At 44.0% G+C, this 139,972-nt stretch overlaps 1 protein-coding gene across 1 annotated transcript; it reads right to left on the reverse strand.

Moving 5' to 3' along the window:
• Window positions 1-34,193: 34,193 nt before the first annotated feature.
• On the reverse strand, window positions 34,194-107,935 carry LOC126101028 (uncharacterized). Its single transcript, XM_049911693.1, has 4 exons — window positions 107,878-107,935; window positions 79,747-79,805; window positions 54,039-54,206; window positions 34,194-35,016 (listed from the first exon to the last, which is right to left on the reverse strand). The coding sequence occupies exons 2-4, from the start codon at window positions 79,801-79,803 to the stop codon at window positions 34,840-34,842; spliced, it is 402 nt and encodes a 133-aa protein (XP_049767650.1). The 5' UTR covers window positions 79,804-79,805; window positions 107,878-107,935; the 3' UTR covers window positions 34,194-34,839.
• Window positions 107,936-139,972: the final 32,037 nt, after the last annotated feature.

A 139,972-nucleotide genomic window follows, 5' to 3' on the forward strand; every position in this document is an offset into this window, starting at 1 on the left:
CTACGATATTACAATTTGATGCAAGGCATGACGTTAAACAACAGTTTTACCAATATCGAGTACAGTTAGACCAACAGGTTGACGAAAAGTGGAAAATGATGATTTCGAAAGTAGATTCAGATCTTAGCGTGGTGCACAAAAATTGAAATGCATCAGCTAAGGAATCTAAAGGACAGATCATGAAAAGTCTGGAAGCTACCAAACTGTCAATCACAAGTAGACCAAGAGTGTTGAGAACATTAGTAGGAAGTGGCCCAAAAATTAAGTAATATCGAAGATAATTGATCAAAGCACTAATTTTAAGGTGCATGCAACCGAGATGGGTAACTTTCTGGGCTCGACTGGGCAGCACGTGACTCGTTTCAAACAGAGCAGCTGGCACATTACAGAGTATTTGACGAGAAACTGGTTAAACCTGACGAAAAGACCTAAAAGTTGTCAAGAACTGTTTTACAGCATTCACCCGCTACGTCAGCGGAAGCTGCATTATTCGTTGTCGAAAATTTAGTTATTTCGATCTGCATGGGAATGCGCGACTGAAACTATTCATACAGGAATTTGTGGACTTGTTAACGATATCCTCGTCAGCACAGGAACAAATTTTGTCAGAGGCTTGACTATGGAGCTATTTGCTGCTGGTGTAGACCGTTCTTTATTTGCGGAGAAAAGACTGCAGTGCAGCGTAATAATTACGATAATAATGTGCGGTTCCTAGAAAGAATCGACTTCTTGCACAGCCATTATGGCAGACAGCATTACGTACGGCAGCAGCTGTAGGATGGTGTGAGGCCCATGTGTCTTATGCCCAGTTGTGATGACACCACAAACGCACGTAGCAGGCGACAGAGTGGCAGCCATCGTGATGATCACTCAGAATATGACAGTGGTCGTATTCCACATGACCTGTTAAACTAGACAGGGTCTTGTTCTGGGACTGGCCACGAGGTCCAAAATGTAAGTAGAAAACTGGCAGACAATTTTCAAATAATGACCATAAACCAACTCCGGACAGCGGACGCCACTGACGACCTTGGTGACACACGGGCGCAGCCGATGGGGGAAGTAGGACTACAGACCAGCTTGGCTGAGTAGTGGCTGGCGTCTTGTAGTGACTTTGGTGAGAGTGGAACACCGATAGACTGCAGGAGTGGGGGAGAAACGCACCTGCTGAACCGAGGGTGAGTACAGTGTGTCTTGACTTTCATCGCGGTAGTTCAGACCATCATGACGATCTTGACGAATTTCACGCCCATGGTTACCACGTTAATCGCACCAGCACCTCGCCATCCGTTAGGCCGTCGGCACACGGACCGTGCATCCGAACGTTGAGCGTTGAGCGTGCCGAGTTTCTTACGTCATAGCGTGGAATAGCACGCTCGGGAGTCTTTCCGAACGTGCAGAGCAATATCTAGCATGTCAGATATTCTGAGCGTGCGTCTGAGCGTTGACCAATGGGATGACACAACGCCACCTACGTCACAAGCACTGTCTCCCTTCAGTACAGAGTTGTGAGGCGCCATATTGGCATTCATTTCAAGCCTATATGTATATATGCCGTTTCTGAGTACCAGCAAATTGAGAATCACAGGAAACCCCGTTGTTAACTGTGTAATTCGTTACAATAAAATAATGAGAAACATCATATTCGTGGCAAAAGAATTAACTTGCGTATTGTGAGAGTAGGCTATTTGAAGGCAGCGACACACTGAAGATCGACCCAAAACGTATTTTTCTTGGTACAATTTGTTATGATTAAATTTCAGTTAGTAACATATCTACGATTAAGGATTTCAGCAAGGGATAACATAACCTGATTAGTTAACAAAGGTGTGATGTTGGTGTAGCGTAATGAGTAGAGTCACTGACCACTGAAGAGTTTTATAACGAGGCCGTGGTTCGCGTTTTCACTCTCCCGAAATTTTTTTCCTAACATTCGTGTTTTTATTAGGTTCTGATACTTTATTATTAGTTTAATATAAGCATATATTATAATATTTGATGTTATGTAAATATAAGTTCACTTTTTTTTTAGGGGTGACTTTGTTGGATTGGCATAATCTACAGGACAGCTTGCGCTACTTGTATGAAGATATTTTGTTCCTTTTTCTTTTACGCCTCGTAGTTCACATGTTGCAAAGTTTCTGCTACTGCGTAGGAACAGTGATCAAGTAAGACTGACCTTGGGGTTTTTACTAAAATGTGGGAATGATGAAATCTTATGCGGAGAAGTATTCCAAATTTGTAATGCACTGTTTGTAATGGAACTTCCATAAGCCTGTGTCCTTATTAATTGGACATGGTACTTTCCTTTTCGTGGATGATGGAGGAAATGTGCGTTTTAATAGAGCTAGCGTGGGAATTTTATGCGCTCTCGTTGAGTAAACAGTGTGATTACGAACTAGAAGCATCCCTCAACTGCCGCTGGAGTGCGTTGCGATCGCGTATATCACGTTGCGGCCCACGTACCGTATGCACAAGTCGCATCGTTTCTGAGCGTTGAGCAGCACGTTGAACTTGCCACGCTCCACGTTAACGTTCAACAGCACTGTCCGTGTGCCGACGGCTTTAGGGTTCACCAGGATGCGAGGAACCAGCCCGTCACGTGTTATTCAAGCAGCCCGAGACGCCACATTGTGGCTAAACAGTTTCCGTTACACTGAAGTGTCACAGAAACTGCTGTAGGCATGCGTATTCAAATGCAAAGATATGTAAATAGCCAGAATACGGCGCTGCAGTCAACAACTTCTAAATAAGACAACAAGCGTCTGGCACAGTTATTAGATCGGTTACTGCTGCTGCAACGGCACGTTATGAAGATTTAAGTGAGTTTGAACGTGGTGTTATAGTCGGCGCACGGGTGATGGGACACAGCATCTCCGAGGTAGCGATGACGTGGGGATTTTCCTGTACGACCGTTTCACAAGTGTACCGTGAGTATAAGGAATATGACAAAACATCAAATCTCCGACATCGCTGCGACCGGAAAAAGATCCTGCAAGAACGAGACCAAGGACGACTCAAGAGAATCGTTCAACGTGACAGAAGTGCTACCCTTTCACACATTGCTGCAGATTTCAATACTGGGCCGCAACAAGACTAAGCAATCTCATGGATATGATGGAATTCAAAAATGTTCAAATGTATGTGAAATCTTATGGGACTCAACTGCTAAGGTCATCAGTCCCTAAGCTTACACACTACTTAACCTAAATTATCCTAAGGACAAACACACACACCCATGCCCGAGGGAAGACTCGAACCTCCGCCGGGACCAGCCACACAGTCCATGACTGCAGCGCCCTAGACCGCTCGGCTAATCCCGCGCGGCTATGATTGAGTGCCTAGCAGAATATTTAAGTACTGTGCTGCACATGTTAGCCCTCTATTTAGCCGTATTTGTAATTTTTCCTTCTGGAATGGTCACTTTCCTCAATGATTAAGGTACCCTGTAGTAAAGCCGCTTTATAAAAAGGGAGAAAAGGATAATGTAGACCTATTTCTCTACATTTTACACCTATTTCTATGCCATCAATGTTTGCTAAAGTTATTGAAAAGGCTTTGTATGTAAAGATAATTGATCATTTCATATCACACGATTTAGTATCAAATGTACAGTTCGGCTTTAGAAGTCTTTTAACAACTGAAATGCTATATTCTCATTTGTCTGTGAGGTACTGGACTGGTTAAACTAAAGGTCATCAGTCGCCTAGAACTTAGAACTAATTAAACCTAACTAACCTAAGGACATCACACACATTCATTCCCGAGGCAGGATTCGAACCTGCGACCGTAGCGGTCGCTCGGTTCCAGACTGTAGCGCCTTTAACTAAGGTGTTTGATTGTGTTGATCACAAAATATTGCTCCAGAAGTTGGACCATTACAGAATACGGGGAGTAGCTCACAACTGGTTCACCTCTTACTTTATCAACAGACAACACAAGGTCATTGTTCACAATGTTCAAAATGGCTCTGATGTGGGGTCTGAGTGGGGTACAGTCAAGTGAGGGGTGCCCCAGGGATCAGTTTTGGGTCCACTCCTGTTCCTTATTTACGTAAGTGATATGCCCTCTAGTATTATGGGTAACTGTAAAATATTTCTGTTTGCTGACGACACTAACTTTGTAGTAAAGGACGTTGTGTGCAACATTGACTCGGTTTCAAATAGTGCAGTCCAAGACCTAAGTTCATGGCTTGTAGATCATAAACTAAAGCTAAATTACAGAAAGACTGAGTTTTAACAGTTTCTAACACACAATACAGCAAAACCTGACGATTCAATTTCACAGAATCGGCATGTGATTAGTGAAACGGAACTATTCAAATTTCTAGGTGTTCAGATAGATAGTAACCTATCGTGGAAAGCCCACGCTCAGGATCTTGTTCAAAGACTTAATGCTACCATTTTTACTATTCGAACGGTATCCGAAGTGAGGGATTGTTCAAAACGAAAATTAGTCTAATTTGATTATTTTCATTCGATTATGTCGTATAGTATTATATTTTGGAGTAACTCTTAACATTCTAAAAGGATATTTTTGGCTCAGAAAGGGGCATTTCGGGCAATAAGTGGTGTAAATTCACGAGCCTCTTGTCGACCCCTGTTCACGAGTCTGGGTATTTTGACGCTGGACTCTGAATATATATATATATTCGTTACTTTCATTTCTTGTTAACAATATCAGCTTATTCCCATGAATGAGCACCATTCACTCAGTTAATACTTCACCGAAATCAAACCCTCTTTTGGCGCGGACTCTCTTAACCCTTGTGCAGAAAATTGTGCAGTATACTGCTGCATCCATTTTTAATAAGCTACAACTCGAATTCAAAAATCATAGCAGTAATCCACGCCCTTTCAAATCGAAACTGAGGGTTTTCTCATGGGTAGCTCCTTATGTTCTGTCTGGAGTTCTTTGAAAAATTAAGCTGATTCTTATTGTGTTGTTGATTGCGTTTACTTTAGCTTATGGATTGACTTTTCAGGAGTTCATAAACATTTTATTTTTAACTGTTATTACTTTTATGTTGTCATTTCATGTACTGACAAGTTCCATGACCCTGGACATTTGCTCCTCGATTTGGTCCTGCGGAGCTTGACGTGATAAAGAAAAATAAATAAAAAAACAAGTGTCACCACGAATTATTCAACGAAACATCATCGATACGGGCTTTCGGAGCCGAAGGCTCACTCGTGTACCCGTGATGACTGCACGACACAAAGCTTTACGCTCGCTTAGGCCCGTCAACACCGACATTGGACTGTTGATGACTGGAAACATGTTGCATCGTCGGACGAGTCTCGCTTCGTACTGTATCGAGGGGATGGACGTGTACGGGTATGGAGACAACCTAATTAACCCATGGATTCTGCATGTCCGCGGGGGACTGTTCAAGCAGGTGGAGGCACTGTAATGGTGTGGGGTGTGTGGAACTGGAATGATGTGGGACCCCTGATACGTCTAGATACGACTCTGACAGGCGACACGTACGTAAGCATCGTGTATGCTTACCTCTATCCATTCATGTACGTTGCGCATTCCGACGGACTTGGGCAATTCCAGCAGGACAATGCGACACCCCACAGTCCAGAAGAGCTACAGAGGGGTTCTGGGATCGCTCTTCTGATTTTGAACACTTCCTCTCGCCACCGAACTCCCCAGACATGAACATTACTGAGAATATCTGGGATGCCTTGCAACGTGTTTTTCAGAAGAGATCTCCACCCCCTCATACTCTTACGGATTTATGTAGAGCCCTGCAGGATTCATGGTGTCAACTCGCTCCAGCACTACTTCAGACATTAGTCGAGTCCATGCCACGTCGTGCTGCCACACTTCTACGTTCTCGCAGGGGCACTACACGATATTACGCAAGTGTACCAATTTCTTAGACTCTTCGGTACATAAAGGGCACTACAGTTTAAGATCCCTCTTTCGAAGAAATTCTCAAGATAGCTCAAGAGTTTGAAGTTTCTCGTGCCGCTGGCAATCAGATTTTTGGACTGAATTACCGAGAGCCAACTCAGACAGCAGCTGGTACCCACGTTCCAGTACACTTTCGGAAACGGAAAATTTTCCACAAGTCCCTGTCCCGCTTGTTATGTGCACATAGTCCCAGGCTTGTCCATAACGATGAGTGTCGTATATCACAGAAATGGAAAATGCTATTGATGTGAGATATTCACAGAGAAGATTGGTTGTCAGTGGCTCATATTGTTTGCCAATAAACAGATTGTCATAATACTTATAAAGTGTATTTTTTTCTGCAAACATACACTTCTTTAAATGCAACGATTCCTACTGACATTAACAGACTAAAAGTAGGGTAAATTAAACTGTCAGTTGTATTTGTCGCAAGACTGTAGTGCTAGTCGTTTACGAGATATCCTATTTTGAAAAGCTACAATTCAACCTGCGTAGTTGCTAGGTACCACGCTGCTACCTTTTTCTTACAGTGTGCTTGTGTGTTCCTTGAGTGCAGTACGACTTCCTACTGAGTTAACGTGTGTCGGTCCAAGCAGTGTTCCATTCCTATCACGGCTCTCTCCATTAAGAGATACAAGAAAACGATTATGAGAATCGTGTTAACTTCCGTACATGGGCATTTCAGACAGGATACAGCAGATTTATCATGTATCTTGTTTCGTGATGAAACCACATTTACCAATCACGGCCAGGTAAATCGCCGAAACATGCGCTACTGGTCTGCTGACAAACCCCCATTGGCTTCGTCATGTGGAACGTCACCGTTCATGGAGTGTAATCTTTTGGTGCAGGATAGTGAACCACCATTTCACAGGCCCGTTTTTCATAGGCGGAATACTGAATGGAATTCGCTCACATATTTAAAATTAGTTATTGTTCTGAACGCAATAAAAATTACTTTCACAGTTTTCACTGTCTCTCTGAACGTTGTTCACATTTTCACTACACAATGGTGGCTTCAAATATGTGCACTGTCTTATCGGCCTTAGAAATATTTATTTTGCACTCAAAAGTTTTCATAATTTAGCTATAGTAGTGCCAGACGCCGTAACCCATAGGTTTACGAAGCGCCATTGCGCTATTACTGTAACAGTCTGTCCTGAAAATCTCGACATATTTGCTGCGCTTCAGTTTTTAATGTGTAGCACTCGACGGGAAATTTTACAGTCACTTTTGAATTTGTCCACACGTCACTGATGTTACCACTGTTAATTCTTTGTATATCGAACCTACAGTTTTTTTTACATACAGTTAGTAATTACATAACATACGTATATTAGTTATCCATATACTACTGTCGCATATTAAAATCATATGGACGCATATATAACTTTCTCTGTATTTGTAATGTGCCTACATAAGCATATATATGTACCTCTAAACTCAATGTTGTACCATCAATCGACCGTTTGGATTCTGTCTTTCAAGGCTGTGGTGTGACTTTTACAAGATAATGGACAGTTTATCAGTGTTTATCTTGAGGAATACAACTACATGTGTAGAGGAACCGGTACATGTCCCTGATTACTCAGGAAAGCAAGCTACCGGTGCCTAATTGCGAATAATGTTGTCGCCAGGACAACATCAAATACGCGAAAATTAATCGGCAAAACTGTATTTTAAATTCTTATAATCCATGCTGCATCTTGTAATGTTTTTTAAGGCACACAAGGACATTTAAGTAAATAATGTATCATTGTTTAATTGTGTGTGCAAAATGAAACTTATCCTAACATTCTTATATTCTAGGCTTCGCAGTATGCCTTGGGGCCGTGTTGTCACATTGTCCTGCAGATGGTTAGGAACAGCCTATTGCTTTTGCTCAAAGGAGCTTGATGGTACACAGAACAATAACTTTCAAGTAGAGAAAGGCCCTATTACTATTAATAATGTTATCTAAGGTGTTAATTTTCATTTGGTGACTGATTATAAGCCGTTAGTTTTTCTCTTGCTATACAAGACAGCTCATAGACTCCAAAGGTGGGCAACGTTCCTTTCTAGATATAAGTATGTGGTTCATTTCCACCCTGCGGCTCAGCATTCAGATGCAGGTGCTCTTTCGCCTTTACCTCTGGGACCTGACGCTGGTTTCGATCAGGATGAAGTATTTGTTTTTACATTGACAAGGAAGCTCAGAGGACAGAGGATGGATTCCCCAATGCCAGGTATCACATTGTTTAAGCCTCCTTGCTCATCTTCAGTTAAATGGGGATATGGAATCCCTTATCAGCACTTTTGAGACACAAATGATGATGCATATTGGTGATGACCCCTTGCGTCAGGATCTCAAATGCTTTCTTAGTTCCTCCAGGTCCACACTAACCGATGAGACGGGCACGGTAGAACTATTGCTCAGCCACCAGCCCCGCACTGTTCTGAATGTACTGCTACACCAGGACTTTGCAGGGCCCATCCAATAATGCACTACAGGCCTGTGACTCTGGTCTAGAGTCGTGTAATTCATCACCATGAGTACTGAGTCCTGGCAGTCATCTGCAGTCAGCTCTGTCAGCACATCTTCACTCTGCAGTTGGACGACTGGCTAGTGTCCCGCCATCACATCCAAACCCACCGTGAGTGGTGGGATGGCCGCCTTCTCACACGCCTATGACATCGTCCGCTCTTTCTGCATCTTGCCTTTGTTGCTTACGTCACCCCTCGATGGCCCTTGTGCTGATTCTGCCCCCATATGATACTAGGCCCTGCCCACCTTCCTCCGTTCTTGTTTCTAGTCGTCAAGTTTATCATGGGCTGGGGGCAGATGGCTATACACAGAAGCCAGAGGCGCCACGTGGACAACTACCGCCGCTTCTGCCAGAGCTGGAACCCACTCCTATCCCATTGACGCTCCCATGGATCCAGCGTCAGCACCACATCAGCTGACATCCCTCCAGTGGGCATCCACCTACAGCGATGCCATCACGGTTCAGGTCACTTTCGTTCCTATTCTCCAGTGCAGTTGGACAAGGAGCTATTTACAGCACAGAAGGCATCTACCAGCGGCGCCACAGAAGACATAATAGAATCGCCGCTAAGTGCCACCACACATTACAGGGGATGGAAGTTGGAGTAGCACCAGTTTACAGGTGCCCAGAAAAAAGGAGAAGACTATAGTCACCTGCAATTACCGCCACAATCGCATCAGCACATCATTGTCCATCAAAGTCCAGCTGGCCCATCACTTCTTATTCAATCAGTTCACACTGATGCATAGTGGCTAAGTTTGGCAGCCTGGAGGTGGCACTTTCAGACAGCACTGACAGCCATTCCTCAAGAGCTACACATGCAGACACTACTCAGCCCAACCAATGTCACATGTCATTCTATTTCACTCCAGAGTGAAATTCCTTGTACCTCATTTTGTAATGGTTTATGCCGTTGTTAACTTCACTCCATTTGCAGATCATTGTATGTCAGACTGGTACCGACTTGGCTATGTACATGGATAATATGACATTGAAGTACTTGTATTTTTATTGAGATTCAGAACTGCGTGTGTTATTGCAAGACAAAAACACGATTTTTGACTATTTGATGAACAGGAACTGACTGGAACAGGTACAAAAAGGAATAGCAATTCATTGAGATGGCAAATGTTGGTACTTTGGGTTCCAGAAGAGCATACTAAGAAACGTACTGGTGCCATTACTTTCTAACTCCAAGCAATAGAACTTGAACAAGTAAGTACAATAGAAAGTGCAAAAGTGTCTGGAGGGAAGTGAAGTTATCTGTAAATTTATATGTCTAGGAGATTCTGAATATGAACTGCCTTTAAGATTGGATAATGACTGTGCAATGCTTTTAGACTCCCACTGCCTTTGTGAACTGTCACTTCATTACAGTTGCTTCAAGAATTAAAATGTTTGCCTGTAAGAAGACTAAAGATGGAAAATTCGACAGTTACATCCAGGTTCCATAGAGAAGGCATAATTAAAGAAGAAGGGCCAGTACATGTTCCAGCTTATGTAGATCCTGTTGTAAAAGAACTTGTAGTTTGTAGAGTAAGCTATGAGTTGACTGTGATTCAGAGATTTCAGCGATTTTGCATGAATATTTTATAATATTGCCAACCAAAAAGATGTGGTAACACTGCCAATGCCCAGTGTTAAAATGTTCAGTGTTACTGGCAAGCTATCCAAAGCAATCCAGCATGAAGGAATTCTATTGTGCAATTTAATGGTGTTATAATAGAGCACACATTTTTTAATGATTCCTGAACTTTGTGTTGACGTGATTATAGGTGCATATTTTCTAAGTTTATGTTATTGCGAGGTAATTTTGAAGTTTTGAATCGTGTTGTATAAAAATTTTTGTCGAAGGAAAGGTGATAGTCGAACCAATTTTGCAGAAAATGGAGTCGGTTATGGAAACCTCAGAAATTTAGAGTAGGTCCGAAATTGACAAGGAAAAAAAAAGTACGAAATATAAGTTTATAAGGGTTTAGAGTTCAAAGGGAAGCAATAAAAGGACGAGGAAGCTATAATCTATAAAGGGAACCTGGGATGATGAGTGGGAGGCTGATGAATGAATGTCAGTGGCGGCACTATTATCCTAATGGAAAATTAGTGACATAGAAACCAGATATAGTTCTGTGCAAACCAGGATACTGAAAGCAACACCCTGAGATATTATGGATTAATAGTGTTTTTGGTTTAAATTAAAGAAATTAAAAGTTTGCTAAGTGTAAAGGAAATGTTGCTTGAAACATAGGTAACAGGACGTAAGGTAGAATATGTATGAGGACGAATATCTTGTGTCAAGGAGATAAGTGTTTTGTGTCATAGGCAAGTAATTAATCTGTAAATATTATGTACTAGGTTAAGTAAACAGAGACTCAGCAGCATACAGTTCCAGAATAATAGGAAGTGGGAAAAATTTGCATACACCATGCTTTTGGAAAATTGTGAACCGAGACACATCAAGTGCCAGAATAGTGTAAAGTTTTTGAAGATCGTTGTTCTAAGGCTGCCGCACTGAAATATAGACTGAGCAGCTGTGAGTACCAGGAAAGATAGAGTAAGTGATGACTGGACATGAATTTCTAGAGAGTTAAGGAAACAGCATGCAACTAAGAAAGTATGATATTCAGCCCGCCAAAAAAAAGTATAGAAAATGACAGAGAAAATTTTCTAAGGGACATCATATTTGCCATTGACTGTATAAATTATTTATTTCAAAATTGCAGTTTCGGCCGTTGAAGCATTATCAAGTGTTACTGCGAAAGATTGTCCGTTCAACACATGTCATTCTTAAAATCCTCCAACATGTGTATATTTAATCGTCAGAAGTGACCGATTTAACTGTAGGAGTACAGTAACATCGAACGAGCACGAAGCTCTGTATGTTGTGAAATGATTTAAGTTACATGAACCGTTACCAATGTTAACATCCTTAACACAAATCGCTATAAATCAGTGTTCTTAAGCCCTGTTTACATGTGACCTGAGGTTATTTAGTCGAAAAAAATTCTGCATAGCTATGAATCTTGAACATGGGAAATTGTCAGGGAAAAGGCGATGGCCTCATGTGTGGTAGTCATTGGTCACAGTAAACCATGAACAGTACTAATGGTAAGCTTACAATGTTTTTCAAATGGTGAGTAGAGGTATTGTGAAACCATGTGGTAAACGTAATTTAACAAAAAACCTGGGTCTAGGTTTAAAACAAAATTTGTTGTGGATTAAGACAATTGGTGGACATCAGGAAACATTTTGAGGCCAAAATTCTGAGATTTGTGAATGTAGCCCACAGATGAGAAAGAGAGCTATGGAATAGGAACTGGAGTGGCTGGCGGCATTCTCGACGAAGGTGGAGACGTAGTGACAGCTGCAGCATGCAGCAGTTTCCTCCTTTATTCTACCCTTATTAGCATGCCAACACTAACATATGAAACTGGGCGTGAAATCAGATCCGAAGTTACAGGTAACGGTGAAAACAGTACATATATCAGGTAATTAAATGATCTTATTGCAATCTGATATATTAGTTTTAAGTTTACGTTGGTCGTATTTTATATGGATAGGAATTAATGGTACTGTCAACTTATGTTCTCTTAAAATCAGTAGCGAAAAGTATTTATTTACTTATTTATGCATTTATTTTACCTGGCAAGATTAGGGCCTTCAGGCCCTCTCTTACACCTAACCAGGCATACTCAGATTCAACAAATTTCAGTTTCTACAGAACATTAAGGACATATAACATGTTATACAGTATTAATGTTAAAGAAAAAAATAGAGATATAAAAGTAGTACAATGATAATTATAACAATCAAAAATAATTATAACAATCAAGAATAATAATTATAATAATAGTAATGACTATGTATATGAAAGTAAACATATTTTTCTTTTATGAATGTCAGTCCTATTGCTTGTTGGGAATTTTCTTGTTATATTCTTGCAGCGTGTGAGTTATTCTCATCAAGCAGAGACATAAGACGATAGAATGGGGTGAAAGAGATATAGAAGAGGTAGACAGGTTAGAGGAAGAGAAATAGAATGGTAAAACTCGAAGCTATGATGGAGAGGAGAAACAAAAAGATGAGAGGGGCACAACAATGGTGGCTATACCGTCCCTAATATGTAAGTCTTTAGTTCCATCTTGAATGTTGAGTGGTTCTGGATAAGACGCAGATCACAGGGGAGCACGTTCCATAGTCGTATGGCTGAGATGGAGAATGACACAGAGAAAGATCTTGTGTTATGTAAAGGTACAGCCAAGATGCTAGACGTATCCGATCTGGTATTGCGGTTGTGGAATGATGATAGGTGTTTAATGTGAGAAGATAAGTACTGGGGGCACCAGTGGCTAAGAAATCGATGAAGTAAGCACATCGTGTGGAGATCGCGTGCCTTATGTGGGCGTATCCAACCTAGCTGGGAGTATGGGCTGATATGATCATACAACCGTATATTGCACACGTATCTAACGCAAGCATTCATAACTAGCTCGAGGCATCTCGAATTTTCACTATTTGTGACGTGTTGAACTACAGCACAGTAGTAAAGATTAGGCAAGACTAGTGTTTGGACTAATTTTTGTTTAACATGGGTTCGAAATATTTTTCTAAATTTTTTAATTGCATGTAGGGAGGAGAGCGTGACTGTTTGTTCTTCCCAGTTTAGGTGTTCATCCAAGATTATTCCAAGGTCTTTTACTGTATTTTGGTATGGTAGTTGGGTACCATTGAGGAGTATTTGAGGGACTGTTTCGCGAAAGTACCGACTGATTAACTTTGGATGAGATATAAGTATGACCTGGGATTTCTTGGGGTTTAGTTTCAGACCTAGGTTCTGTGCCCATCGAGAAACAGAACAAAGATCTGCGTCCATACTCGCTACTGCGTCAGAAATGTTTTGGGGCTTGCACTTACGTACAGTTGGATGTCGTCAGCATATAGATGGTAGTTGCAGGAGTGAATCACTGAAGAAATATCATTAATGTACAGTGAGAAGAGTAATGGACCAAGGACGGAGCCTTGGGGAACTCCAGAGCGCAGGTTTTTCCATGATGACTTTTCCGACCCACAAATGACTTGTTGACTTCTGTTTTTGAGGTAGCTGTCGAACCAGTGTATAGCGCTGTTTGAGAAATTCAGCTGTTTCATTTTAATTAGTAATATATCAAAGTCAACTGTATCAAAAGCCTTGCTAAAGTCAAGCAGTGTTAGGATGGTAGCTTCACGTCTGTCCATAGCATGTTTAATGTCATCAGTTACTTTGATTAATGCAGTTGCTGTACTATGGTGCTTTCGAAAGCCTGACTGATATTTGTTGTGGATGTTATGAGTTTTGAGGTAATCCGTCAGCTGTTCATGGACGATGTATTCTAGGGCTTTAGATATTGCAGGTAGTATGCTGATCGGCCTGTAGTCACCTGGCGACTTAGGGTTGTCAGTCTTGGGTATAGGTTGAATTAAACTTTGCTTCCACTCAGTAGGATATGTACTACTGACAAGAGACAGGTTGAAGATGTCTGTGATAACTGGAGTAATAGTGTCTACGACGTTCTTAATCATGCCAATGCTCACTCCATCATTTCCTACTGCCTCGGAAGAGATTCTCATAATTGCCTTGTGTACTGTGCCAGTAGTTACATGTTTTAGGTAAAACTTGTCTCTCGAGAGATTGATATCTTGGGGCTGGTAATTTGTCGCTGCGTGGCAGTTTACAGCTGTTGAGAAGAAATCGTTTAATTCTTCTGCAGACGCTTGATAAACAGTGTCAGATCTTCGCTTCCCTATACCGAAACTGCGCAGCTTTTTCCACAGTGCAGTAGGTTTTGATATGCCGCATACGACAGAGCGGGCATGTCTGATTTTGGCATTCCTCACGCTTTGCTTGGTTCTATTTCGGAGTTTCCTGTAAGCTTCGTACGCCTCGGGAGTTGGGTTACGCTTGAAGGCACTATGTGCAGCATCACGTTTATTCATTAACTGGCGTAATGCAGTGGTGAGCCACGGAGCGGGAGCTCTCTTTACCTTGACAGTGCGTTGAGGAACATGTTTATCATACAGTATTGGGGTAAATCCTGCGAAACTGGCAATACTTGCAAAGGAAATGAAAATTCCACAATAAAAGGCTGTAAAGTATAGCAAACTATTAGAGTTGAAAGAATGTGGACGAAATTGAATTTTATCTACATGGTGGGTAATAATAAAAAGCGGAGTTTATGGGGGCAGGAAGAGACACGGCACTGGTATGTCACTCCACTGTGCATGCTCATCACACTCCTCATTAACAGATCAATATGAGTACATTAAAATAACGAAGAAGAAAAATAACGGGCTGGATTGGTATCTAGATGTTAATATTTTCAACATTAACTCCTCATTAACAGATCAATATGAGTACATTAAAATAGCGAAGAAGCAAAATAATCAGGTGGAATGGTATCTGGATGTTAATATTTTCAACATTAACTCCTCATTAACAGATCAATATGAGTACATTAAAATAGCGAAGAAGCAAAATAATCAGGTGGAATGGTATCTGGATGTTAATATTTTCAACATTTCACGGCCCTGTCAGCAAATGTATAAATATTAATTTTAAATTAACAACAGCCTCAGCTGCAATGGTTACCTAGATTTACCTAGGTTTTTCAGTTGGGATAACACAACCTTCTTCAGATTAAAGGAACTACGATTTGTCCATAATGGACAACGTCAAAAACTAAAAACTATAATATGTTGATCCAGTACTACAACTTCAATCGCGAAGTGGGGCCGAGGCTGTTTCCCAGATACGTTATTGCAATATGACGATGTATTACTATATTATAGTTTTTAGTTTTTGACGTTGTCCATTATGGACAAATCGCAGTTCCTTTTATTATGATAAAATGGTTCAAATGGCTCTGAGCACCGTGGGTCTTAACATCTGAGGTCATCAGTCTCCTAGTACTTAGAACTACTTAAACCTAACTAACCTAAGGACATCACACACATCCATGCACGAGGCAAGATTCGAACCTGCGACCGTAGCTGTCGCGCGGTTCCAGACTGAAGCGCCTAGAACCGCTTGGCCACACCGGCCTGCTTTTATTCTGAAGAAGGTTGGGTTATGCCAACTGAAACCTAGGTAAATCTAGGTAAACATTGCAACTGAGGCTGTTGTTAATTTAAAATTAGTATCTAGATGTATGTACACTACTGTCCATTAAAACTGCTACACCACGAAGATGACGTCCTACAGACGCGAAATTTAACAGACAGAAAGAAGGTGGTGTGATATGCAAATGATTAGCTTTTCAGAGCATTCACACAAGGTTGGCGCCGGTGGCGACACCTGCAATGTGCTGACATGAGGAAAGTTTACAATCGATTTCTCATACACAAACAGCAGTTCACCAGCGTTGCCTGGTGAAACGTTGTTGTGGTGCCTGGTGTAAGGAGGAGAAATGCGTACCATCACGTTCCCGGCTCAGATAAAGGACGGATTGTAGCCTATCGCGATTGCGGTTCATCGTATCGCAACACTACTGCTTGCGTTGGTCGAGATCCAATGAGTGTTAGCAGAATATGGAATCGGTGGGTTCAGGAGGGTAATATGGAACGCCGTTCTGGATCCCAACGTCCTCGTATCACTAGCGGTCGAGATGACAGGCATCTTATACGCATCGCTGTAACGGATCGTGCAGCCACGTCTCGATCCCTGAGTCAACAGATGGGGACGTTTGCAAGACAACAACCAACTACACGAACAGTTCGACGACGTTTGCAGCGGCATGAACTATTAGCTCAGAGACCATGGCTACGGTTACCCTTGACGCTGCATCACACACAGGAGCGCCTGCGATGGTGTACTCAACGACGAACCTGGCTGCAGGAATGGCAAAACGTAATTTTTTCGGATGAACCCAGGTTCTGTTTAAAGCATCGTGATGGTCGCGTCCGTGTTTGGCGACATCGCGGTGAACGCACGTTGGGAGCGTTTATTCGTCATCGCCATACTGACGTATTACCCGGCGTGATGGTATGGGGTGCCATTGGTTACACGTCTCGGTCACTTCTTGTTCGCATTGACAGCACTTTGAACAGAGGACGTTACATTTCAGATGTGTTACGACTCGTGGTTGTACCCTTCATTTGATTCCTTTGGAACCCTACATTTCAGCAGGATAATGCACGACCGCACGTTGCAGGGCCTGTACGGGCCTCCCTGGATGCAGAAAATGTTCGACTACTGCCCTGGCCAGCACATTCTCCAGATCTCTCACGAATTGAAAAGTCTGGTCAATGGTGGCCGAGCAACTGGCTCGTCACAATACGCCAGTCACTACTATTGATGAACTGTGGTATCGTGTTGAACCTGCATGCGCATCTGTACCTGTACACGCCATACAATTTATGTTTGACTCAATGCCCAGGCGTATCAAGGACGTTATTACGGCCAGAGGTGGTTGTTCTGGGTACTGATTTCTCAGGATCTATGCACCGAAATTGCGTGAAAATGTAATCACATGTCAGTTCTAGTATAATACATCTATCAAATGAATACCCGTTTATCAACCGCATTTCTTCTTGGTGGCATTTTTAATGGCCAGTAGTGTAAAATTTTATTAGAATACGTTTGGTGAATACAGCATCGTGATACAATTGTAGAATGACGGGACATTTGATTTTTAATTCACATTACTTACCCAAAGTATGGCGGCAAGTGCAGACTGCCATAGATGCGAAGCAGGGCGGTGGTGGCCACAAAGTGCAAGTCAGGGTGATGCGGACTCAGACTATAGGATCGAGAAGTTTAGGAGGCTGGCGGAGTTATTCTGTGTCCTAAGTAGAAATACTGCATAGTTTGCAGAGGCAGACACTCTTTCAGTACGACGTGGTAGAAGAGTCCAAGGCAGCATAAAAGATCAGAGAAATAATAGCGCATGGGAATGGTATGCATTGTCGTAGTTAGGAGGTAGGAGAAATTTTATTAGATATAGTTCTGTGGATGTATTATAACGTTAAAGGGATTAATCATTCTTAGAGTGGATGGTGTGACGTCACTGACACCCAAAATGGGCAGCAGTGTGGGTTAAACCCAATACTAGGGAGAAAATGGCTGGTTTCAGAAGAGCACAGGTTGGTGGCGAACTTCAAATCTTCAGTTATGGTATAATAAGCTTTGTTTTTCCTCATATTAAGCAGACATCTTCTAATCAAGTAAAGTCGCATAGTAAGTGAATTTGTTTTGTGTTGACAGAGTACATTTTGTGTGGTTCCAAGATTTTGTTGGACAGGGACCAACAACTTAGATTTGGTAATTCTTTACTTACATTCCTGTCAGAGCTGCGCGTAATTTACACTTGTGACTAGTTTTGACAGTAGCAATTCAATTTAATGTCACACCTGCACCAAAAGCGCTTATCAAAGCAAAATCCCCAAGTATGTCAGTGGAGTTTTACTGTGATAAGCACTTTTGATGCTGGCCTGGTTCGAAATTGAACAGCTACATTAGAAAGTAGTACCAACTACACGAAACTGTGACAGAAATTTAAATAAAGAATTAAATCATATTTTGATTTGTGGCAACTTCTGTAGACTTAGATGAAGTCAGATAATGTGCAAAGCCTACACCGGACGAGACGTCACCACTCCAACGAATGTTGATAATCCAGATGCTTCGATTATTCCAGTTCAGTGTCTCAGTTTTTGAATTTTGCCGTCGTTACAAGGATACGAGAGTGACGTTATTTTATATTTTTGTGTCTTGGAGAATATCAGGCTATTAATGGGCAGAAACTTCTAAACTAGCCGGGAGTTGTGATTTAAAGTCCCGTGTGGCAGGTAACAACAACCATATGCTACAAAGTATAGCAAGGTTGTGACTGCTCAGCAAAGTAAATGCGTGAGCGAGTAACTTTTGCTTGAGTATAGGTGTGTGTATGTGTGTCTGTATTGAACTGGGGACCCAGAAACGATGGAGAGGCTTCGTCCCCCGCCACACCACTTAGTGGTTCACAACCCCACAACAGGCCACAGCAGTCCACCCATCTCACCGCCGCCCCACACCGAACCCAGGGCTATTGTGCGGTTCGGCCCCCAGTGGACCCCTCCCGGGAACGTCTCATACCAGACTAGTGTACCCCGAAATGTTTGCGTGGTAGAGTAATTGTGGTGTACGCGTACTTGGAGATGGTGTTCGTACAGCAATCGCCGGCATAGTGTTAACTGGGGCAGAATAAGGGGAACCAGCCCGCATTCGCCGAGGCAGATGGAAAACCACCTTAAAAACCATCCACAGGCTGGCCGGCACACCCGACCTCGACACTAATCCGCCAGACGGATTCGTGCCGGGGACCGGCATGCCTTCCCGCTCGGGAAGTAGCGCGTTGGACCGCGCGGCTAGCTGGGCGGGCTGAGTATCGGTAGCTTCGGGCTGCAGGGAGAAGATATAGTTTCATCAGCGCCATGAATTCTGATGAAAGAATTGTTAACTATGTGTAATGGATGTAACTCATTTACACCAACAAATTTGGATGACACTGAACCTCAGCAGTATATTAAGATTGTAACAGATTTGTCTGACATTCATTAAAAGTTTTACCAACCTCCTCCATTGTTGTTATCATAGCACAATTCGTTATCAGAGGGCAACGTACTGGCGGTAGCACCACAGGTAAGGTCAAGTAATTTTTGATAACAATTCTCTTGGACAACAATGGTTTTTAGTAGTACTTCAAAATAAACATAAACAGTCACGACCGCAGTTGATGTTTGTGGAGTTCGTAACGCCTGCTCCATTCTCTGCCACTACCTACATCGTTGTATGAGGTTTGAAGATGGTCAGCAACTGACCAAAACTATTCACCACAAAATAAAGGCTTCTTGCGGTGGACATTTTTTATGTTCATCTTAAAGATCAAGTGAGTTCAAAAGGTCCAGCGTGTGCGGTTTGACTTTGAAGACGCAGAAGCAACTGCTAGGTCTGATTTCAATAGAGCCATTCACCCCTATGGGACTTCCACTTTTTGATACAGGAAGTTTATTTAGGATAGGTTGTTTGTTAGCGTTTGGACAGAAATTATTTTCTCTCGTTGATAATGACGAGTTTTCTTCCGATAGGTATTCAAAAGTCCCAAAAGAAATTAACATGAAATGCGAGGGGAAGTAGCAGAGGATGTTGAACCGTTTTGTCCGCCGCTCGTGGTCTCGCGGTAGCGTTCTCGCTTCCCGAGCACGGGGTCCCGGGTTCGATTCCCGGCGGGGTCAGGGATTTTCACCTGTCTCGAGATGACTGGGAGTTTGTGTTGTCCTCATCATTTCATCATCATCCAGGAAAGTGGCGAAATTGGACTGAGCAAAGATTGGATAATTGTACGGGCGCTGATAACCACGCAGTTGGGCGCCCCACAAACCAAACATCATCATCATCATTGAACCGTTTGATCGAATCGTGCAGAGGATGTCCAACCGTGTGATCGAATCATGCACCATTAAGACTTGTGATGCATTTGGATTGAGATAGCCTGATATTGGACTCCATGGGGACATGAGGGTAGGCACAGTCGTCATCAAGACCCTTTATCACAGCACAATTCGTTATCAGAGGGCAACTTACTGGCCGGGAGGATCGTCGTACTGTGCACAACGTGCGTTGTAAGGTTCCCACATCAGCGTCTGCCATCCGAGAAGAAGTAATGGACTCACTGAAACACTCTGTGTCGTCCCACATGACTGGTTGAAGGCTTGCAGCAGCTGGACTAGCGATTTACCACCCCATGCAAAGGCTGCTGTTGACAGCATTTCATAGACTAAGACATCTGGGGAGGTGCCATGATCAGGAAGCATGGAGCGCTGATGAGCGTCATCACATTATGTTCAACAATGAATTGTGGTCCTGAACTACCATGGATGACCATCAGTTGCCCGTATGGTGACAGTGTTGGCAGATATCCCATCCTTTCAATGTCTTGATTACTGCTGATGTCATGGCGCACGGAGCCATTGGGAATGACTTCACAGCCGGTAGTGATTCAGGGAACTGTAACATCACAACGGTATGCTGCGAACATCCTGTGTTCTTACCTGTTACCTCTCATGCCTTTTTTAAACAGGACAATGCTCGTTCACACATAGCACTTCTCTCTATGAACTGTGTAAGTGATGTTGAGATACTTCTATCCCAGGAAGATCCAAATATCTGTTCCCCACAGAACATGGGTATGACCAACTCTGATATCAGCTCTGTCCCTGTGCCAGTATCCAGGATATCATGGGCTAGTTACAACAGTTGTGGACCAACTTGCCTCAAGGGGAAATACAACAGTTTTATGACACTCTTCCCAATTGGATCAGTGCATGCATGTAGGCCAGTGGTTCCCAACCTTTCTTAGACCATTACCACTGATTACCGTCAGACATTAGCTAGTACCCGCGCCCCCCCCTCCCAACTGTCTATTGCCTCTCCTCCCCCCATCCCCCAGGTTATCACCAACTTTAGCATCCAACTAAACTGTAGAATAAATGTCTTTTCTTGGAACACTTTTAAAATTATGAGAGATGAATGATATTTAGTTTGTGTGGAGGGTGGTAGGGGGGGGGGCTGTGTGGTGGTTGGCAGGGCTGGGGTTGGCGAGTGGCAGAGGGGGGGGGGGGGAAGTGGGGTGTTACAATGAATTACGAAGGAATTCTTGGTGCAGGTGCTACCTACAAATCCTTCTCAGATAAGAAGACTAACCATCCACAGTGAGAGTAGACACTTGTTACAAAATATAGTTCCCCTGCATTACTCCTCTCCCTTGCAGCACTTTCTTGATCTGCACATTGTAGCCTCATTTAAAATCAAACAAGTTCAGATGTGTGCTCTATACTTACTGTTCGTAAATCACTTGCTTGCCGCACTCCTTACTTCTGAACCGCCAAAAAATTGGAAGACTTCAGGTTGTTAATTCTTTGTGTCTAACCACTCTAATAATAATAATAATAATATGTAATAACACTTTGTACAGCACTATAGTAGCCATTATGTATTTGCTGATGTGTCGTGCTGACAATTAATTCATTTGTGCGTTTCGAAGCGAGTATTGAAGCAATTTATGGACTAGTGCAAGCACTATCTTCAACTTGGAGAAGACTTTTCTTTAGATATGTATCATTTGTTTCGTATATGCCTCACTTTTATCATCAGCAATGTACGGGACAAAGCACAACAGGTGTGTGTTGTGGGTGACTAAGTGAGGGCTCTGTAACCTCCACAGCATTAATGCTACTAATTGAGTAAAAGTAATTACTGATATCTTATATAATCAGTATTAGAGTCATACAAAATTTTGATAATAGTAATGTAATTTAGAAATTAATGACTGAAACAGAATCGAATCGTTTAGTTTTTACGCCTCAGAGAATTTCCTTTTACCCTTCAGGCGGTAATTACCCACAGCTTGGGAACCACTTATCTAGACCATACTTTTATCTAGACCATACTTAGTGCTTCATCATATTGCTAAGTAGTCTCATACTGCAAAGTTCTTTGTAAATTTGACTCAAATTTGTAATCATTAATAAAATAACACATATCCTCTGAACCCGTGAAGTTTGATTTCGTTTCCTCCACCCTCCCCTGCCCCCACTCTCCCTTCTTCTGGATGATTGCTTTATTTGTCAGGCCACGTATTTGGATTCTGGGTGGCCTCCTATTAAACACTACCATAAATGTCCAGACAGACGTCGAGTAGAACAAATAATAACATGCGATGTGTAAGGGCACCGCTGAACAATCATCTCCTTTCTGCAGATGCAGTGCAAAAAGTTCATGGATCTTGAAATGACATCCTTTCCTTAAGGAACAGGAAGTGGTTTCGTTTGGAGAAGAAACAGAGTGTAGTGTCATACATGACCTCATGTCACCTATAGCACACTGCTACGTTCGTAATGCATAGCATGTTTCGTTGCAATATTTAAGGTAGTATTTAGACGTCCCACAATGATTTCTTCATATCCATCATTCTACCATTAGTTAAACAGGAGGTGACAAGCAACTGACATATAATATTACACCGTGCTCGCTATTAAAAGTGCAACATCAGGAAGGACAGTACGTAACGAAACTTCAGTTATCGTATGTATACAATACAGTAGAAATTTGTACGTTATTTGGTGATAATGCAGTTGACTGCACACAGATGTCATCTCTGACAGCAATGGTGGCTCTAATTCGGCTTGGTGTCGAACTCAGCTGACTTCGTTGAAGATGCAGGTACTTGATTCCATGCTGTTTAAAACCTATGTTCGAGTTAGGCCACATTAAACTTTTCTAAATACCGTGGCGTGTCATACTGTAAAAAACTATACTGGAGAAACCAACGTCTCGGCCACGGTTACATTGGCCTACTGCGTTTAGTGGCGTGCTTTAGCTGCGTGGAGTCGCTTATACACACATAGAAAAAGTTCTGTATACCTCGGTTCCGAGAGCTCCGTAACCTGCGCAGTAAATTTGAATAGAATCAACATAAACATCGTTTCCGCCCTTTTTATTGCTCACGAAAACCGCACATTGCATGTTGTACCACCATGCACGGAGACCTTCAGAGGTGGTGGTCCAGATTGCTGTACACATCGGTACCTCTGATACCCAGTAGCATGTCCTCATGCATTGATGCATGCCTGTATTCGTCGTGGCATACTATCCACAAGTTCATCAAAGCACTGTTGGTCCAGATTGTCCCACTCCTCAACGGCGATTCGGCGTAGATCCCTCAGAGTGGTTTGTGGGTCACGTAGTCCATAAGCAGCCCTCTTCAATCTATCCCAGGTATGTTCGATAGGGTTCATGTCGGAGAACATGCTGGCCACTCTAGTCGAGCGATTCCGTTATCCTGAAGGAAGTCATTCACAAGATGCGCACGACAAGGGCGCGAATTGTCGTCCAAGAAGACAAATGCCTGGCCAGTATACTGCCGATATGGTTGCACTATCGGTCGGCTGATGGTATTCACGTACCGTACAGCCGTTATGGCTCCTTCCATGACCACCAGCCGTGTACGTCGGCCCCACAGCAGGGAACCTCCACCTTGCTGCACTCGCTGGACATTGTGTCTAAGGCGTTCATCCTGACGGGGTTACCTCCAAATACGTCTCCGACGATTGTCTGTTTAAAGGCATACAGGTATGCGACACTCATAGGTGAAGAGAACGTGATGCCAATCGTGAGAGCTCCATTCGGCATGTTGTTGGGCGCATCTGTACCGCGCTGCATGGCGTCTTGGTTGCAAGGATGGACCTCGTCATGGACGTCGGGAGTGAAGTTACGCGTCATGCAACCTACTGCGCACAATTTGAGTCCTAACACGACGTCCTGTGGTTGGACGAAAAGTATTATTCAACAAGGTGGCGTTGCTGTCCGGGTTCCTCCGACACTTAATCCTTAGGGAGCGGTCATCCACTGTAGTAGTGGCCCTTGTGCGGCTTGAGCGAGGCATGTCATCAACAGTTCCTGTCTCTCTGTATCTCCTGCATGTCCGAACAACATCGCTTTGATTCACTCCGGGACGCCTGGACACTTCCCTTGTTGAGAACCCTTCCTGGCAGGAAGTAACAACGCGGACGTGATCGAACGGTTGTATTGACCGTCTAGGCATGGCTGAACTACAGACAACACGAGCCATGTACCTCCTTCCTGGTGGAATGACTGGAACTGATCTGCTGTCGGACCCCTCCGTTTAATAGCCGCCGTGTATGTGTATGAATTTATAAACATCACAGCATAATGCTAAATGCCAGTATGTACTACTTTTTGTGTACTTCTGCTCACTGTATTAGCACCATCTAATGTAATTATTTAAGCAAGTAACAAAAGTTACTGCTTTGTAAGGAAAACAAAAGGTTGAAAATAGACACTTGTGATAAACTGCTGCTTATAAAAGAATCCTGCAGTATTTGTGTCTTAGAAGTAGCTGCACTGTGTTGCAGACACCTCTTCATAAGTTTCCCACATGTGTAGCCTTCAGCATAAAGCTGTCTCATAATAGTGTAGTGGTGGGGGAGGCGCAGCGGTCAGCAGACCTGACTACACCCATTCAATGCGCGCTCTAGGAGCACAAATGTAGGCCAGACCTTGCATGGAGTATGGTCCTCCCGAACTCATCCATTCGAAATTTTTATTAAGTAGGATTTTCTCCTTCTCACATGAGGCTTTGGATGGCCTTCTCACAAGCAAACAACGTTGAAATGCGATTTCTATATTAGAAACGTGAGTTTCCTTGTGATATATAAAATGTAGATGTTTCTTGAATAAATCGCTTTCAGCTGTATGTGAAATTATTTTTACAGGAACACGGCCGGTTTAGTGATATCAAATCACACCTTCGGGTGTATACCTACAAGACAGGAAACATACAATCGACATTGTGATAAAAAACGGGATGCATATCCTTATGAATTTCAGCTCCTTGACAACCAATATGGAACACTCACATGTCAGTAAAACGTGGAAGGTATGGCATGGGGAGGAGGGTGTTCAACCTTCCCAAAATAGAGTACTATTACCTGCAACAAGCAGGGCGTTTCGATCAAAATGAGAGGTTGAAAAACTGAAGTCTTGTAAGAATGTTGAACTAAAATGAAAAGACCAACATTAGAAATTAAGGTAAAAATTCCAGCTGGTAACGTTGAAAGATCTATGGTTAAGAAAACTTACTAGAAACTAGGAAGTAGGAGACAGTAAACCTCCAACTACGTCACCACACAGCGCCACACTGCTAGTCGACGTGCTCGTGAGTGCCATGGAGGGCGCGCCAACACACAGAGCGGGGAAAGTTACAAACATTTTCTCGCGTATTCAAATATCATGGGAAAGACTGACGCCCCAGTTACACAACAGAGCCATAAACTATATGATACTTCAACACAAAAAATAGATAAAACCAAACATACCAGAAGCAAGGGCAAATAACAAGCCCAGGATCAGTAACCATGCAGTTCAAAAATTATGACGTTATATCCATGAAAGGCAAAGTTAGGTAGCGTGTTGTAATGTCTAAACCCCACCCGATTATGAAGGGTATGTTGAGGGTACTGCTTTAGACTCTGCATTAATTTCAATCTCTTCCAGAATGTTTGTCTGCCCCTTTACTCCTCTGTGTAAGGCTTTTAAATTATTAGGAGCAGCTGTTTTCAAGTGGCCAGAATCACGTAAGTGGTTACTTAAAGCAGACATCGAATTCCTCAGACTTTGGTGTTCTTGGAACCTAATGCCAAATCCTCTGCCCCACGTACTTGGAAGGGCAGCTGTCGCAACTGACGCTATATACAGCAGTAGCGTCGTGCTTTCTATAAGCTCGCTCATCTTTATTTACCAGTCCTTCGCCAAGATTCTGTGGAATGGGGAACACTGGCTTTATCTTTGTTGTCCTTAGCTTTTTGCCTGCTTCCTGTGAAATATTGCCTTAGTATGGTGTCCTATGGTAACTAATGAACTCACCGTGCCCCTTGTCCAGCTTCCGTAATGTGATTTCATTACCATTTGCCTATTGTTAGAAATTTCATTTTTACGTATTATACCTTTACTAACATTCATTATATCAGTAGAATCGTGTCCAGTGACATAGGAAATGTACAGAATACTTCTCTATTATGCGCCTCCTTGGAGGAGGGTAAACTGTGAAGGCGATACAACATTGATCTAAAAACTACCATCTTGTGCACAAGGCGACGATTAGAACTGCGAAGATTAACTGTACACGTAACTGGGGTTTTTCTGAAACTGTCACCGAGCGAGGTGGCGCAGTGGTTAGACACTGGACTCGCATTCGGGAGGACGACGGTTCAATCCCGCGTCCGGTCATCCTGATTTAGGTTTTCCGTGATTTCCCTAAATCGCTCCAGGCGAATGATGGGATGGTTCCTTTCAAAGGGCACAGCCGACTTCCTTCCTCCTCCTTCTTTAATCCTGTGAGACCGATCTACCTCACTGTCTGGTCTCCTTCCCTAAACAACCCAATCCCTCTAAAACTGTCATATTCAGTCCTTGTATCCTGTAAGGAAATTTTTAAATCTTGATAGGGTAGCCATCGTCCCACACTATGTTCTATGGCAAATTGTAACTTTTCACATATAGCATTAATTTTATCAACAAAATCACAGCATTCCACATTACAACCGTTATACAACAGAAACATGTCGTCAACGTATCTGCACCATAAGACAATATCACTGGCACAGGCGGGAAGCAGAGTACCAATTTCACTTTCAGCTTTAGTCATAAGTATATAGTCCATAGCTAGTCCATGCTTCAAACTGCAGGTACGATTAGAAAACCTGAAATAATAGTAGCACAGCGCTGTACTTAACTATCGAGCTTTTAAAATCACTAGCTGAGAAATTTACCATATTACCCTATTTTTTCTCTTTTCATTGTAGATTAGTGTACTTCTAACATGCCAATTTGATCTAGACATCCTGCTTGTGGGTAACAGTACTTTTTTTTTTTTTTTGAGACGGTTGAATCCCCTTCTTTCTGTATCGTGGGCCTCGTTTTACTGACATGTGAGTATTTCACATTGTTGTGTGTGTGTGTGTGTGTGTGTGTGTGTGTGTGTGTGTGTGTGTGTTTGTGAATTCCTAAGGGACCAAACTGCTGAGGTCATCGGTCCCTAGACTTACACATTAGTTAAACTAACTTAAACTAACTTATGCTAAGAACAACACACACACACACACACACACACACACACCCATGCCCGAGGGAGGACTCGAACCTCCGGCGGGAGGGACCGCGCAATCCGTGACACATCGCCTCAAACGGCGCGGCCACTCCGCGTGGCTTTTTAACATAATCTCGATGGTATGTTTCCTATCTCGTAGATGTACACCTGAAGATGTGATCTGATGTCACGAAACCAGTCGTGCTCTTCTAAACAAAAGTTCAAATCTAGCTGAAAGCGGTTTATTTATGAAACGAGAGTTACTACAGCTTCGGTTGCCCTCAACAAAAACATTTTGTAAAATGTAGATGGCGAACGAAGTCTTCTGGCAAAAGAAGGATGCAGATGGCAATGGAAACCACTGCATTAAAGACAAAAACTGTGACTCCACAGTTCATGTGTTCTGTAACTGAAACAATGTCCACCATTCCAATCTCCAGGAGTGGACTGACAGTGGGGAAATAACCACGAGCGAAAGACTGAATGAGCAACTAAACGGTAACTTTCTACGAGTAAAGGCGTGGAATGTCAAAAGTTTGAACATAGTAAAGAAGCTAAATAATGTGAAAAGGGAAATGCTAAGGCTCACTCTAGATATAGTTGGTGTCATTTTAATGGAAAAAAGACAAGGATTTCTGGGCAGGTGAGGTTAGGGTAATATCAACAGCGGCAGAAAGTGGTATAACTGGAGTAGGATTCGTTACGAATAGGAAGGTAGGTAGGGAAGTGAGTGAGTTTATGTTAACATTTCGGTGATAGGGTTATTCGCATCAAAATCGACAGCACACCAACGCTGGCAGCAATAGTTCATGTATTCAGTGCCAACGCCGCAAGCAGAATATGATGAGGGAGACAAAGCACGTGCGGACGCTGAACGGGTAATTTATTACGTGAAGGGAGATGAAAATCTAATACTCATGAGTGATGGGACTGAGGTTGTGGAGATGGGAATGAAAGAAAGGGTTACGAGAGAATGTGGGCTTGGTAGTTGGAACGAGATAAGACAAAAACTAGTTGAGTACTGCAATAAATTTCAGTTAGTAATGGTGAATTCTCTGTTCAAGAACCAAGAGTGGAGGATGTATACTTGGAAAAGAACGGGAGATACGGGAAGATTCAGTTAGATTACATCAAGGTCAGGAAGAGATTTCGAAATCATATATTGGACTGTAATGCGTACCCAGGAGTAGATATAAGCCACGATCACAATTTGGTAATGATGAAAGATAGACTGAAACTTAAGAGATTAGTTAGAAAGAATCAGTGTGCAAAGAGTGCTATACGGAATGAAGAAATACGTTTGAAGTTCTCTGAGGATATACACACAGATATTGTGTTAGTGAACAGCTCAGCAGGTAGTTCAGTTGAAGAGGATTAAAAAATGGTTCAAATTGCTCTAAGCACTAAGGGACTTAACATCTGAGGTCATCAGTCCCCTAGACTAAGAACTGCTTAAACCTAACTAACCTAAGGACATCGCACACATCCATGCCCGGGGCAGGATTCGAACCTGCGACCGAAGCAGCAGCGCGGTTCCAGGCTGAAGCGCCTAGAACCGCTCGGCCACAGCGGCCGATAGTTGAAGAGGAAATTGGCGTCTCTAAAACGGGCAGTCACAGAAGTTGGAAAGAAAAAATTAGCTACAAGGAAGATAACTGGGGAGAAACCATGGATAACAGAAGAAATAGTTCAGTTGATCGAAGAAAGAAGAAAGTACAAAAATGTGCAGCGAAACTGGGGAATATAAAACCACAAGTCACTTGTGAATGAAATAAATAGGAAGTGCATGGAAGCTAAGGAGAAATGGCTGCATGAAAAATGCGAAGATCTCGAAATAGAAATGATTGTCGGAAGGATTGACACATGATACTAAAACCAAGGGTGGTACCATTAAGAGTGCAACGTTAATTCCAATGTTAAATACAGAGGAGAACAGACAGGTGGAAAGAGTGCATTAAAGGAATTTATGTGGAGGAGAACTCGTCTGCTGATGTGATAGAAGAAGAAATAGTAGTCAATAGGGATCCCTTATTGGAATCAGAAATTAAAATTGCTTTGGACTACTTAAGATCAATTAAGGCAGAAGGTATCATTAACGTTCAATCGGAATTTGTAAAATCACTTCGTAAAGTGGCAACAAAACGGATATTCATGTTGGTATGTAGAATATATGAGACTGGCGATGTAACATCAGACTTTCGGAAAGACATCAACTATACAGTTCTGAGGAAGGCAAGAGCTGACAAGTGCAAACATTACCGCACAGTCATCTTAACAGCTCATGCATCCAAGTTGCTGACAAGAATAATATACAGAAGAATGGAAAAGAAAACTGAGGATCTCATAGCTGATGTTGAGATTGGCTTTAGCAGAGGTAAAAACACCAGAGAGTCAGTTCTGACGTTGCGGTTGTTAATGGAAGTAAGGCTTAAGAAAAATAGACATTTTCGTATGATTTGTCGACCTAGGAAGAGCGTTCGACAATATTTCAAATGTAGAAAGATGTTGGAAATTCGGAGAAAAATTGGGGTGTACTGTAGGGAGAGATTGGTAATAAACAATATGGTCAAGAACCGAGCGGGAACGAAATGTTCTGATTAAATGAGAGGAGACGGATATAGTCATTCGCCCCTATTGTTCAATCTATACATCGAAGAAGCAATGACGCAAGTAAAAGAAAGTTTCAAGAGAGGGATTAAAATTGACGCTGGAAGGATATCAATGAGAACATTCGCTAACGATATTTGTGTCCCGAGGGAAACTGAAGAAGTACTACAGTATCTGTTGAATGCAATGAGCAGCTTAATGAGTACAGAGTACAGATTGAGAGCAAATCGAAGAAAGACGAAAGTAATGAGAAGTAGTCCAAATGATAACAGCGCGAAACCTAACGTCAGAGATGGGAATCACAAAGGAGATGAAGTTTTGGATTTGCGCTACCTATGCACTAAAATAAACCATGATGGAAGGAGCGAGGAGGACATCAGAAGCGGACAAGCACTAGCAAAAAGGGCTTTCCTGGCTAAGACAAGTCTACTAGTGTTAAAAAAAGGTCTTAATTTGAGGAATAAATGTCTGAGAATGTACATTTGGAGCACGGCATTGTACGGTATTATAGTTTGGACTGTGGGAAAACCAGAACATATGAGAATGGGAGACTTTGAGATGTGCTGCTACAGAAGAATATTGAAAATTAGGTGGACTGGTACAGTAAGGAATGAGGAGGTTTCGTGCAGAATCGGAGAATAAAGGAATATGTGGAGAACAGGGACAAGAAGAAGGAACAGGATGATAAGACATCTCTTAAGGCGTCAGGGAATGACTTCCGTAGTATTAGAGAGAGCTGTAGAGCGTAAAAACTTGAGAGTAAGAGAGAGATAGTAGCAGATCAAGCAAATAATTGAGTACTTAGTTTGCAACTGCTACTCTGAGATGGAAGGTGTAACACAGAAGTGGAATTCGGCGCTGGTCGAATCAAACCATTCACAAGAATGATGACAGAAATAAAATAAAATAAAGATGTTTGCATATCCAAGCATTTCATGACAATTTGACGTATGTTGATTGCCACGTCTTTCGCCTACAATTCTGTTGGGCAGTTGTGTATTTCGAAATGTATCCCAGGAACTAAACATGCAGTTCTATTATATTCGTAGTTGTACGTTCTGTGAGGGGAAGAACGATGGATTCGTGCAGTGCAGGAACTCTGAATGAGCTAACAGCCTCCATAACACCTAGAATCTGCGAATTGCAACCACGTATAAACAAAAATTCGGTCAGGATTTGGATCTAGGTGTCACACATACGTAAGATTATACATCATTTTTTTTTTTACTGGCGATTGTTACCTCAAATTGCGAAACCCTCTTAACTGATGTTGGTAGAACGAAGGCACATACGTCATCCATTACTGGCGATTGTTATGGCAAAAAATCCCCAATGGTGGTGGCAGCAATGGCAGTATACCAAGCTGTACAGTGAATACAAATACAAAACTTCATGAACCCATTAAGGAGTGCAGGTGGACGTTATTTCTTCTATTTCAACTTTGAAGCAGAGGTTCGACTCTACCATACATTTCTCTTGGAGACAAAGAGTTTCTGTTGCTAAATGATGTCATTAAAACCTATTTATAACCAATACTCTGTCACAGTCTATCTATTTACAAGTAATGACATAATGTCACTCAGAAGGAGGGTTTCCCAGATATGTTTTCGAATCCTGACAACACATTTTGTACTCTTCCAAATTCCTATTTTTTTTGTCTCCACAGAAAGCTATTGTTTTTATCTTAAGGTACGGAAACCTATTAAAAATATAAAGTTATTCTTACCAAACAGATGTGTAATACACTATTGGCCATTAAAATTGCTACACCAAGCAGGAATGCAGATAATAAACGGGTATTCATTGGACAAATATATTATACGAGAACTGATATGTGATTACATTTTCACGCAATTTGGGTGCATACACCCTGAGAAATCAGTACCCAGAGCAACCACCTCTGGCCGTAGTAACGGCCTTGAACGCCTGGACATTGAGTCAAACAGAGCTTGGATGGCGCGTACAGGTACAGCTGCCCATGCAGCTCCAACACGATACCACAAAACATCAAGAGTAGTGACTGGCGTATTGTGACGAGCCAGATGCTCGGCCACCATTGATCAGACGTTTTCAATTGTTGAGAGATCTGGAGAATGTGCTCACCAGTGCAGCAGTCGAACATTTTCTGTATCCAGAAAGGCCCGTACAGGACCTGCAACATGTGGTCGTACATTATCCCGCTGAAATGTAGGGTTTCGCAGGGATCAAATGAAGGGTACAGCCACGGGTTGTAACACATCTGAAATGTAGCGTCCACTGTTCAAACTGCCGCCAATGCGAACAAGAGGTGACCGAGATGTGTAAGCAATGGCACACCATACCACCACGCCGGGTGATTCGCCAGTATGGCGATGGCGAATACATGCTTCCAATGTGTGTTCACCGCGATGTCGCCAAATACGGATGCGACCATCATGATTCTGTAAACAGAACCTGGATTCATCCGAAAAACGACGTTTTGCCATTCGTGCACCCAGGTTCGTCGTTGAGTACACCATCGCAGGCGCTCCTGTCTGTGATGCAGCGTCAAGGGTAACCGCAGCCATGGTCTCTGAGCTGATAGTCCATGTTGCTGCAAACGTCGTCGAACCGTTCGTGCAGATGGTTGTTGTCCTGTAAACGTCCCCATGTGTTGACTCAGGGATCGAGACGTGGCTGCACGATCCGTTACAGCCATGCGGATAAGATGCCTATCATCTCGACTGCTAGTGATACGAGGCCGTTGGGAACCAGCATGGCGTTCCCTATTACCGTCCTGAACCCACTGATTCCATATTCTGCTAACAGTCATTGGATCTCGACCAACGCGAGCAGCAGTGTCACGATACTATAAACCGCAATCGCGATAGGCTACAATCCGACCTTTATCAAAGTCGGAAACGTGATGGTACGCATTTCTCCTCCTTTCTCTAGGCATCACAACAACGTTTCACCAGGCAACGCCGGTCAACTGCTTTTTGTGTATGAGAAATCGGATGGAAAATTTCCTCATGCCAGCACGTTGTAGGTGTCGCCACCGGCGCCAACCTTGTCTGAATGCTCTGAAAAGCTAATCATTTGCATATCACAGCATCTTCTTCCTGTCGTTTAAATTTCGCGTCTGTAGCACGTCATCTTCGCGGTGTAGCAATTTTAATGGCCAGTAGTGTAATTAGAGTGAACCACATAGTGACTGCATAATACCTCTCAGAGCTAATGCCACTTCTGCTAAATAGTTGCATGCCATTTACTGTATATAATTAAACACTGAAGAGGAGCGCCTGCGATGGTGTACTCAACGACCAACCTGGGTGCACGAATAGCAAAACGTCATTTTTTCGGATGAATCCAGGTTCTGTTTACAGCATCATGATGGTCGTATCCGTGTTTGGCGAGATCGCGGTGAACGCACATTGGAAGCGTGTATTCGTCATCGCCATACTCGCGTTATCACCCGGCGTGATGGTATGCGGTGCCATTGGTTACACGTCTCGGTCACCTCTTGTTCGCATTGACGGCACTGTGAACAGTGGACGTTACATTTCAGATGTGTGACGACCTGTGGCTCTACCCCTCATTCGATCCCTGCGAAACCCTACATTTCAGCAGAATAATGCACGACCGCATGTTGCAGGTCCTGTACAGGCCTTTCTGCATACAGAAACTGTTCGACTGCTGCCCTGACCAGCACATTCTCCAGGTCTCTAACCAATTGAAAGCGACTGGTCAATAGTGGCCGAGCAACTGGCTCGTCACAATACGCCAGTCACTACTCTTGATGTTTTGTGGTAGCGTGTTGAAGCTGGATGGGCAGCTGTGTCTGTACACGCCATCCAAGCTGTGTTTGACTCAATGCCCAGGCTTATCAATGCCGTTATTACGGCCAGAGTTTGTTGTTCTGGGTAGTGATTTCTCAGGGTGTATGCACCCAAATTGCATGAAAATGTAATCGCATGTCAGTTCTAGTATAATATATTTGTCCAATGAATAGCCGTTTATCATCTGCATTTCTTCTTAGTGTAGCAATTTTGATGGCCAGTAGTGTAATTCACAATCAAACCCACTGTACTCACCTGTGGCGCTGCTGTAACACGAGCTGCCACCTACTCGTAAGGCTGTTGGCACATCCCTTATGGGTTTTTTAAAAATTATGTAACCTACACAATATAATGGGGGAATGAAGGCTTTAATGAGTAAGTCATCATGAAAAATGTAAATACATTGCTATAATTTAAGTGTACCTACCATTATCTTTCAGTCCGTTGGGTTAGGCACATGAATGTTTCTAGCTGAAACGTTCTCATTTTTTGTCATAGACGATGTAAATATACAACGCTTCTCATGAAGCAAGTATCAGGAAACATAGGAGAAGGTGATTGCGTATTCTAAACTTTGTTCTTGTTAGACCTCTACATAAAGTGTAACGTGTTTAAAGTAAAACATATAGCAGGTCTACTTTATTTATTGAAGAAAATGAGTTGAAAGACAAATCAGCTAAGAGAAATTATATACAGATTTTCACAATTTTGGGAGGATCGGAACGTGTTACATTATGACCTCTTTGAATATAACATCACACTCTTATTAGTTAATTTTCTGTAGACTCTGATTGTCATTCTTTCATTAGACATAAAAATTACAAATGACGGTCTATGGATAGACAATATCCAACGCTCACAAACTGGCTGCCACTGCTCATGTTATCTCACTGAAAATGTTAGTACGACACCTTATGTCTATCTCTGTAAGAAAATGTTTCTATATGTAAAGCTACTTCGAGATCAGTTCTTCTCAATCAAGAATGCTTCACTAATAATTTAATTAATATGAGAGCAAGAGAAGAAACTTGAATGAAATCTTTTGGATGTCAACACTTAACGCCACATCTTAATACTACTGTTTAATAACTTATTCAACACATTATATACACAAATGTAACTGTTTGAAAACAAATATCTGCCTTAGGTGAAGAGACGGTTAGGAAATTAAGCTGAGGGTGCTTTTGGTCAAGTTCATTTGATGATGTTTCAAACAGCTCTAACTGAGTGCCTCTCACCAGAACAGCAGATAGGTGTAATATATACACTGTTAAGACGTATTGCCACATATTAACACGGGGTGGGTAGTATCTAGCTGTACTTCCATGTCAGAAATACGTCACAAGCGTAAACGAGTCCATTAATAAGGGCTAGTATTCCTGCACCGCATACTTCACCATATTTATAAGGATCTCGGACGTATGAATCCAATATAAGTCCTCCAGATACGAAGAACAATATAGTTCCCGCTGCTGAAGAAAGTAGTATCTGAAAAATAAGAATTTTGTCTATTATTCTGCTACAATATTTTAAGACGAAACTAGTAATTATTAATAATATTCACCGATGAGCCACAACATTACGACCATCAGTTTAGTAGCGTGTTGATCCACCTTTGAAATGCAATCAGTGGTTAATTTCACGAGGCATGGACGTCTGGTAGGTTTCCGGAACCGTGTGGCACCAGTTGTCTACGCAGAAGTCACACAGCACCGATAATAACGGGCCAGTGGTTTTCTGGCGCAGAGCTGGTCCCAACAGCGTCTCGAATGTGTTCCATCGTGCTCGGAACAGATGAATTTGGCTCCCAAGACTACAACAGGAGTTACTATCACGTTCCTCATACTACTGTAGCAGGACTTTGGCATCGTGACAGTGTTAGTTATCACGCTGGAAGATATCCTCGGCATCGGTGAAGATGTCGAGCTGTGGAATGTTGGGTGTGGTCGGAGCACATCCCTGGGATGCACAAAACCAAATTGTGGTGCGTAACAGGTTGAGAAACCACCTCAAATGGTCATTTGTTGACCTTAAACGTGAGAATTACCCACTGTCATCTTAAAAAGATCCATTAATAATCGGACAATGGAATACAACTTGAAGTGTAACGTTGGAAATCTGGGTATAGAGGAGATTGGTTGGTTGGTTGTTTTGGGGAGAAAGACCAGACAGCGAGGTCATCGGTCTCATCGGATTAGGGAAGGAAGTCGGCCGTGCCCTTTCAAAGGAACCATCCCGGCATTTGCCTGGAGCGATTTAGGGAAATCACGGAAAACCTAAATCAGGATGGCCGGACGCGGGATTGAACCGTCGTCCTCCCGAATGCGAGGTCAGTATGCTAACCACTGCGCCACCTCGCTCGGTGGTATAGAGTAGAAGACACAGTTCTGTTGATAACACCCGGACACGGCCAGTGACTGAATAAGACGTCAATTAAGAGTAGAAAGTACACGGAAAGATAGCAGTGAACTCCATTAGGAATGCGCATTCAGAACAACAAGCTGGATGCGTGACTTTAAGATCGCGGCCCAGCCTCCTGAGGGGAGCGAGTTATATTCGTTTCTGAACTGCTTCGGAGGGCGCAACAACATACCATGTTACCAACTGGTCAGTGCGAAAATAAACAGGCTGTATGCGATTGCAGTCTTTCTCGGCGTATTCCACTGATGAATTCTTCTCGGGTTATCAGCCGAGTAGTGCCGTTGTCTTGTCGCAACGTTTTAATGAGTTTCGTATCCATCATCTTATGGCGAAGTGTCGGGATGCTGCACTCACTCACTCTCATCTAATACTTTTCCCTCTGTGGGGGCGTGTGTGGGGGAGTTTGTAGCCTTGCGGCTTTTACTCCACTTTGTGTGTGTGTGTGTGTGTTTATTCCTGTGATTTTTGGGTGTCTGCGTGATGTGATGATTGTTCTGTGTGTGTCTTGTACTTGCCTGGGGTTGGCGAGATGATTGATATTATGGGGGAGGGAGGAGGATCAGGACTTGGAAATAGGGGCGTTCTCTTCGACTTAGTCGTCCAGGATAGTCATTGGAAGTTTGTGCTTGTCACGGGACATGTCATACCGACCTAGGGAGTGGATTAGGAAGTTTCCTGACGTGGAAGACCCTTCACAGAAGGCCCTTGCCAGATCTTGGAAACGCTCTTTTAGGAGTGAGATTTCAGCTGCAGCGCGCCCATCGTCAATAGGGAATCCGAGCGGTAGACGCAGTGTCCTCCTGAGGGCGCGGTTCTGTAGCCCACAGAGCACGGAAGGGAGCTGGTTGAGTTGAGGATTGGGTATAGGATGGACATTCTGGCACAGACCTTCCTGTGGACCTCGTCTATGCAGGGTTTCCACATAAGACGAGAGTCCAAGGTTACGCCAAGGTAGTTGGCGGATCTGTACCAGGGGAGTTGGGTTCCATTTAGGTGAAGGTGGTGGGGGGGGGGGGGGGCGTTGTGGAGGTCCGCGCCTTCCGAGCCTCCGGGTGATCAGCATAGCCCGTGTCTTTTCAGAGTTGATGGTAATGCGCCAGCGATGGGCCCAAGTTTCTGTGTCACCTGAAACCCTTTGTAGCCTAAGGATGACCAGGTCCTTGTTCACATTTCGTGTGTAGAAGGCTGTGTCGTCTGCTTACTGCTCTGTGTGCACCAGGGGGGCTGTTGGTGTGTCCGCAGTGTACAGACTGTACAAAACGGCCCCAGAGGAAAACCCTGTGGCACCCCAACACGAATACGCCTTTTGGTGGAGGTGGCGGTTTCTACTTTGACAGAGAAAGTCGTATTCGTGAGATAGCTTTCGATCTGCTTAACTATGCTCCTGGGGAACTCTTGTGTGTATAACTTTTAGATTAGCCCTCTATGCCATACTGAGTCGAAGGCTTTGGCTTCATCTAGTAGCGCTATCGCACAGTAGCCTCTGTCCTTGAAGCCCTCTGTGGCTCCGTCAACCACTCTCATGATCTGTTGTGGCGCAGAGTGGTTCTGCTGGAATCCAAATTGGAAATCCGGCAGAAGCTTCTGTCTGGTAATGTGTTCCTGTATGGGTCTTAGCAGGAGGCGCTCATAGATCTTGCTGAGAGTTGGCAAGAGGCTAATCGGCCTGTAGTGCTGCGGGAATAGAGGGTCTTTCCCGGGTTTGTGTATGGCGACCACTTCCGCGTGTTTCCAGCAAACTGGGAACTCGTGGGAACGAGTAATAACGTTGAAGACGTTCGTGAGGTGTGTGATCGCCGAAAGTGGGAGGTTTTTAACAAAATGATTAGTGACACTGCCGTGTCCTGGCGTCTGTTTTGTGGGGAGGGACCTAATTACTTTTGCACGTTCTCAGGGGCGAAAAGTGTGGGTTTGTGATCTGGGTCCTCGTCAGCATTGAGGAAGACGGGCAGTTGACGACGGACTACCTCTTCATTCTCTTTGTCCTGGGGTTCTGCCGCTTGAAACTGCTTCTCAAAGGAGTCGGCGAGGGCGTTGGCCTTTTCAGCATGGCTGTAGGCCAGACCCCACTGGCCGTGCATTGGTGGCATCGTAGCACGTCTTTTTGTGAATTGCTTGGTTGCTTGCCATAGTGTGTGATCGTCTACTTTGAGAGCTGTGAAGCGGTTTTGCCATTGCTGGTTTCTGTGCTCACTGAGATCGACCTTCAGCTCTCTCTGTAGACGATTGGGCTGCCTCCTGGTGGCCTGATTTCTGGTGATCATTCACTCTGTTCTTATGTCGAATTTAAGCTAGGAAATGTTCCAGGAGCTGTATTTCCGGGGACGGCCCGACCCTTTGAGGGGGGAGGGGGGGGGGGGAGGGTGGCTCTTCCGCTGCTTGCAAGATGGAACTTGTTAGATCTTGTAGCGCTTGTTCTACTGTTTCGGCAGTAGGTGGCGGAGCGCGAGCGGTATCAGAGGCGACAGTTTCTCGGTATCGGTTCCAGTCTGTACGTTTGTAAGACGTCTGGTACCGTGGGAGTGCTACCCATTCTCCTACATCGATCTCTAGAATCAATGGGTTGTGGTCAGAGGACATTCTGTTGACTGTCCTTGCCGCCACAAACCCCGCGATCCTCCTAGCGAGTGCTACGTCTAACACGTTGGGCCTGCCTCCATTTTTTGGAAAGTGTGTGGGCTCGACCGGACCCCATGTTTCGAAGTGGTGGTCGAGTGCTAGTCATTGCAGTTTGGCGTCTGCTCTGGAGGTTACGCTAGAGTTCCAGTCTGGGTGTTTGGCATTGAAGTCACCTCCTATTATGAGTTTGCCTTCAATTTGCCCTAGAGCACCTATATCTCCCTCGTATATTTCGTCTTGTGGGGGTCGGTAGATTGCAACAATTGCCACTGGTCCGATTTTATTGGTAGCTGGTAAGAATACCTGGTGGTGGGGGATTCCTCGTTTTAATTAAATGGCCACTCCTCCGCCTTATGTTGGCCTGCTCTTACGGTAGCTAACGTAGTTGGGGAATTTCGCATTTATTACCGGTTTTAGAGGGGTTTCTCCCATCATGCATATGTCAATGGAGAATTCCTGTATGAGTTTTCTGAAATCAGCCTCTTGATTAACAATGCCGTGTGCGTTAAAAACGCACATTATCAGGCCTTGCATATTTGGTCGCCTATCCATGATGGGGTTTTGAAACTACTGAAGAAGTCGCAGAGGAGACCGACTGCTCGACTGCTGCCTGAGGGGCAACGAGGATCTGGGTGTTCTGCCTCTGGGCCTTCCTGAATTCCTTCATTTCCATGACGAGGTTCATGGTCTGGACCATAATACCTAACAACAGATCTGAGGGGTGGACTGAGTGTGGGGTTCCCTAGGGCTTCCACTGTCATAGTGGACCTGGTTGTTGTTGTTGTGCGTTTCTTGGTGTTGTTCTTGTAACTGTGTTTGGTGTTGTGGTGATAGGGCTACGTTTTCATGGCTCCTTGAAGGTCAAACCACTTCCCCATATGTTACCCTCGGTGTGTCTGGTCTTGGTTTTACCCAAGCCTTGTCCGTGTGTGTTGGTGTGTTTTGTTTCTTTGTGTGACTGGTTTGGGTGGTGGTGTTTTGTTTTGCGTGTGTGGGGGGCGGCCTTTGCTCCCTCCGCCTGCAGTGAGTGTCTTTTGTGGACCTCACAACCTTGGTAACCTGCTGTGTGGTTTTTGTCACACAGCACGCACTTTATTTACGGGTCCGTGGGTTTTAGTGCGCAGGACCTCATGTCATGGGCTTCAGCGCCATGGTGCAGTGTGCTGCGATATGGTTTAGGCCTTGGCACCTGAAGCACTGCACCGTCTTGTTTTTGTGGCGCAGTGGCTCGGTGGTAGCAGGCACAGCCAAGACCATTTTTATCTCCCTTTTGTTTTGGGGGATATCTGGTAGCGTGACCTGGAATAGGGGCCACTTACTTTCAACTTTGTCCATCTGCTGAACAGCCTTGACGACGTACCCCTGGGCAGACAAGTCTGTTTTGATTGCCTGGGGGGACAGTCGTCTTGGCAGGTCTCTGATTACAATATTTTTGTTCCGTGTTTTTGTTGTAGTAAACGTGTAGTGGAGTATGTTTTTGTTTGTGAGAAGTGTTTTGATTGTGTTGTAGTGTTCCAATGTGTGGAGTGTTATTTTTATTTTGTCACCACCAGCAGGTTTTGCCTTAAAACTGTACCCTCCGATTTCCGTTTTTAACAGCTCGAAGAGTTCCTCGTAATTCCGAGGAAACTCTGCAACAGTCGGAGGGAGTTGGTGGGTAACTTGTTTCTGTGTTTGTGTCGTGTTGTTTTGTGTTGTCTCTCGCTCATCAGCCACTGCCTGAAACCTGTTCGCGGTGTGTTCCACTCCCTGGGCCGCCGGAAGCCTCGGCTGACGAAAGGTTTTCTTCGCCAACACGAAGCCATCCGAATTCTGCCCGGTTACGTGGTTTCCTTCCAGGGCGATGGTTTTCTGGTTCCCTCCCAGGGCGACTACAGGTGCTGTCGGGGGCGCAGGCTCCTTAGAGGGTGAGGAAGTGGTTGTGGTAGTGGTGGTGGAACGTTTCTTGTTCTTAGGGTGCTTGTCCTTACGGTCCTCCTTTGAACTCCGTTGTTTGGATGAAGTGGACTTGTGTGGTGGGGATTTAAGGTATTTGGATCGGGTAGAGGGCTGGGTCGAGGAGGTGAGTTTGGGGAGGATGTCGATCAGCAGGCGGGTCGTCTGCTTGCCTTTACTCAGGGATGCGATGTAGTCTGGTACGTTGCTGGTACCCTTGCAAGCAGGAGCGGACTTAGGACAAGAGGAGAACGGGCGGGATCACAAATACTGACGACGCATGTCGATGTCGACGTTTTGTGTGTTACAGCGTTAGTTGTTTTTCTCGCCATGTCTGGAGCGGAAAAGGGGGTTCCTGCCAAGGGGGTGCCAGTTACAGCCATCGCTGTCACTGTTACGTTGCCTGGCTGGATTGCTCGCACTACTGCGCTGGTGGACCAGGAGGTCTGGACGGCGGCGACGGAACCCTTCTCGCTGGTTCCGCGGCCGACTTCCATGTTTGGCTCACAATTTCCCTAACCTTTGGGGGAGCAGAGCCTGGCTCTGCGGCAGCTCCGGCGCTCGAAACGGCCGGCGACGCGGCCCGCGGCAGCAAGACGAGTGTTCTGTCAACAGCGGTAGACCGCTTCGACCCCAAGGCACCACTGGAGCTCGATATCTCGCAAAACGAAAAAGGAACACGACAACTCTGCTGTCGGGCGTCGCTAAACAAAATATCCTGCCCGCCGTAATCGCTTACTGCATACTTGTATTGAGATCCCTCCGATGCTTTAATAAAAGCAAGGCCGAAGATTCTCCTGATTGGGCACCCGTGCAAGCGGGGGCCTATGGCTGACAGAGCCCGAGTTGGTGGAACAGATGTTCAACACTTGACTGCCACTCAGCGAATGTCGGAATGCTGGCTGCCTGGCGGCTCCTTTTTGACTTTCCTCACTGTGAGGAAGTTCGAGTGGAAGTTTGTCGCCTGTTGGCCTTTACTCCCCTAGGAATCTTGTTGAATCTTGTTTCTGGCGTCCGGGTTCCCGGGTTCGATTCCCGGCGAGGTCAGGGATTTTCTCTGCCTCGTGATGACTGGGTGTTGTGTGATGTCCTTAGGTTAGTTAGGTTTAAGTAGTTCTAAGATCTAGGGGACTGATGACCATAGATGTTAAGTCCCATAGTGCTCAGAGCCATTTTTTTTGTTTTTTGTTTCTGGACTGTTAGTTGTATCTGGAACTGGCAAGGAGTGCCGAAAATCTATCTCTTGTTCTTGTGGATGTTACGCTTTTTCTTTTTCTTCTTGCTGGTGACTGAGGACTGTTCCTCGGTGTTGGCTCCATACTTAGCGTATTCTGCCTTCAATTGTTCTCCATAGATCAGAGAACCGATTAGACCTCGCATCTGCAAGGCAGTGAAGACGGGGTAGGAATTAATGAGTTCATAATCCTCCCTGGAAAGTCCAGTAAGACCGTCTGGATAGGTAAGACCATGATCTGGATGTGGCGGTTTTGGATGATTTGGTGGGACAAAAGGATAAGGATTATCGTGGTGGGGATATGTACCGTCGCAAAGCGAACTAGCGATCTTCGCCAGTACAGCACTTGCGCTGCATATGTTTGGAAGCGGGAGGAATGGTGCTTCTTCCCATTCTTCTTCCTCTCGTGCAGCTGCTTCGGTGTCCTTTTGCTGTATCGCCTCCCATTTGGCAGGCTCGTCGGTTTGCGTGGCCACCGTTGCGAACTCTTTCTCTCGAGCAGGAGTCGTCTGGGTGGCGGTGTCTTCTCTTGAGGCGGAGTCTTCTTTGGCTGAGCGAAGTTCCTGCATCAGCACAGCAATCTGACGTCGAGCCTCGACCAGTTCCGCCAACATGGCCGCCCTCTCTTCCGCCTTGGCGGATTTGAAGGTGGACATGGCTTCTTGTACAGTGTCATTTAGACGCCTGGAGACGACGTCTTCTGTACAAGAGACCACCTCTTCATGTGTGGTGGCCACTTGCTTCTGCGTCTTTTTCTTGTCTGGTCCGCGCCAATTCCTCCTATAGGCGCAGGAACGGGCGTTCGCCGCATGTGCGCCACCCCAGTTGAGGCAGGTACAGGGGATGACCTTCTGCTTCTTGCAGTCGCGTGTGTCATGTGCTTGCGCACACTTCAAGCACGCAACTGCGCCGCTGCAGTGCTTGGCGACACGGCCAAGCTTTTGGCAGCGAAAGCACTGAGCTGCAGTCTTCCTCTTCTTCTTGCCGGATGTTCCTGCTAGCGTGAGCAGCAACTCCGCCAAGGCAGCAGCTTTGCGTCCCCTTCCGCGTCCCGACATCTCGAGTAGCAACAGCGACAGCAGTGATGCGTAACTCACCGCAGCCTGAGCGGGAATGTCGGGATGCTGCTGCTGCTCTCATCTATTACTTTCCCCTCTTTGGGGAAGTGTGAGGAGGAGTTTGTAGCCTTTCGGCTTTTACTCCCCTGTGTACTTGTGTGTGTGATTATTTCTGTACTTTTTGGTGTCTGTGAAATGTGATGATTGTTCTGTGTGTGTCTGGTACTTGCCTGAGGTTTGGCGAGGTAATTGTAGTAATTTGGGTTGGAGAAGGATTTGGGAGTGGATCTTGGGATTTTCTCTTCGACTTAGTCGTCAAAGATCGTCATGGGGCGATTTTGTTTATCGCGGGACATGTCATACCGACCTAGGGAGTGGATGAGGGCGTTTCCCGACCTGGAAGAACCTTAATAGAAGGCCCTTGCCAGGTCTTGAAAACGCTCTCTCAGGAGTGGGATTTCAGCAGCGGCATGCAAATCGTCAATGGGGAATCCGAGAGGTAAACGCAGTGCCCTCCTGAGGGCGCGGTTCTGCAGCCTCTGGAGTTTGTCCGGGTGCTGCTTCGCCGCGTATCCCCAGACAGGACACGCGTATTCCATGACTGGCCAGATCAGGGCCTGGTATACGTTCACTCCTACTGAGCAGGGAAGGGAGCTGGATGAGTTGAGGATTGGGTACAGGACGGACATTCTGGCGCAGACCTTCCTATGGACCTCGTCTATGTGGGGTTTCCACGTAAGGCGAGAGTCCAAGGATACGCCAAAATACTTGGCGGTTCTGCGCCACGGGAGTTGGGTTCCGTTTAGGTGAAGGTGGGGGGGGGGGGGGCGTTGAGGAGGTTCGCGCCTTCCGAGCCTACGGGTAATCAGCATGGCCTGCGTCTTTTCGGAGTTGATGGTGATTCGCCAGCGACGGGCCCAAGTTTCTGTGTCATCTAAAACCCTTTGAAGCCTACGGATGACCAGGTCCTTATTCGCGTTTCTTGTGTAGAAGGCTGTATCGTCAGCGTACTGAACGGTGTGCACCAGGGGGCCCGTTGGTGTGTCCGCAGTGTACAGACTGTACAAAACGGGCCCCAGGACCGATCCCTGCGGTACCCTGGCACGAATACGCCTCTTGGTGGAGGTGGCTGTTTCTACTTTGACAGAGAAAGTTCTGTTTGAGAGATAGCTTTTGATCTGGTTAACTATGCTCCCGGGGAACCCTTGTGTGTACAACTTGTAGCGTAGCCCTCTACACCATACTGAGTCAAAGGCTTTGGCTACGTCTAGTAGCACTACCCCGCAGTAGCCTCTGTGGTTGAAGCCCTCTGTGGCTGCTTCAACGACTCTCATGATCTGTTGTGGGGCAGAGTGGTTCTGGACAAACTCCAGAGGCTGCAGAACCGCGCCCTCAGGAGGGCATTGCGTTTACCGCTCGTATTCCATATTTACAATGTGCACGGTGCAGCTGAAATCCCACTCCTAAAAGAGCGTCTCCGAAATCTGCAAGGGCCTTCTATGAAAGCTCTTCCAGGTCAGGAAACGTCCTCATCCACTCCCTACGTCGGTATGAGATGTCCCGCGACAAGCACAAACCTCCAATGACGATCTTCGACGACTAAGTGGAAGAGAACGTCCCTATATCCAATGCCTGATCCTCCTCCCTCCGCCATAATATCAATCATCTCTCCAATCCCAGGCAAGTACAAGACACACACAGAAAAATCATCACATCACGCAGACACCCAGAAATCACAGGAATAAACACACACACACAAGAACAAAGTGGAGTAAAAGCCGCAAGGCTACAAACTCCCCCCCACACTTCTCCACAGAGGGGAAAGTATTAGATGTGAGTGAGTGAGTGCAGCATCCCGAAACTTCGCCAGATGATGGGTACGAAACTCACTGAAACGTTGAGACAAGACGACGCCACCACTCGGCTGATAACCCGAGAATATTTCGCCATAAACAGGATGGCCGCAGTAGCGGCTAGAAGATATGATTTCAGACCTCCTTTAGTACTTACGGTTAGAGCTGAAGCACAGACATCTTTCCGGCGGTAGCAAGGTCCTGCTCATCAGTCACTCATCCTGCCTCAAGTGGAATCATCACTGAACGAAGGTCTAAAGCTAAGTGTTTTCTCTACAACAACCTTGCAAGCAGTGAGTTCTACAAGAGGTGGCTGAAAATTGCTCGTCTTTCTGCCGGAACTGGAAAATGATTGCCCAATGAGCGTGGAGATTTCGGGTTCAGATAAATGAAAACTTGGTAACAGCATTTAAACAATCGTCTACTCGTCTTCAGCACGTTAGACCTCAGTCAGCCACTCAGAGGCAGGCACCAAGAACCAGAGGATTTCTCCCGCACCGTTAAGTGATTCTGAAATGGAAAAATGAGAAGTTCTGAATGTGGGCACAGCGCACGACGGCACTGTCGAAAATTGCAGGGTGAGTCAATCACGAGGCCGTATCCTGAATGTTTGAACTGGACGTTGCTCCGAGGCCTCGCAACAAACACTCACATGCCTTGAGAGAGGCACACCTCCCTAGAAATTTCTTATCTGGCTAAAACTGCTTCGGCGAAGAATTCGATATTTCACTTGATGAACGAATGCATTCTCCTCATCCCTTCTAGGGAGCTAGCAGGGGGATGAGAATGCCAGGCTCGTTACCTGCCGAGCAGCCACTGCCCAAAATGCTACAGTTTTATAGCGGCAAATTCCTCTTAACATAGACTCTAATCTCGCTCATCCATCTTCTAAGCTTTTCAGTCATCACAACCATCACCAACTACATAAAAGAGGTGGAACAGAAACGGACACCAGACTCTGGGAAAGCTAATGGAGATGTGTAATTACAGAGCAGTGTACTTAAGGAGTACTCGATCAAGGGAATTTGCATACCAACCTCTGAACCGAGCGAGGTGACGCAGTGGCTAGCACATTGGACTCGCATTCGGGAGGACGACGGTTCAATCCCGCGTCTGGCCATCCAGATTTACGTTTTCCGTGATTTCCCTAAATAGCTCCAGGCAAATGCCGGGATGGTTTCTTTGAAACGGCACGGCCGACTTCCTTCCTCTTTCTTCTCTAATCCGATGAGACCGATGACCTCGCTGTCTGGTGTTCTCCCCCAAAAACAACCCAACAACCAACCTCTGAAATATGTCAGTGGACAGTTTCAGCAGAAAATGGCCACGTTAGGAAGCAGATGAGGATGTAAGTGGTCTGCAATAATGTTAACGTAGTCCACAGGATTCGTGGTGGCGTCGATTACTACCACAGATCGCTTACAGTCCAAGTGAATATCCCCCACAGCATAATACTGCTCCCACTGCCCGGTGTCTGTGTTGGGCTGCACGTTTCGAGCAGACGTTGCCCTGGAAGGCAGCGTGTCCGAGCACGATCATCGACATAGTGCAACAAGAATGTAATTCATCCAACCAGGGCACACGTTTCCAGTGATCCACACACCGAACTCTACGACCTCGCCTCCATTTCAGTCGTAATTGACGCTACTGTAGGGTCACCTTGTGAACACAGAGAGTCGTCTGCTGTGGTGCCATATATTTAACAATTCATACTGAACGGTGTGCCCGCACTATTATTGTAGTTTGTTTTTAGGTATGATGCAGATCGCCGCAAATTCTCCTTTGCAGTACGGGCAAGTTCCGACTTCCTCGTTCCGTGACCAGACATTGACGTCCACTACCTTTTCACCCTCCCTCAACCATTTTTCCTAGATATTGACAACAGTACAACGCGAACAGCTAACGATTTGCGGCGTTTCCGAAATGCTCTTACCCAAGTGCCGGGCCATAACAGTGGGCCATTTGTCATAGTCGCTAATGTTTGTGGACTTCCTCATCTGAAGCCCGTGTCCATAGTGATGCCCCACTGACCTCTGCCCCGAGTATACACTAACCTTGCCGCTTCAAGTGCCCACAACGTCATCAGCAGGCATTCATTCTCACACTGGCAGTGGCCATAATGTTTTGGCTCGTCAGTCTACGATTCTGTTGCTGACAAGAAATACTGTTGTGTAATTAACTTTTCCACATCTCACATTATTTTCGTCTCTATTTGTTATCTCTTTATACTGCTACTATTCACTATACACACATATATGATTATCTCTTACGCGAAACAACTGATATGGTTTAGTTACGTTTCCGTAATTTAATTTGTTGTTTGTTATATCCATTACATATATCACATAATTCAGCTTGAGGAACACACCAATGACTTTCAAATTCAGTACATCATTTTACATAACTTAAAAGTCCCACACTTCCTTCTTTTACCTGCATGCGAAGACTAATCTGAGAAGTTAGTGTAGAGATGTTGAAACGGTTTTCAGTAAAAGATGCTAGAGGAAACTTTATATATATACTTGCAATTTATTACTGCTACACGTGACATAGATACTTGGTGCAACCCCTGCTAAGTCGGGTGTATCATATACATCCATCAGGTGCTTAAAGGACACATCCTGATGATTAGTATAGTAATTTTGTCACAGTTTATCATATATTTGTGACCAGTTAACTTAATTTCAGATTTAATATTGTGGAGAAAATAATTTAGAGGGTGTGCAGTATGAACAGTACCATTCCTTTTTTTTTGTGAACGATTCAACGTGACGAAATGAGTTTTTAGGTAGGCAGAGGGATAATCTGTTTCACGGTGAATACTCTTAATTCCTGAGTCCTCCGAGATACTGAGAGAAATATGGTTTTATTAAACTGAACGATTTATTTCGTTTCATTGAATCCGAAAATGTTTGAAAAGAAGAGTACAAGCATTTAAATACAGTTAATGTTCGTGTTGAAAGTTTTCGTAGAAATATCCGAGAGATGTGTCCAAATTGAAAGCATTAGCTGCTGCGTCATAAAAAAGGCCAAGTGGGGGCAGAAGCTTCCGGCAAGTGTACTCGCACTGACAGCTTTGACGGCCGGAATCGGCTTTTGCGATGTAAACAAAGCAAAGTGGGGGAACGATATAAGAAAAATGTACTCGAATTGAAACGTACCGGCTGCTGTGACGTAAAAAGGCCAGGTGGGGTTAGAATTTTGGGAGAAATGTGCTCAAATAGAAAGATATGACGGCCAGGGGTAGAATTTTGGGAGAAATGTGCTCAAATAGAAAGATATGACGGCCAGAATCGGCTGTTGCGATGTAAAGAGGCCAAGTGCCTGTAGAAGTATGCGAGAAATATGCTCAATTTGGAAGGTATGTATGATGGTTGGAACCGCAGTTGTGATGTAAACAAAGCCAAGTGGGGGCAAACGTATCTGAGAAATGTGCTCATAATGAAATTGTGATGGCCATTACTGGATGATGTGATTTAAACAAGGCCCAGTGGGAGCAGAAGTATGAGAGAAATGAGCTCAGATAGAAAGGTACGACGGTCAGTTGTAATGTAAACATGACCACGTGGGGACACAAGTATCCGAGAGATGTGCTCAGATTGAAAGTTATGTAAGATGGCCGGAATCTGCTGTTGCAGTGTAAAGGAGGCGTAGTTTTGTCAGAAGTATCTGAGAAGTGTGCTCGAACTGAAACGCATGACACCCATCATCGGGTGCTGTGTTCGAAACAAGGCCAAGTGATGGCAAGACATGTGCTCAATTTTGAATTTAAAATGGCGCTATTTTAAGTTAAACCACTTCATGTTAGATTAGATTAGATTTACTTTCATTCCCTGTAGAACATGTCAGAAAAACAACAATACATGACAAATATTTACAACTCAGACAAATAAGCTGATGTACCATTCCACAGGTCCTAAGTGGAATAATCGTAATTTTTTAGAGAACACTATATGAAAGAATCATTTTACAAATACTAATGCACTGAATTTAAAATAAAAAAAATGTTTATTTATTTATAAGGTAATAAACGTGTAATACAACTACTATAATACTTATTTACAATGTACACATTACTGCCCTGAAATGGTGCAGAAGTTAGATTGTACACACACACACACACACACACACACACACACACACACACACATACACACTTATTTACAATGAACACATTACTGCACTGAAATTGTGCAGAAGTTATATTGTACTTATATATAGGGTGGTCAGAAAATGTGTGAAATGCTTGTAGGGATGTTACAGGGCAGGTTATACTGAGACATAAATGTTAAGAAAGAAATTCGATACGTTGCTACGTTTCCGAGTTATTCAGCATTGAAGTTAGCCAATCGGGGCGTCGCGGGCGTAAATTCAAGTTCCAGCTATGAGACAAAGCACTCTTTGGGCAACACCGCCCCTGGCTGGCCGCTTGAATGTGAGCGCGTGACGTCCCGATTGGCTAACTTCAATGCTGAATAACTCGGAAATGTAGCAACGTATCGAATTTCTTTCTTAACATTTATGTCTCAGTATAACCTGCCCTGTAACATCCCTACAAGCATTTCACACATTTTCTGACCACCCTGTATATACACACACAAATCAATTGGTTCTACTGAGAAATTCATCAATGGAGTAGAAGGAGTTGGCCACCAATAAATCCTTTAGGCTTCTCCTAAACTGAATTTCATTGGTTGTTAAGCTTTTTATGGCTACTGACAAGTTATTAATCCTTGTGAAGATTATTCTTATTTCTAGTATTGATTCCATGAATTGAGCTGTTGGCTTGAAAAAGTGATATATTTTTAATGACAAATTTCATTAAAGAATAAATGTATTGGGAAGCAGTAGTTAGTATCCCTAGTTCCCTAAACAGACTTCTGCAGGATGTTCTTGAGTTCACACCACATATAACTGTTTCTGAACATTTTTGTGCCCAGAAAACTTTAGCTTGGCTTGATGAATTACCCCAAAAAATAATCCCATATGACATTATGGAATGAAAGTAAGCATAGTATGCCAGCTATTTCATTTTTATATCCCCTATGTCTGACACAATTTGCATTGCAAATAGAGATTTATTAAGACGCTTCAGCAGTTCTGTGGTGTGCTTTTCCCAGTTGAATTTATTATCAAGCAGTAATCCCAAGAGTTTAACATTGTCCACTTCTTCTATCTACTTGTCATCATATTTTAGGCATATACTCGTGGGTCACCCCTTACAAGTTCTAAATTGCATGTAATGTGTTTTTTCAAAGTTTAGTGACAAGGAATTGGCTAGGAACCAGTGATTAATGTCCACAAATATTTTATTAGCTGATATTTCTAAGACTACGCTTGATTTGCTATTTATTGCAATTTTTGTATCATCGGCAAACAAAACGAACTTGGCATCTGGTAATGTTAGCGAGGAAAGGTTATTGATGTACACAAGAAAAAGTAAGGGCCCTAAAATGTAACCTTGTGGAACTCCACATGTAATTAGTTCCCAGTTGGATGATGCCTGATAACTTGATACTTGTGTCTTTCCTAATAACACCCTTTGTTTCCTGCCAGAGATATGAGATTTGAACCATTTTGCAGCATTTCCTGTTACACTATAATATTCTAATTTACTTAAAAGAATATTGTGATTTACACAGTCAAATGCCTTTGACAGATCACAAAATATACCAGTTGCCTTCAATTTTGTATCTAATGAATTAAGCACATTTTCACCGTAAGTGTAGATAGCCTTCTCATATGCAATGTTCGTAGATAAAGGCGACGAAAGGAATCTTCACACGTGTTGTTAACAGTTTTTTTAACTTGCGAATGATGTCGGTGTCCAGCGGTGATAACCAAATGGTCTTAATGCAACACATTAGGTACTCGGTTGTAACGACAAGGCAGAAGCTTAATAACTTGTTTCCTGACTACGGTGTTTTATTTCCATTTAACATTAATCAATCACAGATACTGTCCAAAATCACAACTAAAATGTAAATTCGGAATACACATAAAAGTTACGAAGAGATACAATGTCTTTTTAACCACAAGTCAAAGACCTTCCTGCGTGTTCACGCCCTCCGAGGCGGAACGAATCTGACATAATTGACGCGAAGCAAGAATAGTATATATCTCGCGGTTAGTTCTGGAAGGTTCCATAAAATTCCATAGAACAATTACTATGTAAGTAATATTCTCAATTTAAAGTTTATGTTTCCCAAATGTAAATCCTTTTAGAGAGTTATGAAAGTGACAAGTGTTAACAGCATTCTAAAATTAGACTAAATATTCCTAAAGCTATTGGCTTTATATTGAGTTGATAACTTAATCAGATATTGACTGTAAGTCAATAACAATATAAATACATACAGTTGTCTTGAATGGCTTAAAATAACTTTGCAAAATAAGAATAAATGATGATATTCTGTTTTATGTGGTTTTTCTGAAATTTATTGGAAAACTAATTTTCGTGGTATAATATGGCACCATAAATAATGATCGATATATAAACTGAAAAATATGTATGTGGCAAAGTTTCATCTGCGAACCAGAAAACTGAGTTCAAATACGACCATAAATTAGGTTGTATCTTATATTCCTGTTGGAGGTAAAAATTCCGTACAGGCTTGATTTATTACACGATGGCTATTTCTCCATGACCTAACTGCGAAAATTATTGAAATGTCACACACGACCCTTCTTAAAGGTCTTCCTGTAGTTTCATTTATAGAGAAGGTATGGTAGTCTCTGTTTTCGCAACATCCTCTGAAGAGCACAAATAAACTAAGGTAGGTCTCTGAGGTCTTTTAATACTTTAATTGGTACGTTTTTATATGGACCGCGTTTCTATAACGTCTTTCAGTTTTACATACAATTGTTCTGATTTTGTAGATGTAAATTAAATGTTCTCAGTTCGTCCTTCAAGTAAGCTGATAGTAGACTGCTTGTAAGACAAAAAGAAAAATACTCTCCACGTTTTATTGATTATTTACTTTTCCTTTCGTGACCTCGTTTATATAAGGTCATAATGGTAGCCTGTTTTGTCTGTTTTTGTTGCCGGGAAATCTAAAATACTTTTTTACTTGTAAGTTGTCAGACTAGTTGTCTGACGTTGTTGCCATACAATGTATTCAGTGTTACTTCGAAAGACGGGCATTACGGCCGATAATGTATTTCCTCCACACCCCACAATACTGACATCGCTTACCAAAGCAATGTTAAGTGTGACTCGTCAGGATACCGAATAACTGCTGCATAGTTGATCCAGGCTGTCAATCCAACATTAAACGTGGCTTTAGTCATCTGTCATACCTAGCTTCACATTTCTGGGCTCATTTCTTGACAACACTACAACTACATGATTTCTTTTAGGAATGTATGAGCAGAGTGTCATTGAAATCAAGGAAGACAAATTAACAAAAACTTTGACGAAGTACATCCCTTCTAGTTCTGTATGCAGCAGACAAAGTGAAAACACATTCATGACATGACTTCATTCGTCTACGTAATATAACAGTAACATAAAATTCATATTTTCAAAAATATACATTTTGTTTGAGATGGATGTGGTTCCCTGACACTGTCTCTTATTACTTTTATCTTCCCCTTCGTGTATAAAAGTACGATATTCAGCAGGGGATCAAAACAAATACCAGACGTCCAAGATAGCTGTAGGTTCAGATTTTCTAGAAATACTTTTCAGTCCTGGAATGTGAAGAGTAATATTTTCAACTCCACTTCGAATACGTGGTTTACAATATAACTCCTTTTTCTTTCGAAACTAAAACTTAGTTTAGGATCTGGATTTTTGATTTTGTGGCCTTCACAATGTCCGTATGAACACACATCGGATTCAGATTCATGTACTTGATTTGTATTTTGAGCTTTATGTCCTGCAATATGTTTTAATGCGATAAACTCAGTCACTTGAAAATGGCATAAAAAGCCGAAACCTGGGTCGTAGTTAAATAAACATCGATACAGTCAAATCTCAGTGTGTTCATTTAAAAATTATTGTGTGACTGTCGCTCAGAAACATAAAAAACTGTTTCATGTACTTGAGATGATATCAGTTAACTAAAGGTCAATTTCATCTTCTATAACGCAGAAGTGAAAACCATTGAGTAAGAATTTCAGGGTCAGTAAGACACTGTTAGACCGTTTTCGTGAAGCCGTAGTGATATAAAATATTGTTTATATCCATCAGGTCGTGTAATAAGATTAAAAGCTAGTGGAAACTCTTATGAAAGAAAAGATACTGAGAGATTTAAGAAACTGAGTGGGACTTGACCTTAATGGTGATAGCGACATACAATTTTGGGGTGGTGGAACCCAATCGAAAAAATCTTTTGTTCGTTCACCTTGAAACAGCAGTATTACAGGTCGTTACCTTTAGTACTAAAATAGTGATGGAGACTTAGAGACAACGGTTTTCAAAGCCATCTCCCTTTTATCGCACAAAATCAACGAGGTGTGGTGTCCCTCGCACCCAGTTAGTTCGGTTATGGTTTAAAGAGTAGTCAACATCAAATATGAAGATGGATACCACGTATTATTCCTGTTTCTATTTTTTAATAATGAGTATTATACTTTCAATCTCAATGAAGAATTACGTAGATATATTACACTCTAAGAAACTAATGAATTAATAACCTCTTTCATCTTCTATTTTAATTAAGGGAGGAGGACGTCAGCTGATATACTATTGTTGCGTAGAATAACCATTTATTCACATTATTTTGAAATAAATTCCAAATAGATGTATCTGGTGACGTTCACTTATAACTGGTAACGTTGCCAGCGTGTTAAGTTGAAGCTACGCCAGTGTCCATGTGTACGTTATATATTACTATACATGACATCAGCGTTCTGCTTTAGACTTGGTGATTCTCCCTCCACTCTGAAGAGTGTAAAATTTGTTGAGAAAAGTCAAAACAGTCTACATCAAAACAGATATCAGAGGAGAAAGTGAACATCTGGATGACTGTAAGATTCCTCCCCACACAAAATTTGAAAATCGATCTTTCTGCACAGGAAATTACGTTTCTTTTTTTCATTACCATTATGTGTTGTAATTATCATCAGCATATTACAATAAATGTGTAAATATGTCTTTAAGCCTACTTATTTACCGTATGTACTTATGTTTAGGTAATATCAAATAAAACACGGCACAAACGTTCAAAACAATGTCATTAACTGTCAGTTTTCTAAACTGACGTATTTCTAAGTGTTTGTACGTCAGAGTGTTGAGTGAGTGACTATAACGTTTCGCCAGGGGGCTTATACGTAGAGTCTACATTTCTTCAGATATACATAAATGTCACACGTTTAGTAAGAAAAAGAAAAACTGCATCTAATTTAGAATCTAGCCGAAGAGAAAATGTTTTTAGGTAAACTCACCAGGTAGAGGTGTAGAGGAGACCCGATTAAATAGCCAATGAGGATTAGGACACCTAGAATGATAAAAGCTACTATCGTGCCGTCGACAACTGCCGTGCGCACAAGAGTAGAAGGACCTAAGCCAACTTGCTGGTTAGTTGTGAGACAGGCTATAATAATGGATAAAACCTGAAAAGAAATCATACAAATATTAGTGGGCTACGTATAGACAACATACAAAAATCCTTTCCAGGCTGATTTTTTCAAGACATTTATTTCTGTTGGACGCAAATGTATTGGTAGGCAGTAGATTCAAGCACATTTTTACAGCATGAGTGCTACACAGTTTGTTACGGTACAAGGACCAATAGGTAATTCATTTAGAAATGCTAACAGACGTACACTGAGGTGACAAAGGTCATAGTCATGGTCATGGTCATGGTCATGGTCATCTAATATCTTGTCGACCTCCTCTTGTCTGACGTAGTGCAGCAACTCGGCGTGGCATGGACTCTAGAAGCCGCTGGAAGCTCCTTGCAGAAATATTGAGCCACGCTGCCCCTATAACCACCCATAATTTCTGTAACAGTTCAAGTGTTGCAGGTGCCGGATGTTGTGCACGAACTGAACTCTGGATTATCTTCCATAAATGTTCGATGGGATTAATGTCGGGCTATCTGTATGGCAAAACCTTTCGCTCGAATTGTCCAGAATGTTCTTGAAACAAATCGTGAAAATTTGTGGACCAGTGACATGGTGCATTGTCATCCACAAGAATTCCATTGTTTTTTGGGTACATGAAGTCCATGAACGGCTGTAAATGGTCTCCAAGTAACCGAACATCCAGAGGACCCATTCCATCGTTGTTTGGGAACATGAAGTCTGTGGACTGCTGCAGATGGTGTCAAGCAGGCGAACATAACCGTTTCTAGTCAATGACCGTTCCAGTTGGACCACAGGACCCAGTCCATTCCAACTAAACACGGCCCACACCATTATGGAGCCACTACCAGCTTTCACAGTGCCTTGTTGAGAACTTGGGTCCATGGCTACGAGGGGTCTGCGCCACTCTCGAAACCTACAATCAGCTCATACCAACTGAAATCGTGACTCGTATGACCAGGCAGCGGGCTTTTTTTTCCGTTGTCTAGGGTCCAGTCGATATGATTACGAGCACAGGAGATTCCATATGGGCGATTTTGTGCTGGTATATTAACGCCAAATTTTGGTACACTGTACTAACGGATGCGTTCGTTGTATGTCCCACAACGATTTCTGCCGTTATTTCACGTAGTGTTGCTTGTCTATTAGCACTGACAATTTTGTGAACACGCCGCTGCTCTCTGTCGTTAAGACCGTCGGCCACTGCGTTTCCATGGTGAGAGGTTATTCCTTAAATGTGGTATTCTCGGCGTACTCTTGACACTGTGGATCGCGGAGTACTGAATTCCCTAGCGATTTCCGTAACGGAATGTCCCACGCGTCTATCTCCCATTACCATTCTACGTTCAAAGTCTGTTAAATGCCGTCGTGCAGTCGTCATCACGTCGGGAAGCTTTTCACTTGAATCACCTGACTTCAAATGATAGCTCCGTCAATGCACTGTCGTCTTATATCTCGTGTACTTTATCTGTATATGTGGATATTGCTATCCCATGACTTTTATTACCTCAGCGTATTTTTATAGTATGCAGTACTTTGAAGTCCTGTGTGTGTTGTGCACTATATAAATAAGTAAATAAAAAATCCAATAGGTTTACATTGACGTTTTAAATTGTAAAACAAAGTATACCATTCACTGATAGAAATAAATTATGATGAATGCTCCATTAGATGTCTCATACTTTTCATCGACCGTTTTATGAAAGAAATATGGCAGATATGAATAATAAATTGAGTAATGCATTAAGTGCGAGAAGTACCTGTCAGAAGATACTTCTTCAGGTCACATAAACGGTGACAAAAATGCTATGCTCATCCTTAGAAAAATTAAAGACTATAAACATACGTAATGAAATTAGCAGGAAAGCTTATATTCTGCTGGATGTTTATTTCTGCTTGCTTAATAATAACATGTAAATACTGATAATTGTGGTTGATTTTTACTTTTAATTGATTGTATAACTATATTTATTGCTGGATTGGGAGATAATTTTGAATTTGATTTAAGGAAGATTATTGCTCTTTCTACTTTAAGACAACTTGGTTTAATAATAAGAATTTTTGCTACAGGTTATCGAAAACTTGCATTCTTTCATTTATTGGCTCACGCTTTGTTTAAGGCGTTATTATTTATGTGTGCAGGTAGAATAATTCTTGCTGGTGTTTTATTGAAGTTAGGTAGTTATGGAATTTTCCATGTTATAAAGGTTATTTCTTATTTGGGATTAAGGTTTAATTATTTTTGATTATCTTTAGGTTTATCTCCCAAAAATGCAGATATCTAAATACTGTAAGAACAATAGAATATTTACAATACGTATGGAGAATCACGTAGCTGTAGGGATTCCAGTTCTGGCATCTACTACTTCAGTTAATTTGTGGACCCCTTGGAAAATTTAGTAACTAATTCTCACAATATTCTCACTGTTCATTTCTCATGGATTTTTTTCAGTTACATTACCAACTGTTGGATAACAGTGAGTGACAGTTCATAAAATATGTTAGCGACTTCGTGTGCAATTAAACCCAATGAAAAATTATTTGTGAGTGCACAAAGGCTTATTATCAAACTGGACAAATAGGGTACTGCCTGCAACATTTGTTATCATTAAGTTATATTTGTAACCGGGTGCCAGCACAATCTTTTTATTCGCTTGTAACTGAAGAATATAAATGATTTTTGTATATAAAGATCTTAAAAGTTTCCAGTGAACGCAATCCCTGTTTAGTTGGCATCTAAATCATGTCAGGTATGGTTTGATCTTGAGCTCTTAATTAATGTTTCTGCCATCAGCAAAATTTACAGTTTTTGACAGTCGTTTAAAATCATAAGAGCGTCGTTAGTTTAATTTTAATTTGAACCCAGCATCGTATTTCATTTTCTGTCTTTTTCGGTTTATGTCACTCTCGCAAGGTAGCTTCGCCGTGAGTTTCTCTGTTACATCTACGTAACACTCCGAAAGCCACCAAACGGTAAATGGCAAAGGGTACTTCTGATGTCAATAACTGATATGCTGTCACTCCACCTGAGGTCGCTCTGGATAGTTACTCCTGGATATTTTAACGTGGATACTGCTTTACAGCAGTTTGTCATCAATAGTGCAGTTGAACGGTAGTGCCTGCCGGAGTGGCCGAGCGGTTCTAGGCGTTACAGTCAGGAACCGCGCGACCGCTACGGTCCCAGGTTCGAATCCTGCCTCGGGTATCGATGTGTGTGATGTCCTTAGGTTAGCTATGTTTAAGTAGTTCTAAGTTCTATGGCACTGACGACATCAGATGTTAAATCCCATAGTGCTAAGAGCCATTTGCACAGTAGTGGATTTATTTTCCTACGTGTGCGCAATATGTTTCATTTATTCACGTTCAGGGTCAACTACCAGAGCCTGCACCAGTAATCAATCCTTTGAAGATCATTCTCGAAATCTGTAAGTCTTCTGACTACTTTCCTATAGACATCCAACGTTCGAAAACATTCTGAAAAAGCTTCCGACGCTTTTTAATAGATCATTTATATACAATGTAAACAGTAGCAGTGTTTCACACTTCTGTGGGGTGCTCCAGAAATTACCTTAACATCTCTCATTTTTGTTCCGCTAAAGGAGACGTGTTGAGTTCTGTCAGCAAGGAAGTCATGAATCCAGTCACAGATCTGGTCCCATATTCGATAAGCCTTTTTTTTTTTTATTAACCGCAACGTGGGGCAGTGTCAAATTCCATTCCTAAAGTCAAGAAACACGGCATTATCCTGAGCGTTGTAGTCTACAGCTCTATGGATCTCATGGAGAAACAGAGCTAATTGAGATGCGCAAGATATCTGTTTGCGAAGTCGGTGTTGATTTGTAGGGAAGTGATTTCGTTCTCCAAAAATGCCATAGTTCTTGAGCATAAAATGTGTGGCATAATTCTACAACTGACTGACGTCAATGTTACAGGCCTACGATAATGAGCATCTGTCCTACGGTCTTCTTGAAAATGGAAATGACCAGCTCTTTTTTCCAACCGCTAGGTACCCTTCGTTGCTGCATCGATCTACATAAACTGCTGACAGAAGGGGTGCAAGTTCTTTTGCATAATGTTTGTTGATTCTTATAAGTATCTCATCTGGTCCTAATGCCTTTCCACTACTAAGCGATTGTAGTTGCTTTTCTATTCGGCGAACGGCTATCTCAATGTCTGCCATTTCGAAGTTCGCAAGATGTTTTGAAATGAGGGACCGAGCTACATCTTCCACGATCAGACTACACTACTGGCCATTAAAATTGCTACACCACGAAGATGACGTCCTACAGACGCGAAATTTAACCGATACGAAGAAGATGCTGTGATATGCAAATAATTAGCTTTTCAGAGCATTCACACAAGGTTGGCGCCTACAACGTGCTGACGTGAGGAAAGTTTTCAACCGATTTCTCGTACACAAACAGCAGTAGACCGGCGTTGCCTGGTGAAACGTTGTTGTGATGCCTCGTCTAAGGAGGAGAAATGCGTACCATCATGTTCCCGACTTTGATACAGGTCGGATTGTAGCCTATCGCGATTGCGGCTTATCGTATCGCGACATTGCTGCTCGCGTTGGTCGAGATCCAATTACTGTTAGCAGAATATGGAATCGGTGGGTTCATGAGGGTAATACGGAACGCCGTGCTGGATCCCAACGGCCTCGTATCACTAGCAGTCGAGATAATAGGCATCTTGTCCGCAGGGCTGTAACGGATCGTGAAGCCACGTCTTGATCTCTGAGTCAACAGATGGGGACGTTTGCAAGACACCAACCATCTGCACGAACAGTTCGACGACGTTTGCAGCAGCTTGGATGGCGTGTACAGCTCGGAGACCATGGCTCCATTCAGCAATACTAAACAGTCCTCCAAAGTAGTACGTTCAGTCAACGATTTAACAATTGCAAATTTCAGGGAAAGCCTACAGCAGTTAGACTGGGATGAGGTGTACCTTGAACCTGATGCCAATTTAAAATATAATTTATTTCATGACATTTTTGTAAATGCATTTGAAAACTGCTTCCCCAAGAAAATAGTTAAATATACTCGTAAGAAACCTCGTAACAAACCATGGCTTACTAAGGGTATAAAAATATCTTGTAACCGGAAAAGGGAAATGTATCTGACAGCAAGAAAGAGTAGTGACCCAGAAACTATCAAACATTATAAAAACTACTGTGTTATATTAAGAAAAGTTATTAAAAAATCCAGAAGTATGTGTATCATGTCTGAAATCAGCAACTCTGATAATAAAATTAAAACAATTTGGAATATTATTAAAAGAGAAACACGTCAACCAAGAACACAGGAAGACAGTATTACCATCAAATTGAATGAAAACTTTACGAACAAAAAGTCAGAAGTTGAAAATATTTTCAATAATCATTTTCTAAATGTTGTGGATATAGTAGGATCCAGGTGTTCATTAGAAGATGCTAGGCTGTTAATGGAAGAGGCCATACCTATGCAATTTGATACAATTGAAATCTCACCCACTTCTCCCTCTGAAATTAGGAAAATAATAAATTTGCTTAAAAGCAAAAACTCACATGGAATTGATGGTATTTCCAGCAAAATACTAAAAGCTTGTTCTCAACAGATAAGTAAGATTCTCAGCCACCTGAGTAATAGCTCTCTGGAACAGGGAATTTTCCCTGATAGACTGAAATATGCTATTGTTATACCTTAGCATAAAAAGGGGGATAGATCTGAAGTCAACAATTACCGTCCAATCTCCCTTCTAACAGCTTTATCCAAAGTTTTTGAGAAAGTAATGTATTCAAGAGTAGCTTCACATATCTGTAACAATGAAGTACTAACAAAATGTCAGTTTGGTTTCCAGAAAGGATTATCAACAGAAAATGCCATATATGCTTTCACCAATCAAATTTTGAATGATCTGAATAACCGAACACCACCCATTGGGATTTTTTGTGACCTCTCAAAGGCTTTTGATTGTGTAAATCATGAAATTCTGCTAGACAAGCTCAAGTATTGTGGCATGAGTGGGACAGTGCACAAATGGTTTAATTCGTACCTAACTGGAAGAGTGCAGAAAGTTGAAATAAGTAGTCCTCATAATATGCAAAGATCAGCACATTCCTCAAACTGGCGAACTATCAAGAATGGGGTTCCACAAGGGTCAGTCTTGGGTCCTTTGTTGTTCTTAATATATATTAATGACTTGCCATTCTATATTCATGAAGAGGCAAAGTTAGTTCTCTTTGCTGATGATACAAGTATAGTAATCACACCTGACAAACAAGAATTAACTGATGAAATTGTCAATACTGTCTTTCAGAAAATTACTAAGTGGTTCCTTGTAAACGGACTCTCACTGAATTTTGATAAGACACAGTACATACAGTTCCGTACAGTGAATGGTATGACGCCATTAATAAATATAGACCTTAATCAGAAGCATATAGCTAAGGTAGAATATTCCAAATTTTTAGGTGTGTCCATTGATGAGAGATTAAATTGGAAGAAACACATTGATGATCTGCTGAAACGTTTGAGTTCAGCTACTTATGCAATAAGGGTCATTGCAAATTTTGGTGATAAACATCTTAGTAAATTAGCTTACTACGCCTATTTTCAGTCGTTGCTTTCATATGGCATCATATTTTGGGGTAATTCATCACTGAGGAATAAAGTATTTATTGCACAAAAGCGTGTAATCAGAATAATAGCTGGAGTCCACCCAAGATCATCCTGCAGACATTTATTTAAGGATCTAGGGATATTCACAGTAGCTTCTCAGTATATATACTCTCTTATGAAATTTGTTATTAACAACCAAACCCAATTCAAAAGTAATAGCAGTGTGCATAACTACAATACTAGGAGAAAGGATGATCTTCACTATTCAAGATTAAATCTAACTTTGGCACAGAAAGGGGTGAATTATACTGGCACTAAAGTCTTTGGTCACTTACCAAATAATATCAAAAGTCTGACAGATAACCAACAAGTATTTAAGAAGAAATTAAAAGAGTTTCTGAATGACAACTCCTTCTACTCCATAGGGGAATTTTTAGATATAAATTAAAAAAAAAAAAATTTAAAAAAACAAAAAATATAAAAAAATAAATAAAATAAAAAACACAAAAAAATGAAAGAGTTGTTATATTAACTTAAGTATGTTGTTAAATTAACTTAATTATGTCATGTATTGGAAAATTTGGCTCGTTCCACATCATTACGAAATATCGTATTCATGATCCATGGAACTAGTATTAATCTAATCTAATCTAAACCTTGACGCTGCATCACAGGCAGGAGCGCCTGCGATGGTGTACTCGACGACGAACCTGGGTGCACGAGTGGCAAAACGTCATTTTTTCGGATGAATCCAGATTCCGTGTACAGCATCATGATGGTCGCATCCGTCGTTTGGCGATATCGCGGAGAACTCACATTGGAAGCGTGTATTCGTCATCGCCATACTGGCGTATCACCCGGAGTGATGGTATGGGGTGCCACTGGTTACACGTCTCGGTCACCTCCTGTTCGCATTGACGGCACTTTGAACAGTGGACGTTATATTTCAGATTCGTTACGACCCGTGGCTCTACCCTTCATTCGATCCCTGAGATACCCTACATTTCTGCAGGATAATGCACGACCGCATGTTGCAGGTCGCGTAAGGGCCTTTCTGGATACAGAAAATGTTCGACTGCTGCCCTGGCCAGCACATTCTCCAGATCTCTCACCAATTGAAAACGTCTGGTCAATGGTGGCCGAGCAACTGGCTCGTCACAATACGCCAGTCACTACTATTGATGAACTGTGGTATCGTGTTGAAGCTGCATGGGCAGCTGTACCTGTACACGCCATCCAAGCTCTGTTTGACTCAATGCCCAGGCGTATCTAGGCCGTTATTACGGCCAGAGGTGGTTGCTCTGGGTACTGATTTCAAAAAATGGTTCAAATGGCTCTGAGAACTATGGGACTTAACTTCTCAGGTTATCAGTCCCCTAAAACTTATAACTACTTAAACCTAACTCACCTAAGGACATGACACACATCCATGCCCGAGGCAGGATTCGAACCTGCGACCGTAGCGGTCGCGCGGTTGCAGAGTGCAGCGCCTAGAACCTCTCGGCCACTCCGTCCGGCCGGGTACTGATTTCTCAGGATCTATCCACCCAAATTGCGTGAAAATGTAACCACATGTCACGTCTAGTATAATATATTTGTCCAATGAATACCAGTTCATCATTTGCATTTCTTCTAGATGTAGCAATTTTAATGGCCAGTAGTGTATTTCTGAAGAGCGAATGCAGTATTTCGGCTTTCCCTCTGTTATCCCCCTTTTCGATGCGACTGTGGTTACTGAGAGAGTGAACAGAGGATTTCGAATCACTGCTTTTACTGACTGAACATGTGTAGTTTAGGGATAGTATGGCTTTGGCAGTGGAGAGGCGAGCACGTCCGGTTTGCGTCTAGCTTATTGTGGTGCTTGCGAACGAGCGTACGTTTGGTTACTCCTGCGTAGCGGCTATTCCTCGTGTCTGAATTCATCTAGCATTATGCATTTTCCTAACGCCAAGCCACAATTATATTTACTCGTCCTTTGGATCATGAAGGACCAAAAGAATGTGAAGTGGAACAGTTTATATTGGACGAAATGCTTCTCCCGGCGCAGCATCTTCTCGGAACTCGTTTTTCGATCGTTAGTACCACTGAAGACACAAAGCTGGCTAAGGAAGAGCTGTGTGTCGACGTTGTGCGGCGCCATACTAACCGTCTCAAGTTCTGATACTCTAACGGGCATATAGGGACTTGGAAAAGGCCGGGTGATACGGGAAGATTTCAGTTAGATTACATCATGGTCAGGCAGAGATTCCCAAAGCAGATACTGGATTGTAAGGCGTGCCCAGGAGCAAATACAGATTCAGATCACAATGTAGTAGCGATGAAGAGTAGGCTGATGTTTCGGTGATTAGTCACGAAGAATCAATACGTAAAGAAGTGGGATACCGAAGTAATCAGGAATGACGAGATACGCTTGAAGTTTTCTAAAGCTATATAAACGGCATTGGGAAATAGCTCAGTTGGCAATCAGCTCAAGAGGAATGGACATCTCTAAAATGGACAATCACAGAAGTTGGAAAGGGAAACATAGGACTAAAGAAGGTAACTGCGAAGAATCCTTGGGTTGGTTGGATGGTGTGATCTTCAGTTCAGAGACTGGTTTGATGCAGCTCTCCATGCTACTCTATCCTGTGCAAGCTTCTTCATCTCCCAGTACCTACTGCAACCTACATCCTTCTGAATCTGCTTAGTGTATTTATCTCTTGGTCTCCCTCTACGATTTTTACCCTATACGCTGCCCTCAAATACTAAATTGGTGATCCCTTGATGCCTCTGAATGTGCCCTACCAACTGATCCCTTCCTCTACTCAAGTTGTGCCACAAATTTCTCTTCTCTCCATTTCTATTCAATATCTTCTCATTAGTTATGTGATCTACCCATCTAATCTTCAGCATTCTTCTGTAGCTCCACATTTCGAAAGCTTCTATTCTCCATTTATCGTCCATGTTTCACTTCCATACATGGCTACACTCCCTACAAATACTTTCAGAAACGACTTCCAGACACTTAAATTTATACTCGATGTTAACAAATTTCTCTTCTTCAGAAACGCTTTCTTTGCCATTGCCAGTCTACATTTTATATCCTCTCTACTTCGACCATCATCAGTTATTTTGCTCCCGAAATATCAAAACTCATTTACTACTTTAAGTGTCTCATTTCCTAATCTAATTCCCGCATCACCCGATTTAATTCGACTACATTCCATTATCCTCGTTTTGCCTTTGTTGATTTTCATCTTATATCCTCCTTTCATGACACTGTCCATTCCGTTCAGCTGCGCTTCCTGGTCCTTTGCTGTCTCTGACAGAATTACAATGGCAGCCATTGAAGCAAAGGTGTCTTTCGTTGCTGCGATCCTTTCACGAATTTTCAGTCACATATGAAGTAGTGGGTAAAGTCGGTAGCTCCATGTGTCCATACGTAGCTGATGATGCAGTATGTAGGGAAATCGCAACGCCAGAAAACTGTAGGGAAATGCAAGAGATCATCGCTATTAACTGGTGATAGACAGAAATAAATGTAGATTGTTGAGTATAAGTAGCTGAAAGACTCATTATTAATCCGTTACATTAATCACTATAAATCACTGGAAACAGTATTATCCATAAATTCCCTGGGAAAATCAGTCTGGAGAGATCTAAAGTAGTTGGAACACATAGTTGAAAGCAAAGCAAATCTCAGGTTGAAATTCACTCGATGAGTCCTACGGAAAATCTCCCGTGAAATAGGTAGCTTACAAAAACTTCGCATCATCGTTTCTTGAGCATTGTTGAAGTACTGAGTATCAGTGTGGGAGCATACCTGACAGGATTAATGGAAGAGATAGGGAAAAACCTAATAGGATCCGCGTATTTCGTTACGAGTATGTTTAGCATGCCTGAAAGCATCTCAGAGATACTCATCAAACTTTGGAGACAGACGTTACAAAAGAGACGCTGTGCATTACGGAAAAGTTAATTTTGAAAGATTTCCAGAGCGTACATTTCAGTAACATTAGGCATTTTAATGTGTAGAATCCATGAGACTTGAAACATACCACCCTTCCTCATGAAAAATATTAGTCACACAATTCCGAAGATCGCTAGGGTACATGTATGCGAAAACTATTGCACATCTAATTACAGCAGGAATAAACTACATAAAAGTGAAAAAGAAAGTTGAGGGTCTCTTAGGTGACGATCACTTTGACTTTAGGTAAGGTGAAGGTGGAAGGGTGTCAATCCGTTCCTGACCTGACACATCTCGTTTATATTTCTTTAATTCCGTTAACCACAATTACAGCTATGTTTATATTGCTCGATTTACACTGGTTGCTAATTAAAATAACGATGTCAGTAATCGTACAGGTTAAGCCATATTTTCCTATACAAGGTGGTCAGAAACTGAAACGCTTGTGAGATCGTTCGGTTTCCTAACATACATTTATCACTTCCATAAAAGGTACATTTTAGCTGGAAATGGGCATTTGAACAGGTGGTACCTCCAGGACTCACAGATGTCTGCGCATTACAACACTGCTAAATAACTCGCAAACGACGCAACATATCGAATTCTTTTCTTAAAAATTATTTTTCAGCACAGCCTGTCCTGCAACACCCTTACAAGCTTTTTAGATTCTTTCTGGCCACCCTGTGTGTTAACCTTCTCTACGCTATGATAACTGAAGAAAACTTCGCAAGCCAAGATCGCTAACAAAGCATTTTTTCAATGGCCTGTATCGACAGAGCTTGTAAGTAGGCTGTTTATGTTTTTATGTTGGTAACGCCACGTAGCGCTCTGTATGAAAATCACTGACGGTGCTGTGTGCAGTCTGTGGCTGGTTGGCATTGTTGGAATATTCGCTATTGTAGTGTTGGGCAGTTGGATGTGAACAGCGCGTAGCGTTGGACAGTTGGGGGTGAGCCGCCAGCAGTGGTGGATGTGTAGAGAGAGATGCCAGAGTTTTGAGAGGTTGCTATAAGGGAAGATCTGGACCTGTGTCCGCCAGGAAAAGGGAATTTGTAAAGATGGATGTCATGAATTGATAGATATATATATGATGACTTTTGAACACTATTAAGCTAAATACATTGTTAGTTTTCTATCAAAATCTTTCATTTGCTAACTATGCCTATCAGTAGTTAGTGCCTTCAGTAGCTATAATCTTTTATTTAGCTGGCAGTATTGGTGCTCCCTGTATTGCAGTAGTTCTAGTAGCGAAGATTTTTGTGAGGTAAGTGATTCATGAAAGGTATAGGTTATTGTTAGTCTGGGCCATTCTTTTGTAGGGATTATTGAAAGTCAGACTGCGTTGCGCCAAAAAAATATTGTGGGTCAGTTTAGTGATGATCAGAATAAGTAAAGAGAGAAATGTCTGAATATGTTCAGTTTTGCTCAGCTGTTTGAAAATCAAATAACGTAGAAGTTTACCAGCCCAGTCATTCATAATTTTTCTAAGGGGACGGTTAAAGCTAAACAGTCATCACTGGATCTTATGCTTTAAAATATTACAACATATTGTCCATCAGTGCAGCAAGTCATTTCACGCTGCGTACACACTTCCCAGTATCATGAAGACCACTAGAAATTAGCACATCAGATATTTATGTTTGTACATAGTGTAAGATGGCAAGAACTATGCCCCTTACATGAAGTCATTACAGATCACCTAACTCACGTTGAGCGAACAGTAGGGCAGAACAAAAATGACTGACAAGGCACAATGCATCTTGTACAGGGTATAGTATGGACGTACTGGAATAATTAATGTTGGGTGATGGTTTTAAAGTAATTCACACGACATGAAAAACTTTGTGGAAAGGCGTCGATTTACTGGAGGTTAGTTTAGCCCAGGGAAGTATACAGAGTTGAACGCTGCACGCGGCTGGGGAGCGGCGAAGGGAAGCAACAATAGGCAGCTTAGGGCAGCTTAAGATGAGTGACAGTGAATAGGTGGTAGACCCCATGCTGGTGTACCGGGAACTTGTACACCTGTTGATAAACGTCCGTTGTCCCGTTTTCAGTGAAACATGCGAGAAAGCCACACAAAGCTGTGGTGGAGCGGTCAACAGAGGTCAAAATATGCGTGTTCGTGACTACAGCAACTTCACACTGAATTCACGGTCCGCAGAGTCTGAAGTAAATCAGGTGAAGAGCGACAGCATGAAATACGCCGGCCTCCAGTGGGAACGTAGGACCAAGGAATTTGAAGTACTCTCCTGGGAGTCAGAATTCCGGAAAACTTGGTGTTTGTGCAGACGCTGACCTTGATGGGGGGCCTGGGGGGTGCTAAATAGAAGAAGTTGGGAGGAAATGAAATTTTGTGGGAATTTGTTCACTTCGCAGAGCAGGCATTGGTCGGTGCTGGGAAGCGATTAACGCGACTTTCGCTGCAATTGGCGTAAGTGATTTTGCTGGAGGGGAAACCGAGGCGAAGAGCAGACTGGGAGAAGTCCCCGTAGAGGTCTTCCATTCCCAGCTTGCCTAGAGTGCGGACGTGGCGTCCTTTACTCAGCTTGCCTGAGAAAGAGTGAGCATCTCTGCAGTTTAGGACTTAGCAAATGTAACGATTGAGCTTGCGGAGATAGAAAGTTTTGGTTCAGCTATATACTGAGCAAGAAAGCTAGGAGTGAATAGACGAGCGCAGCCTTGCAGCACCATGAGGTCGGCCGACGTCTGCACAACGACGCCGCTCCGCCAAACTGTATTCGGTGATATTGCTCCCTCTCTGGCCACTGATTAATTTGTTGAATCACATTGGCAAAGTTTCCACGAGGGTTTCATGAGCCGTGTACTGTAGAATTCTTCTCGTACTTCCCTTTACGCCTGGGCCAGTCGATAGGAATTACTTTTGAGTTATTGAGCTTTACTCCATGCAAACGCAATTTATTACCACTGCCTGGTAGGAGAGTCATGTAATGTGATGATTGAAGGTTGTGAGTTAAAATAAATTTGTGATAAACGACTGTATCTGTTTTCAATCAAGTAGTTGAAATCCGAAGTCACTTTGTTAATTAATTTTACGTTCAACATTTGCATCTGCTGTTCAATAGCTGCATATAACATCAATGTGCACCCCTTTTTAATTAAAAGTGATTAATTCTGAATGAATTAATGTCAACACTGCCACCACAGTTCAATCAGGAGTCACATTGCCTTATTACTTTCTTTGTGTTATCCGATATTTCGGCAGTTTTGCACTCTCTGTTGATCTGTTAGTCAATTAGCTGTGCTGAACACACGCCAAAACCAGATAAGTGACGGGTGGGGTGTTACAGTAGAAACCGGTCATCCAATAGAACGATTTTTCAGCGACCATGGCTTGTGAAGTTTTGTTCTGTTACCATACATTGCAGATGGCATATCTGTCATATCCACACTGTAGTGAATATTTAACATGTCTGTGGTCATGTTAACTTTTGCATGTGGAATAGTGAATGTCCCTTGCGAACCTTGGTCTGGGGAGTCAGCACTATACCACAACAAGGGCTGCAATTTGAGTTTCCTGCAGAGATAGAGTTCAAAAGGACGAACCTGACAGCTGGAACTTCAACCGACGGAGAAGAAAGGTAATGCCTCTGATCAGCGGGGCGCGGGTACTCTGCCGAGCAACATTGTTCTACTGGGCACCCTTCCAAAGGACCGGCAAATGTTTTACTCCATGAGCTGCAAGAAGGCACTGTACGCCGCCAAGTGAGTCTGGCTACAAACTGGAGGATAACAAACCTTGGAGAGAGTCGCCCGAGACAAGTCTATGGCCGCTTTACAGCCAGGGCCCAGGTAGGTCAAAGGAAGCCTCGCACAGGGCGCTGTACTCAGCCCAGTGACTTCTGGTATGGCATGTGTAATCGGGAAACAGTCTGAACAGATTCCTGTCTCCTGCTGTTCCGAGAGAAGCGAAGCTATTCAGCTCTGTTTGCTGTGTTTTCGGTCCCCCGGAGAAAGCAAGTTGTGTTAACCTGCCGGCATCCGTGGCAGTATGAGGATTTCTCCAACCAAAAGGCGCGAGATAGTCTAATTGGATGTTCTTAAATAAATATTCGAGAATGGGAGACTAGGAATTGACTTCCTGAAAATTTTGTGCGCGAAAAAATCACGAATTTGCTGACTAAAGAAGAAATCAATGACTTAGGGTAGCTAGATAAAATGTTCTAGAAACGGTGTTGGCGGGAACCAGGCAAATTGGAGCACTTTTTCTCCGGCTCTTTGGTGGAAGAACAGAGAGTACCTTAAGAATTACACCATTGGCCAGAATTTGGTGGGCGTTTTTTCATTCGAGAATTGTTTCTTTGTGACACGGACTCTGCTCAGACCACAGACAGGAGACGCGGGCGATTTTATTTATGGCTAGGAGTGCGAGAACAGTCAGTGTTAAGATTTCAAAGAGCACGCTCGGGGAGAGTTAAGACGACAATGTTAGGGGCTTCAGCAAGGAGATGCAGCAGCGAACGGGGCCTCTGCCCTGAGAGCAAGACTGTGCATTGTCTGATGAGAAGCGGAGGAAGTCATCGGGACCGTACGCGGTATGTGTCTCCACACATCCACTGTGATTGGGCGGCATCGACTGGTTAGGGAGGAGTGAAGTCAGGTGTCTTTCATCATTCAATTAAATTCACCCAGCCTCATCCACGACCAGGCGAGAGGGAGTTGTTGCTTGGTTGTTTCCCACTCTCTGTTCCGTATGATCTTACAATCACTGTGAAACTACCAACAGCCATGTTGGACGTGATGGAGTTGTTAGGATATTAGTTATTTCCGAATTCCGCGATTCTCTTTCTGAGAACTTAGCAAAGTAGACGGGTGCTTGTTCTGTCTCATTTGTTTGTTCTAATTAACTATTTCTTTTGTCATGTGCCCAATTAATATTCATATTAATGTTACGTTTGACGTATGGACACCGGCAATGATTGTTATATACAGGGCTATTACAAATGATTGAAGCGATTTCATAAATTCACTGTAGCTCCATTCATTGACATATGGTCACGACACACTACAGATACGTAGAAAAACTCATAAAGTTTTGTTCGGCTGAAGCCGCACTTCAGGTTTCTGCCGCCAGAGCGCTCGAGAGCTCAGTGAGACAAAATGGCGACAGGAGCCGGGAAAGCGTATGTCGTGCTTGAAATGCACTCACATCAGTCAGTCATAACAGTGCAACGACACTTCAGGACGAAGTTCAACAAAGATCCACCAACTGCTAATTCCATTTGGCGATGGTATGCGCAGTTTTAAGCTTCTGGATGCCTCTGTAAGGGGAAATCAACGGGTCGGCCTGCAGTGAGCAAAGAAACGGTTGAACGCGTGCGGGCAAGTTTTACGCGTAGCCCGCGGAAGTCGACGAATAAAGCAAGCAGGGAGCTAAACGTACCACAGCCGACGGTTTGGAAAATCTTACGGAAAAGGCTACAGCAGAAGCCTTACCGTTTCGAACTCATTGATGGGGACATGCTGCGCCGAGTGTGGGAGGAACTTGATTATCGGCTTGATGTCTGCCGAATCACTAAAGGGGCACATATCGAACATTTGTGAATGCCTAAAAAAACTTTTTGAGTTTTTGTATGTGTGTGCAAAGCATTGTGAAAATATCTCAAATAATAAAGTTATTGTAGAGCTGTGGAATCGCTTCAATCATTTATAATAACCCTGTACTTACATTCACTTGGGCCTAGGTATTAATGCTATGGTTAGTGAATCCCTTCTTTACGGTTATATTTATGTAATGACTTTTTCTATCCAAGACTCATTTAGCAGAACCACCCTTTAGCTATCGTCAAATCCGTTGTACATACTTTTTAATTCAGTATCTGAGTACTTTGGTGAACGATATGCCTGTCAGTAGACCCAGTATCTGAGTTCTTTGGTGAACGATATGGCTTTCAGTAGCCCCAGTATCTGAGTTCTTCGGTGAACGATATACCTGTCATTAGCCCAGCTGATGCAGGTCTTTATAGCAGTCGAAAGACTCGCATGTGTCTATAGCTTGGTTGAAGCATGTGTAAGGCATGAAACAGATAGTACTGACGTCGCATTTGACAGGGAAAGCAGGACCTAAGAAACATAAAGAGACTTTCATAGTATATGTCAACCTAGAAAAAGTTTTTGACTATGTAAAATGGTGCAATATGTTAGTAATCCTCAGGTACGCTACACGGGAACACGGTCAATACGCAATATTTGTAAGAACGAAGAAGGAACATATAAGAATGGAAGGCCTAGACCGATGTAGCTGGGTTTAAAATGGTGTAAGATAGAGCAGTAGTCTTTCTTCCCTACTGTTTCATCCGTATACCGAAGAAGTGATGGCGAAAATGAAAGTTAGAGTCATAAGTACGATTGAATTTCAGTGATAAGGTTCTATGATGGCATTGCTGTCCTCAGTGAAAGTGAGAAAGAATTACGGGACGTGTGGAATGAATAGTGTGCTGAGCACATAATACGTATTGAGAGTAAACCGAAAAAAGAAAGCAATCAGGATTAGCAGAAATGTGATTTACGATAAATTTAGCATCAAAGGTAGCGCTCGCGTAGTAGACGGACCAGTCGCATTATGTGATCACCCCCCGTGTTCGACGTAAACGAGAAATAAACATACACTGACGGCAGGTAGTAGCGCTAGAAGTGGAGGATATATAAAGTGTGTCAGAGGGACACGGAAAACAGGGTAGTCGTTGCTGTAATGCGATTTGTCTGGCGTTTAAAAGGGCATGATCATTGGCTTTCGGAACGAGGGTGGAAACATTTTCGGAACCTTTAAGTTTGTTAACTGTTCGTGCGCCACTTAGGTTGAAGAATACCGTGGATGGCAAAACGGTGCCATCCAAAACCAGCACCAATGCAGTTGTGGTGCACTATCGGCCAAGAATGAAAGGGGGCAACGACGCCTGCGGAAATGTTTACTGTCGAATAGATGAGCAACTGTTCAGCAACTGACGGCCAAGACTATCCAAGAGGCTTGCAACAGTGTCTTCTCAACGACTGTTCAGCGAATCTTGCTGCGTATGGGCCTCCGAAACATGTGGCTGGTTCATGCACTCGTGCTGACTAAAGTTCGTTGGCGACGAAGGCCGGAATTTACACACCGTTACTCAGCCGGCCTTCCAACAAGTGGCAAAAGGTGGCTTTTCCACAGGAATCAAATTTTATGTTCCATGAGATGCATGGCCGTTGCCATGTATGGCGTGAAACGTCCGAAAGCAAGCACAATGCATGCGTTATGGTCTGCGTAATGTTTTCGTGCAATATTTGGGTGATTTCCCAATTCTGGATGACACACATGATCGACGGAATTGTGCATCTATCTTTGTAGACATCGCCCAGTTCTACATGCAGTTTGTTTTTCCTCGGCACGATGGCATCTACCAGCAGGACAATGCAACGTGTCACACAACTCGCAGAGAAAGAGGATGAGTTTACCGTACTCCCCTCGCCACTAAACTTCCCGAATTCATACCTAATCGAGAGTATGTGGGACCAGCTGTATCGGTGTGTTCCCGCCATGGTTGTTAGCCGAGAAACCTAGCACCGCTGCCCACGCCACTGGAATCGGCATGACTCCATATCCACGTCCGCTCCTTCCAGAACCCCACTGGCTCTCTATTCCTGCAGCTATCGCAGCGGTCCACACTGCAAAAGATGGTTACTCAGGTTTTTGACAGGTAGTTACATTAATATGACTGGACAATGTGATTGAACGGATTGTTAAAGATGTTTAGTAGTGTCATAAATTAGAGTTAATTGGAGGAAAATTTTACAATAAATGTACGATTGGAGCGCAGCATCGTACGGAAGTGAATCATGGGCTGTGGAGAAACTGGATGAGAAGCGAAAGGGTTAAGATGTGGTGCTACTGAAAAATGTTGGAAATCGTGCATAGTGATAAGATCAGAAAAGAGGAGGTTCCCCACAGAATCGGCGAGGGAAGAAACGCTCAGAAGCAGAAGGGTCAGGATGGTACGAAATCTATGGAGGGTTCAGGGAATAACCGGGGTATAGCCTCCATGGCACGAGAAGGCGCTGTAGAGGGTAAAAACTGTACGAGAAGGCAGAGATTAGAATATATCCACACACATAATTGAGGACGTTGGTTGCAAGTGCTGGTCTATGATGAAGAGGATGGCACAGAAAAGAGATTCCCGGCTGGTCGTGTTATATATTACTTCTCCCAAAATCAGCACGAAGGGAAATTCGATCCCATACGGAGGCTTAACGATACTATTTTACCCCTCATGCCATTCGTGATTAGAATAGGGAAATCGTAGTGGTATCCTCCACCATCTACATACGTAAACATTGTTTATCGAGTGCATATGTAGATGCAAGACTTCTCTGTGGTACACCACACCTCCATACCAAGATACCGACTGCTGGAGGAATACCTTGACAAACATTTCGACCTGATCCCATACTCAGTCTGGTTCACTGTTGCGATAAATATTGCTGCTATAAACATCACACTATAATCATATTTGATGCTTTTAGGGTCCACCGAGTACCTGCCAAACACTGTTGCATCGTCGCTGTACAGCTTGAATTTGGTTGGTGCATAAGTTCGTAGGGTTTTTGTTTTGCATTTTTGGTATTCCGATTGCTATGGGTTTATGGGTTCATTTATCGATTGTTGTTTTTTGTTTGTAGTTCACTGCTATTTGGGTGTACATGTTGTCACTCTCTCATTTGGAGATAGTGAGCGGACCTGTGGACGCTAGAAAATGGAGTGCCAAATGGATAAACCGGAAAATTTCTGACATATTACCGGCCGCAGTGGCCGAGCGGTTCTAGGCGCTTGAGTCTGGAACCGCGTGACCGCTACGGTCGCAGGTTCGAATCCCGCCTCGGGAATGGATATGTGTGATGTCCGTAGGTTAGTTAGGTTTAAGTAGTTCTAAATTCTAGGGGACTGATGACCTCAGATGTTAAGTCCCATAGTGCTCAGAGCCATTTGAACAATTTTGTGACATATTTTTCTGCTTGATTTCAGTGGAGGGATGACAGCAGTGGAGACAGCCAGAAACATTTGCGCCATGTACGGGGACAATGTCATTTGACAGAGCACGGCAACAAAACGGTTTTCTGGTTTTGAGGAGGATCATTTTGACTTTAGTGACTCTCGACATTCAGGAAGATCTTCCCGGTTGGATGAAATCGTTTAAACATGTTAATCCGCAATGATCCACGTCAGTGTACTCGAGAACTAGAAAATCTGATGATCTCTGATGATTCCATCATTGTGTGACTTGGGGAAGATTAAAAAATCCGGTGTGTGGTTACCGCCTGCCCTAAGCCAAAAGCACAAAAATCAGCGTGTGGCCGTATGTGTTTTGCTTGCTTATCTTCAATTGACTTATGATCAATACCAACCATTACTGCCCTGTATCATTACTGGTGTCGAGAAATGGTGTCTTAATGCTAACATAAGGAAAAGAAAGGTATCGTTGAGCTCAAAGAAAGCAGCAATTGCACATACGAAGACCTGCTTGCGCAGACAAAAGATAATGTTATGGACCTGATGGAACAGCGACGGTGCGGCGTACTATGAATTGCTTCGCCGAGGTGTAACCATCACTGCTGACATTTCCTGTCAGCAACTGAGACGTCTTGTAGACGCAGTCCAATAACAATGGCCTGTAATACTGCTCGAAGTGATGCTACTCCATGACAAAGAGCGCCTGCATTCAGCTAGACTGAGAGAAACACTGTACTTTGGTTGGGAAGTCATTCCGCACCCACCTCATTCACCTGATCCTGCGCCCTCATATTTTCACCTTTGCCACTCTCTATCGAACAATCTGGTACCGAGAGCCATGGGTTTCGAATCCGTGCCAGACGGCACGAAACTCGATGACCACTAGAGGTCTCTGCAGCAGTCGCGCCGTAAGCCGTGGCTGCGCGAGCTCCTGGCCCGAGACTAACTTGAGGGCGCCACTGAGGAGCACGTGGTCCCAGCAGCCAATAGCGACATACCCTGTCGTGTATTTAGGCGGCTGCCTCTCGCTCAACGAGTATGGTATAACCAGTGGCTCCTGAAAATCAATCCTTCCAAGACCCAGGCAATCATCGTAGATCGTACCACTCGCTCCTTCCGGCTCCTGGATTTCTCCCTTACCATCTGCGCCCGTCCTGTCCGCCTCACCCCCACCATCACCTACCTTGGCCTCACCATTGACCGTCACCTCACCTGGATCCCTCATCTCCACTCCAACCAATCCAAAGCCCACAACCGCCTCCGACTCCTCAAACTCCTCTCTGGCCGGACATGGGAGTTGCACCCCTCTACCATCCTCCACACCTACAAATCCTTCATCCATCCCATCCTCTGTTATGCCAGTCCCGCCTGGATATCTGCCCCCCCCCCCCAAATTCTATAAGTCCCTCCAGATCCTAGAGCGTCATGCACTCCGCCTCGCCTTCTGTATATGGCTCCTGTCCCCCACGCGGATCCTCTATGACCTCATTCCTTTCCCCATCTGCTCCTGTTCCTCGAAGATATCTGCATACTCTACACCTCCCGCCACCTTGATCCCCCTCACCCCCTGGTTGCTCCTCTCCTCTCCCATTCCCGCCCCCTGCCATGTCTTCACTGTTGTGTCCCCCCTACCCTCCATCTCTACACCCTTCATCTCCTTTCCCAAGGTGGCTTCCATCAACTCCCCTTCCCGGATGATGCCCTCTCTCCCCCCATTTATCCCTCCTATCAACTCTGATCCTCACCCCCCCTCCTTTCCTCCATCCTTTTCCTGGGTTCCCTTCCCCCCCTTCCATCCTCTTTTTCCCCACCAACCCTCTCTCTGCCACCCTTCTCTCCCCTTTAGCATTTCCCTCCTCTGTCTTTTCCCATTCGCTCTCGCGTCTGCCCTGCCCCTCACCCCCCCCCCCCCATTATGAGACCTCTACCTCCTTCGGTTCCCCCCCTTTCGTGTTTCCTCTCCTCCCTCTTTGGTTTTCCCCCCTCATCTGTCCAGGTCCCCCCCCCCCCCCAATCTGCCCTTGGCTATGGTGTGTCATCTTTGCGCCGACATTTTAGTGCAGGGTTTACAGTGAGTGTTTAGTGTTGTGTGTCTTTTCCGGAGTGTTGCGAACGGACATCATACTGTCGCTGGGTGTGTTTTTTATATCTCTTGCGAACACAAACCAGACTGTCGCCATGTTTTTTTAATTGTCTGTCTACTGTGTTACCTGTCTGCTTCCTGTGTATTTTATTAGCATTGCCAACCTTTTGTTTTATGTTTGACTTTCCACAATTTTCCACCGTTTTTCAATTTAAGTCACCGTTTTATCGACTGCTTTTATTGTTTCTTATCTTCTTCTTACGTTTTAAAAAGTCTGTAGGCTGCAGAGCAGCGTACTAAGCTGCTGCCAGCCCGCCCCCTTAATGGGGAATCGAAATTCAATAAAGGAAAAAAAGGGAAAAACTACTAAGCTAGTCAGTCTGGCATTTGCGTTGAGTCGGTTGATATCTCGCTTACAGACATAGTGTTTACGTTGCGTGTCCTTACTTCCCGTTTACGAGCGGACGTTGTTTTTATTTCGTGAGGTTATCTCTTGTGACCCCGTTGCTTAATACTTTGTTGTTGATCTTGATGTCTTGCTAGGTTGTCTGTCGCCGTGCTTGTCCTTCAATTCCTGTTCGTCAGTCTTGTTTGTTCGCGGACCGTTCCCGTTCGGTCCCGCTGCGTTTTCATTAACGGCGACCCCGCTACCGTTCCTGTCGCGGTTACAACAAACAGCCTTCAAGGAACTTCCTTTACGGATGAAAATGAGCTTCCAACATTGCTTCGCCTTGAAACGACATGACGTCTACAACCGCGCAGTCGAAAAGTTACCCAGCGGTGGTAGACTGTTGTGTAGAGTAAAGGAGTATATGTTATTTATGACGAAAGTGTCTGTTATGTGTATCTGTTGTGGTTACAAAACTTATGGAAAAACTGTATGAAGTTATGCACCAATTCAATACGTTTGGGTACAAACGTTTACTTGGAGATAACCGTAATGAATACGATTTGAGGTATCTAAAGCAATGCACAAAGAGCCTCTAGAGGCCTCACTTTTAGCCACAAGCACGCCTTTCGCCTGATGATTTCTAACTTCACGAAAGAGAGAAAAAATATTTACGAATAGAAAACTGTCGTTCAATATCTCAAACAGGTGGATCGCGCTAGAGGCCACGGTATGTGATACCAGTTCTGTGCAATGGCTGCGTCATTATTATACGCTAACTCCTGCGAAGAAGTTCATTTTTGTTTCCTGTGGCGCACACCCGTATCCAACCTATCGGCCAGACTCCACTTAGAATGCATTTCCTTTCTGTACGCCGCGGCAGTAGGAGTAGGGTTGGACGTGGGTGAGTCCCTGGACCGGCCGTACTCTTCACATGGAAAAGGCCCCTGGTATTCATTCCGACAGCAGGATGAGTGGATCTGAGGCTGTTCTGTGTGCACTGCAACGTTGATAATCCCCTTCCCCGGATATGAACTTGGGACCCCTTGGCGGAAATCGAATCCACTACTCACATAGGCCACTGCAGCCACTGAAGACATTCGTTGGAAGTAATAAAAAGCGAGAAATTGATTCATTATTAAGTGAACTGTGAGCGCCCAAAGTTGTTGACTAGCAATGTAGTATTCGGTGGTAACTGAGAAACCGCTTGCGAGAAAGTAAAGGAAACAGGCATTCAGGCAAAAGTTCGCAAGACACATCAGCTCGTATCGCAAAGTTATGGAGAAGTACACCCCTTCAGGCATGCAATATGCCCGTGCAGCCAGAAATTGCTTATAACCTCGTAACCTAGGACCTCCTCTAATTAACTTGAACTGACGGCTATAACCAGCTACATTTTTAATCAGTGTAGTGCGCCAGGAAAAGTGTTTTCATAGTGCTTTCAGACAGTACATTACAGCTTTTAGTGACTAGCTGTTAACCAAACAATACTTTTCTTTATCAACACTTGCGTTGCTGAAACCTTACATTTACGATTTACACTGAACACACTGGCACGTTACTGACAGCGTGGATATCTCCTAACCGAATTCACACGTGAATGTGCGCGAGTGCTAGAGACATTAGCTTGATAGTAATATCTACATCTACATCTACATTCCTACTCCGCAAGCCACCCAACGGTGTGTGGCGGAGGGCACGATACGTGCCACTTTCATTACCTCCCTTCCCTGTTCCAGTCGCGTATGGTTCGCGGGAAGAACGACTGTCTGAAAGCCTCCGTGCGCGCTCTAATCTCTCTAATTTTACATTCGTGATCTCCTCGGGAGGTATAAGTAGGGGGAAGCAATATATTCGATACCTCATATAGAAACGCAACCTCTCGAAACCTGGCGAGCAAGCTACACCGCGATGCAGAGCGCCTCTTGCAGAGTCTGCCACTTGAGTTTGTTAAACATCTCCGTAACGCTATCACGGTTACCAAATAACCCTGTGACGAAACGCGCCGCTCTTCTTTGGATCTTCTCTATCTCCTCCGTCAACCCGATCTGGTACGGATCCCACACTGATGCGCAATACTCAAGTATAGGTCGAACGAGTGTTTTGTAAGCCACCTCCTTTGTTGATGGATTACATTTTCTAAAGACTCTCCCAATGAATCTCAACCTGGTACCCGCCTTACCAACAATTAATTTTATATGATCATTCCACTTCAAATCGTTCCGCACGCATACTCCCAGATATTTTACAGAAGTAACTGCTACCAGTGTTTGTTCTGCTATCATATAATCATACAATAAAGGATCCTTCTTTCTATATATTCGCAATACATTACATTTGTCTATGTTAAGGGTCAGATGCCACTCCCTGCACCAAGTTCCTATCCGCTGCAGATCTTTCTGCATTTCGCTACAATTTTCTAATGCTGCAACTTCTCTGTATATTACAGCATCAGCCGCGAAAAGCCGCATGTAACTTCCGACACTATCTACTAGGTCATTTATATATATTGTGAAAAGCAATGGCCCCATAACACTCCCCTGTGGCACGCCAGAGGTTACTTTGTCTGTAGACGTCTCTCCATTGATAACAACATGCTGTGTTCTGTTTGCTAAAAACTCTTCAATCCAGCCACACAGCTGGTCTGATATTCCGTAGGCTCTTACTTTGTTTATCAGGCGACAGTGTGGAACTGTATCGAACGCCTTCCGGAAGTCAAGGAAAATAGCATCTACCTGGGAGCCTGTATCTAATATTTTCTGGGCCTCATGAACAAATAAAGCGAGTTGGGTCTCACACGATCGCTGTTTCCGGAATCCATGTTGATTCCTACATAGTAGATTCTGGGTTTCCAAAAACGACATGATACTCGAGCAAAAGACATGTTCTAAAATTCTACAACAGATCGACGTCAGAGATATAGGTCTATAGTTTCGCGCATCTGCTCGACAACCCTTCTTGAAGACTGGGACTACCTGTGCTCTTTCCCAATCATTTGGAACCTTCCGATCCTCTAGAGACTTGCGGTATACGGCTGTTAGAAGGGGGGCAAGTTCTTTCGCGTACTCTGTGTAGAATCGAATTGGTATCCCGTCAGGTCCAGTGGACTTTCCTCTGTTGAGTGATTCCAGTTGCTTTTCTATTCATTGGACACTTATTTCGATGTCAGCCATTTTTTCGTTTGTGCGAGGATTTAGAGAAGGAACTGCAGTGCGGTGTTCCTCTGTGAAACAGCTTTGGAAAAAGGTGTTTAGTATTTCAGCTTAGCTTTACGCGTGTCATCGTATTTTTCAATGCCTTCATCATCCCGGAGTGTCTGGATATGCTGTTTCGATCCACTTACTGATTTAACGTAAGACCAGAACTTCCTAGGATTTTCTGTCAAGTTGATATCGTAAATAAAATGTGTAGCACTTGCCTGGAGTTTCGTTTACGACTGGTAATTAATATAGCATGTTGCCTTTATTGTTAATGTTTAATTTTATTTGTTAAAACTAATCATCATTATCGGAAGTAGCATTCTGAACATTGATGGTCGATGAAAACTCACCAGTGCGACAGCTTTAATTATGAAGGGTGGGCCCTTGACGACCTCCGTGAGAGCCATGTCTGGAAGAGAAAATGTTTATCAGTATACAATATTTTTAGATTTTTAAAACTGGACTTATGTTTGTTTCCTTTTTACATTTGTTAAAGGGTTTGAATAGTCCAAGAAGTTAAGTTAGAAGCTGAGACAAATATGGATATTAGAGGGTATCAGACACTGGATTCCATCTAAGATGTTTAACACTTGCATTAAGACGTCTGCTCAATTGAAGTGTAACTGAAAATGGGTGAGTTGTTTAGTATAAGTAACGTCGGGGGTCTGTGATACGGGCCAATTAAACCGCAGTATAGATCCACACGTCATAAAGTACAAACACTATGTACGAGATTCTGGAGATTTTATACAACGAATTAAAGAGCTTCAACGGGGAAAGGTCGAGGTGATGATGACAGTAGTATATTAAATTACTATCCAGACCATTAGTTTTCGCATAATTCGCAGTCAAATGAAAACGAGACAGACGGGAAAAAGTTAAGTAAACTGCTCATAATATTAAAAGTAATTGCCATAACTGTTAATACGTTTATTCCACTGTGAAACGAGACGGTTAATTACTTCACAGAAAAATGTTTGTGGCTGGCTACAGAACCACTCATGTACATATCTTTTCCGACGTGACCACCTATAATCATAAGTAAACTGCTCATGATATTACAATCGCTGTAACTGTTAATACGTTTATTCCACTGTGAAACGAGACGGTTAATGACTACCTATAATCATTGGTTTGCAAATGACGTTAATAATGGTGTAATGTTGTTCAGTATACCCTTCTCATTCTCCAATAGAAATATCTGTACTTATACCCATTACACCCTCCAAGTGTGTGTGTGTGTGTGTGGGTGGGTGGGTGGATGGGTGTGTGTTTTCTCCAGATTGGTTGGTCAGTATGCCCATGCAACGTTATGCCTACACACACCAAATACTTGGACCACCAAAATGAGCAATTTCGACAATTACGTTTTCTGCCCTCTCGACGTATGAGCGTACATCCAGAATCACTACGCAGACTTAATCTGCTCTCATCCAGTACGAGCACGTGGCCCACTTCTTGCTGGGCCAGTCCCAATGTTCTTGGCGCCATAACAGACTTTCGAACACGGTACACTCAAAGATCAACGTTGTGACACTGTACTCCTTTCCCAGGTGCGTCTTTTCAGTGGTCCCTTCGGCCTTGACTTCGTATATATGGATGAAACACCACGATCGCATCGGACAACGTAAGCGGAACCAGGGGATATTCAGCGGAAGGACTGGTCTGCCCTTGCCATCAAGCACCTGTCGTACGCGTTGGGCAGATATACTGCAGCACATCCACTTTCACCAGCAACCAACCAGCAATTGTTAACAGCGCCCATGGATAAATGGAGCGCCCTACCACAACAACTCTTTGCTAATAACCTTGTGGCCAGCGTTGGACCGTGTTGCAAAGCATGTTCTGTTGTCTGTGGTGATCATACACACCGTTGAGAACTAAGCCCCTCCTTTTGTATTGGCCAATGGTCACTCACAAATCGCAGTGATTTCAGTGTAATTATTGCATCAGAATGAAAGTCTCATTTCTGTTCATCTCATAGCATTTTTCCCAGTTACCTGCTGTGCTACAATGTAGCATTTCTTTCTAGCACAGTCTAAGCTTTGTCGAGCTATGTTACACTACTGGCCATTAAAATTGCAACACCAACAAGAAATGCAGATGATAAACGGGTGTTCATTGGACAAATATATTGCACTAGAACTGATATGTCATTTGGGTGCATAGATCCTGAGAAATCAGTACCCAGAACATCCATCACTGGCCCTAATAACGGCCTTGATACGCCTGGGCATTGAGTCAAACAGAGCTTGGATGGCGTGTACAGGTACAGCTGCCCATGCAGCTTCAACACGATACTACAGTTCATCAAGAGTAGTGACTGGCGTATTGTGAAGAGACAGTTGCTCGGCCACCATTCACCAGACGTTTTCAATTGGTGAGAGATCTGGAGAATGTGCTGGCCAGGGCAGCAGTCGAACATTTTCTGTGTCCAGAAAGGCCCGTAAAGGACCTGCAACATACGGTCGTGCATTATCCTGCTGAAATGTAGGGTTTCGAAAGGGTCGAGTGAAGAGTACAGCCACGGGTCGTAACACATCTGAAATGTAACGTCCACTGTTCAAAGTGCCGTCAATGCGAACAAGAGGTGACCGGAACGTGTAACCAATGGCACCCCATACCATCACGCCATGACGAACACACGCTTCCAATGTGTGTTCACCGCGATGTCGCCAAACACGGATGCGACCATCATGATGCTGTAAAAAGAGCCAGGATTCATCCGAAGAAATGACATTTTGCCATTCGTGCACTCAGGTTCGTCGTTGAGTACACCATCGCAGGCGCTCCTGTCTGTGATGCAGCGTCAAGGGTAACCGCAGCCATGGTCTTCGAGCTGATAGTCCATGCTGCTGCAAAAGTCGTAGAACTGTTCCTGCAGATGATTGTTGTCTTGCAAACGTCCCCATCTGTTGACTCAGGGATCGAGACGTGGTTGTACGATCCGTTACAGCCATGCGGAGAAGATGCTTGTCATCTCGACTGCTAGTGATGCGAGGCCGTTGGGATCCACCACAGCGTTCCGTATTACCCTCCTGAACCCACCGATTACATATTCTGCTAACAGTCATTGGATCTCGACCAACGCGAGCAGAAATGTCTCTAAACGATAAACCACAATCGCTATAGGCTTCAATCCGACGTTTATCAAAGTCGGAAACGTGATGGTACGCATTTCTTCTCCTTACTCGAGGCATCACAACAACGTTTCGCCAGGCAACGCCGGTCAACTGCTGTTTGTGTATGAGAAATCGATTGGAAACTTTCATCATGTCAGCACGTTGTAGGTGTCGCCACCGGCGTCAACCTTGTGTGAATGCTCTGAAATGGTAATCATTTGCATGTCACAGCATCTTCTTCCTTTCGGTTAAATTTAGCGTCTGTAGCACGTTATCTTCGTGGTATAGCAATTTTAATGGACAGTAGTGTACTTTGTAGTGACATGTCATGCGAAATTTACTTTCGTTGTTAGGTTTTGCAACCAGAGTGTTTTGCATGTGTATTAGCTTATTAAAAAAATTCATCTGTTTTACTTGTTTTACGAACAAATCGGATCACAATGTAATTTTGACAGGATCTTCTATACGGTAAGAGTCTCCGTGGAAGGCTTAAGTAGACATGTAAAGCACCTTACTATAACAATTTGCCCCGGAACTGCCAAAGTCTGGATGTTTAAGGTAATCTTGCAGACAGGGCAACTACAGCTGCGACTAATCATGTTGTGGATTAAAAAGTTGCTTCAGCTGTATTTAATCTTTTTATTTTGTAGCACTGAAAATCACAACCTCAGGTGACGTGTAAGTAAGCCATGTGAGTTAGGTAGCCCAGAGCATGGAACACAAAATTCGATTTTAAACCAAATTAATAAACTAGATGTGGTACGTCAATGAATCAAAATCAGTCGGGCGGGAGATCCAAGTCCAAAATAGTCGGTTAGGTCAGAAACCCACTCTATGCACATTCACAGATTACTGGATACGACAACGTACTGTGATACACGACAGACGTTGAATAAATAATGAAACACATCTATTTTTCTCGGCCAGTTTCGGCTGAAAAAACGCAGAATTTGTTGAAGGACTCGTGGAATATTGCTGCTTCATGCCCTATACTTTCATGAATTTTCGCAGGATGAGGTGCTATATGTAGCTCAAATGGTTCAAATGGCTCTGAGCTCTATGGGACTTAACATCTGAGGTCATCAGTCCCCTAGACTTAAACCTAATTAACATAAGGAACAAGTGACAGGAATGGGGAAAGAAATACAGTAGAAGAAGAATGGGTAGCTTAGAGGGATGAAGTAGTGAAGGCAGCAGAGGATCAAGTAGGTAAAAAGACGAGGGATGATAGAAATCCTTGGGTAACAGAAGAAATATTGAATTTAATTGATGAAAGGAGAAAATATAAAAATGCAGTAAATGAAGCAGGCAAAAAGGAATACAAACGTTTCAAAAATGAGATAGACAGGAAGTGCAAAAAGGCTAAGCAGGGATGGCTAGAGGACAAATTTAAGGATGTAGAGGCTTATCTCACTAGGGGAAAATTAGAGACCTTTTCAAAAAAGAGAACCACTTGTATGAATATCAAGAGCTCAGATGGAAACCCAGTTCTAAGCAAAGAAACGAAAGCAGGAAGGTGGAAGGAGTATATAGAGGGTCTATACAAGGGTGATGTATTTGAGGAGAATATTATGGAAATGGAACAGGATGTAGCTGAAGATGACATGGGAGATAAGATACTGCGTGAAGAGTTTGATATAGCACTGAAAGACGTAAGTCGAAACAAGGCCCCGGGAGTAGACAACAGTCCATTAGAACTACTGACGGCCTTGGGAGACCCAGTCCTGACAAAAATCTACCACCTGGTGAGCAAGATGTATGAGACAGGCGAAATACCTTCACACTTCAAGAGGAATATAATAATTCCAATCCCAAAGAAAGCAGGTGTTGACAGATGAGTGGAATAAGTCACAGCTGCAATATACTAACATCAATTCTATCCAGGCGAATGGAAAAACTGATAGAAGCCGACCTCGGGTTAGATCAGTTTGGATTCCGTAGAAATGTTGGAACACGTGAGGCAATACTGACCCTACGACTTATCTTAGAAGCTAGATTAAGGAAAGGCAAACCTACGTTTCTAGCATTTGTAGACTTAGAAAAGGCTTTTGACAATGTTGACTGGAATACTCTCTTTCAAATTCTGAAGGTGGCAGGGGTAAAATACAGGGAGCGAAAGGCTATTTGCAATTTGTACAGGAACCAGATGGCAGTTATAAGAGTCGAGGGACATGAAAGGGAAGCAGTGGTTGGGAATGGAGTGAGACAGGGTTGTAGCCTCTCCCCGATGTTATTCAATCTGTACATTGAGCAAGCGGTGAAGGAAACAGAAGAAAAATTCGAAGTAGGTATTAAAATACATGGTGAAGAAATAAAAACTTTTAGGTTCGCCGATGACATTGTAATTCTGTCAGACAGCAAAGGACTTAGAAGAGCAGTTGAACAGAATGGACAGTGTCAGTTGAACGGAATGGATAGTGTCTTGAAAGGAGGATTAAGATGAACATCAACAAAAGCAAAACGAGGATAATGGAATGTAGTCGAATTAAGTCTGGCAATGCTGAGGCAATTAGGTTAGGAAATGAGAGACTTAACGTAGTAAACGAGTTTTGCTATTTGGGGTGCAATATAACTGATGATGGTCGAAGTAGAGAGGATATAAAATGTAGACTGGCAATGGCAAGGAAAGCGTTTCTGAAGAAGAGAAATTTGTTAACATCGATTATAGATTTAAGTGTCAGGAAGTCGTTTCTGAAAGTATTTGTATGGACTGTAGCCATGTATGGAAGTGAAACATGGACGATAAATAGTTTAGACAAGAAGAGAATAAAAGCTTTCGAAATGTGATGCTACAGGAGAATGCTGAAGATTAGATGGGTAGACCACATATTCAATGAGGAGGTATTGAATAGAATTGAGAAGAAGAGGAATTTGTGCACATCTTGACTAGAGGAAGGGATCGGTTGGTTCTGAGGCTCAAGGTATAACCAATTTAGTATTGGGGGGCACCGTTTAGGGTAAAAATCGTAGAGGGAGACCAAGATATGAATACACTAAGCAGATTACGAAGGATGTAGGTTGCATTAGGCACTGGGAAATGAAGAAGCTTGCACAGGATAGAGTAGGATGGAGAGCTGCATCTAACCAGTCTCAGGAGTGAAGACCACAACAACAACTAAGGACATCACACACATCCATGACCGAGGCAGGATGCTACTCGTAGCCTTCAAAATGGTACCTATAACGGAGATGCATTCTAACTCGAGAGCTGGCAGTGAGTTTCTTTTGGTGGAAAATCGACGGATGTAAAGGTAATATCCGGAGTACCACAGGGAAGTGCCATAGGACAGTTGTTGTTCACAGTATATAGAGGGTGTAGTTTAAGTACGGGAACACTTTCAATTATTTATTGCACAAGAACGTAACATTGCACGACGGTTTGCTTGTGCCCGGCAAAGAGAAGCGGACGTCCCAGTGTCAGGGAAGTGAATGTGGAGCACGTACGAGAGACATTCATAAGTAGTCCAAAGAAATCGGTGCGGCGTGCATCCCGTGAACTCGAAATGGCTCCAATGACAGCGTGGAAAGTCCTGCAACAGTAGCTATCAATGAAACCATTCAAATTGGAGGTAGTGCAGAAGCTCAATGACGGCGACAAAGACAAGCGTTTTGAGTTTTGTTCTCAGTTGCAACAAGTTGAATGAGGATGGGGATGCATTGTCGGTCGCTTAATTTTTAGCGACGAAGTCGCTTTTCACACTAATGGGAAAGTGAACAGGCATAATGGTCGAATCTGGAGCACAAAGCATCCACACGAATGCATTGAATTTGAAAGTGATTCCCAAAGGTAAATGATTTTTGTGCCTTTTCACGTCGAAAACTGTAAGGGCCATTCTTCTTCGCCGAGAGCATTGCCACTGGATATTCCTACTTGGACATGTTGCAGCAATGGATGATGCCTCAAATGCAGTCGGACTCTCCGTTCATCTTTCAGCAGGACGGGGCTCCACCCCATTTGCATGGTGACGTTCGTGGCTGCCTGAACACGGGGCTGCCGCATCGATGGATCGGCCGTTCTACAGAAGGGGACAGCTGTTTCATGAAATGGCCTCCCCGATCACCAGATCTCACTCCGTATGATGTTTTTTTCTGTGCGGACACATTAAAGATCTGGTGTATGTACCGCCTCTACCATGTGTTGTAGCAGAGCTCCGCGAGAGAATACGGGAAGCGACTGCCACAGTCGATGATGCCATGCTCGGACAGGTATGGCTAGAATTTCATTACCGTACTGACGTCTGCCGGGTCACTCATGGTTCGCATATCGAATGATTGTAAAAAAAAAAAAAAAAAAAAAAAAAAAATTCAATTTCTCTTCAAAATGCAATATGTTTGACATCTGTGCAATGTTTAGTTCTTCTGCAATAAATAATTGAAAGTGTTCTCGGACTTTATGTACATGCTGCACTAAGCACTAATAATCTAGTAGAACGCGTCGGATGATCTTTAAGGCTATTCCCAGATGATGCAGTTGTTTATAGCAAAGTATCAACGACAGAAGGTAGTAAGAATTTGCAGAACGACCTGGAGAAAACTGATGAATGGTGGAGACACTGGCAGTTGACCCTGAACGTAAATAAATGTAACATCATGAGATTTTCACTCTGCAGCGGAGTGTGCGCTGATATCAAACTTCCTGGCAGATTAAAACTGTGCAGGAGAGCTTCTGTAAAGTTTGGAGGGTAGGAGACGAGGTACTGGCAGAAGTAAAGCTCTGAGGACGGGGCGTGAGTCGTGTTTGGGTAGCTCAGTTGGTAGAGCACTTGCCCGCGAAAGGCAAAGGTCTCGAGTTCGAGTCTCGGTCCGGCACACAGTTTCAAATGTAACATATTGCGCATACATAGGAAAATAAATCCAGTACTGTACAGCTACACTATTGATGACAAACAGCTGGAGACAGCGTGTGCCATAAAATATCTAGGCGTATCTATCCAGAGCTCTCTTAAGTGGAATGACCATGTAAAACAGATAGTGGGAAAAGCAGACACCAGCCTCTGATTCATTGGAGGAATCTCAAGGAAATGTAACCCATCCACGAAAAAATTCGCTTATAAGGCGCTTGTTTCCCCGATTCTTGAAGATTGTTCATCTATCTGGGATCCCTATCAGGTAGGACTAATGGAGGAGTTAGAGAAGCTCCAACGAAGAGGGGCGCGTTTCGTCACGGGATCGTTTAGCTGCCGAGAGAGCGTTACAGAGATGCTAAACAAACTGCACTGGCAGACATTACAAGAGTGACGTTGTGCATCACGGAGAGATTTTCTATTGAAATTTCGGGACAGCACTTTGAAAGACGTGCACTTCATTCACCATTCAGCGCTCGTATTTCATATTTCTAATCCCAGCATTCTAGTACTCGGTAAAATAATAATTCAGGTAATATTAATAATTTCTATGGGTTGCCTGTTTTATTTGACGATTTTTACAGCTTGTCTCACACTGATCTGTGAGAGGAGCTTGGCGCTAGAAATTTTCTTTATTTATGGGTGAGGGCAGCAGTCTTCCTAGCAGCCATGATGGCTTCCCGTTTCCCATCCCGTTTCCGATCGCCAGGGTAGAACGTGGTGTCGTTTGAAAGTTCAGTAGCGGCCAAAGCTTCTCCTGTTCACAGTTCCCCAACCTGCCTTACCAACCTTGTAACTGCTATTTCTGCTCGATTTTAACGTCACGAGGTCGCCTCCCTGTGAGATTCTGGCCCTATGATTGTCCAGTTCAGGTGCGCGCCCGTTTTTCGCGGGTACGCGCCAACCGCCCTCCGCGGGTGGAGAGTGGACAAAGGTGGCAGTAGTTCAGTTCTAGTGTCACCGTGCCGGAGACTGGAGGTGCCGCATCCAGGAGATGAATTTCGGTAAGCATGAGCGCCGACGTGCACTGTAGATTCGCGCCCTGCGGCCCAGAGGGAACCTGATAGGTCGTTGTGAATAGTTTCGCGTCTTGCGGGTTTTATTGCATTAGTACGGGAGGCTACCGAGCGATTCATGCAAGTAGCATCTTTCTTAGTCTTTGGCTGATTCATGGTGGTTGTCGTTGTGTGCCTGCAACCCCTCCCTTTAGTAAATTGGTCCCTATTTGATAATACGGCTATCCTTCCTAAAATTCCTTTCCTCCTGCTATCGTGGCTGGTTATGAACGTACGTTGGGGCAGGCTGCTGAACTCGAATATTTCTTCCCCCCACCCCCATTTGGTTGTATTATTCTTCGATTCTCAACTGTTTAATCAATGAGTCCTTTAATCTTACATTCTCTCTCTTTCATTACGTGAACTCTCCCCTAGTGTAACAGAGTAATGCGGAATTATAACGGTTGCTATAACGTCTCGCGCCACTAACGATAGTATAAAGATTCAATATCGCGCGCCTGGCATGACCATTGCACGCATGGCACCGATAACAGTAGTAATCATGTTCAACTATTCCCCATTGATAAACTGGGAAGTGTTCACGGCTCAGTGTGAGCACGTGAGCACTAAATCCACTTGATGTGGTGGAAGTAGTGGCCTCTGTTTTACCTTGCTGGTTTAGACAAAAATATCAAAAATCACAGCCCCCACAGCAAGGAATAGTAACCTGGAAATAACGATCCACCGCTTTTAACTTTTCAATAAGAGTCCGACAACATATTACTTCCCCCCACATACATCTCGCGTATTGATCACGAGGAAAAATTCGAGAAATTGGAGCCAATACATAGGCGTACCGACAATCATTCTGCCCACGCACTATTCGCGAGTGGAACAGAGTTGGAGGAATCAGATGGTGGTACCGAAAGTACCCTCCACCACACACCATTACGTGGCTTGCGGAGTATGATGCAGGCGTAGAAAACCAGAACATCTCAGATATTCATAGGTGCTTAACGTTTACAGAAATCTCAGAAATCTACGAGGTGCATTCAAGTTCTAAGGCCTCCGATTTTTTTTCTAATTAACTACTCACCCGAAATCGATGAAACTGGCGTTACTTCTCGACGTAATCACCCTGCAGACGTAGACATATTTCACAACGCTGACGCCATGATTCAATGGCAGCGGCGAAGGCTTCTTTAGGAGTCTGTTTTGACCACTGGAAAATCGCTGAGGCAATAGCGGCACGGCCGGTGAATGTGCGGCCACGGAGAGTGTCTTTCATTGTTGGAAAAAGCCAAAAGTCACTAGGAGCCAGGTCAGGTGAGTAGGGAGCATGAGGAATCACTTCAGAGTTGTTATCACGAAGAAACTGTTGCGTAACGTTAGCTCGATGTGCGGGTGCGTTGTCTTGGTGAAACAGCACACGCGCAGCCCTTCCCGGACGTTTTTGTTGCAGTGCAGGAAGGAATTTGTTCTTCAAAACATTTTCGTAGGATGCACCTGTTACCGTAGAGCCCTTTGAGACGCAATGGGTAAGGATTACGCTTTCGCTGTCCCAGAACATGGACACCATCATTTTTTCAGCACTGGCGGTTACCCGAAATTTTTTTGGTGGCGGTGAATCTGTGTGCTTCCATTAAGCTGGCTGGCGCTTTGTTTCTGGACTGAAAAATGGCGTCCACGTCTCATCCATCGTCACAACCGACGAAAATAAAGTCCCATTCATGCTGTCGTTGCGCGTCAACATTGCTTGGCAACATGCCACACAGGCAGCCATGTGGTCGTCCGTCAGCATTCGTGGCACCCACCTGGACGACGCTTTTCGCATTTTCAGGTCCTCATGCAGGATTGTGTGCACAGAACCCAGAGAAATGCCAACTCTGGAGGCGATCTGTGCAACAGTCATTCGGCGATCTCCCAAAACAATTCTCTCCACTTTCTCTATCATGTCGTCAGACCGGCTTGTGTGTGCCCGTGGTTGTTTCTGTTTGTTGTCACACGATGTTCTGCCTTCATTAAACTGTCGCACCCACGAACGCACTTTCGACACATCCATAACTCCATCACCACATGTCGTGAATTTCAATTGGTTGCACACCACGCAAATTCAGAAAACGAATGATTGCACGCTGTTCAAGTAAGGAAAAGTCACCATTTTAAGTATTTAAAACAGTTCTCATTCTCGCTGCTGGCGGTAAAATTCCATCTGCCGTACGGTGCTGCCATCTGTGGGACGTATTGACAATGAACGCGGCCTCATTTTAAAACAATGCGCATGTTTCTATCTGTTTCCAGTCCGGAGAAAAAAAATCGGAGGCCTTAGAACTTGAATGCACCTCGTAGCAGTAAACAAAAGCATGGTAAGTTGTTGGGCGGGGCTTCTATCTTCATCGCAAAAACGCGGCGCAAATCAGTGCGATCTCCTGCCTGCAGGCCGGCCGCACACAACTGCGGCGTTTGTGGTGTTGGTACGTGCGCACACTCTCATTCCAGGAGATCGACGGATCACAACCAGCAACCTCGCTACTCTGTTGATGGTGCGGACATAACCGTGCACCAGATGGGGTACTCTTTTAAAGGTCTTCAGTAAAATTCTTCAGGGTATCAGACCGCATCGTCATAATTTAAAATGCGCCAACGTTTCGGCCAGCGTTGCAGCTAGCCTTCATCAGGGCCTTACGTTAAACTGCTAAATGAAACACACTTGGTTCCTTAAATAGCTGCACGAGAAAACCGTGTCGTTACTTGATTGGCTGTAAATGGAGGAGGAGGAGGGGTGAAAGGTATGCTTTATTGGTGTTTCCTTTATTATCTGTCATTGGCTGAAGTAGCTGTTTTTTATTGGTCTTTATATTAATCCACCCCATTGGAGGAGACGGACGAATAGCGAACAGGTGATGGCTGTGACGTCACACTGTTTACATGCAGTCCAGAAGCCGGCTGCGGCGTGCCATTGCTTTGTGTGCTCGCGACCACTACTGCGGCTCTCCGCGTGTCTGCATGGGCCGCCACGGCTCTGCCGCCGCTCCGTAGCCCTGCTGTTGCAGGCAGCCAAGACCTCGGAAGCTTGTACCTGTCCTCTCTTTTGGCTATTTGTATCGCCTCTCTAATCTTTCTTTTGAAAGTGAGAGGCTGTTTCGCCAGGACGCGGGCTTCTTGAAAAAATATTTGTTTCCCGCACTCGTCTCGGTGTTCCGCCACTGCTGACTTAGTGTGTTGTTTCAGGCGGATATATCCTTCATGTTCCGAGAGCCTTGTGCTAATCGGACGTCCCGTCTCACCTATGTAGACTAATCCACACGCACAACCAATTTCATACACGCCAGCTGTGTGTAGTTTGTCAACTGCATCCTTGGTAGAACCGAGCATGTCTGATATTTTGTTTCTGTTTCGGAAAATTGGTTTGATGTCGGCTTTTCGTAGAATTTTGCCAATACGTTCGGTGACCCCTTGTACATATGGTAACACAGCAATGCTCTGTGCCTCCTTCTCCTCTTCCCTATTAGTCTTCTCCCTTGTCGACATGGTGCTGTCTATCGTCTGCTTCCCATAGCCATTAGTTCCGAAGATGGACCTGAGGCGTTCAAGTTCTGTCTTCAGAAGTCTACAGGGGCTTGTAGCCAAAAGAGTGGGGAAAAACATGGCGTTTTTTATGTTCAAAATGTTCAAATGTGTGTGAAATCTTATGGGACTTAACTGATAAGGTCATCAGTCCCTAAGCTTACACAGTACTTAACCTAAATTATCGTAAGGACAAACACACACACCCATGCCCGAGGGAGGACTCGAACCGCCGCCGGGACCAGCCACACAGTCCATGGCTGCAGCGCCTAAGACCGCTTTTTTTTTTTAATCTCATTTTGTTCGTTGAATCTGCTCGTGGCGGACGTGGTAAGACATCCGTTTAAGTTCGTTGTTGATCGATTAACTCAGTTTCTTTGTTACAGAGGGCAGCTAACCCTCTGACCAAACACGCTGAGCTACCGTGCCGGCGTTTTTTATAGTTCGTTGCGTTTGGTCGGGGCGAACGTCACAAGACGTCCGTTCAAACTGTTCGTTGGTTCCTTGACTCAGCTTTTTTTTTTATTACAGAGAGCACACAGCTCTCTGACCGAACACGCTGAGCTACAATGCCGGCTGAAGACCGCTCGGCTAGTCCCGCGTGGTGGTGTTTTTGAGTCCTGAAAGAAATCAACCTGCTTTCAGGAAATAAATTTATTGCTTCAGTTACTGAACACCGCAAGTAGTTTATTAGTTTAGTCTGACAAGTAATGTTGGGTTCCATGTCCCGGGATATTTAGCTCTTATGACGTAGTTGAGTGTCTCCGCAAAATCGGTTCTTACTGCCGCCCCCCTCCCAAGATATTTAAGGAAAACTGTCAGCCATTTCTACATCTACATCTACATCTACATCTACATGGATACTCTGCAAATCACATTTAAGTGCTTGGCAGGCGGTTCATCGAACCACCTTCACAATTCTCTATTATTCCAATCTCATATAGCGTGCGGAAAGAATGAACACCTATATCTTTCCACACGAGCTCTGATTTCCCTTATTTTATCGTGGTGGTCGTTCCTCCATATGTAGGTTGGTGTCAACAAAATATTTTCTCATTCGGAGGAGAAAGTTGGCGATTGGAATTTCGTGAGAAGATTCCGTCGCAACGAAAAACGCCTTTCTTTTAATGATGTCCATCCCAAATACTGTATCATTTCTGTGACACTCTCTCCTATATTTCGCGATAATACAAAACGTGCTGCCTTTCTTTGGACTTTTTCGATGTACTTAGTCAGTCCTATCTGGTAAGGATCTCACACCGCGCAACAGTATTCTAAAAGAGGACGGACAAGCGTAGTGTAGGCAGTCTCTTTAGTAGGTCTGTTACATTTTCTAACTGTCCTGCCAATGAAACGCAGTCTTTGGTTAGCCTTCCCCACAACATTTTCTGTGTGTTCCTTCCAATTTAAATTGTTCGTAATTGTAATACCTAGGTATTTAGTTGAATTTACGGCTTTCAGATTAGACTGATTTATCGTGTAACCGAAGTTTAACGCGTTCCTTTTAGCCCTCATGTCGATGACCTCACACTTTTCGTTATTTAAGGTCAACTGCCACTTTTCTCACCATTCCGATATTTCTTCTAAATCGTTTTGCAGTTTGTTTTGGTCTTCTGATGACTGTATTAGTCGATAAACGACAGCGTCATCTGCAAACAAACGAAGACGGATGCTCAAATTGTTTGAGTAAATTGATCTACAAAACAAGGAGAAGTGGCTCGAGGTGATGTTCTTTCAGTAGAAATTGGTAAAGGTTGATTAAAAGTAAAGTAAAGGGAACTTGAAAAATAATTTACTGAATTTCTGGCAACTGTTCAGACATTTTTAATTTACAGCGTACGAAACAATCGAAATAAGTACTCACTTATTAAACTGAAAATAGCTCCAGTAGATAAAAAAGAGCTCGGTGCTGATCAACTCACATAAGAGAACTGTACAGGAAATGCTGGGGAGATACACTCCTGGAAATTGAAATAAGAACACCGTGAATTCATTGTCCCAGGAAGGGGAAACTTTATTGACACATTCCTGGGGTCAGATACATCACATGATCGCACTGACAGAACCACAGGCACATAGACACAGGCAACAGAGCATGCACAATGTCGGCACTAGTACAGTGTATATCCACCTTTCGCAGCAATGTAGGCTGCTATTCTCCCATGGAGACGATCGTAGAGATGCTGGATGTAGTCCTGTGGAACGGCTTGCCATGCCATTTCCACCTGGCGCCTCAGTTGGACCAGCGTTCGTGCTGGACGTGCAGACCGCGTGAGACGACGCTTCATCCAGTCCCAAACATGCTCAATGGGGGACAGATCCGGAGATCTTGCTGGCCAGGGTAGTTGACTTACACCTTCTAGAGCACGTTGGGTGGCACGGGATACATGCGGACGTGCATTGTCCTGTTGGAACAGCAAGTTCCCTTGCCGGTCTAGGAATGGTAGAACGATGGGTTCGATGACGGTTTGGATGTACCGTGCACTATTCAGTGTCGCCTCGACGATCACCAGTGGTGTACGGCCAGTGTAGGAGATCGCTCCCCACACCATGATGCCGGGTGTTGGCCCTGTGTGCCTCGGTCGTATGCAGTCCTGATTGTGGCGCTCACCTGCACGGCGCCAAACACGCATACGACCATCAGTGGCACCAAGGCAGAAGCGACTCTCATCGCTGAAGACGACACGTCTCCATTCGTCCCTCCATTCACGCCTGTCGCGACACCACTGGAGGCGGGCTGCACGATGTTGGGGCGTGAGCGGAAGACGGCCTAACGGTGTGCGGGACCATAGCCCAGCTTCATGGAGACGGTTGCGAATGGTCCTCGCCGATACCCCAGAAGCAACAGTGTCCCTAATTTGCTGGGAAGTGGCGGTGCGGTCCCCTAAGGCACTGCGTAGGATCCTACGGTCTTGGCGTCCATCCGTGCGTCGCTGCGGTCCGGTCCCAGGTCGACGGGCACGTGCACCTTCCGCCGACCACTGGCGACAACATCGATGTACTGTGGAGACCTCACGCCCCACGTGTTGAGCAATTCGGCGGTACGTCCACCCGGCCTCCCGCATGCCCACTATACGCCCTCGCTCAAAGTCCGTCAACTGCACATACGGTTCACGTCCACGCTGTCGCGGCATGCTACCAGTGTTAAAGACTGCGATGGAGCTCCGTATGACACGGCAAACTGGCTGACACTGACGGCAGCGGTGCACAAATGCTGCGCAGCTAGCGCCATTCGACGGCCAACACCGCGGTTCCTGGTGTGTCCGCTGTGCCGTGCGTGTGATCATTGCTTGTACAGCCCTCTCGCAGTGTCCGGAGCAAGTATGGTGGGTCTGACACACCGGTGTCAATGTGTTCTTTTTTCCATTTCCAGGAGTGTACATACCGTCTGTGAACTGAAAATCGAGTGGGAAAGACTTCTTTGCTGGAAGAATAGTACAGATGCCATACAGGATGACTAAGAATCAATTTGATCTCTAGATATGTAGAGATTTGCATAGTTACTGTCCTTATGCGTTACTTGCGTCAGTGTTATTCATACCTCATATCTGTTTTCCGTGTAGCGTTAACGCATGTTGTGCGAAATAAACACTCGACGGTGATAATGCGCACTGCGGCGGCAGTGCTTCAATTTGGCGTGCTGTGGTAGGTTGATATGAGTTTGTGAGACACCCCGTTGTTGCATCTCTTTTTGTACTGAGGCAGACAGAGTGGCGAATCACCTGCTCGCTCTTCAGTTTGCACACATGTGCACAATCCAGCGCCAACCGGGGTGGCCGAGCGGTTCTAGGCGCTGCAGTCTGGAACCGCGCGACCGCTACGGTCGCAGGTTCAAATCCTGCTTCGGGCATGGATGTGTGTGATGTCCTTAGGTTAGTTAGGTGTAAGTAGTTCTAAGTGCTAGGGACTGATGACCTGAGAAGTTAAGTCCCATAGAGCTCAGAGCCATTTGAACCATTTGAACAATCCAGCAATCTACCTTCTTCGCACTTCTGCCCCACACGTCTGCCCCATATACCCCGTTACAATTCCGGAACACAGACTATCCTTTAATACGGCTACTCCGCGCTTAGACGAGATGAAAACTTTTAACGTTTGTTTTTAATCCAGTTCATTTAAAGAAAAGCATTCATTTTGTACCGTCGAAACTATATTATTAACAACGTCTGATTTTTCCATTCCCTGCAACGCGGAAACTATTAGTCCTAGGAAGAAAATGTACATTATCTTCTTTGTAGGAAATTTAATGTATTTTAATTTTGTACTGGAAATATTTTCGTTAGGAGCAGCAGTTTTCGAGTTATTCGAGAAGAACGTCAAAAGTTTCCGTTACTCGCCTCATCCCCATCCGAAGGGTCATATGGCCACCGGTCAGGATATTTAGTTTGTCGTCCAGCACACTTTCTCGTAGTAAGGTGGAAAAATTTACGACTTAACGATTTTTCCTCTCTCTTACCTTTTTTAGGTTCTTGTTCACTATGGTAACATACCCACAAATTAAACGGATGTGATTGCTTCCTCTAAGAACAAAGAAGCGAAAGAAAAGCTGCAGAAGGCAACAGACCGATCAACAGCGTCTCGGTTGCCGCAACGTATTCACATTCCGTCTGCGAAGCAAGAACCTGCCAACCTGTGGGTACAACATAAAGAACATTTTCACATCGTGAGCAAAACAAACGTGAAAGTATCGAAAGGTTTCATAAAAAACCTTCACTAACCAACCTTGATAAATAAACAATTGAATCTATCTTTGTTAGTACACTGTTGAATACATACGCTGTTGAAAAAAAAAACTGCAACTCCTTCAAGAAAGCCGGCCGGAGTGGCCGTGCGGTTCTAGGGGCTACAGTCTGGAACCGAGCGAATGCTACGGTCGCAGGTTCGAATCCTGCCTCGGGCATGGATGTGTGTGATGTCCTTAGGTTAGTTAGGTTTCATTAGTTCTAAGTTCTAGGCGACTGATGACCTCAGAAGTTAAGTCGCATAGTGCTCAGAGCCATTTGAACCATTTGAACCTTCAAGAAAACGGTCGTCATGTCGAATAGTCATGTAACAAGTAGGTCTTCATTGTAATTCACCACATGATAAGAATTTCTGACCAAATGAAACACACGTGTCACTGTTAAACACGTCCAGACAGTCCTATCAATACTCTGTCTGAAGTGCAAGCATGAATTCTCGCATGCCAATCATCATAAAGGTACCCAATGGCTTCCTGCTACAGTTTGCCTCAATCACCTTGCCCTTTTTGTTGAAATTCAGCGATGGCTGTTTCAAACTCTGGGAACGAGCAAGTTCCTTCTTCATCGTGCCCCATACACGTTCAATATCGGCGAGAGATGCTGTGAGATTGTTAGCCAGGGCAGTTGCTCTAAAACACGAGTAGCTCGATGCATTACAGCAGCCGTGTGTGGGCGTGCGTTGCCCGGCTGAAAGAGCACACCACGCAACTACAATAGTGTCACACGGTCCATTGCCGGCCGCGGTGGCCGTGCGGTCCTAGGCGCTCCAGTCCGGAGCCGCACTGTGGCTACGGTCGCAGGTTCGAATCCTGCCTCGGGCATGGGTGTATGTGCTGTCCTTAGCTTAGTTCGGTTTAAGTAGTTCTAAGTTCTAGGGGACTGATGACCACAGCATTTGAGTCCCATAGTGGTCAGAGCCATTTGAACCATTTGAACACTGTCCATTATTACGACAGATAACTACTGACGACGACAGGAGGTGTTGTTGAAAGCTAGAGTTTACATACAAATCTAACTCATGAAGAAATTCTAGGAACTTTTATCCAAGAAAGTCACCTCTAAAGATTATATTCTCGTGTAATATATATTTTGTTGTGATTATTACTCAAGTCTGTAGGCGAAAAACATGAAACATAAAAAATAATGAAGGAATTGAATATACACTCCTGGAAATGGAAAAAAGAACACATTGACACCGGTGTGTCAGACCCACCATACTTGCTCCGGACACTGCGAGAGGGCTGTACAAGCAATGATCACACGCACGGCACAGCGGACACACCAGGAACCGCGGTGTTGGCCGTCGAATGGCGCTAGCTGCGCAGCATTTGTGCACCGCCGCCGTCAGTGTCAGCCAGTTTGCCGTGTCATACGGAGCTCCATCGCAGTCTTTAACACTGGTAGCATGCCACGACAGCGTGGACGTGAACCGTATGTGCAGTTGACGGACTTTGAGCGAGGGCGTATAGTGGGCATGCGGGAGGCCGGGTGGACGTACCGCCGAATTGCTCAACACATGGGGCGTGAGGTCTCCACAGTACATCGATGTTGTCGCCAGTGGTCGGCGGAAGGTGCACGTGCCCGTCGACCTGGGACCGGATCGCAGCGACGCACGGATGCACGCCAAGACCGTAGGATCCTACGCAGTGCCGTAGGGGACCGCACCGCCACTTCCCAGCAAATTAGGGACACTGTTGCTTCTGGGGTATCGGCGAGGACCATTCGCAACCGTCTCCATGAAGCTGGGCTACGGTCCCGCACACCATTAGGCCGTCTTCCGCTCACGCCCCAACATCGTGCAGCCCGCCTCCAGTGGTGTCGCGACAGGCGTGAATGGAGGGACGAATGGAGACGTGTCGTCTTCAGCGATGAGAGTCGCTTCTGCCTTGGTGCCAATGATGGTCGTATGCGTGTTTGGCGCCGTGCAGGTGAGCGCCACAATCAGGACTGCATACGACCGAGGCACACAGGGCCAACACCCGCCATCATGGTGTGGGGAGCGATCTCCTACACTGGCCGTACACCACTGGTGATCGTCGAGGGGACACTGAATAGTGCACGGTACATCCAAACCGTCATCGAACCCATCGTTCTACCATTCCTAGACCGGCAAGGGAACTTGCTGTTCCAACAGGACAATGCACGTCCGCATGTATCCCGTGCCACCCAACGTGCTCTAGAAGGTGTAAGTCAACTACCCTGGCCAGCAAGATCTCCGGATCTGTCCCCCATTGAGCATGTTTGGGACTGGATGAAGCGTCGTCTCACGCGGTCTACACGTCCAGCACGAACGCTGGTCCAACTGAGGCGCCAGGTGGAAATGACATGACAAGCCGTTCCACAGGACTACATCCAGCATCTCTACGATCGTCTCCATGGGTGAATAGCAGCCTGCATTGCTGCGAAAGGTGGATATACACTGTACTAGTGCCGACATTGTGCATGCTCTGTTGCCTGTGTCTATGTGCCTGTGGTTCTGTCAGTGTGATCATGTGATGTATCTGACCCCAGGAATGTGTGAATAAAGTTTCCCCTTCCTGGGACAATGAATTCACGGTGTTCTTATTTCAATTTCCAGGAGTGTATCATAGGGCACAGTAACTGGTCAATAAAATGTATGACTCGAATGTCGTAATTGGAGAAAGCTGGTTGGAAAGTTCCGACTGAGGGAAAATATAGCAGACCACATTATCAGGTTCATTTTTAAAATGCCAGTGAAAGGGCCGTAACTTAAACTTTCAAGATATTTAGTATGTTCAGTAGCAATGAAAACCATCAAGGACATGCCTGTATCTGTTCAAAATAACACGAGACAAAACACTGCCAACTGGAACAGAAATGGACCTACCATCTCAGTTGAAGGTCTGAAAAAGCGCCATTAGAAGTGCAGACTCGCTTCATCCGTACTACCAGTCCAAAGATGTAGTAACTGTACACAGATTTTGCGTGATATAGTCAGAACGTCAGCATCTGGAAGACTGCTCTCAAGATCGGCCTAAACACAGTGTCAGCAACTCTTTAAAAAATATTGTCTCTAAAATCAACAGGCAAAAAGTTGTGTATATTTATGCTTATTAGAACTGTTCTTATTATATAACAAATTCGACGTCTTATACATGTGTATATTGCTTTTTATCCATGCAGTAAATTTGTAATTTACCTCGAAGTTAGACAGTATCGATGTATCGGCTGGATTACTGACGGTGATCGATGTCTAGATGTCGATGTTGAAACCGAAAGCAGAAACGATGACTTTTAAACTTCGTACATTCCCAACTGGGCCGGCCGGTGTGGCCGAGCGGTTCTAGGTGCTTCAGTCCGGAACGGCGTGACTGCTACGGTCGCAGGTTCGAATCCTGCCTCGGGCATGGATGTGTGTGATGTCCTTAGGTTCTCTAGGTTTAAGTAGTTCTAAGGGACTGATGACCTCAGATGTTAAGTCCCATGGTGCTCAGAGCCATTTGAACCCAACTGAAAGAGACGTCTGGGAAGGCATGCAAAAAAGCAAAAAAGGCATCTCCTGCCACCCACCTTACTGTATGCTTGCTCCCATGTAACGTCTAGCCGGCCGGTGTGGCCGTGCGGTTCTAGGCGCTTCACTCGGGAACCACGTAACCGCTACTGTCGCAGGTTCGAATCCTGCCTCGGGCATGATTAGATTAGATTAGATTAGATTTACTTTCATTCCAATTGATCCGTAGTGAGGAGGTCTTCCAGGATGTGGAACATGTCAGAAAAACAACAATACATGAGAAATATTTACAACTAAAACAAATAAGCTAATGTACCATTCCACAGGTCCCAAGTGGAATGATCGTCATTTTTTAATGAACACTAAGAGTCATTTTACAAATACTAATGCACTGAATTTAAAATAAAAATGTTTTTTATTTATTTATAAGGTAATAAACATGTAATACAACTACTGTGATACTTATTTACAATGAACGCATTACTGCACTGAAATGGTGCAGAAGTTAGATTATACTTACACACACACACACACACACACACACACACTCAGACACAGACACACACAGACACACAAATTTTCAATGAACACATTACTGCAGTGAAATTGTGCAGAAGTTATGTTGTACTTATATACAAATCAGTTGGTTTACATGGATGTGTGTGATGTCCTTAGGTTAGTTAGGTTTATGTAGTTCTAAGTTCTAGGGGACTGTTGACTTCAGATGGTAAGTCCCATAGTGTTCAGAGTCATATAACGTCTAGTCCAGGTCCTCCCTTAGTCGACAGAAATTGGAAATCTTTGTGTTAATAGTATACTCTCTTCGGAGTTCTCCGAACAACTTTCCTAATTCCACAGTATCGGACAGAAGTAGCAATGGCCGATCCATTTCTTAATATGAGCAGCTTTTGTTGAAAGTATCTGCGAACACCGAGTACACTGTGGCTCCTTAAGCTATCTCAGCCAGGCATGTGCGTGCAAATACTGTACTGCGTATGTAGGGGGAGAGTACATCCACTATCAAAATCATCGCCGCCCTCTCTCCCTTTTCAGTTTGGTAATAGTTTTAGTTGAACGGCGCTCGCAGAAGAAATAACATTTTCAGAAAAGTGTCACCATTATCACACGTCGAGAGGAAGGTTTCTCATCGACATTCACTGAAGAAGTGAACAAGTGTAAGTGAGATGTTGTTCCGCTCCTAGTCGCTACTTAATGACGTTCGTAAGTGTGGGCAGCTGCCGTAGCGGTGCGCCTAATAATTGAATTACGTTTGTAGATATTGGAGGCAATAAACTGATGGCAAATCATCGATTCGCATGCCTGATAGATTACTTGAAGGCATTTCTTAAAAACATTCTACCCGTTCTGCTGGAGGACATGCCGCTCGACGAGCGCGTGTATGTGGCTCCAACGCGACGGCTGTCCCGCTCACTCCTCACTTGTTGCAAGTCTAATATTAAACGAGACATTTCCTGACCGCTGGATTGGACGGAATGCTGAGTACAATGGCCTGCCAGTCCCCCCGATTTGACTCCACTTGATTTCTTTTTGTGTGGAACACTGAAAGATGCGGTCTACCACGAAGCCCCAACAACGCCAGATGGCGTGCGCCGCCGAATGGTCACAGCTTGCTCCGCCGTATCGTCCACTGACCCTTCATCTGTTACCCATTCTCTTGAACACCGATTACAGATGTCTTGCAGTCGAGGGTAAACCATCTGAGTACATGCTTAGGGGATACAGTGGTGAACAGGCTAAAAAAAAAAAAAAAAAAAAAAAAAAAACCGACGGTCAATCGCACGATCTTGAACATGTTAGCCGCTTCGGGTGACCATTTTCTGTTGATTTACTCCGTACACGCATAATGTTGTAGCAGCGGCTCTCTTTAATGATCTCGTCTCGACGGGACGTTAAAATTCTAATCTTTTTTTTTTTTTTTTTTTTTTTTTTTTTTTTTTTTTTTTTTTTTTTTTTTGGTGAGAGTGACGAGTCCGTACCCACAGAAAGACCCTTCTACCCCATTCACTCTCGCTCACTACATCCATTGCGAAGTGCATAGTGCATAGATAGTGCATAGGACATCAATTTGTATCACATGTCAGAATTTTTTTCTCAAGGTTTCTTCCCGTTTCTTTCACGTAAAGTGCGCGGCAAGAAATGTTTCTTAAAATATCCTGTGGACATTAACACCACGACTGAAATTGGCACGTGACCATCGGCCCTGTACGTTGGCGCAGTGGCAGAGCGTTGCATCATCTGATGGATCGCGATACCTACTTCATCATGCCGATGGGAGGGCGCCAATCCGTCGTCTTCAAGGCAAACAGCTCATTGATACGTGCCCTGCGGGACATCCGTTAGCTCTACAGCAGAAGATAACACACAGAACAGCGAGAGAAGGTCAACAGTGGACAGGAAGATATCGTCATCAGTATCGGAGATCCGCATGCGCTCTCACTGATTAGCTGATTAAGTGAGTCGTTCATGGTAATGAGTAGTATTCGCCAAGGTCGGAATTGACGGTCTTAGGACGTCAGTCTTGAATACGACGTCTCAGAATTTCATTCACCTGCTCGTGGTACGTGATGCACTTACACCGAAATTCACAGACTACCAAAACTTACGTTTTTAATGAAATATTTTATTCTACAAGATTTTATCGTAGATACTTATTTAACGTTACTATGTTAATGGGATTTGACCTTTAGATTTTCTGTAGGGCTCGGCATCAGCAACTTACTTATCAGATTTCTTGGTGTATTGCTGCATCTCTAAAGACAAATAGATGTTGTGAACGTCGATAGCCTCATCACAAGATCTTTTATTCTTTACCACATCGTTTCAGAATTTAATAGTATCTTGGATCTGACTGTACAGTTTATTTTCTTTAAAAACTTAAATTGAAGTAGATAGTAGGGAAAGGCAGTCGCTATTTTTACGTTTTGTTATAGAGTCTGCATTGTTTACTATTTGAGCCCTTTCACCGAATAAAAGCTTTAGCTTTCAGCATAACCTGTCCTGTCCTACGTGGTACCTACTTATTCTTCTCAGCAGCGTCCATATAAGCTCACCGGCATACATCTACATCTACATGGATATTCTTTCGATCACACTGAAGTGCCTCGCAGAGGCTTCATCGAACCACGTTCACAGTGAACACATTCACATTATTCAGGCGATAAAGTGTCCTTTTTGGAAGAAACAGTCCTTGCTCGAAAAGCCACTAGGTGTACAAAACCTATGGGAGTCATTAATAACGTACTCAAACATCACCTAGTCCAGGAGCAGAATACGCTTTTAAAGACCTGCGCTGGGCTTTGACGCCGAATCAGGGAAGTTAAGGAAAAGGATACGAAAATTCCAAGAGACTGTGAAATGAAATTCTTGATGTGAAATACCGGTTGCACCGTATGGGATCACAAAATGGATGAAGATGACTTGTTGTTGTTGTTGTTGTGGTCTTCAGTCTTGAGACTGGTTTGATGCAGCTCTCCATGCTACTCTACCCTGTGCAAGCTTCTTCATCTCCCAGTACCTACTGCAACCTACATCCTTCTGAATCTGCTTAGTGTATTCATCTCTTGGTCTCCCCCTGCGATTTTTACCCTCCACGCTGCCCTCCAATACTAAATTGGTGATCCCTTGATGCCTCAGAACATGTCCTACCAACCGATCCCTTCTTCTAGACAAATTGTGCCACAAACTTCTCTTCTCCCCAATCCTGTTCAACACTTCTTCATTAGTTATGTGACCTACCCATCTAATCTTCAGCATTCTTCTGTAGCACCACATTTCGAAAGCTTCTATTCTCTTCTTGTCCAAACTATTTACCGTCCATGTTTTGCTTCCATACATGGCTACACTCCATACAAATACTTTCAGAAATGACTTCCTGACACTTAAGTCTATACTCGATGTTAACAAATTTCTCTTCTTCAGAAACGCTTTCCTTGCCATTGCCAGTCTACATTTTATATCCTCTCTACTTCGACCATCATCAGTTATTTTGCTCCCCAAATAGCAAAGCTCCTTTACTACTTTAAGTGTCTCATTTCCTAATCTAATACCCTCAACATCACCCGACTTAATTCGACTACATTCCATTATCCTCGTTTTGCTTTTGTTGATGTTCATCTTATATCCTCCCTTCAAGACACTATCCATTCCGTTCAACTGCTCTTCCAAGGCCTTTGCTGTCTCTGACAGAATTACAATGTCATCGGCGAACCTCAACGTTTTTATTTCTTCTCCATGGATTTTAATACCTACTCCGAATTTTTCTTTTGTTTCCTTTACTGCCTGCTCAATATACAGATTGAATAGCATCGGGGAGAGGCTACAACCCTGTCTTACTCCCTTCCCAACCACTGCTTCTCTTTCATGCCCCTGGACTCTTATAACTGCCATCTGGTTTCTATACAAATTGTAAATAGCCTTTCGCTCCCTGTATTTTACCCCTGCCACCTTTAGAATTTGAAAGAGAGTATTCCAGTCAACATTGTCAAAAGCTTTCTCTAAGTCTACAAATGCTAGGAACGTAGGTTTGCCTTTCCTTAATCTTTCTTCTAAGATAAGTCGTAAGGTCAGTATTGCCTCACGTGTTCCAGTATTTCTACGGAATCCAAACTGATCTTCCCCGAGGTCGGCTTCTACTAGTTTTTCCATTCGTCTGTAAAGAATTCGTGTTAGTATTTTTGCAGCTGTGGCTTATTAAACTGATTGTTCGGTAATTTTCACATCTGTCCACACCTGCTTTCTTTGGGATTGGAACTTAAGGAACATTAAATGTGACACACCGCACATTATCACTGAGGTGACGAAAGTCATAGGATAGCGTTATGCACATGACAGCGGTACTATCGCGTATTCAAAGTATAAAAAGCAATGCATTGGCAGAACCGTCATTTGCACTCAAGTGATTCACGTGGAAAAGATTTCCGACTTTCCGACGTGATTATGGTCCCACGGCGGGAATTAATAGACTTTATACAAGGAATGATGGTTGGAGTTACACGCATGGGGCATTCCATTTCGGAAATTGTTATGGAATTCAATATTCCGGGATTCACAATGTCAACAGTGTGCCGGGTATATCAAAGTTTAGGCAGTGCCTCCCACCACGGACGACACAGTTGCCGACGGACTTCACATAACGACCGAGAGCAGCGGCGTTTGCGTAGAGTTGTCGGTGGTGACAGACAAGCAACGCAGCGTGACCAATCGCAGATATCAATGCGGGACATACGATGAACGTTTCCGTTAGGGCAGTATAGAGACATAGCGAAATTTTGCGTTAATGGGCTATGGCAACAGATGACCGACACGAGTACAGCACGACATCGCCTTTGGCGACTTTCCTGGGCTTGTGACCATATCGGTTGGACCCTAGACTACTAGAAGATCGTGGCCTGATCACACGAGTCTCGATTTCAGTTGGTAAGAGCTGATGACAGCGTTCGAGTGTGGTGCAGACCCCACGAAGCCATGGACCCAAGTTGTCAGCAAGACACTGTGCATGCTGATGGTCGCTCCATAATGGTTTGGGATGTGTTTTCATGGAAGGGACTCAGTCCTCTGGTCCAACTGAACCGACCATTGACTGGAATTGATTATGTTCGGGCACTTGGAAACCATTTGCAGCCATTCGTGGACTCCATGTTCGCAAACAACAATGGAATATTTATGGATGACAATGCACTATGTCACAGGGCAACAATTATTCGCTTATGGTTTGAAGATCATTATGGACAATTCGAGAAAAGATCTGGCCATCCAGATCGCCCGACAGGAATCCCGTTGAAAATTTATGAGACACAATCGAGAGATCAGTTTGTGCTCGAAATCCTGCACCGGGACCACTTTTGAAATTTCGATGACTATAACGGCAGTCCTGGTTCAGTATTTCTGCAAGGGACTTCCAATGGCTTCTTGAGCCCATGCCAAGTCGACCTGCTGCCGGGAAAGTGGAGATCCGATACGATATTACGAGGCATCCCATGACTCTTGTCATCTCAGTGTGTAGTTACGGTGAGTACGTGATACAGGTTTTGTTGCGTGTTTCTTACTTAACTGGCGTCGGGAACGATATCTCGTGGCAGTGATAGGAGCTAGTAGCTGGTCAGCTACAGAGGAGGCGATATCTGATGGGAAAAGCAGAAAACCAAACACATGGTAGAACTCCAGAGAACAGCGAAATGTCCATACATACTACCAATTAGTGTCCCAACACGATGTTATTGTATGTGAAGGCTAATCCTAAGAACTATTGTAGGGATTTTGATACGGTTTTCACAAGTAGGTAGGTTGATTCATGAGGAATGTTGGCGATATCACTACACATCATAAACGAGTCGTCCTGTTACTAATAATTAGCTCTAACCGTGTGAAATTAGGTTCGATTGCTCCTACGTTAAAACAAAGACTATTTTTACATGTGAATACATTTATTCGTCTCCAAAGAATACATACCAGTGGATAAATTTAAGTTAAAGTAAGTGTGTTTAGCGATTCAGAAACCGTGCTCTGCTAACATGTGTATCCCAAGTGTGTACCACAAAATGGTTGACTGGACTATTTAATAGATCTTGGCATACGTCAGAAGGAAGCAGCATTGGACGAGGTGTTAGACAAAGTTGTTGCCTTTCCCCGCTGTTGTTGTACGTATACCTTGAAGTGATTATTGCGAAATGCGTAGATGGGAAAAGAGGAATATGTATTGCTGGAAAGAGAATAGAAGGTATAAGATTTGCTGATGACATGGTATTAGTGGCAGAAAGTGAGCGGACAGTGAATAACATGCTGAAAGATCTGAATGAAGCTTGTGTGGAATATGGGATGCAAATAAACACAGCAAAAACAAAGAGTATGGTCATCAGTACAAGACGCAGACTGTCAAATATTAAAATAGGACAATTTACCATTAGCGAAGTAAGTGCATTTCAGTATTTTGGAAGCACAATAACTGAAGACTTGAGATGTCACCAGGAGGTGAAAACTCGAATTGCCATAGCGAAGGAGGCATTCAACAGAAAGAGGAGACTCTTATGTGGCAAATTAGATAAAGGACTAAGGAAAATGCTTGGCAAATGTTTTGTCTGACGTGTGGCAATATCAGGGGCAGAAACATGGGCGCTGAGACGAGACGATGAAAAAGGTTAGAAGGATTTGAGATGTGGATGTGGAGGAGAATGGAGAGAATAAGCTGGATGGAAAGAGTGAGCAGTGAAAGGGTATTGGGAAGGGTTGGTGACAGAAGATGTCTGCTGAAGGTTGTAAGAGAAAGGAAGAAGAACTGGTTCGGACATTCATTGAGAAGGGAGTGCTTGCTAGCAGATGCTTTGGAAGGATTGGTTTGTGGGAGAAGACTGAGAGGAAGAAGGAGATACAAGATGATAGACGAGATAAAGGGAAGAGAAAATTATGCAAACCTGAAGAGGATGGCAGAAGATCGGACAGCCTGGAGAACTACCATGTGAAAACCTGCCTTTTGGCAGAACACTGATGATAATGATGATGGCATACAGCACTACAAACAGCAATTTGTATCTCAGCTGGAGGTATTTCTACGACGATTGGAATGCTTGTGAAGCGTCAGAATACGTATATCACTCGTGCAGCACAACTTTTAACAGGTGGAAACCACAAACAAGGAAGATTAAGGTGAAACATGTTTTGTAACTGTAGCGACTTACACAGTAGATTGGTCTACATTCTCCTAGTAACTGGTTGTTGAAACTTACCTGTGGTTACTCGGCGTGCGTGGTCGCAGCAGGAAATACCCGCTTGTTGCGGGTTAGGTTAGCGAGTGCAAGTCGGTTTTGAGCAGCACCTCGTGGCGCCGTGCTGATAAGTGTAGGTGTTATCAGAGATTATGGAGTAGCAGTGATACGCACTGACTAGGCGATACGGTGGCTATTTCCCAGAAGGAGACACTCCAAACGGACGTGCCTGTGTATTTTGTAACCCGGGACACACGAACAGGAAGTAGGCTGCATTAGGCTGAGGTGACAAAGGTCATGCGATGGTCATACGCACATATGCAGGTTGTGGCAAGTAAAAGTGTTCGGGGGAACAGAGAAGAACAGAAGAGGAAAGGAAATACAGCACTGACCTGACTGTAGCAGAAGCTGCAAGTGACTACCGTGCTGCTCCTGGTACTTTTCGGCGCTCGTCAGTGACTTGCTGCAGCGGATCGAAGCCGGACTGCTGGAATGTTCTGCAGTTCCTCAAGAGTGTGAGGGTTGTTGTGATGCCCTTAGACTTGAGGGCTCCTCACAAAAAGCAATCGCACACTGAGCGTCAGAGCCGCGACCACACTGACCTCTGCTAACAACTCCGTCACCCGTGAAGATGCTCCAAGGCTAGGCCAGCTTTTTGGGGCAGTTCCTCCATCATGTTGGAAGTAACTGTAGGTCTTTTCCTGCTGCCTTAATGCTCCCACAAGTGGTTTGCACTCTATGGGGCCACTTTTATTTGCACCACTCTATGCAAATGGTGGTGGTATCACGCATACGAGATATAAAACGGCAGTGAATTGGCAGAGTTGTCATTTGCACTCAGGTGATTAATGTGAAGAGGTTTCCGAATTGGTTATGGCCGCATGACTGGAATTAACAGACTTTGAACGCGGAGTGGTAATTGGAGCTAGACGCACGGGATGTTCTACTTCGGAAATCGTTAGGGAATTCAATATTCCGAGATCCACGGTGGCTAGAGTGTGGCGCGAATACCGGATTTCAGGCATTAAGTCTCACCACGGACAACGCAGTGGCCGTTTACAGACTGGAACTTTAATTGTAACCACCCTGTGAAACTACACTACTGGCCATTAAAACTGCTACACCACTAAGATGAGTACAGACGCGAAATTTAACCGACAGGAAGAAGATGCTGTGATATGCAAATGATTAGCTTTTCAGAGCATTCACACAAGGTTGGCGCCGGTGGCGACACCTACAACGTGTTGACATGAGAAAAGTTTAGAACCGATTTCTCATACACAAACAGCAGTTGACCGGCGTTGCCTAGTGAAACGTTGTTGTCATGCCTCGTGTAAGGAGGAGAAATGCGTACCATCACGTTTCCGACTTTGATAAAGGTCGGATTGTAGCCTATCGCGATTGCGGTTTATCCTATCGTGACATTGCTACTCGCGTTGGTCGAGATCCAATGACTGTCAGCAGAATATGGAATCGGTGCGTTCAGGAGGGTAATACGGAACGCTGCGATGGATCCCAACGGCCTCGTATCAGTAGCAGTCGAGATGACAGGCATTTTATCCGCATGGTGTAACGGATCGTGCAGCCACGTCTCGATCCCTAGTCAACAGATGGGGACGTTTGCAAGACAACAACCATCTGCACGAACAGTTCGACGACGCTTTCAGCAGCATGGACTATCAGCTCGGAGACCATGGCTGCAGTTACCCTTGACGCTGCATCACAGACAGGAGCGCGTGAGATGGTGTACTCAACGACGAACCTGGCTGCATGAATGGCAAAACGTCATTTTTTCGGATGAATCCAGGTTCTGTTTACAGCATCATTATGGTCGCATCCGTGTTTTGCGACATCGCGCTGAACGCACATTGGAAGCGTTTATTCCTCATCGCCATACTGGCGTATCACCTGGCGTGACGATATGGGGTGCCATTGGTTACACGTCTCGGTCACCTCTTGTTCTCAAATGGTTCAAATGGCACTGAGCACTATGGGACTCAACTGCTGTGGTCATAAGTCCCCTAGAACTTAGAACTACTTAAACCTAACTAACCTAAGGACATCACACACATCCATGCCCGAGGCAGGATTCGAACCTGCTTCCGTAGCGGTCGTGCGGTTCCAGACTGTAGCGCCTTTAACCGCTCGGCCACTCTGGCCGGCCTCTTGTTCTCATTGACGGCACTTTGAACAGTTGATGTTACATTTCAGATGGTTACGATCCGTGGGTCTACCCTTCATTCGATCTCTGTGTAACCCCATATATCAGCAGGATAATGCACGACCGCATGTTGCAGGTCCTGTACGGGCCTTTCTGGATACAGAAAATGTTCGACTGCTGCCCTGGCCAGCACATTCTCCAGATCTCTCTCCAATTGAAAACGCCTGGTCGATGGCGGCCGAGCAACTGGCTCGTCACAATACGCCAGTCACTACTCGTGATGAACTGTGGTATCGTGTTGAAGCGGCATTGGCAACTGCACCTGTACACGCCATCCAAGCTCTGTTTGACTCAATGCCCCGGCGTATCAAGGCCGTTATTTCGGCCAGAGGTGGTTGTTCTGGGTACTGATTTCTCAGGATCTATTCACCCAAACTGCGTGAAAATGTAATCACACGTCAGTTCTAGTATAATATATTCGTCCAATGAATACCCGTTTATCATCTGCATTTCTTCTTGGTGTAGCAATTTTAATGGCCAGTAGTGTACTCTGTATTTCACATCTTAGTAACAGACAGAAAGTTCATCGAATCACTCTAACACTGTTCTTTTAACCTTCCACTCTCGAAAAGCATGTGGCAAAATCGAATACTTCAGTTTATCCGTGAGAGCCCTGATCTATCTTGTTTCATGACGATGATCATTTCTTCATTTCTCACTGAGTGACGGATCATAAAAAATAATGTTCGCTTTCGGAAGTGAAAGTTGGCGATTGAAATTTCATGAAAAGATCCCGCCACATCGAAAAACATCTTTGTTTTAACGTCTGTCAACCCAAATCGCTTGTCTCATTCGTGCCACACTCTCCCCTATTTCGCGATAGTACAAAACGAGCTGCCCTGATTTGAATTTTTCTATGTCCTCTGTCAATCCTTTCCGGTAATGATCCATTACCGCACAGCAGTGCTGTAACAGAGGACGGACAACTCTATTATAGGCAGTCTCTTTAGTTGATTTGTTGTACCTTCTAAGTGTTCAGCCAATAAAAAGTACTGTTTGGTGCGCCTTCCTCACAACATTATCTATATGATCATTCCAGTTTAAGTAGTTCCTGATTGTTATCCCTAGGAGTTTAGGGGAATTGACAGCCATTCGATTTGTGTGATTTATTGCGCAACCGAAATTTAAAGGAATCTTTTTAATTCAAAATGGTTCAAATGGCTCTGAGCATTATGGGACTTAACTTCTAAGGTCATCAGTCCTCTAGAACTTAGAACCACTTAAACCTATCTAACCTAAGGACATTACACACAGCCATGCGCGAGGCAGGATTCGAACCTGCGACCGTAGTGGTCACGCTGTTCCAGACTGTAGCGCCTAGAACCGCTCAGCCACTACGGCCGGCAATCCTTTTAGTGCTCATGGGGATGACCTCACACTTTGCGTTATTTAGAGCCAATGGCTGCTTTTCACCCCACACAGGTATCTTGTCCAAATCATTTTCCAATTAGTTTTCATCTTCTGATGCCATTACTTGACGGTAAATGACAGCGTCATCTGCACTCAATTTAAGAAGGCTGCTCATTTTACCTACTAGAGTAGGAAATGCAGAAGGCCTATACTATTTTCTTTGGGAAACCAGATATCCCTTCTCTTTTGCTCGATTTTCCGTCAGTTACTATGAACTGTGACTTTTCTAACTGGAATTCACGAATCCAGCCGTACAACTGAGATGATACTCCACAGGAACTCAATTTTATTCAGCCGCTTGTGAGGAACAGTATCAAAAGCATTCTGGAAATCCAGAAATATGAAATCAATTTGAGCTCCCCTTTTGACAGTACTCTTTACCTCCTGAGAATAAAGAGTGAGTCGTGTTGCACAAGAACGATATTATCTTAATGTGTGCTGACTGAGCTTCAAAATATCGTTTACTTCGAGGTAATTAATAATGTTCGAATACAATATATGTCCCAATATCCTTCTGCAAATCGACTTTAGTGCTATGGGGCTGCAATTCATTCGGTTACTCCTTTTATATTTCTTGGATACTGATGTTACCTATGCAACTATACAGTCTTTAGGTGCGGATCTTTCTCCGAGCGAGCGGTTGCTAGTCACGGAGCTATTTCACCAGCATACACTGAAAGGAATCTAGTTCGTACACAATTTGGACAGCAAGACTATCCCTTAGTATGTGATTTGAGTCGCTTCGCTACACCGAGGTTATCTACGTCTACGTTTCTCATGCTGGTATTAATTTTTGATTAGATTTCCGGAATATTTACCTCGTCTTCCTTCTGGAGGAATTTCAGGAAATAGAATTTAGTAATTCCACTTTAGTGGTATTTTCGTCGGTAACAGTACCATCGCTGTTCCGTAGTGAAGGTATTGATTGTATTTTGCCTCTGGCGTAATTTACAACCTCTTTAGATTTTCTGCCAGATTTCGAGACAGATTCGTTGTGAAACCTATTGAAAGAAAATCGTACTGAATACAGCCCCAAATTTCTATCTTTTGTAAAACTTCGACATTCTTTGGGATTTTGTGCTCTTTTAAGTTTGTCATTTTGTTTTCATTGGTCCTGTGACGGTGTTCTGGCGTGTTTTGTATACCGTGAGGGATCATATCCGCCTCTGACTAATTTATTTAGTATGGATCTCTCAATCCCTGTCCATACTTTTTCTTAGAATTTAAGCCATATCTGGTGTATCCTTACATGGTTAGGAAGTAATGAAGGCTGTTTCCTAGGCAGGCGTAAAGAAAACTTATATCTGAAACTTCCTGGCAGATTAAAACTGTGTGCCCCACCGAGACTCGAACTCGGGACCTTTGCCTTTCGCGGGCAAGTGCTCTACCAACTGAGCTACCGAAGCACGACTCACGCCCGGTACTCAGAGCTTTACTTCTGCCAGTATCTCGTCTCCTACCTTCCAAACTTTACAGAAGCTCTCCTGCGAACCTCGCAGGAGAGCCTCTGTAAAGTTTGGAAGGTAGGAGACGAGATACTGGCAGAAGTAAAGCTGTGAGTACCGAGCGTGAGTCGTGCTTCGACATTTCTTCGTAGAATATAGCTACATTGGACTAGGAACACCCGAGAAAGATGTCATAAAAGTCAAGAAAATATACCAAAACTTAATGAACTTTCAGACCAAGAACATCATAGAACAAAAATACGTCGGTCACTCTTGGCATGATATCTGGAGGCACATACACCACCCGTATTTTCCAACAAAAGTGCGGTCATTGTGGTACTACTTTGTGAATAGGAAATTTCCAACGAACTCCAGACTACATTCCATTCACCTGGCTGATTTCCCCTTTGTGTACCACTTGCAACCTGATTGATAAAGATGAACATCAATTTGTCTGTGGAAATGCGAATAATATATGGTTGTCAATCAGAAAAAAATTAGCAACTACGCAAAGAAAACCGCCGTATTTGATAACGCCAGCGTGCCTTTTATACCCGGAAGAAGAGCTATACCCCACCTGCAAGAAAAATGCCGTCAACTGGTTGAAGGGACACGCGGTATTTTACCTGCTGTCCAGTAAAGAAAGGAGTGAAGGAGATTTTTGGACGTACATTTCCTACCAGCATCACAAGCTACTACGCATGAATAATTATTATGATACATACGCCAACTTCCTCAGAAGAACAGTCATGTGAACTCCATTTTCGATGATGCGATTCAGAACATAAAGAAACGAAGACAATTTGATCTTTGAAAAACAAATACGATCAAGTGACGAACATCACTATCTGGTTTAGACTTGTATTTTTTTCTAAAATGCCAAGGAACCTTTTGTTTTATTATTTTTAAATGTCAGTTGAAAATTATGTACTACTGTGGAATGTTATGACTAATTAAAAAAAAAAAAAAAGGTAGCTCAGTTGGCTTGGTCTTTGGAAGTTGAACGTCGCCCACCTCGCTTCTCAGGAATGCCGCCGCCTTATAGAGAACACGTGGGACTCATGTAGCCGCCGGCGTGGTACCTACCGGTCTACACTGTCGTTGTGGTTACTCTGCGCCAAACCAGCCCTCCGGAAGACCTTGATAGGCTACGGCCGAGATGTTGCAGCATGGAAGAGACATACCATGGACTTTTACTACAGCATCTTAAGGGAATGTACAACACTGCCGTACTCATCTGCACGGCAGGTGACGGTGAACCGTGCCAAGGCACAGATCATCAGATTAACACGTTGCCACCTTGAGGGTGCGATAGTCAGAGCGCGCACTCAAGACAGAGTGGCCCAGGAGGAACCGTCTATGTACCACGTCATTGCAGAACGACGACGCCGACGCAGGACACTGATCCAAGCTATCACGACGGAAGACGGACGACGCCTTGATACTCAGCGCGACATAGGAAACGCCCTTCATGCTCACTACACTAGGCTATACTCGGAACGTCGACATCCCCCAGAGGTGATCGCCGAAGTCTCTCAACTCACTTATGGCTCGATCTCTCCGACAGCGGCGGCGGATTTGACAGCAGATGTAACGGAAGAGGAAATCATTGAAGCAATACAGGCTGGGGCTGCTCATAAGTCCCCGGGACCTGATGGCCTTCCTCTGGAATTTTACCGGACGTATCAACAATTTCTGGCACCAGCATGGACTGATATTTGCCGCGATCTTATGTCTCCCACGACGCAGATACCTGGGGCCTTCCTAGAAGGACTGATTGTGCCTATACACAAACCACGAGGCGGATCCAGGATCAGTGACTATCGGCCCTTGACCTTACTCAACAGTGACTTGAAGATTTTCACCCGGCTTCTGGCGGCACGCCTAAAGCGATCTGTACGATGTGTTGTGTCGCAGGACCAGGCATCGTTAGGTGGTGACCATAATATTCGCACTGCATTGTGCCGATATAGAGATATGATCGCGCTAGCCAAAGCTCGCCAACTGCCAGGAGTTTTGGCCTCACTCGACTTTAGCCAGGCCTTTGACAGAGTCGACCACACATTTTTGATGGAGGTACTGCGACACATGGGGTATCCGGACGTCATAGTTAATGTACTGATGCGTCTCCTACGCGGCGCGACGTCCAAGGTGTTATATAATGGCCGTCTTACGCCGCCGGTACAGATCCAGCGATCGGTGCGACAAGGCTGCCCTCTTTCGGCGATATTGTACGCCCTCGTCTTGGAACCACTCCTCTGCGGCCTCCGACAACGCCTGACTGGAATATCCCTTGGTGGACACATTTTTTGCTGCACTGCCTATGCGGATGATCTGGTACTCCTTCTTCGCAATAATGACGAAGTTCGTGCAGCACTGGCGTGGGTGGCGACCTACGGCGCGGCATCGGGGAGCCATCTCAATCTCCACAAATCACACGCCCTGTCTATAGGCAGAGGCCTACCCGACGAGAGTGTCGCACCGCTAAGAATCAGTGACACAATCCGCTGTCTTGGCATTGATTTCGCATCTGATATGAAGCGTTCAACAGCCATTAACTACAGGCGTTTATTGAATCAGATGAGAGCAGGAATAAGTGACCACCGTCTGCGACATCTAGACCTCCTGCAACGGACACGATATGCTAACGTCTATTTGGCGTCACGTATCCCCCATTTTGCACAGATACTCCCCGTACCACCTACCCTGGCTCACCGCATGTTGGCGGTTTTGGGATCCTTTGTTAATACGGGCATGTTATTTAAGATTCGTTACGAGTCCCTAACCCTCCCGAGGAGCAGAGGGGGTTTAGGCCTTTGTCATGTTCAGAACAGAGCGAAGGCCCTGTTCGTCAGCTGTCACCTGCAACTGTGGCGACGAAGTCCGACGTGCCTCACAAGTCTCTTATTGGAGGCCTTACGACCAATCTCACTCGCACCCCCTGTGATGATATCGGACATCCCAGCACCTTTCTTCTACATTAGCCAGTTCTTCCTTGAATTAAGCTACATCCGCACCACACTACTACCCACACGCTTGATGATGACGAGGGCGATATATGCTGCCATGCAAATGCACAGGACGCCGAATGTGATTGAAAGCAAACACCCCACTACAAAGTGGCGCGCTGTGTGGCAGGCAGTGAATGCCACCACCCTTGATACTAACGTGCAATCTGCATGGTACGTAACTGTTAATGGGATACAGTTGTGCCAGTCCCGCCACATCACATCCACCTAGCTGATTCACCCTTGTGTGCCACATGCCAAGTGATTGACACGGATGAACATCGTTTCGAATGCGGGTCGGCAAAGGACGTTTGGTATTTGGTGCGTCAGATATTGGCTTTTCTCACACGCACGACTCCCGATAGGATAACTACCCGATCACTTCTTTTCCCCGATGAGATTTATTTCCCAAGAGCAAAAACGAACTCTGTGACGTGGATCAGCGGCCACGCTGTTCACTACCTCTTCGGTAATGGCGAAAAGACTGTACCCGATTTTTGGTATTACCTCAACGAACGACATTGTGCGATCGTCAGGAACCCTAAATATAGGCAATATTTTTCTAATTTTCTTTGGAGCGCATTCCATAATCCGCCTCGCAGCTGGATTATCGATGACATGAGAAGATAACCATAGCACCTCTTCCCAATTCCTTTTTTTATGAGATTTGAACAAACAACGGAAACAACACAGCAACGAGAAGACAGTCATCGAAAAATTCGCAGCGGGCTATAGTATGGAGCACCCTTTGTCGTAACGGGACGACTTCCTATTATTCTGTTTATGTAGCCGCAGAGGAACGGCCTTCCTTTCATCCATTTGTATACAAATAAAATAACATAAAATAAAAAAAGCAGAAAAACAAAAAAAAAGTTGGTAGAGCACTTGCCCGCGAAAGGCAAAGGTCCCGAGTTCGAGTCTCGGTCGGGCACACAGTTTTAATCTGCCAGGAAGTTTCATATCAGCGCACACTCCGCTGCAGAGTGAAAATCTCATTCTGGAAACTTATATCTGCTTTTTTAAATAGATGTATTTTGCGATTATTTTTAGCGGATTTGTATGTTACGTTATTGGGCCTCATTACAACCCCCTTGTGGTCCGTCATGATGCTTGTTGTTTGCCCGGGCTTATTTGTTGCTAAGAGGGTCATGTATGATTTTGCAACCATTTTCATTTCGAGATGGCTCCTGAAGTGCTTGCTCAAAATAATTTTCAGAGGAAGCATTTAGTACAGTTTCGGACTATGTTTAATACCTACCACCGGCTTTAAACCTACTTTTTTCGCCAACATATCGATTGTAGTATGAGTGGTTTGAATCTTGTATCGTCTGAGTCAGGGGTCGGTAAAAGGAACCAATTATTCATTTATTCCGGTTGTCAAGTATAACCTATACCCATAATAACTCTCAGGAACTATGTTTAAATTTCACTAGAAGAGAAACTACTTCCAACAGCAACAAACACGCCGCCACGAACTGCGTATTATCTACTCTTTGTGAACATTCTTAGGCCCTTTGCTAAAATTTTGGCTCAACATAACTCCGGCTTCAGCCAGCTTTGAGTAAGTAATGATTTCTGTGCTTTTTATTAGCGCTTGGAGCTCTGGTTCTATCCCAGTACTGCTATGACAGTTTAATACTATAATATCAACGGCACCTAGATCTACCCTAGTCCTGTGTTTGACGCGTTAGCTTTGAGCCTGAAACCCTCTTTCTTTTTCCCGTGGTCCTCTAACCTAAAAAATTGCCCAGTCCATTCCACACAGCCCCTGCTACCCGTAGCCGCCTCTTGTGTGTTTAGGACCATTAGCATGTTAAGCGGAACCCGATGTCCCGCCAACCTTATGGAGCAAGGCAAGGAATTTAAAGCCTGTAAGGTTGCAAACCAGTCTGTGCCTCTGATTCAGGCCATCCAAGCGGCTCTGTACCACATCCGCACTCGTCCTACATCTACATCTACATCTAGATCCATAGTCGGCAAGCCACCTGACGGTGTGTGGCGGAGGGTACCTTGAGTACCTCTATCGCTTCTCCCTTCTATTCCAGTCTCATATTGTTCGTGGAAAGAAGGATTGTCGGTATGCCTCTATCTCTCTGATTTTATTCTCATGGTCTCTTCGCGAGATATACGTAGGAAGGAGAAATATACTGCTTGAGTCCTCGGTGAAGGTATGTTCACGAAACTTCAACAAAAGCCCGTATCGAGCTACTGAGCGTCTATCCTGCAGAATCTTCCACTGCAGTTTATCTGTCATCTCCGTAACGCTTTCGTGATTACTAAATGATCCTGTAACGAAGCGCGCTGCTCTCTGTTGGATCTTCTCTATCTATTCTTTCAACCCTATCTGGTACGGATCCCACACTGCTGAGCAGTATTCAAGCAGTGGGCGAACAAGCGTACTGTAACCTACTTCCTTTGTTTTCGGATTGCATTTCCTTAGGATTCTTCCAATGAATCTGTCTGGCATCTGCTTTACCGACGATCAACTTTATATGATCATTCCATTTCAAATCACTCCTAATGCGTACTCCCAGATAATTTATGGAATTAACTCCTTCCAGTTGCTGACCTGCTATATTGTAGCTAAATGATAAGGGATCTTTCTTTCTATGTATTCGTAGCACATTACACTTGTCTACATTGAGTGTCAATTGCCATTCCCTGCACCATGCGTCAATTCGCTGCAGATCCTCGTGCATTTATACTACAGGACTGCCAGAAATCTGAGAGAAACTCGTTTGGTCTAAAGTGACACACGTCGTTGCTACCGACATGAGCCACAACCTGCAGTTGACAGTACCATGTGCTCTTCATGGCGTCTGGGATGATCCGTTCCACATCTGGATGACTCCCCTCGGTGTGCACACGGATAGCATAGTGGAATTCGTTTCCAAGTTGAGCCGGCCGGAGTGGCCGAGCGGTTCTAGGCGCTACAGTCTGGAACCGCACGACCGCTGCGGCCGCAGGTTCGAATCCTGCCTCGGGCATGGATGTGTGTGATGTCCTTAGATTAGTTAGGTTTAAGTAGTTCTAAGCGCTAGAGGACTGATGTCCTCAGAAGTTAAGTCCCATAGTGTTCAGAACCATTTGAACCTTTTTTTTCAAACTTAGCAATCATATTCTTAAGGGACCCCATCATGCGTCTAACATTGGAGCCCCAAACTAACAGTAATTCCACCCTCTGTCAGTGCCCATATCTTGCAGACCGAGTGGCTTCCCCTGAAACAAGACAAGAAAATGCATCTGGCTCAGAATCTTTATGTCACAGAAAGCGCCTGACCCCTGTTTTTCAGACAAACCGGGCAGCCTCCAAAAATTGAGTGGGAAATTCTCGATATTAGTGTGCCTCAAGTTAAGGTATGCTAATTTAGGACAAAATGAAGCGCTCGAGAGGTATGTCAGCGTGTACACGTAGGCTTCCTCAGCCAGAGGTATATTAGATGCTTTTTTTTGCTATGGAGCCACGTTTTATTGTTAAATAATTGTTACTTGATCGGTAAAACAAGCGTTCAGGCCTTGAGACGCACCGGCTCGTATCGATTTCTCTTCTTCGCGATTTCCTCTGCTTGGTTTCTATTCTGACTGGGGGGCCGAATTTTTACGACATGCTAGTGTCGTTTCGACAGCTCTGCGAGGAAGTTGGCGCTCCGGGCTGAAGCCGTCGGGACGACGGTTAGTCGATTCTGCAGGAAGTGATCAAAGGATCCGTTCCGCAAGAGGCTGATGGCTATTGGTTTTCCATCGAAAGTGTGTTGCCGCCGCCACCTATTGTGCTACCGTCCGTCGAAGTGACCTCTTGATATTAAGCTGTCGGTTGGCGAGTCATTTGCACACTTTTTCCTTGCTGTGATTTCATCAGGAATGACCGTTGGCTGGTCGTCTCAGTAGAGGAAGTTTATTGGGTGTTTTCGCCGCTTCTGGGTCCTGTGTGCCCCGAATTTTGCAGTTCGTCCCTGCTGCTGCACAGTGACTGGGTTCAGTATTGTTGGAGTTGCTTGTGGTATTGTTTATTGGTGGATCTGTGAAGAGTCCAACTAACAGAAGTCCTACTGAGGATAGCTTGAGCTTGACGTTGCTGATGTCATCTTTCGAATTCCTGGCGCCAGTAACCCGTTCTGTCGTCTGATGTCCTTCTCGTTTGACGTCACTAAGATCTTTGCTCGTGGTTGCTGATGGGAGACGGGGCGTGTTGTGACGTGGCGACTTGGGATGTCGTAACGGAGCGAGGAGGTCGGTGTGAGAGATGCGTCCGGCGACTAAGGCAAACACTTACCCAAGCGTCTTGGGTACTCAGTCCGGAATGTTCTTGCTGAGCATATTGGTGGGCCGATTTGAATCAGTGGCTGACTTCGAGTGCCCTCTTCGTGCGTAGCTTGGCCAGCTAGCTCTGGGAAGTGGCACACCGATGAGAGAGTTGAAGCCAGTCTCGCTGTGCTGAATTCTTGACCCGATTTGGAACCGGTAAGCATCTACATCTACATCTACATACATACTCCGCAATCCACCATACTGTGCGTGGCGGAGGGTACCTCGTTCCACAACTAGCATCTTCTCTTCCTGTTCCACTCCCAAACAGAACGAGGGAAAAATAACTGCCTATATGCCTCTGTACGAGCCCTAATCTCTCTTATCTTATCTTTGTGGTCTTTCCGCGAAATGTAAGTTAGAGGTAGTAAAATTGTACTGCAGTCAGCCTCAAATGCTGGTTCTCTAAATTTCCTCGTTAGCGATTCACGAAAAGAACGCCTCCTTTCCTCCAGAGACTCCCACCCCAGTTCCTGAAGCATTTCCGGAACACTCGCGTGATGATCAAACCTACCAGTAACAAATCTAGCAGCCCGCCTCTGAATTGCTTCTATGTCCTCCCTCAATCCGACCTGATAGGGATCCCAAACGCTAGAGCAGTACTCAAGAAGAGGTCGTATCAGTGTTTTACAAGCGGTCTCCTTTACAGATGAACCACATCTTCCCAAAATTCTACCAATGAACCGAAGACGACTATCCGCCTTCCCCACAACTGCCATTACATGTTTGTCCCACTTCATATAGCTCTGCAATGTTACGCCCAAATATTCAATCGACGTAACTGTGTCAAGCGCTACACTACTAATGGAGTATTCAAACATTACAGAATTCTTTTTCCTATTCATTTGCGTTAGTTTACATTTATCTATATTTAGAGTTAGCTGCCATTCTTTACACCAATCAAAAATCCTGTCCAAGTCATCTTGTATCCTCCTACAGTTACTCAACGACGACACCTTCCCGTACACCACAGCATCATCAGCAAACAGCCGCACATTCCTCTCCACCCATTCCAAAAGATCATTTATGTAGATAGAAAACAACAGCGGACCTACCACACTTCCTTGGGGCACTCCAGATGATACCCTCACCTCCGATGAGCACTCACCATCGAGGACAACGTACTGGGTTCTACTACTTAAGAAGTCTTCGAGCCATTTACATACTTGGGAACCAACCCCATATGCTCGTACCTTAGTTAGGAGTCTGCAGTGGGGAACCGAGTCAAACGCTTTCTCCGGAAGTGAAGAAATATGACATCCGTCTGTTATCCTTCATCCATGGTTTGCAAGATATCATGTGAAAAAAGGACGAGTTGCGTTTCGCAGGAGCGATGCTTTCTAAAGCCGTGCTGATACATGGACAGCAACTTCTCTGTCTCAAGGAAATTCATTATATTCTAACTGAGAATATGTTCGAGAATCCTGCAACAAACCGATGTTAAGGATATTGGTCTGTAATTTTGAGGATCCGTCCTTATACCCTTCTTATATACAGGCGTCACCTGCGCTTTTTTCCAGTCGCTCGCGGACTTTACTTTGGGCAAGAGGTTCGCGATAAATGCAAGCTAAGCTTCAGCTCCGATACGTGAACTTCACTAACGTTTTGGATTTGGAGATCTTAAGTATCATTTTTTATTGGTACCTACAGATAATTTACTTAACTGAAGCTGTTGTCAATGAAGGCCTGCCCGTTTTCTGTTTGGTAATTTCACCTTTACTTATTAAAGAAGGCCTGCCTCTTTTCTATTTGGTAATTTCACTTAACAGAAGCTGTTGTTATTGGATGCTTGTCAGTTCCGTTTTAATTAAATTAAGAGCTACTTCGTCATTTAGGTTAGTTGAAACTCTTATTAATCAAGGCCTGGAGGGGGGTCTAGAATTGTCTACTCTTTCTCTGGTCATTTGTCGTTTTCTGTGATCATTTCCTTACTGCATGAAGATTACTTACTGTCGACATTGTATTAATTTATTCTGTTGTTCGCAGGAGCTAGATTGCTATAGATCTAAGGGGCTGCCCCAGAATCGAACATCTACATGTAGCGTCTCCTGGCCAGTCGTCATAAAAAGCGTGTGACAGAATTTTTTCCGTATGTATAAGACCAATTAACATGTATCGATATAGCGCCACGGACACGGCGAAAGAGAAATAATTTAAACACGAATGCACATGACCAAGTGAAGCAATAAAGCAAGACTGTGCAAACATTTCAGGAATATATTATGTGTGTATGTAGAACATTCATAATCAGTTGACGTTTTATGCATTTTTAAACTTGGAATCCATGACATATTATTATCTTTGACAATTGTATTCTTGTTAAATGAATTAGTGATTATGATCTGTGCCTCAATAATTTCTCTGTTCTCTTTGGGTTTCGTTACGAGTTACACTTGCGTGTTAAGTAAATGTATATGCTGCCTGTGAGTCTTTTGTTCATGAAGCTTGAGATCCGCCATTAGGAGAGTTGTTGTAAAAAGGTGTGTAAAATTAATGCATTTTTGTTTGAATATGTAGAGTTTGAACAAATATGTTTTTAAAATAATTTGTAAAGTTGGCAGCCATTCGTCCCGTAAATAATTTAGACATTTTCAGCATTTAATTTAGCGGAAGCCGCTGTACCAATCTGCGAGGGCAACGGCCGCAGACGCGGCACATTTAAAAATATTTATTTCAGGCATCGCAGTCGTCTCGCCGGTAAAGCGAGGTAACATAAGAATATTTAACATTTTCTTACAGCTTCCAGCAGTGCCGGCAGACTATATTATATTATTCAGTGCATTTCTCAGTTTGATTTGGAAGGTACTGTGCGACATGTTCTATGCGATCACAAAAATCTAACAAATAACTGTGTTATGACTTTATCATTTTCACATTTTGTGGCAAGATCTGCTCTGTGAAACTAAAGCAATATTTTACATTTTTTCTCTGAGATTAAGAGAACGGGCGCTAGCCGCGCGCCTGTTCTAATTAACAGTATTCAAAAATCCACTGCATAACGTAACCAACATTCAGTGCTGTGACGATCATTTGAATTTCATTACTCACTTTTCTGAATACGATGCAAGGTAGTGAGTTCAGATACAGTTTTCATTCTTTCTTGATTACGTTACAGTAGCAAGTGAATGTTTCCTACATGATTATCCAGAGCAGATGTGGAAAAGCAATAATTTGATCCACGGTGCGCCACATTTATGATAAAAGTGTTTATTCCCTCTCCCACTCCATGTCTGAACTTAACATATGTGTGCTAGTGTGACTCATACAGCCAAAGTGAAATATTTACTCAACATTACTCGAAGTTACTTGCTTTTATGAAGAAAGAATTACCAAGTATAGACAGTGTAATAACATTGAATCAGACCCATAGCAACTTGTTACAAATAATTTTGTGTACTGCCATCAGCTCTCAGTTTCAGATTTATATCAGTCTGAACATTGCAAATCCAAACTTTAACATCGTAAAGCAAAGTTACTAGTTACCATGTATTAACTTGCTTGCTGCTGCACATACAGGGCTATTACAAATGATTGAAGCGATTTCATAAATTCACTGTAGCTCCATTCATTGACATATGGTCACGACACACTACAGATACGTAGAAAAACTCATAAATTTTTGTTCGGCTGAAGCCGCACTTCAGGTTTCTGCCGTCAGAGCGCTCGAGAGCGCAGTGAGACAAAATGGCGACAGGAGCGGAGAAAGCGTATGTCATGCTTGAAATGCACTCACATCTGTCAGTCATAACAGTGCAACGACACTTCAGGACGAAGTTCAACAAAGATCCACCAACTGCTAACTCCATTCGGCGATTGTATGCGCAGTTTAAAGCTTCTGGATGCCTCTGTAAGGGGTAATCAACGGGTCGGCCTGCAGTGAGCGAAGAAACGGTTGAACACGTGTATCTGGAGATGCTGGAAAATTGGCTCATGCCACAACTGGAGACCGACAGCGCCGACTTCATCTTTCAACAGGATGGTGCTCCACCGCACTTCCATCATGATGATGTTCCGCATTTCTTAAACAGGAGATTGGAAAACCGATGGATCGGTTGTGGTGGAGATCATGATCAACAATTCATGTCATGGCCTCCACGCTCTCCCGACTTAACCCCATGCGATTTCTTCCTGTGGGGTTATGTGAAAGATTCAGTGTTTAAACCACCTTTACCAAGAAACGTGCCAGAACTGCGAGCTCGCATCAACGATGCTTTCGAACTCATTGATGGGGACATGCTGCGCCGAGTTTGGGAGGAACTTGATTATCGGCTTGATGTCTGCCGAATCACTACAGGGGCACATATCGAACATTTGTGAATGCCTAAAAAAAACTTTTTGAGCTTTTGTATGTGTGTGCAAAGCATTGTGAAAATATCTCAAATAATAAAGTTATTGTAGAGCTGTGAAATCGCTTCAATCATTTGTAATAACCCTGTATATAATCACATCTAAATAAATAAAACCACAAGCCGAATAAAATTTACTTCAGTAGTAAAAAAGTGAGAGGAGCAGTAAGGGAGACGGAATATACAGAAGGAGCACTTGCAGTAAGAACTTAGGATTCGAGAGCTTAGGACCGAGGGCAGTGTTCTAGAGCTGGCGGCCAGGTTACGGACGGTGTTGGGAACTCCGCTTTGCGTTTCAGCGAGCACCAGTTGGGAGGTAGGTTTTTCTCTCGATAATATTTCCGTGGCATTAGACGAGGTGCAACGGAACCTGTCCTTTCTGCAGGACAGTCAACCTGCTGTTTGGTAAAATTGGTGATATTCAGGCCCACCTAGTACATTTGGGCAATCGTTTGAGGGTCATTACCTCCTTGCAACTTAGCCAGCCTGATGTTGCCAGGGTGGAGCAGTTGAGGGATCGAGCGAGAGATTTTTAGATCCAAGATTGGAAAGTCAGCAAACGGGAGCAAGTCCAACAGTTTCCCCCACGAATCAGTTCTTCAGCGTCCGGGGTCCAAGGTTTAGGTAGCTCTCCGGCTAATCATTTCGCTAGACTACCCAACCCCATTATGTGCCTGCTCAACGGTATTTCTGAACTTTCATTCGATACCTTGGAGTGTGTCTAGCAGTTTTTGTGGCCGTTGGTGCGATTTGAATTTCATGTCGGAGCCTTGGGGCACCTCACCATGTGTTTTTAGCGTTACTTTACCACTTTGGGAAAGGTGCTGTGAGTGATTTTATATCTGAAATCCTGAACCAGGAGAACTCAATAGAAGAACTAAGGGGGTGATTGTCGATAGGAAGCTTTCGCCACGGATGCGGATCGAGCTTGAATTCAAATATTACTCGCGGGTGTAGGCTTCATTTGAACCGCTGAGCCAGTATACTGGGTGAGTGCACCAAGTCACCTTGGCTCTTGGTATGTCGGTTTCGGAATGCAATACTGTATGAAACATTTTGGAGGATAGGATAGGTCGCGCTTGGCTTTTTCTTCCTGCCTCACTAGTTTCTGGGAAGTGCAAACATCGGTTGATTCCATTGAATCCTTGTCATTTGGCGATGAGGAGCGGAGGCGTGGGGAGCACTTGGGAACTTCTCCGCCAACTTCGAGAATTAGTAGAGCTTCGCAAGCATCCAACACATTTTCTGGGAAACGGTGTTTTTGGCGCGGCAGTCGCGATCACTTGGTGCGCGAGTGTCTGATAGCACGAACTCCTAGACCCGGCAAATGACGCCATGTGAAGAAGTGGTGGGATTACTTCCGCCGGAGGCGTGTGCCATGATGCGGGCATAATCAATCTCGCTCCTGATCTGCCCTCCCTTTTGTCTGTGCTCGAATGGGACAAGAAACTGTGTGCGCGCTGTTAGATTCTAGTAGCTCCGTGCCCTTGTTGAATTATAACTGGTATTTGGAGTTTGGTCGTTTGCGTAATTTATTCTCCGTGCACCCCTGCCCCCCAGAGACGTGGTGTGGCCAATTGGGACGAGCTGCCTCTGGTCGGCTGGGTGCGCTGTACCGGATGACCAAAAAGTCAGTGTTGTTGTTGTGGTCTTCAGTCCTGAGACTGGTTTGATGCAGCTCTCCATGCTACTCTATCCTGTGCAAGATTCTTCATCTCCCAGTACCTACTGCAACCTACATCCTTCTGAATCTGCTTAGTGTATTCATCTCTTGGTCTCCCTCTACAATTTTTACCCTCCACGCTGCCGTCCAATACTAAATTGGTGATCCCTCGATGTCTCACAACATGTCCTATCAACCGATCCCTTCTTCTAGTCAAGTTGTGCCACAAGCTCCTCCTCTCCCCAATTCTATTCAATACCTCCTCATTAGATATGTGATCAACCCATCTAATCTTCAGCATTCTTCAGGAGCACCACATTTCGAAAGCTTCTATTCTCTTCTTGTCTAAGCTATTTATCGTCCACGTTTCACTTCCATACATGGTTACACTCCATACAAATACTTTCAGAAACGACTTCCTGACACTTAAATCAATACTCGATGTTAACAAATTTCTCTTCTTAAGAAACGCTTTCCTTGCATTGCCAGTCTACATTTTATATCCTCTCTACTTCGACCATCATCAGTTATTTTGCTCCCCAAATAGCAATACTCCTTTACTACTTTAAGTGTCTCATTTCCTAATCTAATTCCCTCAACATAACCCGACTTAATTGGACTACATTCCATTATCCTCGTTTTGCTTTTGTTGATGTTCATCTTATACCATCCTTTCAAGACACTGTCCATTCCACTCCACTGCTCTTCCAAGTCCTTTGCTGTCTCTGACAGAATTACAATGTCATCGGCGAACCTCAAAGTTTTTATTTCTTCTCCATGGATTTTAATACCTACTCCGAAATTTTCTTTTGTTCCCTTTATTGCTTGCTCAATATACAGATTGAATAACATCGGGGATAAGCTACAACCCTGTCTCACTCCCATCCCAACCACTGCTTCCCTTTCATACCCCTCGACCCTTATAACTGCCATCTGCTTTCTGTACAAATTGTAAATAGCCTTTCGATCTCTGTGTTTTACCCTTGGCACCTTCAGAATTTGAAAGAGAGTATTCCAATCAACTTTGTCAAAAGCTTTCTCTAAGTCTACAAATGCTAGAAACGTAGGTTTGCTTTTCCTTAATCTTTGGCTCTGAGCACTATGGGACTTAACATCTGAGGTCATCAGTCCCCTAGAACTTAGAACTACTTAAACCTAACTAACCTAAGGACAGCTCACAACACCCAGTCATCACGAGGCAGAGAAAATCCCTGATCCCGCCGGGAATCGAACCCGGGAACCCGGGCGTGGGAAGCGAGAACGCTACCGCACGACCACGAGCTGCGGACCCTTAATCTTTCTTCTAAGATAAGTCGTAGGGTCAGTATTGCCTCACGTGTTCCAACATTTCTACGGAATCCAAACCGATCTTCCCCGAGGTCGGCTTCTATCAGTTTTTCCATTCGTCTGTAAAGAATTCGCGTTAGTATTTTGCAGCTGTGACTTATTAAACTGATAGTTCGGTAATTTTCACATCTGTCAACACCTGCTTTCTTTGGGATTGGGATTATTATATTCTTCTTGAAGTCTGAGGGTATTTCGCCTGTCTCATACATCTTGCTCACCAGATGGTAGAGTTTTGTCAGGACTGGCTCTCCCAAGGTTGTCAGTAGTTCTAATGGAATGTTGTCTACTCCGGGGGCCTTGTTTCGACTCAGGTCTTTCAGTGCTCTGTCAAACTCTTCACGCAATACCATATCTCCCATTTCATCTTCATCTACATCCTCTTCCATTTCTATAATATTGTCCTCAGGTACATCGCCCTTGTATAGACCCTCTATATACTCCTTCCACCTTTCTTTGCTTAGAAATGGGTTTCCATCTGAGCTCTTGATATTCCTGCAAATGGTTCTCCTTTCTCCAGAGGTCTCTTTAATTTTCCTTTAGGCAGTATCAATCTTACGCCTAGTGAGATAAGCCTCTACATCCTTACATTTGCTTCTAGCCATCCCTGCTTAGCCATTTTGCGCATCCTGTCGATATCATTTTTGAGACGATTGTATTCCTTTTTGCCTGCTTCATTTACTGCATTTTTATATTTTCTCCTTTCATCAATTAAATTCAATATTTATTCTGTTACCCAAGGGTTTCTACTAGCCCTCGTCTTTTTACCTATTTGATCCTCTGCTGCCTTCACTATTTCATCCCTCAAAGCTATCCATTCTTCTTCTACTGTATTTCTTTCCCCCATTCCTGTGAATTGTTCCCTTATGCTCTCTCTGAAACTCTGTACAATCTCTGGTTCTTCCAGTTTATCCAGGTCCCATCTCCTTAAGTTCCCACCTTTTTGCAGTTTCTTCAGTTTTAATCTACAGTTCATAACTAATAGATTGTGATCAGAGTCCACATCTGCCCCTGGAAATGTCTTATAATTTAAAACCTGGTTCCTAAACATCTGTCTTACCATTATATAATCTATTTGATACCTATTAGTATCTCCAGGGTTCTTCCATGTATACAACTTTCTTTTATGACTCTTAAACCAAGTATCAGCTATGATTAAGTTATGCTCTGCTCAAACTTCTAGTAGGCGGCTTCCTGTTTCATTTCTTAGCCCCAATCCATATTCATCTACTATGTTTCCTTCTCTTCCTTTTCCTACTGACGAATTCCAGTCACCCATGACTATTAAATTTTCGTCTCCCTTCACTAACTGAATAATTTCTTTTATCTCATCATACATTTCATCAATTTCTTCGTCATCTGCAGAGCTAGTTGGCATATAAACTTGTACTACTGTAGTAGGCGTGGGCTTCGTGTCTATCTTGGCCACAATAATGCGTTCACTATGCTGTTTGTAGTAGCTTACCCGTACACCTATTTTTTTATTCATTATTAAACCTACTCCTGCATTACCCCTATTTGATTTTGTATTTATAACGCTGTATTCACCCGACCAGAAGTCTTGTTCGTCCTGCCACCGAACTTCACTAATTCCCACTATATCTAACCTTAATTTACCCATTTCCCTTTTTAAATTTTCTAACCTTCCTGCCCGATTAGGGGATCTGACATTCCACGCTCCGATCCATAGAACGCCAGTTTTCTTTCTCCTGATAACGATGTCCTCTTGAGTAGTCCCCGCCCGGAGATCCGAATGGGGGACTATTTTACCTCCGGAATATTTTACCCAAGAGGACGCCATCATCATTTAATCATACAGTAAAGCTGCATGCCCTCGGGAAAAATTACGGCTGTAGTTTCCCCTTGCTTTCAGCCGTTCGCAGTACCAGAACAGAAAGGCCATTTTGGTTAGTGTTACAACGCCAGATCAGTCAATCATCCAGAGTGTTGCCCCTGCGACTACTGAAAAGGCTGCTGCCCCTCTTCAGGAACCACACGTTTGTCTGGCCTCTCAACAGATACCCCTCCGTTGTGGTTGCACCTACGGTACGGCTATCTGTATCATTGAGGTACGCAAGCCTCCCCACCAACGGAAAGGTCCATGGTTCATGGGGGGAGGAAAAAGTCAGTATAAATTTGAAAACTTAATAAACCACCGAATAATGTAGATAGAGAGGTAAAAATTGACACACATGCCTGGAATGACATGGGGTTTTATTAGAACCAAAAAAACAAAGTTCTCAAAATGTCCGACAGATGGCGCTGGACAGCAAAACGTCAGTGACTGCGGTTGACAATCGTGTATAAAAGGAGCTGTAATGAGAGACAGAATCAGATGCGCCAGCAGTCGCAGCATGTTGACATTACCTGAAAAGGTGCTTTTAGTGAAGCTGTATTATTAGAATATGGAATATGCAAGTTCAGCGTTACGATAGGAAGAGGATTCGAACGGGTAAAAGTCCGTTGACAAATGCAGCTGTGGCGAGAATGATTTCGAAGTTCGAAGCTACGGGTTGTTTAGACGATAGACCCCGTAGTGGCCGACCGAGCACAAGGCGTAATGCTGCTGAGACAGTTCAGGAAGAAATGGAGACTGTAGCGGGTTCGTCTATGCACGGGGACATCAGCGCTCGTGCTGTCGCACGTCGCACCGGCATTCCATACACTACTGTTTGGTTGGCACTGAGCCGTACCCTCCGATGCTATGCGTAGAAAAATCATCGGCATCATGAACTGTTACCTGGCGATTTATTGAAGCGGAGGGCATTTGCGGTGTGGGCGTTCCAAAAGATGGAGGAAGATGATGATTGGTTCAGTAACGTATTGTGGACTGACGAAGCTCATTTCACGCTCCGAGGGTCTGTCAACGCCCTTAACTGCAGAATTTGGACTACCGAAAATCCTAGAACTGTCGTGGAGACTCAATTGCACGACGAGAAAGTCACGGTATGGGTTGGATTTACCACATCTACCGTTATCGTGCCTTTTTTCTTCGAGGAAATCCGTGATTCTGGTTTTGTAACTGCTACCGTGACGGGTGAGAGGTACGCGGATATGTTACAGAATCGCATCATCCACAGCCTGGCTGATAAACACCTGCTGGAACGTACGATGTTTATGCAGGATGGCGCTCCACCCCATATTGCTAGACGCGTGAAAGATCTCTTGCGCGCGTCGTTTGGTGATGATCGTGTGATCAGCCACCATTTTCGTCATGCTTGGCCTCCCAGGTCCCCAGACCTCAGTCCGTGCGATTATTGGTTTTGGAGTTACCTGAAGTCGCAAGTGTATCGTGATCGACCGACATCTCTAGGGATGCTGAAAGACAACATCCGACACCAATGCCTCACCGTAACTCCGGACATGCTTTACAGTGCTGTTCACAACATTATTCCTCGACTACAGCTATAGTTGAGGAATGATGGTGGACATATTGAGCATTTCCTGTAAAGAACATCATCTTTGCTTTCTCTTACTTTGTTATACTAATTATTTCTATTCTGATCAGATGAAGGGCCATCTGTCGGACATTTTGTGAACTTTTGTATTTTTGTGGTTCTAATAAAACCCTTTGTCATTCCAAGCATGTGTGTCAATTTGTAACACACTAAGTACATTATTCCGTGATTTATTCAGTTTTAAATTTATACTGATTTTTTGATCATCCGGTAGTTTGTCCATTAATAATTTCTCTTTCTTGTTAAAGATCTAGCGCTCAATTTGTTGCTCGGTCGCGATTTTATTCAGAAAACTGGATTAGTTCTCGACTTTGGGAGCCGCACGTTCTCTTTTAGGTTTCCACTTAGTGACAGGATAGCCTTTTGCTCTTCGAGTTGCGCAAGGATAGTAAATTGTTCCTCCGGTGATTTCATGTGGCCCATCTTGAGCCGGGTCAGGCAGGGCAGTTGGTGTATTTATTAGGACAGTTTCCGGAGGTTTCCTCTAATAAGTTGGGGTCACTAACGCCATACAGTACCAGATACGCTTAGCTGAAGACATTCCAGTGAGACAGTCTCGTTATGACGTCTCGCTACCCAAAATGAAAATCGTTTCAGTAATTGGCGAATATGTTGAAGTATTGCGTCATTAGGCTGTCTAGATCTCCCTACGCGTAACCAATTTCTCTTGTTCCTATCGCTCTCTATCAGGACTACATGCCGGTAGTTGATTATATACTCCTTAATAAAAAAGTTATCTTAGAAGAATCTGTCCCCCCCCCCCCCCCCCCCCCCGGATCTTCACAATTGCTTCACCTGGTTTTCGGGGGCTAGGTGGTTCACGGTGCTTGAACTCAACCAGTCTTATTATCAGGTTCCTCTTACCGAGTAGTCTAAACATATCACCGTGTTCTGCACTGACTGGAACCTTTATGAGTTCAACCAGGTGCCGTTCGGCTTGCCCACTGGGGTGGCGGTTTTATCTCGTTCGTGAGATCATACCCTGGGCGACTTGAAGTTCCTTTGTGTCTTTTATTACCTTGATGATGTTGTCATTTACAGTCAGTCGTTTGAGGATCATATTCCCCATCTTCGGGGGGCCCTTTCAAAATTTCCAGATGCGGGGTTGACCGTTAAGCCGTCCAGGATTACACTAGCTGGGAAACAGGTGTCCATTCTGGACTTTTAATTACCGCGACCAGCATTAGGATTAGCCAGGGACAAACAATGATGTTGAAGAAATTTCCTCGGCCTCGGAGCAGGAAGGAGGTAGCCAGATTTATTCGGATGGCTGAAGTTCCCCTCTTGTTTGTGGACCCTGAAACCGTACAGGATGAAGATCCGAAACTTCATGGCAGATTAAAACTGTGTTTTGCAACAAGACCAGAACTCGGGACCTTTGCCTTTCGCGGGCAAGTGCTCTACCCCCAGAGCCATCCCAGCACGACTCACGACCCGTCCTCACAGCTTTAATTCCACCAGTACCTCGTCGCCTACCTTCCAAACTTCACAGTACTCCCTAAGGCTCTTGTTATCGATAATGCTCTGGCGTTTGTTTCCGAACAGTTTAAGCAGTTTTGCTTACGTAACGTTGTTAAGTACCTAACTACCACACCATCGTTTGCGGAGGGAGTAAATCCTAACCTTAAGTCTGCTTTGATCATTTACCGCCACAAGTGTGCTCGTAAGTCGGACACCACCTTGTTTTGGCTCAATTTTTAACACTGCACAGCACGAAGCATCCAAAGCAGTTCCTGCCGCTCTCTTTCTTGCGTATCCCACCAATTGTGGGATATCAAAGCTCTCCACCCTTCGTTCGTTACTCCTAGAGATCTTAGGGAAAATTGAGAACGGGCCAGGAATAACATTAGGTTAGCCGATCTCCGTCAGGCACCGCGGTACAACGGGAATAGAAGCCCCTTTCAGGGCAAGATAGGAGATAAGGTTTTTGTGAAGAAATACGCTGGTCGGGTGAGAGGTGGTGCCAAGCTGGAAGTTCACTCCTCGTTTTATAGGCCCATAACCTATCATCAAATTTCTCGATCCGGTTAACTTGCTTGTCAGCGTCTGGCCACTGACAGGGTCCTCAGGCAGCACCTTAGTCAACTTAAGCCCGTGAATTAACCTTCCCCTCTTTCTTCTGTATGCTGGTTCGGTGTCCATTGGATTAAGGTGGGGGGGGAGGGGGAGGCGGAGGTTGTGTTTCACATTGCTGGCGTCACCTTTCGAATTCCTGGCGCCAATTCTGTAGTGTTATGTCCCTCTCATGTGAGGCCACTAAGATCTTTGATAGAGGTTGTTGATGGGGGACTGGGCTTGTTGTGGCGTGGCGTGTTGAGGAGTGGTAACGGAGCAAGGAGGATGATGTGAGAGATACGCCCGGTGACTAAGGGCAAACACTTGCGCAAGCGTCTTGAGTACTCAGTCCGGCGTGCGGTTGCTGGGCATACCGGTCGGCCGATTGAATCCGTGGCTCACTTCGAGTGTTGCCTTCGTGCGTTGCCTGGCCAGCCAGCTGTGGGACGTGGCACACCGATGAGAGAGTTGAAGCCAGTCTCGCTGTGCTGAATTCTGGGCTCCCTTTGTAACCAGTAAGCTTCACCTTCGATTCGTGAACTTCAGGTAAGTTTAGGATTTTGAGATCTTAACTGTCAACCTCTTATTGGTACCTATAGGTAATTTGCTTAACTGAAGCTGTTGTTAAAGAAGGCATGCCTCTTTTCCGTTTCGTAATTTCACTTAACTGAGGCTGTTGTCATTAGACACTCGCCTGTTCCATTTTAATTAAATTAAGGGCTATTTCATAATTTGGGTTGGCTGAAACTCTAATTAATCAAGGCCTACTTGTTTTTATTGCCCTGTTGTTGGGATATGATATCTTACTCAGTCTGTGTTGTAAGTACACTACTGGCCATTAAAATTGCTACACCACGAAGATGACGTGCTAAAGACGCGAAATTTAACCGACAGGAAGAGATGCTGTGATATGCAAATGATTAGCTTTTCAGAGCATTCATACAAGGTCGGCGCCGGTGGCGACACCTACAACGTGCTGACATGAGGAAAGATTCCAACCGATTTCTCATACACAAACAGCAATTGACCGGCGTTGCCTAGTGAAACGTTGTTGTCATGCCTCGTGTAAGGAGGAGAAATGCGTACCGTTAAGTTTACGACTTTGATAAAGGTCGGATTGTAGCCTATCGCGATTGCGGTTTATCCTATCGTGACATTGCTGCTCGCGTTGGTCGAGATCCAATGACTGTTAGCAGAATATGGAATCGGTGGGTTCAGGAGGGTAACACGGAACGCCGTGCTGGGTCCCAACGGCCTCGTATTACTAGCAATCGAGATGACAGGCATCTTATCCGCATGACTGAAACGGATCGTGCAGCCACGTCTCGATCCCTAAGTCAACAGATGGGGACGTTTGCAAGACAACAACCATCTCCACGAACAGTTCGACGACGTTTGCAGCAGCATGGACTATCAGCTCGGAGACCACGGCTGCGGTTACCCTTGACGCTAAATCACAGACAGGAGCGCCTGCAATGGTGTACTCAACGACGAATCTGGGTGCACGAATGGCAAAATGTCATTCTTTCGGATGAATCTAGGTTCTGTTTACAGCATCATAATGGTCGCATCTGTGTTTGGCGACATCGCGGTGAACTCACATTCGAAGCGTGTATTCGTCTTCGCCATACCGGCGTATCACCGGCGTGATGGTATGGGGTGCCATTGGTTACACGTCTCGGTCACCTCTTGTTCGCACTGACGGCACTTTGAACAGTGGACGTTACATTTCAGATGTGTTACGACCCGTGGCTCTACCCTTTATTCGATCCCTGCGAAACCCTACATTTCAGCAGGATAATGCACGACCGCATGTTTTCAGGTCCTATACGGGCCTTTCTGGATACAGAGAATGTTCGACTGCTGCCCTGGCCAGCACATTCTCCAGATCTCTCACCAACTGAAAAAGTCTGGTCAATGGTGGCCGAGCAACTGGCACTTCACAATACGCAGTCACTACTCTTGATGAACTGTGGTATAGTGTTGAAGCTGCATGGGCAGCTGTACCTGTACACGCCATCCAAGCTCTGTTTGACTCAATGCCCAGGCGTATCAAGGCCGTTATTACTGCCAGAGGGTGTTGTTCTGGGTACTGATTTCTGTTTCAGGTGTTATAGCCTTCTTTATGATTTTTTCATTTTTTTTAAAGGAACAAATCTGCAGAAGGTTCAAATGGTGAATTAACCTTGTCTTTGCTCAAATGTTCAAATGTGTGTGAAATCTTATGGGACTTAACTGCTAAGGTTATCAGTCTCAAAGCTTACACACTACTTAATCTAAATTATCCTAAGGACAAACACACACACCCATGGCCGAGAGAGGACTCGAACCTCCGCCGGGACCAGTCGCACAGTCCATGACTGCAGCGCCTGAGACCGCTCGGCTAATCCCGCGCGGCTTTTCCTTGTCTTTCACGTCGTTACTGTGTAAGTTGATCTAACACTAATATCAGGTTGTCAGTTTTGCGGGCTGGCCTAGTTAGCTACAGCGTATGCTGACCTAGCTCCTGGTTTTCCGTTCGGCGTTCGGGTGTGCTTCACGAGCCGGCCGACCTGATGCGACTTGACGACGGGAGAAGACGCGGGTGCATTTCTCGGCGGAAGACGGTTCTAGGATCTCACTGGGACCGCTATTCCATGCCGAGTTACCCTTGCGGTTCGTCTGTCACTTAAGTTCTTATGCTTATTGCGACGCTCTGCCACTGCGATCTTCTTAATTTTCAGTTCCTCGTTAAATTTTAAGTAGGCTGTTTATGTTTTCTTTATGTAAGTAGGCTGTTTATGTTTTCTTATTGGCAACGTTACGTAGCGCTCTATATGAAACGTCCCCTTAGAACGATTTATACATGACTGTGTCTAACCTGACACACAATAATTTTAGCGCAACGCAATCTGACTATCAAAAATCCCTGCAAAAGAATGGCCCTGAGTAACATTAAACTATACCTTTCAGATACTAAATTTCACTTTGTATTACTCTGTTAAGCTAGTTATACTATTGGTTTATTTTTATTGTTGCTGCGCATTGCCTTATATTAGTTGTAATATTGCACTTGCTTTACTAATTTATGCTGCTAGCTTTGCCAATTTGCATTTTTTGTCATTGCTGTTTGTGATAATTTGTTATGTGATGCTGCATTGCCTCGTCCCTTGGTATATATATCTGAGCTCAGTAGATTTAAGTTAGCTTAAGAGGGGTAGACTATATAAGAAACTAACTATGATGACTTGGCAGAAATCTATTGAGAAGCTATATGAAAATGGTTTGGGTAAAAAAAAAAAAAAGAATACTGTACGGTGGAGAAAAACTATTTTTGACAGTGGATGTGAACAGGATACAGAAAGCAGGCTTAGATAGGACTTTTGGGAATAATGATGAACGAAGGGAGATCTCCATGCAAAATACTGCAGTAAAACAAACCCTGTCCTTTCCTTTTGTGTTATCCCACTATATGTTTGTGTACCCTTGTGTATTTGTGTTTTTCCTGTCTTTATGTGTTTAGCTGATGAGAGCTATGTTGTAGAATTTACTTTGTAAAGATGCTTAGACATTATTTATTCTGTTTTGTTTTAATGCTCATGTGTGAAGTTGTTTCGCAAGTTATTCTGATCTTTTATGTATTTACTTATGTCATAATTCTTGTAACACTGATGTATATGTTTATTTCTATTCTGTTGTAAGGCCTGTACTACAAATGTTAACTGTATTGTTATGTTTTTAATGATGTATTTTGTACCTTTGTAATTGTATTCTCATGTTATAACAATGTAACTGACACCAGTTCATCTAATTAAGTAACTTGTACGTTACATTTCACTGCACAAGTTTCTGTTGGTCATAGTATATGGACAATATGTGAGAAGTAAGGATTGTTAGTGTTTGCACGTGTGTTAATATTTCAGCAAGGGACTGGCTAACAGCATTGCTGGTTCTAAAGACAATTCCTAAAACTTTGTGCGTGCACAAGTGGTGGTTTATGGACTTGCTATCTTCTCTGCAAGACTCTTCGATGGTGATTGTGCACCTGCACAGTCGCAGCAGATGGCTGCTGGCCATCTCTACAAGGACTACAGTGGGTCTGCACCTCTGGTGGCCCACCAATAATCTCTACCAGGACTACAGTGGGTCTACTCTGTGATGACCTACCTACCAATCTTCTTCAAAACGTCGAATGACTCTGCTGTGGGTTTGCTCTGTTGTGGCCCATTACCTGTCAAGAGTCAGTACTGTCTTTCCGTTGGAAGGACAACACTACTTCTTCAAGACTCCATGAAAATCCACTACTTCTGTGTGCAATTTCTTTTACTAATGAGAAACTGTAATTACTATTATGATGAATGATCAGGACTATCTTTATGGACTGTGAGAAAATTTTAGCTTTTGACCAACATTGTATCAAAGTAGTTAGTGTCTTCAGTAGTTTGAATCTTTTATTTAGCTGGCAGTAGTGGCGCTCGCTGTATTGCAGTAGTTCGAGTAACGAAGATTTTTGTGAGGTAAGTGATTTCTGAAAGGTATAGTTTAATGTTACTCAGGGCCATTCTTTTGCAGGGATTTTTGATAGTCAGATTGCGTTGCGCTAAAATTATTGTGTGTCAGGTTAGGCACAGTCATGTATAAATCGTTCTAAGGGGACGTTTCATATAGAGCGCTACGTAACGTTGCCAATAAGAAAACATAAACAGCCTACTTACATAAAGAAAACATAAACAGCCTACTTACATATGCTATTTCCTGCATACCCCTCCAGGAATCAACCCTGAAGATGGTAAAATGTCTTCATGTATTTCTTTAAAGTAGTTTTCTTTTTAATTTTTTGAAAAGGCTGTATTTGTAAGCGTATTTTTCTTGACTTGTAATGATTAAAAATTTCAAGGCAGTTTCTAAGCCTTCTTGCGCTTGGTGGTTATTGATTTTGATCTTGTAAACTTTTGAAGAGAGAATTTTAATGAAAATTCTAAGCCTTTTGGTGCTGTGTGATTGTAGGTTGTTGTTAACTGGCTTTTCAAATGTTCAAATGTGTGTGAAATCTTATGGGACTTAACTGCTAAGGTCATCAGTCCCTAAGCTTACACACTACTTAACCTAAATTATCCTAAGCACAAACACACACCCCCATGCCCGAGGGAGGACTCGAACCTCCGCCGGGACCAGCCACACAGTCCATGACTGCAGTGCCTCAGACCGCTCGGATAATCCCGCGCGGCTAACTGGCTTTTCGGTTCACTCCATGGTAAAGGAAAATTTTAAATGTTTTCACGAAATTAACGTGGACGCTGTCAACCACAAGTGATGTTGAACCTGGGGCTTGGCCCTTCCATGAATTCCTGTAGCCACCAATGAAAGATCATTTCAGACCTTAATTGTAGTGGATTTCCAATATGTTCACTACGGGAGAAACTGGGAACAGTTACAACTCAGGAAGCCACCATTCATTCAGTGGAGAATATCGAGTAGTTTATCGATAATTTATCGACAGTCAAAATTTCGGTAATATTTCTGGAGTTTGGGGCTACAGTCTTATAAAACACTGTAGACGTAAGTTTCCCCATATGAGTGAATAAACTGTTTATTCTGCTGTGTAATAATTAATTTCAGCTTTTGGCCGTTTCCAAGTCATCATCATGATTAGTTTTCTGCTATATATTAGCAGGTCCTTTGCCTCTCCGTTTTCTGCGATCCATTGCTTCCTTCTTAAGGCTGCTTGCTGTATGTTGTACCGTCCATCATGTCATCCAGTATCTGAAGTCTCTTCCTTCCTCGCTTCCTTTTCCCTTCTACATAACCTTCGAAAACTGTTTTTATCAGTCCGTCATCCTTTCTTAATATATCCCCAATCCAATTTCTTTCTTTTCTTTTTATTACGTCTAGTAACTGTCTTTTTTCTCCCACCCTTCTCAGTACCTCTTCATTTTTTACTCTGTCCATCCAACTTGTGGTCCGCAGCTCGTGGTCGTGCGGTAGCGGCCTCGCTTCCCGCGCCCGGTTTCCCAGGTTCGATTCTCGGCGGGGTCAGGGATTTTCTCTGCCTCGTGATGACTGGGTGTTGTGTGATGTCCTTAGGTTAGTTAGGTTTAAGTAGTTCTAAGTTCTTGGGGACTGATGACCATAGATTTTAAGTCCCATAGTGCTCAGAGCCATTTGAACCTTTTTTTTTTTTTTTTAACCAACTTATTCTTTCCATCCTCCGCCCTGTCTACATCTCGAAAGCCTCCAGACTTTCTCGGTCTTTCCTCCTCAAAGTCAATGTTTCAGCGCCATACAGAAGATCACTCCATACAAAACAATATATTAGTCTTATCTTCAGTTCTCTGCCCAGACTGCTGCAGGAAATTCTACTTCCCTTATAAAATACCTCTTTTGCCAATGCTATCCTTGTTTTAATTTCTGTGCTCCACATCCAGTCGGTGTCTATCCTGCTTCCAAGATACTAAAAATTTTGCACCTGTTCTAATATTTCTGCAAGCAGCATATTATTTATTTATTTATTTCCTCCTAGTGCCAATACTTTTCTTTTCTTTGTGTTAATTTTCGTACCATAATTTTTTCTGTTATATTCAATGGTGTCCGTTAGCATAATTTTCAAGTACCACACTCAAATGCCCGTTTTCTTATGTCGTACCACATTTATGGCTGACCCGTGGTCTAGGGGTAGCGTCTCTGATTCATAATTAAAAACGTGTTCGGTCCCGGTTTCGAATACCGTCGCTGCTTAAAATTTGATTGTTAATCAGCATTGGCGGCCGAAGAGTTCCGGCATAAGAAGTCACCAGTCATCCTGCCAACGGCCTTCTCAAACAGGACGGAGGAGCGGACAGTGGTTCAGAGCACTCTCTTGTCCTAGGGGTGGGAAACTGCCCC

The sequence above is a fragment of the Schistocerca cancellata genome, chromosome 9, assembly GCF_023864275.1.
Source record: "Schistocerca cancellata isolate TAMUIC-IGC-003103 chromosome 9, iqSchCanc2.1, whole genome shotgun sequence".
NCBI classification, from domain to species: Eukaryota; Metazoa; Arthropoda; class Insecta; order Orthoptera; family Acrididae; genus Schistocerca; species Schistocerca cancellata.

Coding starts and splice junctions, on each gene's coding strand:
- LOC126101028 (XM_049911693.1), bottom strand. CDS start 79,803: ATGGCTCTCACGGAGGTCGTCAAGGGCCCACCCTTCATAATTAAAGCT. Junction 54,207..79,746: donor TAATTAAAGCTGTCGCACTG/GTGAGTTTTCAT, acceptor ATTTCTTTTCAG/GTTTTATCCATTATTATAGC. Junction 35,017..54,038: donor CTCCTCTACACCTCTACCTG/GTGAGTTTACCT, acceptor CTTATTTTTCAG/ATACTACTTTCTTCAGCAGC.